The sequence below is a fragment of the Colletes latitarsis genome, unplaced genomic scaffold (genome assembly GCF_051014445.1).
Source record: "Colletes latitarsis isolate SP2378_abdomen unplaced genomic scaffold, iyColLati1 scaffold0007, whole genome shotgun sequence".
Classification (NCBI taxonomy): domain Eukaryota; kingdom Metazoa; phylum Arthropoda; class Insecta; order Hymenoptera; family Colletidae; genus Colletes; species Colletes latitarsis.
Window position 1 is genome coordinate 2,762,896 of NW_027488367.1, and position 144,179 is coordinate 2,907,074.

Here is a 144,179-nt window from a genome sequence, read left to right on the forward strand (position 1 = left end):
AACCCAAACCTAACATGAATTATTCTCTAAAATATTGATCGAAACCAGGTTTAGTTGACTGTTTCAGTGTTGTACTTCATTACTACGTGATGCAATCCAGAAAAAGCCCAGGATCTAGCCATCAAGTATGAGAAATATGCGAAAGAATGAGCCTGATGAGAGCAAATCCCAGACCTAACCTAGACCTAACATGAATTATTCTCTAAAATATTGATCGAAACCAGGTTTAATTGACTGTTTCAGTGTGGTCCCACATTACTACGTGATCCAAACCAGAAAAAACCCAGAATCCGTTCAACAAGTATGTGAAGAACGCGAAAGTATGAGTCTGATGAGGTCAAATCCCAGGCCTAACCTAGACCTAACATGCGTTATCCTCAAAAATATTGATCGAAACCTGGTTTAATCGACTGTTTCAGTGAGGTACCACATTACTATGTGATCCAAACCAGAAAATAACCCAGGATCTGTTCAACGAGTATGTGAAGTGTGCGACAGTATGAGTCTGATGAGGTCAAATCCCAGACCATTCCCAGACTTAAGTTGCGTTATCCTCTAAAATATTGATCGAAACCAGGTTTAATCGACTGCTTCAGTGTGGTACCACATTACTACGCGATCCAACCCAGAAAAAACCCAGGATCTAGCCATCAAGTATGAGAAATATGCGAAATAATGAGCATGATGAGAGCAAATCCCAGACCTAACCTAGACCTAACATGAATTATTCTCTAAAATATTGATCGAAACCAGGTTTAATTGACTGTTTCAGTGTGGTACCACATTACTACGTGATCCAAACCAGAAAAAACCCAGGATCCGTTCAACAGGTATGTGAAGACTGCGAAAGTATGAGTCTGATGAGTGAAAATCCCAGACCTAACCTAGACCTAACATCCGTTATCCTCTAATATATTGATCCAAACCAGGTATAATGGACTGTTTCAGTGTGGTACCACACTACTACGTGATCCAAACCAGAAAAAACCCAGGATCTGTTCAACAAGTATGTGAAAAACGCGAAAGTATGAGCCTGATGAGGGCAAATCCAAGACCTATCCCAGACCTAACTTGCGTTGTCCTCTAAGATATTGATGGAAACCAGGTTTAATTGCCTGTTTCCGTGTTGTACTTCATTACTATGTGATGCAATCCAGAAAAAGCCCAGGATCTAGCCATCAAGTTTGAGAAATATGCGAAAGAATGAGCCTGATGAGGGCAAATCCCAGACCTAACCTAGACCTAACATGAATTATTCTCTAAAATATTGATCGAAACCAGGTTTAATTGACTGTTTCAGTGTGGTCCCACATTACTACGTAATCCAAACCAGAAAAAACCCAGGATCCGTTCAACAAGTATGTGAAGAATGCGAAAGTATGAGTCTGATGAGTGAAAATCCCAGGCCTAACCTAGACCTAACATGCGTTATCCTCAAAAATATAGATCGAAACCTGGTTTAATCGACTGTTTCAGTGTGGTACCACATTACTATGTGATCCAAACCAGAAAAAACCCAGGATCTGTTCAACAAGTATGTGAAGAACGCTAAACTGTGAGCCTGATGAGGGCAAATCTTAGACCTAACCCAGACCTAAGATGCGTTAACCACTAATATATTTACCCAGACCAGGTTTCATTGAATGTTTCAGTGTGGTACCACATTACTACGTGATCCAAACCAGAAAAAACCCAGGATCCGTTCAACAAGTATGTGAAGAATGCGAAAGTATGAGTCTGATGAGGGCAAATCCTAGACCTAACCCAGACCTAACATGCGTTATCCTCTTAAATATTTATCAAGACCAGGTTTAATTGAATGTTTCAGTGTGGTACCACATTACTACGTGATGCAATCCAGAAAAAGCCCAGGATCTAGCCACCAAGTTTGAGAAATATGCGAAAGAATGAGCCTGATGAGGGCAAATCCTAGACCTAACCCAGACCTAACATGCGCTATCCTCTAGAATATTGATCGCAACCAAGTTTAATGGACTGTTTCAGTGTGGTACCACACTACTACGTGATCCAAAGCAGAAAAAACCCAGGATCTGTTCAACAAGTATGTGCAAATCGCGAAAGTATGAGTCTGATGAGGTCAAATCCCAGACCTATCTCAGACTTAACTTGCGTTATCCTCCAAAATATTGATCGAAACCAGGTTTAATCGACTGTTTCAGCGTGGTATCACATTACTACGTGATACAATCCAGAAACAGCCCAGGATCTAGCCATGAAGTATGAGAAATATGCGAAAGGATGAGCCTGATGAGGGAATATCCTAGACCTAACCCAGACCTAACATGCGTTATCCTCTAAAATATTTATCAAGACCAGGTTTAATTGAATGTTTCAGTGTGGTACCACATTACTACGTGATGCAATCCAGAAAAAGCCCAGGATCTAGCCACCAAGTTTGAGAAATATGCGAAAGAATGAGCCTGATGAGGGCAAATCCTAGACCTAACCCAGGCCTAACATGCGCTATCCTCTAGAATATTGATCGCAACCAAGTTTAATGGACTGTTTCAGTGTGGTATCACACTACTACGTGATCCAAACCAGAAAAAACCCAGGATCTGTTCAACAAGTATGTGAAAAACGCGAAAGTATGAGTCTGATGAGGTCAAATCCCAAACCTATCCCAGACTTAACTTGCGTTATCCTCTAAAATATTGATCGAAACCAGGTTTAATCGACTGTTTCAGCGTGGTATCACATTACTACGTGATACCATCCAGAAATAGCCCAGGATCTAGCCATGAAGTATGAGAAATATGCGAAAGCATGAGTCTGATGAGTGAAAATCCCAGGCCTAACCTAGACCTAACATGCGTTATCCTCAATAATATTGATCGAAACCAGGTTTAATCGACTGTTTCAGTGTGGTACCACATTACTACGTGATCCAAACCAGAAAAAAACCCAGGATCTGTTCAACGAGTATGTCAAGTGTGCGACAGTATGACCCTGATGAGGGCTGATCCCAGACCTATCCCAGACCTACCATGCGCTATCCTCTAAAATATTTATCAAGACCAGGTTTAATTGATTGTTGCAGTGTGGTCCCACATTAGTACGTGATCCAATCCAGAAAAAGCCCAGGATCTAGCCATCAAGTATGAGTAATATGCGAAAGAATGAGCCTGATGAGGGCAAATCCTAGACCTAACCCAAACCTAGCATGCGTTATCCTCTAAAATATTTATCAAGACCAGGTTTAATTGAATGTTTCAGTGTCGTACCACATTACTACGTGACCCAAACCAGAAAAAACCCAGGATCTGTTCAACAAGTATGTGAAAAACGCGAAAGTATGAGCCTGATGAGGGCAAATCCTAGACCTAACCCAGACCTAACACGCGTTATCCTCTAAAATATTTATCAAGACCAGGTTTAATTGATTGTTTCAGTGTGGTCCCACATTACTACGTGATACAATCCGGAAACAGCCCAGGATCTAGCCACGAAGTATGAGAAATATGCGAAAGTATGAGCCTGATGGGGGCAAATCCTAGACCTATCCCAGACCCAACTTGCGTTATCCTCTAAAATATTGATCGAAACCAGGTTTAATTGACTGTTTCAGCGTGGTACCACATTACTACGTGATACAATCCAGAAACAGCCCAGGATCTAGCCACGAAGTATGAGAAATATGCGAAAGTATGAGCCTGATGAGGGCAAATCCTAGACCTATCCCAGACCCAACTTGCGTTATCCTCTAAAATATTGATCGAAACCAGGTTTAATTGACTGTTTCAGCGTGGTACCACATTACTACGTGAAACAATCCAGAAACAGCCCAGGATCTAGCCATGAAGTATGAGCAATATGCGAAAGTATGAGCCTGATGAGTGCAAATCCTAGACTTAACCCAGACCTAACTTGCGTTATCCTCTAAAATATTGATCGAAACCAGGTTTAATTGACTGTTTCAGCGTGGTACCACATTACTACGTGATACAATCCAGAAACAGCCCAGGATCTAGCCACGAAGTATGAGAAATATGCGAAAGTATGAGCCTGATGAGGGCAAATCCTAGACTTAACCCAGACCTAACATGCGTTATCCTCTAACATATTTATCAAGACCAGGTTTAATTGATTGTTTCAGTGTGGTCCCACATTACTACGTGATCCAAAACAGAAAAAAACCCAGGATCTGTTCTACATGTATGAGAAATATGCGAAAGAATGAGCCTGATGGGATCAAATCCCAGACCTAACCTAGACCAAACATGAATTATTCTCTAAAATATTGATCGAAACCAGGTTTAATTGACTGTTTCAGTGTGGTCCCACATTACTACGTGATCCAAACCGGAAAAAACCCAGGTTCCGTTCAACAAGTATGTGAAGAATGCGAAAGTATGAGTCTGATGAGGGAAAATCGCAGGCCTAACCTGGACATAACATGCGTTATCCTCTACAATATTGATCGAAACCAGGTTTAGTCGACTGTTTCAGTGTGGTCCCACATTACTACGTGATCCACACCAGAAAAAACCCAGGATCCGTTCAACAAGTATGTGAAGAATGCGAAGGTATGAGTCTGATGAGGTCAAATCCCAGACCTATCCCAGACATAACTTGCGTTATCCTCTAAAATATTGATCGAAACCAGGTTTAATCGACTGTTTCAGCGTGGTACCACAATACTACGTGATACAATCCAGAAACAGCCCAGGATCTAGCCATGAAGTATGAGAAATATGCGAAAGTATGAGCCTGATGAGGGCAAATCCTAGACCTAACCCAAACCTAACATGAATTATTCTCTAAAATATTGATCGAAACCAGGTTTAGTTGACTGTTTCAGTGTTGTACTTCATTACTACGTGATGTAATCCAGAAAAAGCCCAGGATCTAGCCATCAAGTATGAGAAATATGCGAAAGAATGAGCCTGATGAGAGCAAATCCCAGACCTAACCTAGACCTAACATGAATTATTCTCTAAAATATTGATCGAAACCAGGTTTAATTGACTGTTTCAGTGTGGTCCCACATTACTACGTGATCCAAACCAGAAAAAACCCAGAATCCGTTCAACAAGTATGTGAAGAACGCGAAAGTATGAGTCTGATGAGGTCAAATCCCAGGCCTAACCTAGACCTAACATGCGTTATCCTCAAAAATATTGATCGAAACCTGGTTTAATCGACTGTTTCAGTGAGGTACCACATTACTATGTGATCCAAACCAGAAAATAACCCAGGATCTGTTCAACGAGTATGTGAAGTGTGCGACAGTATGAGTCTGATGAGGTCAAATCCCAGACCATTCCCAGACTTAAGTTGCGTTATCCTCTAAAATATTGATCGAAACCAGGTTTAATCGACTGTTTCAGTGTGGTACCACATTACTACGCGATCCAACCCAGAAAAAACCCAGGATCTAGCCATCAAGTATGAGAAATATGCGAAATAATGAGCCTGATGAGAGCAAATCCCAGACCTAACCTAGACCTAACATGAATTACTCTCTAAAATATTGATCGAAACCAGGTTTAATTGACTGTTTCAGTGTGGTACCACATTACTACGTGATCCAAACCAGAAAAAACCCAGGATCCGTTCAACAGGTATGTGAAGACTGCGAAAGTATGAGTCTGATGAGTGAAAATCCCAGACCTAACCTAGACCTAACATCCGTTATCCTCTAATATATTGATCCAAACCAGGTATAATGGACTGTTTCAGTGTGGTACCACACTACTACGTGATCCAAACCAGAAAAAACCCAGGATCTGTTCAACGAGTATGTGAAGTGTGCGACAGTATGAGTCTGATGAGGTCAAATCCCAGACCATTCCCAGACTTAAGTTGCGTTATCCTCTAAAATATTGATCGAAACCAGGTTTAATCGACTGTTTCAGTGTGGTACCACATTACTACGCGATCCAACCCAGAAAAAACCCAGGATCTAGCCATCAAGTATGAGAAATATGCGAAATACTGAGCCTGATGATTGCAAATCCTAGACCTAACCCAGACCTAACATGCGTTATCCTCTAAAATATTTATCAAGACCAGGTTTAATTGAATGTTTCAGTGTGGTACCACATTACTACGTGATCCAAACCAGAAAAAAACCCTGGATCTGTTCAACAAGTATGTGAAAATCACGAAAGTATGAGCCTGATGAGGGCAAATCCAAGACCTATCCCACACCTAACTTGTGTTGTCCTCTAAAATATTGATGGAAACCAGGTTTAAATGACTGTTTCAGTGTGGTACCACATTACTACGTGATCCAATCCAGAAAAAGTGCAGGATCTAGCCACCAAGTATGAGAAATATGCCAAAGAATGAGCCTGATGAGTGCAAATCCTAGACCTAACCCAGACCTAACATGCGTTATCCTCTAAAATATTTATCAAGACCAGGATTAATTGACTGTTCAGTGTGGCATCACATTACTACGTGATACAAACCAGTGGAAGCCTTGGATCTGGCCAACAAGAATGAGAAATATGCGAAAGTATGAGCCTGGTGAGGGCAAATCCTCGACCTAACCCTGACCTAACATGCGTTATCCTCTAAAATATTTATCAAGACCAGGTTTAATGGTATGCTTCAGTGAGGTACCACATTACTACGTGATCGAAACCAGAAAAAACCCAGGATCTGTTCAAGAAGTATGTGAAGAATACGAAAGTATGAGACTGATGCGGGCAAATCCTAGACCTAACCTAGACATAACATGCGTTATCCTCTAAAATATTGATCGAAACCAGGTTTAATGGACAGTTTCAGTGTGGTACCACATTACTACGTGGTCCAAACCAGAAAAACCCAGGATCTGTTCAACAAGTATGAGAAATATGCGAAAGTACGTGCCTGATGATAGCAAATCCCCGACCTTACCAAGACCTAACATGAATTATTCTCTAAGATATTGATCGAAACCAGGTTTAATGGACTGTTTCAGTGTGGTACCACATTACTACGTGATCCAAACCAGAAAATACTCAGGATCTGTTAAACAAGTACGTGAATAACGCGAAAAAAGACCCAGATGAGGGCAAATCCCAGACCTATCCCAGACCTAACTTGCGTTATCCTATAAAATATTGATCGAAACCAGGTTTAATTGACTGTTTCAGTGTGGTACCACATTACTACGTGATCCAATCCAGAAAAGCCCAGGATATAGCCATGAAGTATGAGAAGTATGCGAAAGTATGAGCCTGACGAGGGCAAATCCTAGACCTAACCCAGACCTAACATGCGTTATCCTCTAAAATATTTATCAAGACCAGGTTTAATTGAATGTTTCAGTGTGGTACCACATTACTAAGTGATCCAATCCAGAAAAAGCCCATGATGTAGCCATGAAGTATGAGAAATATGCGAAAGTATGAGCCTGACGAGGGCATATCCTACACCTAACCCAGACCTAACATGCGTTATCCTCTAAAATATTTATCAAGACCAGGTTTAATTGAATGTTTCAGTGTGGTACCACATTACTACGTGATCCAAACCAGCAAAAACCCAGGATCTGTTCTACATGTATGAGAAATATGCGAAAGAATGAGCCTGATGGGAGCAAATCCCAGACCTAACCTAGACCAAACATGAATTATTCTCTAAAATATTGATCGAAACCAGGTTTAATTGACTGTTTCAGTGTGGTCCCACATTACTACGTGATCCAAACCGGAAAAAACCCAGGTTCCGTTCTACAAGTATGTGAAGAATGCGAAAGTATGAGTCTGATGAGGGAAAATCGCAGGCCTAACCTGGACATAACATGCGTTATCCTCTAAAATATTGATCGAAACCAGGTTTAGTCGACTGTTTCAGTGTGGTCCCACATTACTACGTGATCCACACCAGAAAAAACCCAGGATCCGTTCAACAAGTATGTGAAGAATGCGAAGGTATGAGTCTGATGAGGTCAAATCCCAGACCTATCCCAGACATAACTTGCGTTATCCTCTAAAATATTGATCGAAACCAGGTTTAATCGACTGTTTCAGCGTGGTACCACAATACTACGTGATACAATCCAGAAACAGCCCAGGATCTAGCCATGAAGTATGAGAAATATGCGAAAGTATGAGCCTGATGAGGGCAAATCCTAGACCTAACCCAAACCTAACATGAATTATTCTCTAAAATATTGATCGAAACCAGGTTTAGTTGACTGTTTCAGTGTTGTACTTCATTACTACGTGATGCAATCCAGAAAAAGCCCAGGATCTAGCCATCAAGTATGAGAAATATGCGAAAGAATGAGCCTGATGAGAGCAAATCCCAGACCTAACCTAGACCTAACATGAATTATTCTCTAAAATATTGATCGAAACCAGGTTTAATTGACTGTTTCAGTGTGGTCCCACATTAGTACGTGATCCAAACCAGAAAAAACCCAGAATCCGTTCAACAAGTATGTGAAGAACGCGAAAGTATGAGTCTGATGAGGTCAAATCCCAGGCCTAACCTAGACCTAACATGCGTTATCCTCAAAAATATTGATCGAAACCTGGTTTAATCGACTGTTTCAGTGAGGTACCACATTACTATGTGATCCAAACCAGAAAATAACCCAGGATCTGTTCAACGAGTATGTGAAGTGTGCGACAGTATGAGTCTGATGAGGTCAAATCCCAGACCATTCCCAGACTTAAGTTGCGTTATCCTCTAAAATATTGATCGAAACCAGGTTTAATCGACTGTTTCAGTGTGGTACCACATTACTACGCGATCCAACCCAGAAAAAACCCAGGATCTAGCCATCAAGTATGAGAAATATGCGAAATAATGAGCATGATGAGAGCAAATCCCAGACCTAACCTAGACCTAACATGAATTATTCTCTAAAATATTGATCGAAACCAGGTTTAATTGACTGTTTCAGTGTGGTACCACATTACTACGTGATCCAAACCAGAAAAAACCCAGGATCCGTTCAACAGGTATGTGAAGACTGCGAAAGTATGAGTCTGATGAGTGAAAATCCCAGACCTAACCTAGACCTAACATCCGTTATCCTCTAATATATTGATCCAAACCAGGTATAATGGACTGTTTCAGTGTGGTACCACACTACTACGTGATCCAAACCAGAAAAAACCCAGGATCTGCTCAACAAGTATGTGAAAAACGCGAAAGTATGAGCCTGATGAGGGCAAATCCAAGACCTATCCCAGACCTAACTTGCGTTGTCCTCTAAGATATTGATGGAAACCAGGTTTAATTGACTGTTTCCGTGTTGTACTTCATTACTATGTGATGCAATCCAGAAAAAGCCCAGGATCTAGCCATCAAGTTTGAGAAATATGCGAAAGAATGAGCCTGATGAGGGCAAATCCCAGACCTAACCTAGACCTAACATGAATTATTCTCTATAATATTGATCGAAACCAGGTTTAATTGACTGTTTCAGTGTGGTCCCACATTACTACGTAATCCAAACCAGAAAAAACCCAGGATCCGTTCAACAAGTATGTGAAGAATGCGAAAGTATGAGTCTGATGAGTGAAAATCCCAGGCCTAACCTAGACCTAACATGCGTTATCCTCAAAAATATAGATCGAAACCTGGTTTAATCGACTGTTTCAGTGTGGTACCACATTACTATGTGATCCAAACCAGAAAAAACCCAGGATCTGTTCAACAAGTATGTGAAGAACGCTAAACTGTGAGCCTGATGAGGGCAAATCTTAGACCTAACCCAGACCTAAGATGCGTTAACCACTAATATATTTACCCAGACCAGGTTTCATTGAATGTTTCAGTGTGGTACCACATTACTACGTGATCCAAACCAGAAAAAACCCAGGATCCGTTCAACAAGTATGTGAAGAATGCGAAAGTATGAGTCTGATGAGGGCAAATCCTAGACCTAACCCAGACCTAACATGCGTTATCCTCTTAAATATTTATCAAGACCAGGTTTAATTGAATGTTTCAGTGTGGTACCACATTACTACGTGATGCAATCCAGAAAAAGCCCAGGATCTAGCCACCAAGTTTGAGAAATATGCGAAAGAATGAGCCTGATGAGGGCAAATCCTAGACCTAACCCAGACCTAACATGCGCTATCCTCTAGAATATTGATCGCAACCAAGTTTAATGGACTGTTTCAGTGTGGTACCACACTACTACGTGATCCAAAGCAGAAAAAACCCAGGATCTGTTCAACAAGTATGTGCAAATCGCGAAAGTATGAGTCTGATGAGGTCAAATCCCAGACCTATCTCAGACTTAACTTGCGTTATCCTCCAAAATATTGATCGAAACCAGGTTTAATCGACTGTTTCAGCGTGGTATCACATTACTACGTGATACAATCCAGAAACAGCCCAGGATCTAGCCATGAAGTATGAGAAATATGCGAAAGGATGAGCCTGATGAGGGAATATCCTAGACCTAACACAGACCTAACATGCGTTATCCTCTAAAATATTTATCAAGACCAGGTTTAATTGAATGTTTCAGTGTGGTACCACATTACTACGTGATGCAATCCAGAAAAAGCCCAGGATCTAGCCACCAAGTTTGAGAAATATGCGAAAGAATGAGCCTGATGAGGGCAAATCCTAGACCTAACCCAGGCCTAACATGCGCTATCCTCTAGAATATTGATCGCAACCAAGTTTAATGGACTGTTTCAGTGTGGTATCACACTACTACGTGATCCAAACCAGAAAAAACCCAGGATCTGTTCAACAAGTATGTGAAAAACGCGAAAGTATGAGTCTGATGAGGTCAAATCCCAAACCTATCCCAGACTTAACTTGCGTTATCCTCTAAAATATTGATCGAAACCAGGTTTAATCGACTGTTTCAGCGTGGTATCACATTACTACGTGATACCATCCAGAAATAGCCCAGGATCTAGCCATGAAGTATGAGAAATATGCGAAAGCATGAGTCTGATGAGTGAAAATCCCAGGCCTAACCTAGACCTAACATGCGTTATCCTCAATAATATTGATCGAAACCAGGTTTAATCGACTGTTTCAGTGTGGTACCACATTACTACGTGATCCAAACCAGAAAAAAACCCAGGATCTGTTCAACGAGTATGTCAAGTGTGCGACAGTATGACCCTGATGAGGGCTGATCCCAGACCTATCCCAGACCTACCATGCGCTATCCTCTAAAATATTTATCAAGACCAGGTTTAATTGATTGTTGCAGTGTGGTCCCACATTACTACGTGATCCAATCCAGAAAAAGCCCAGGATCTAGCCATCAAGTATGAGTAATATGCGAAAGAATGAGCCTGATGAGGGCAAATCCTAGACCTAACCCAAACCTAGCATGCGTTATCCTCTAAAATATTTATCAAGACCAGGTTTAATTGAATGTTTCAGTGTCGTACCACATTACTACGTGACCCAAACCAGAAAAAACCCAGGATCTGTTCAACAAGTATGTGAAAAACGCGAAAGTATGAGCCTGATGAGGGCAAATCCTAGACCTAACCCAGACCTAACACGCGTTATCCTCTAAAATATTTATCAAGACCAGGTTTAATTGATTGTTTCAGTGTGGTCCCACATTACTACGTGATACAATCCGGAAACAGCCCAGGATCTAGCCACGAAGTATGAGAAATATGCGAAAGTATGAGCCTGATGGGGGCAAATCCTAGACCTATCCCAGACCCAACTTGCGTTATCCTCTAAAATATTGATCGAAACCAGGTTTAATTGACTGTTTCAGCGTGGTACCACATTACTACGTGATACAATCCAGAAACAGCCCAGGATCTAGCCACGAAGTATGAGAAATATGCGAAAGTATGAGCCTGATGAGGGCAAATCCTAGACCTATCCCAGACCCAACTTGCGTTATCCTCTAAAATATTGATCGAAACCAGGTTTAATTGACTGTTTCAGCGTGGTACCACATTACTACGTGAAACAATCCAGAAACAGCCCAGGATCTAGCCATGAAGAATGAGCAATATGCGAAAGTATGAGCCTGATGAGTGCAAATCCTAGACTTAACCCAGACCTAACTTGCGTTATCCTCTAAAATATTGATCGAAACCAGGTTTAATTGACTGTTTCAGCGTGGTACCACATTACTACGTGATACAATCCAGAAACAGCCCAGGATCTAGCCACGAAGTATGAGAAATATGCGAAAGTATGAGCCTGATGAGGGCAAATCCTAGACTTAACCCAGACCTAACATGCGTTATCCTCTAACATATTTATCAAGACCAGGTTTAATTGATTGTTTCAGTGTGGTCCCACATTACTACGTGATCCAAAACAGAAAAAAACCCAGGATCTGTTCTACATGTATGAGAAATATGCGAAAGAATGAGCCTGATGGGAGCAAATCCCAGACCTAACCTAGACCAAACATGAATTATTCTCTAAAATATTGATCGAAACCAGGTTTAATTGACTGTTTCAGTGTGGTCCCACATTACTACGTGATCCAAACCGGAAAAAACCCAGGTTCCGTTCAACAAGTATGTGAAGAATGCGAAAGTATGAGTCTGATGAGGGAAAATCGCAGGCCTAACCTGGACATAACATGCGTTATCCTCTAAAATATTGATCGAAACCAGGTTTAGTCGACTGTTTCAGTGTGGTCCCACATTACTACGTGATCCACACCAGAAAAAACCCAGGATCCGTTCAACAAGTATGTGAAGAATGCGAAGGTATGAGTCTGATGAGGTCAAATCCCAGACCTATCCCAGACATAACTTGCGTTATCCTCTAAAATATTGATCGAAACCAGGTTTAATCGACTGTTTCAGCGTGGTACCACAATACTACGTGATACAATCCAGAAACAGCCCAGGATCTAGCCATGAAGTATGAGAAATATGCGAAAGTATGAGCCTGATGAGGGCAAATCCTAGACCTAACCCAAACCTAACATGAATTATTCTCTAAAATATTGATCGAAACCAGGTTTAGTTGACTGTTTCAGTGTTGTACTTCATTACTACGTGATGCAATCCAGAAAAAGCCCAGGATCTAGCCATCAAGTATGAGAAATATGCGAAAGAATGAGCCTGATGAGAGCAAATCCCAGACCTAACCTAGACCTAACATGAATTATTCTCTAAAATATTGATCGAAACCAGGTTTAATTGACTGTTTCAGTGTGGTCCCACATTACTACGTGATCCAAACCAGAAAAAACCCAGAATCCGTTCAACAAGTATGTGAAGAACGCGAAAGTATGAGTCTGATGAGGTCAAATCCCAGGCCTAACCTGGACCTAACATGCGTTATCCTCAAAAATATTGATCGAAACCTGGTTTAATCGACTGTTTCAGTGAGGTACCACATTACTATGTGATCCAAACCAGAAAATAACCCAGGATCTGTTCAACGAGTATGTGAAGTGTGCGACAGTATGAGTCTGATGAGGTCAAATCCCAGACCATTCCCAGACTTAAGTTGCGTTATCCTCTAAAATATTGATCGAAACCAGGTTTAATCGACTGTTTCAGTGTGGTACCACATTACTACGCGATCCAACCCAGAAAAAACCCAGGATCTAGCCATCAAGTATGAGAAATATGCGAAATAATGAGCCTGATGAGAGCAAATCCCAGACCTAACCTAGACCTAACATGAATTATTCTCTAAAATATTGATCGAAACCAGGTTTAATTGACTGTTTCAGTGTGGTACCACATTACTACGTGATCCAAACCAGAAAAAACCCAGGATCCGTTCAACAGGTATGTGAAGACTGCGAAAGTATGAGTCTGATGAGTGAAAATCCCAGACCTAACCTAGACCTAACATCCGTTATCCTCTAATATATTGATCCAAACCAGGTATAATGGACTGTTTCAGTGTGGTACCACACTACTACGTGATCCAAACCAGAAAAAACCCAGGATCTGTTCAACGAGTATGTGAAGTGTGCGACAGTATGAGTCTGATGAGGTCAAATCCCAGACCATTCCCAGACTTAAGTTGCGTTATCCTCTAAAATATTGATCGAAACCAGGTTTAATCGACTGTTTCAGTGTGGTACCACATTACTACGCGATCCAACCCAGAAAAAACCCAGGATCTAGCCATCAAGTATGAGAAATATGCGAAAGTATGAGCCTGACGAGGGCAAATCCTAGACCTAACCCAGACCTAACATGCGTTATCCTCTAAAATATTTATCAAGACCAGGTTTAATTGAATGTTTCAGTGTGGTACCACATTACTAAGTGATCCAATCCAGAAAAAGCCCATGATGTAGCCATGAAGTATGAGAAATATGCGAAAGTATGAGCCTGACGAGGGCATATCCTAGACCTAACCCAGACCTAACATGCGTTATCCTCTAAAATATTTATCAAGACCAGGTTTAATTGAATGTTTCAGTGTGGTACCACATTACTACGTGATCCAAACCAGCAAAAACCCAGGATCTGTTCTACATGTATGAGAAATATGCGAAAGAATGAGCCTGATGGGAGCAAATCCCAGACCTAACCTAGACCAAACATGAATTATTCTCTAAAATATTGATCGAAACCAGGTTTAATTGACTGTTTCAGTGTGGTCCCACATTACTACGTGATCCAAACCGGAAAAAACCCAGGTTCCGTTCTACAAGTATGTGAAGAATGCGAAAGTATGAGTCTGATGAGGGAAAATCGCAGGCCTAACCTGGACATAACATGCGTTATCCTCTAAAATATTGATCGAAACCAGGTTTAGTCGACTGTTTCAGTGTGGTCCCACATTACTACGTGATCCACACCAGAAAAAACCCAGGATCCGTTCAACAAGTATGTGAAGAATGCGAAGGTATGAGTCTGATGAGGTCAAATCCCAGACCTATCCCAGACATAACTTGCGTTATCCTCTAAAATATTGATCGAAACCAGGTTTAATCGACTGTTTCAGCGTGGTACCACAATACTACGTGATACAATCCAGAAACAGCCCAGGATCTAGCCATGAAGTATGAGAAATATGCGAAAGTATGAGCCTGATGAGGGCAAATCCTAGACCTAACCCAAACCTAACATGAATTATTCTCTAAAATATTGATCGAAACCAGGTTTAGTTGACTGTTTCAGTGTTGTACTTCATTACTACGTGATGCAATCCAGAAAAAGCCCAGGATCTAGCCATCAAGTATGAGAAATATGCGAAAGAATGAGCCTGATGAGAGCAAATCCCAGACCTAACCTAGACCTAACATGAATTATTCTCTAAAATATTGATCGAAACCAGGTTTAATTGACTGTTTCAGTGTGGTCCCACATTAGTACGTGATCCAAACCAGAAAAAACCCAGAATCCGTTCAACAAGTATGTGAAGAACGCGAAAGTATGAGTCTGATGAGGTCAAATCCCAGGCCTAACCTAGACCTAACATGCGTTATCCTCAAAAATATTGATCGAAACCTGGTTTAATCGACTGTTTCAGTGAGGTACCACATTACTATGTGATCCAAACCAGAAAATAACCCAGGATCTGTTCAACGAGTATGTGAAGTGTGCGACAGTATGAGTCTGATGAGGTCAAATCCCAGACCATTCCCAGACTTAAGTTGCGTTATCCTCTAAAATATTGATCGAAACCAGGTTTAATCGACTGTTTCAGTGTGGTACCACATTACTACGCGATCCAACCCAGAAAAAACCCAGGATCTAGCCATCAAGTATGAGAAATATGCGAAATAATGAGCATGATGAGAGCAAATCCCAGACCTAACCTAGACCTAACATGAATTATTCTCTAAAATATTGATCGAAACCAGGTTTAATTGACTGTTTCAGTGTGGTACCACATTACTACGTGATCCAAACCAGAAAAAACCCAGGATCCGTTCAACAGGTATGTGAAGACTGCGAAAGTATGAGTCTGATGAGTGAAAATCCCAGACCTAACCTAGACCTAACATCCGTTATCCTCTAATATATTGATCCAAACCAGGTATAATGGACTGTTTCAGTGTGGTACCACACTACTACGTGATCCAAACCAGAAAAAACCCAGGATCTGCTCAACAAGTATGTGAAAAACGCGAAAGTATGAGCCTGATGAGGGCAAATCCAAGACCTATCCCAGACCTAACTTGCGTTGTCCTCTAAGATATTGATGGAAACCAGGTTTAATTGACTGTTTCCGTGTTGTACTTCATTACTATGTGATGCAATCCAGAAAAAGCCCAGGATCTAGCCATCAAGTTTGAGAAATATGCGAAAGAATGAGCCTGATGAGGGCAAATCCCAGACCTAACCTAGACCTAACATGAATTATTCTCTATAATATTGATCGAAACCAGGTTTAATTGACTGTTTCAGTGTGGTCCCACATTACTACGTAATCCAAACCAGAAAAAACCCAGGATCCGTTCAACAAGTATGTGAAGAATGCGAAAGTATGAGTCTGATGAGTGAAAATCCCAGGCCTAACCTAGACCTAACATGCGTTATCCTCAAAAATATAGATCGAAACCTGGTTTAATCGACTGTTTCAGTGTGGTACCACATTACTATGTGATCCAAACCAGAAAAAACCCAGGATCTGTTCAACAAGTATGTGAAGAACGCTAAACTGTGAGCCTGATGAGGGCAAATCTTAGACCTAACCCAGACCTAAGATGCGTTAACCACTAATATATTTACCCAGACCAGGTTTCATTGAATGTTTCAGTGTGGTACCACATTACTACGTGATCCAAACCAGAAAAAACCCAGGATCCGTTCAACAAGTATGTGAAGAATGCGAAAGTATGAGTCTGATGAGGGCAAATCCTAGACCTAACCCAGACCTAACATGCGTTATCCTCTTAAATATTTATCAAGACCAGGTTTAATTGAATGTTTCAGTGTGGTACCACATTACTACGTGATGCAATCCAGAAAAAGCCCAGGATCTAGCCACCAAGTTTGAGAAATATGCGAAAGAATGAGCCTGATGAGGGCAAATCCTAGACCTAACCCAGACCTAACATGCGCTATCCTCTAGAATATTGATCGCAACCAAGTTTAATGGACTGTTTCAGTGTGGTACCACACTACTACGTGATCCAAAGCAGAAAAAACCCAGGATCTGTTCAACAAGTATGTGCAAATCGCGAAAGTATGAGTCTGATGAGGTCAAATCCCAGACCTATCTCAGACTTAACTTGCGTTATCCTCCAAAATATTGATCGAAACCAGGTTTAATCGACTGTTTCAGCGTGGTATCACATTACTACGTGATACAATCCAGAAACAGCCCAGGATCTAGCCATGAAGTATGAGAAATATGCGAAAGGATGAGCCTGATGAGGGAATATCCTAGACCTAACACAGACCTAACATGCGTTATCCTCTAAAATATTTATCAAGACCAGGTTTAATTGAATGTTTCAGTGTGGTACCACATTACTACGTGATGCAATCCAGAAAAAGCCCAGGATCTAGCCACCAAGTTTGAGAAATATGCGAAAGAATGAGCCTGATGAGGGCAAATCCTAGACCTAACCCAGGCCTAACATGCGCTATCCTCTAGAATATTGATCGCAACCAAGTTTAATGGACTGTTTCAGTGTGGTATCACACTACTACGTGATCCAAACCAGAAAAAACCCAGGATCTGTTCAACAAGTATGTGAAAAACGCGAAAGTATGAGTCTGATGAGGTCAAATCCCAAACCTATCCCAGACTTAACTTGCGTTATCCTCTAAAATATTGATCGAAACCAGGTTTAATCGACTGTTTCAGCGTGGTATCACATTACTACGTGATACCATCCAGAAATAGCCCAGGATCTAGCCATGAAGTATGAGAAATATGCGAAAGCATGAGTCTGATGAGTGAAAATCCCAGGCCTAACCTAGACCTAACATGCGTTATCCTCAATAATATTGATCGAAACCAGGTTTAATCGACTGTTTCAGTGTGGTACCACATTACTACGTGATCCAAACCAGAAAAAAACCCAGGATCTGTTCAACGAGTATGTCAAGTGTGCGACAGTATGACCCTGATGAGGGCTGATCCCAGACCTATCCCAGACCTACCATGCGCTATCCTCTAAAATATTTATCAAGACCAGGTTTAATTGATTGTTGCAGTGTGGTCCCACATTACTACGTGATCCAATCCAGAAAAAGCCCAGGATCTAGCCATCAAGTATGAGTAATATGCGAAAGAATGAGCCTGATGAGGGCAAATCCTAGACCTAACCCAAACCTAGCATGCGTTATCCTCTAAAATATTTATCAAGACCAGGTTTAATTGAATGTTTCAGTGTCGTACCACATTACTACGTGACCCAAACCAGAAAAAACCCAGGATCTGTTCAACAAGTATGTGAAAAACGCGAAAGTATGAGCCTGATGAGGGCAAATCCTAGACCTAACCCAGACCTAACACGCGTTATCCTCTAAAATATTTATCAAGACCAGGTTTAATTGATTGTTTCAGTGTGGTCCCACATTACTACGTGATACAATCCGGAAACAGCCCAGGATCTAGCCACGAAGTATGAGAAATATGCGAAAGTATGAGCCTGATGGGGGCAAATCCTAGACCTATCCCAGACCCAACTTGCGTTATCCTCTAAAATATTGATCGAAACCAGGTTTAATTGACTGTTTCAGCGTGGTACCACATTACTACGTGATACAATCCAGAAACAGCCCAGGATCTAGCCACGAAGTATGAGAAATATGCGAAAGTATGAGCCTGATGAGGGCAAATCCTAGACCTATCCCAGACCCAACTTGCGTTATCCTCTAAAATATTGATCGAAACCAGGTTTAATTGACTGTTTCAGCGTGGTACCACATTACTACGTGAAACAATCCAGAAACAGCCCAGGATCTAGCCATGAAGAATGAGCAATATGCGAAAGTATGAGCCTGATGAGTGCAAATCCTAGACTTAACCCAGACCTAACTTGCGTTATCCTCTAAAATATTGATCGAAACCAGGTTTAATTGACTGTTTCAGCGTGGTACCACATTACTACGTGATACAATCCAGAAACAGCCCAGGATCTAGCCACGAAGTATGAGAAATATGCGAAAGTATGAGCCTGATGAGGGCAAATCCTAGACTTAACCCAGACCTAACATGCGTTATCCTCTAACATATTTATCAAGACCAGGTTTAATTGATTGTTTCAGTGTGGTCCCACATTACTACGTGATCCAAAACAGAAAAAAACCCAGGATCTGTTCTACATGTATGAGAAATATGCGAAAGAATGAGCCTGATGGGAGCAAATCCCAGACCTAACCTAGACCAAACATGAATTATTCTCTAAAATATTGATCGAAACCAGGTTTAATTGACTGTTTCAGTGTGGTCCCACATTACTACGTGATCCAAACCGGAAAAAACCCAGGTTCCGTTCAACAAGTATGTGAAGAATGCGAAAGTATGAGTCTGATGAGGGAAAATCGCAGGCCTAACCTGGACATAACATGCGTTATCCTCTAAAATATTGATCGAAACCAGGTTTAGTCGACTGTTTCAGTGTGGTCCCACATTACTACGTGATCCACACCAGAAAAAACCCAGGATCCGTTCAACAAGTATGTGAAGAATGCGAAGGTATGAGTCTGATGAGGTCAAATCCCAGACCTATCCCAGACATAACTTGCGTTATCCTCTAAAATATTGATCGAAACCAGGTTTAATCGACTGTTTCAGCGTGGTACCACAATACTACGTGATACAATCCAGAAACAGCCCAGGATCTAGCCATGAAGTATGAGAAATATGCGAAAGTATGAGCCTGATGAGGGCAAATCCTAGACCTAACCCAAACCTAACATGAATTATTCTCTAAAATATTGATCGAAACCAGGTTTAGTTGACTGTTTCAGTGTTGTACTTCATTACTACGTGATGCAATCCAGAAAAAGCCCAGGATCTAGCCATCAAGTATGAGAAATATGCGAAAGAATGAGCCTGATGAGAGCAAATCCCAGACCTAACCTAGACCTAACATGAATTATTCTCTAAAATATTGATCGAAACCAGGTTTAATTGACTGTTTCAGTGTGGTCCCACATTACTACGTGATCCAAACCAGAAAAAACCCAGAATCCGTTCAACAAGTATGTGAAGAACGCGAAAGTATGAGTCTGATGAGGTCAAATCCCAGGCCTAACCTGGACCTAACATGCGTTATCCTCAAAAATATTGATCGAAACCTGGTTTAATCGACTGTTTCAGTGAGGTACCACATTACTATGTGATCCAAACCAGAAAATAACCCAGGATCTGTTCAACGAGTATGTGAAGTGTGCGACAGTATGAGTCTGATGAGGTCAAATCCCAGACCATTCCCAGACTTAAGTTGCGTTATCCTCTAAAATATTGATCGAAACCAGGTTTAATCGACTGTTTCAGTGTGGTACCACATTACTACGCGATCCAACCCAGAAAAAACCCAGGATCTAGCCATCAAGTATGAGAAATATGCGAAATAATGAGCCTGATGAGAGCAAATCCCAGACCTAACCTAGACCTAACATGAATTATTCTCTAAAATATTGATCGAAACCAGGTTTAATTGACTGTTTCAGTGTGGTACCACATTACTACGTGATCCAAACCAGAAAAAACCCAGGATCCGTTCAACAGGTATGTGAAGACTGCGAAAGTATGAGTCTGATGAGTGAAAATCCCAGACCTAACCTAGACCTAACATCCGTTATCCTCTAATATATTGATCCAAACCAGGTATAATGGACTGTTTCAGTGTGGTACCACACTACTACGTGATCCAAACCAGAAAAAACCCAGGATCTGTTCAACGAGTATGTGAAGTGTGCGACAGTATGAGTCTGATGAGGTCAAATCCCAGACCATTCCCAGACTTAAGTTGCGTTATCCTCTAAAATATTGATCGAAACCAGGTTTAATCGACTGTTTCAGTGTGGTACCACATTACTACGCGATCCAACCCAGAAAAAACCCAGGATCTAGCCATCAAGTATGAGAAATATGCGAAATAATGAGCCTGATGATTGCAAATCCTAGACCTAACCCAGACCTAACATGCGTTATCCTCTAAAATATTTATCAAGACCAGGTTTAATTGAATGTTTCAGTGTGGTACCACATTACTACGTGATCCAAACCAGAAAAAAACCCTGGATCTGTTCAACAAGTATGTGAAAATCACGAAAGTATGAGCCTGATGAGGGCAAATCCAAGACCTATCCCACACCTAACTTGCGTTGTCCTCTAAAATATTGATGGAAACCAGGTTTAAATGACTGTTTCAGTGTGGTACCACATTACTACGTGATCCAATCCAGAAAAAGTGCAGGATCTAGCCACCAAGTATGAGAAATATGCCAAAGAATGAGCCTGATGAGTGCAAATCCTAGACCTAACCCAGACCTAACATGCGTTATCCTCTAAAATATTTATCAAGACCAGGATTAATTGACTGTTCAGTGTGGCATCACATTACTACGTGATACAAACCAGTGGAAGCCTTGGATCTGGCCAACAAGAATGAGAAATATGCGAAAGTATGAGCCTGGTGAGGGCAAATCCTCGACCTAACCCTGACCTAACATGCGTTATCCTCTAAAATATTTATCAAGACCAGGTTTAATGGTATGCTTCAGTGAGGTACCACATTACTACGTGATCGAAACCAGAAAAAACCCAGGATCTGTTCAAGAAGTATGTGAAGAATACGAAAGTATGAGACTGATGCGGGCAAATCCTAGACCTAACCTAGACATAACATGCGTTATCCTCTAAAATATTGATCGAAACCAGGTTTAATGGACAGTTTCAGTGTGGTACCACATTACTACGTGGTCCAAACCAGAAAAACCCAGGATCTGTTCAACAAGTATGAGAAATATCCCTCAGGGGCTGCCAGCCTTTCAGCTGCAGTACGGGCTTAACGAACCCGGGGTACCCGAGTCATACACACACCGTAAGCCTCCTGTTGGTCGTCACAACGACCCATTCACAATTCCCTATTGGTTTTGTGAATGGTACGTGACGGCAGGAGGAACGGGGGTCTTGGCTTAACCGCCTGGGCCACGAGTATGGCGACTCTATAAAATCGCCCTCCAATCCTAAGCTATGGTGCGCGGCGATGGGATGCATGGTTGGGGGAGAAGGCCCAATCCCAAGCGACCACCTCCGGGGAACCTGCCGAACCCCCGGAGTATTAGGCTTACCCGGGTAAGGCGGCTCTGCCCGGGTGGACCTTTATTTCCGACCATCTCGTGGGACTATTATGGACACAGAAAATAAAATGGGGATGGGGCGGGTTTTGTCGGTTGGGGAGGACGGAGACGGGGTTGGGGTTAGGGTGGCGGCGCTCGCGCCCCACTCAGCGCCAGGTCCGGCTTCGTGGAGGGTGGAGGAGGACGACGAGACGGCGTCGGTCTCGTCCTTCTCCTCCAGCACGAGCCACATAGGCTCTAAGAGGAAGAGGACGGGGCAGGCCGTCGTCGAGGTGGGCGGGGCGATGAGCCCGTCGGTGAGGCTGAGTTGCCTCAGGGACGAGGTGACCGAGGAGATATCGGAGAGGATCTCCTCGTCCCTGAGGCGGGTGGAGAAAGTCGCCGCTGCCTGCGCCTTTAAGGGGCAGAAAAGCGGTGGCGCGGAGGCCCTGAAGGCCGCGGCGGAGGAAATGAGGGAGGCGGCGCGGGAGCTCAGAGGGCGGAACGCCCGTCTGCAGCTCCTGTTGGAGGAGGAGCGACAGGGGAGGAGGAGGGCAGAGGCGCTGTGGAACAGCGCGGCCCTCCCTCCCATCCTCCCTCCTCCTCCACCGCCGCGTCCCTCGGCGGAGGTAAATAAGCGGAATGCGGCGGCAGTGGTGCGGGGCACCGCGGGCCCCTCCACCCGCACTCCGCCCGTGAAGAAGTCCCCGTCCTCCTCAGAAGACGATCTTCTGAGGAGAATTGGGGACATGATTGATGGCAAGCTGGCCGCCTTCCGGGAGGAGCTCCTCGCCGGAAGAGCGGTCAGCAGGCAGGCGGTGCCACCCCGATCTGTTCCGGTACAGTCGGGGAAGGCAAAGAAGGGCGGAGTGAAGGCTCCGCCCAGCGTTGCGGCACCAGGGCCCCGGGTCGCGACCCCCAAGGGGGGTGGTGTACCTGTGGTCGCGGTGGTCGCTTCCTCCACAGCACCCTCCCAAGGGGGGGTGGCGTGGAGTGAGGTGGTGGGGCGGAAGGCGAAGCGGGCGGCGAGGAAGGCCTCGCAACCGCAGCCTCCGCCTCCGCCGGCGGCGGCCAAGGTAAAGGCCGCGAAGGTCGGGAAGGCACGACCAGGTCGTCCCCCAAAAACGGCAGCGGTGACGCTGACCGTTGCGCAGGGGGGCGACCTGACCCTCGCGGAGGCGATGCGGCTCGCCAGGGAGAATATCTCCCTGGAAGAGCTGGGCATCGCCTCCGTAAGGGCGAAGAGGGCCGTGACCGGGGGTCTCTTGCTGGAGATCCCCGGTGCAGAAAGCGGCGCGAAGGCGGATCGTCTCGCCCAGAGGCTCCGGGAGCAGCTGGGCGAGCGAGGTGTCCGGGTCGCCCGGCCCACGAAGCGCACGGAGATGCGCGTTTGTGGGCTGGACGACTCGGTCAGCGCACAGGATGTGTCCCGTGCCCTTGCGAGGGCGGGGGACTGTCCTGTGGAGGACCTGCGGATCGGAGAGATCCGCAGGTCGCCCTCCGCCCTCGGGTCGGTGTGGGTCCGGTGCCCCCTCTCCGCCGCCCGTAAGGTGGCGGAATCCGGGAGGGTGTTGGTGGGGTGGGTTTCGGCGCGAGTGGAAATCCTCGCGCCGCGCCCGCTCCAGTGTCACCGCTGCCTCGCATTGGGGCACGTGAGGCAGTGGTGCACCTCGCCGGTGGACCGCAGCGGTCAGTGTTACCGCTGCGGTGCCAAAGAGCACCGTGCGAGCCAGTGCTCGGCGGCCCCCCACTGCCCGCTGTGTGCGGACATGGGGAGGGCAGCCGATCACAGGGTGGGGAGCAAGAAGTGCTCCCCCCCCTCCCGGAAGGAGAGGAAGAGGCGGGCTGCACCGGCTCCGGTGCCGAGGGCGGTGGCATCGTCCTCCATGGAGGTGGACGGTGCTACGGGGACGGACGGCCGGGAGGAGGCTGGCGCGGCCATTAATTAATGCCGCCCCGCCTCCTCCTCCAGGCCAACCTCAACCACTGCCGCGCGGCACAGGACTTGATGTCCCAAGTCCTCGCGGAGTGGGGGGTTGGCCTGGCGGTCGCCGCCGAGCCGTACCGCGTCCCTGATCACCCTCATTGGGTGGGCGACGCGGACGGCTTGGTGGCGACGGTATGGGGAGGGGGCGACGGGTCCCCACCGTTCTCCTTGTTGGAGCGCGGTCGGGGATTCGTCGCCGTGGACTGGGGGGGAGTCGCTGTGGTGGGGTGCTACATTTCGCCCCGTAGCGGTCACGCTGCGTTCGAGCTGTACTTGGCCGAGGTCGCGGCATGCGTGCAGCGCTACGCGGCCCGGCCGGTGCTGGTCCTGGGGGATTTTAATGCCAAGTCGGTGGCTTGGGGATCCCCCAGGACCTCCGTTCGCGGCGGGATCCTGGGCGATTGGGCGGCGGGGCTCGACCTCCGGGTATTGAACCGGGGGTCGGAGCACACATGCGTGCGGCGATATGGGGGGTCCATCGTGGATGTTGGATTCGCGACCCCCAACGCCGTGCGCATGGTGTCGGGTTGGCACGTGGTCGCGGGGGCGGAGACACTCTCCGATCACCGGTACATCCGGATGGAGGTCTCTGCCGCCGCGAGTGCATCCCGACACGGCCGCCTGCGTGGCACCCCACCACGCCGCTGGGCGCTTCGGCGCCTGGACAAGGACGCCCTGATGGCAGCTGCCCTCGCTGCAACTTGGCCGCAGGGAGCGGCCGAGTTGCCGAGCATAGAGGAGGAGGTCGCCCGGCTCGGAGCATTGGTCGCAGGTATTTGCGACGCGGCGATGCCTCGGGTCGGGCGGGCTTCTCCTCGTCGGGCGGTGTACTGGTGGTCGGACGCGATCGCGGAGTTGCGAGTCGCGACTGTCCGCGCCCGACGCCAGTACACCCGCGCGCGCCGTCGTCAACGTACAGGCGACGGCGTGGCGCGAGCGAGGGCAACTGATGACCTGTATGGAGCATACCGCGTGGCGCGGGTTGCTCTGCAGGTCGCCATCAAACGGGCCAAGACCCAGGCATGGAAGGAGCTCCTCCAGACCCTTGATGACGATCCATGGGGGCGCCCATATAAGGTGGTGCTGAATAAGCTCCGCCCGTGGGCGCCCCCCGTCACCGAGGGTCTTGACCCCCGGCTGCTGGAGGACGTGGTCAATACACTCTTCCCAATTGGGGAGAGGGGACCGCGTCCTCCGGCGGCGGCGGCTGTCCCAGTGGAGTGGACGGCCGAGCTGGGGGTCACGCAGGAGGAGCTGGCAGCGGCCATCAGACGGCTCGGGGTTCGTAACACGGCCCCGGGTCCGGATGGTGTGCCCGGCCGGGTTTGGGTCTTGACCCAGGGCGTCCTTGGGGCCGACCTCAGGCGGTTGTTCGACCGCTGCCTGAGGGACGGGCGATTCCCCCCCAGTTGGAAGGTGGCGAGGATGGTCCTCCTCCGGAAGGAGGGTCGGCCCGCGGAGTCTCCCTCCGCATACCGGCCCATTTGTCTCCTCGACGAGGTGGGCAAGCTCTTCGAGCGTGTGATTGCTGCCCGCCTCGTCGAGCACCTGTCGCGGGGTGATCCCGGTCTGGCCGACTGCCAGTTCGGTTTCCGGGGGGGCCGATCGACTATCGACGCGATAGGTCGTGTGAGGGCCCTCTCGGAGGCGGCCGTCTCCCGGGGAGGGGTGGCATTGGCAATATCCTTGGATATTGCCAATGCCTTTAACACCCTCCCCTGGGAAGAGATAAGGAGGGGACTCGAATATCATCGAGTCCCCCCTTGTCTCAGGGCGGTCGTCGGGGATTATCTCCGCGGCAGGTGGATCGAGTATCCGGGCCGGGATGGTGATATGCGGAGGGAGGTGTACTGCGGTGTTCCGCAGGGGTCGGTCCTCGGGCCACTCCTGTGGAACATCGCGTACGACTCGGTGTTGCGGGCCGGCCTCCCCGACGGCGTCAGCACGGTGTGTTATGCGGATGACACACTGGTGCTGGCCGTCGGGGCGCACTGGGGGAGCGCCATGCGTCGCGCGGAGGAGGGGTCGCAACGCGTCGTCGACCGGATCAGGGGGATGGGGATGACGGTGGCGGTCCATAAGACCGAGGTGATTGCGTTTCATTCACCTCGGCAGGATCCGCCACCCCCTCTGATTCGGGTGGGTGGGGCTGACATCGAGGTGAAGCCCCAGATCAGGTATCTAGGGCTGATCCTCGATAGCCACTGGCGTTTCGAGAAGCATTTCCGCTGCCTGGTCCCCCGGTTGGAAAGGATGGTTGCGGCTCTGGGCCGGATCCTGCCCAACCTGGGGGGCCCGGCGGGCCGAGTTCGTCGCCTCTATGTGGCAATGGTCCAGTCGGTGGCCCTATACGGGGCCCCCGTCTGGGCGGACGACCTGGCTGCCTCCCGGCGCAGCATGACTATGCTGCGTCGGGTGCAGAGGCGCATGGCGCTCAGGGTCGTCCGCGGGTATCGGACCATGTCACATGAGGCGGCGACGGTTCTAGCGGGGATGCCGCCCATGGACCTGCTCGCGCGGTCGCACGCGGTGATGTACCGGCACCGCGTCGACCGTCGCGCGGGGGTGGGGGCGGTCCCGGGCGGGCAGGAACCTGCTTGGGGCGATTTGAAGCGCCAGGCCCGGCAGTCCGTGTTGCTCGCGTGGCAGGAGCGGCTGGCTCTGCCAACCGCGGGGCACCGGACTGTCGGGGCGGTTCGGCCACTCCTGAAGGAGTGGCTGGACAGAGGCCATGGCAGCCTCACCTACCGGATGGCACAGGTATTTTCCGGGCATGGCAGCTTCGGAAGATACCTGTGCCGGATAGGGAAGGAGCCGACGGCGCGTTGCTGCCACTGCGACGCTGAGCAGGACACGGCGGATCATACCCTGGAGGTATGCCCCGCGTGGGAGGGGGAGCGCCGTGTCCTGGTCGGCGTCGTCGGGCGGGATGTCTCGCTGCCGGGCGTGGTGCGCGCCATGCTCGGCAGCGAGGAGAAGTGGAGGGCCGTGGCCTCCTTCTGCGAGAACGTAATGTTGCAGAAGGAGGCCGCGGGGAGGGAGCGCGAGCTTCAGCGGCGCGCTGAAGCTCGCGCTCGTGCGGTGGCCCGAGGTCGTCGCCCGGTCGCGAGGCGTCGCGGGCGGCCGCCTCGGCGTGGCGGATGACCTAGGCTGGGAGGGGGGTCCTGAGGGGACCCTCCTCCCGCCAGGCGGCGCCGGGTCGGACCGGTTGGGGGTAGGAGTGCCTCCCCCTACCGGTCCGACGCAAGGGGAGGCACCCTCGGCGGTCTGGTGCGGCCATGAACGCCCGGCCGCCGAGGGGTGGAAACGGGGTCGCGGGCGGTTGCGAGTTGGGGCTCGCAGCCGCCACTAAACGCGGCCCCGGGACGGATAGCGGCGGGATGGAGTGGCCCCGTCCCGCCGCTATGAGGCAGTGTGTCTACTGGGGGGACCGATTGTCCCCCCGGGGGATGGGCGCGAAAGCGCGGGCACGGGGAGGATACCGGAAGAATGCTTCGAGCGATTCCCGGTATCCTCCCAAAGCGTGCCGAAGGGTCACCGTGGGGTTTTTAGTGGGTAGGTCCCGCGCCTGTCGTTGTACGGGCGCGGGGAATCCCACACACCCCTCCCACCTCTCCCCAAGGAGGTGGGAGGGAGTCTTTCGAAGATTTTCCCCACGACAAAAAAAAAAAAAAAAAAAAAAAAAAGTATGAGAAATATGCGAAAGTACGTGCCTGATGATAGCAAATCCCCGACCTTACCAAGACCTAACATGAATTATTCTCTAAGATATTGATCGAAACCAGGTTTAATGGACTGTTTCAGTGTGGTACCACATTACTACGTGATCCAAACCAGAAAATACTCAGGATCTGTTAAACAAGTACGTGAATAACGCGAAAAAAAGACCCAGATGAGGGCAAATCCCAGACCTATCCCAGACCTAACTTGCGTTATCCTATAAAATATTGATCGAAACCAGGTTTAAATGACTGTTTCAGTGTGGTACCACAATACTACGTGATCCAGAAAAAGTCCAGGATCTAGCCATCAAGTATGAGAAATATGCGAAAGTATGAGCCTGACGAGGGCAAATCCTAGACCTAACCCAGACCTAACATGCGTTATCCTCTAAAATATTTATCAAGACCAGGTTTAATGGACTGTTTCAGTCTGGTACCACGTTACTACGTGATCCTATCCAGAAAAACCCCAGGATCTAGCCATGAAGTATGAGAAATATGCGAAAGTATGAGCCTGACGAGGGCATATCCTAGACCTAACCCAGACCTAACATGCGTTATCCTCTAAAATATTTATCAAGACCAGGTTTAATTGAACGTTTCAGTGTGGTACCACATTACTACGTGATCCAAACCAGCAAAAACCCAGGATCTGTTCAAAAAGTATGTGAAGAACGCGAAAGTATGAGCCTGATGAGGGCAAATGCCAGACCTATCCCACACCTAACTTGCGTTGTCCTCTAAAATATTGATCGAAACCAGGTTTAAATGACTGTTTCAGTGTGGTACCACAATACTACGTGATCCAGAAAAAGTCCAGGATCTAGCCATCAAGTATGAGAAATATGCGAAAGTATGAGCCTGACGAGGGCAAATCCTAGACCTAACCCAGACCTAACATGCGTTATCCTCTAAAATATTTATCAAGACCAGGTTTAATGGACTGTTTCAGTGTGGTACCACGTTACTACGTGATCCTATCCAGAAAAACCCCAGGATCTAGCCATGAAGTATGAGAAATATGCGAAAGTATGAGCCTGACGAGGGCATATCCTAGACCTAACCCAGACCTAACATGCGTTATCCTCTAAAATATTTATCAAGACCAGGTTTAATGGACTGTTTCAGTGTGGTACCACGTTACTACGTGATCCTATCCAGAAAAACCCCAGGATCTAGCCATGAAGTATGAGAAATATGCGAAAGTATGAGCCTGACGAGGGCAAATCCTAGACCTAACCCTGTCCTAGCATGCGTTATCCTGTAAAATATTGATCGAAACCAGGTTTAATTGAATGTTTCAGCGTAGCATCACATTACTATGTGATCCAAACCAGTGGAAGCCCAGGATCTGGCCAACAAGAAAGAGAAATATGCGAAAGTACGAGCCTGATGACAGCAAATCCCAGACCTAACCAAGACCTAACATGAAGTATCCTCTAAAATATTGATCGAAACCAGGTTTAATTGACTGTTTCAGTGTGGTACCACATTACTACATGATCCAAGCCAGAAAAAGCCCATGATGTAGCCATGAAGTATGAGAAATATGCGAAAGTATGAGCCTGACGAGGGCATATCCTAGACCTAACCCAGACCTAACATGCGTTATCCTCTAAAATATTTATCAAGACCAGGTTTAATTGAACGTTTCAGTGTGGTACCACATTACTACGTGATCCAAACCAGCAAAAACCCAGGATCTGTTCAAAAAGTATGTGAAGAACGCGAAAGTATGAGCCTGATGAGGGCAAATGCCAGACCTATCCCACACCTAACTTGCGTTGTCCTCTAAAATATTGATCGAAACCAGGTTTAAATGACTGTTTCAGTGTGGTACCACAATACTACGTGATCCAGAAAAAGTCCAGGATCTAGCCATCAAGTATGAGAAATATGCGAAAGTATGAGCCTGACGAGGGCAAATCCTAGACCTAACCCAGACCTAACATGCGTTATCCTCTAAAATATTTATCAAGACCAGGTTTAATGGACTGTTTCAGTGTGGTACCACGTTACTACGTGATCCTATCCAGAAAAACCCCAGGATCTAGCCATGAAGTATGAGAAATATGCGAAAGTATGAGCCTGACGAGGGCAAATCCTAGACCTAACCCTGTCCTAGCATGCGTTATCCTGTAAAATATTGATCGAAACCAGGTTTAATTGAATGTTTCAGCGTAGCATCACATTACTATGTGATCCAAACCAGTGGAAGCCCAGGATCTGGCCAACAAGAAAGAGAAATATGCGAAAGTACGAGCCTGATGACAGCAAATCCCAGACCTAACCAAGACCTAACATGAAGTATCCTCTAAAATATTGATCGAAACCAGGTTTAATTGACTGTTTCAGTGTGGTACCACATTACTACATGATCCAAGCCAGAAAAAGCCCAGGATCTAGCCATGAAGTATGAGAAATATGCGAAAGTATGAGCCTGACGAGGGCAAATCCTAGACCTAACCCTGTCCTAGCATGCGTTATCCTGTAAAATATTGATCGAAACCAGGTTTAATTGAATGTTTCAGTGTGGTACCACATTACTACGTGATCCAAACCGGCAAAAACCCAGGATCTGTTCAACAAGTATGTGAAAAACGCGAAAGTATGAGCCTGATGAAGGCAAATCCCAGACCATTCCCAGACATAACTTGCGTTATCCTCCAAAATATTGATCGAAACCAGGTTTAAATGACTGTTTCACTGCGGTACCACATTACTACGTGATACAGAGCAGAAAAAACCCAAGATCTAGCCATCAAGTATGAGAAATATTCGAAAGTATGTCCCTGATGAGGGCAAATCCCAGACCTAACCCAGACCTAACATGCGTTGTCCTCTAAAATATTTATCAAGACCAGGATTAATTGACTGTTTCAGTGTGGCATCACATTACTACGTGATCCAAACCAGTGTAAGCCCAGGATCTGGCCAACAAGTATGAGAAATATGCGAAAGTACGAGCCTGATGAGAGCAAATCCCAGACCTAACCAAGACCTAACATGAATTATCCTCTAAAATATTGATCGATTCGAGGTTTAATGGACTGTTTCAGTGTGGTACCACATTAGTACGTGATCCAAACCAGAAAAAGCCAGGGATCTGTTCAACAAGTATGTGAATAACGCGAAAATATGACCCTGATGAGGGCAAATCCCGGACCTATCCCAGACCTAACTTGCGTTATCCTAAAAAATATTGATCGGAACCAGGTTTAATTGACTGTTTCAGTGTGGTACCACATTAGTACGTGATCCAAACCAGAAAAAGCCCAAAATCTGGCCATCAAGTATGAGAAATATGCGAAAGTATGACCCTGATGAGAGCAAATCCCAGACCTATCCCAGACCTAACTTGCGTTATCCTATGAAATATTGATCGAAACCAGGTTTAATTGACTGTTTCAGTGTGGTACCACATTAGTACGTGATCCAAACCAGAAAAAGCCCAGAATCTGGCCATCAAGTATGAGAAATATGCGAAAGTATGACCCTGATGAACGGCAAATCCCAGACCTATCCCAGACCTAACTTGCGTTATCCTATAAAATATTGATCGAAACAAGGTATAATTGACTGTTTCATTGTGGTACCACTTTCCTACGTGATCCAAAGCAGAAAAAACCATCGATCAGGTCAACAAGTATGTCAAGTATGCGAAAGTATGACCCTGATGTGGGCAATTCCCAGATCTAACCTATACCTAACATGCTTTATCCTCTAAAATATTAATTGAAACCAGGTTTAAATGACTGTTTCAGTGTGGTACCACATTACTACGTGATCCAATCCAGAAAAAGTCCAGGATCTAGCCATCAAGTATGAGAAATATGCGACAGGACGAGCCTGATGGGAGCAAATCCCAAACCTATCCTAGATCTAATATGCGTTATCCTCTAAAATATTGATCGAAACCGGATTGAATGGACTGTTTCTCTGTGGTACCACATTACTACGTGATCCAAACCAGAAAGAACCCACGATCTATTCGACAAGTATGTGAAAAACGCGAAAGTATGAGCCTGATGAGGGCAAATCCCAGACCTATCCCAGACATAACTTGCGTTATCCTCTAAAACATTGATCGAAACCAGGTTTAATTGACTGCTTCAGTGTGGTACCACATTACTACGTGATCCAATCCAGAAAAAGCCCAGGAACTGTTCAAGAAGTATGTGAAAAATGCGAAAGTATGATCCTGATGAAGGCAAATCCCAGACCTATCCCAGACATAACTTGCGTTACCCTCTAAAATATTGATCAAAACCAAGTTTAATTGACTGTTTCAGTGTGGTACCACGTTACTACGTGATCCAATCCAGAAGAAGCCCAGGATCTAGACATCAAGTATGAGGAATATGCGAAAGTACGAGCCTGAAGAGAGCAAATCCCAGACATATCCTAGGCCTAACATGCGTTATCCTCTAAAATATTGATCGAAACCAGATTCAATGGACTGTTTCTGTGTGGTACCACATTACTACGTGATCCAAACCAGAAAGAACCCAGGACCTGTTCAACAAGTATGTGAAAAACGCGAAAGTATGAGCCTGATGAAGGCAAATCCCAGACCTATCCCGGACCTAACTTGCGTTATCCTAAAAAATATTGATCGAAACCAGGTTTAATTGACTGTTTCAGTGTGGTACCACATTAGTACGTGATACAAACCAGAAAAACCCCAGAATCTGGTCATCAAGTATGAGAAATATGCGAAAGTATGACCCTGATGAGGGCAAATCCCAGACCTATCCCAGACCTAACTTGCGTTATCCTATAAAATATTGATCGAAACCAGGTTCAATGGACTGTTTCAGCGTGGCATCACATTACTACGTGATCCAAACCAGTGGAAGCCCAGGATCTGGCCAATAAGAAAGAGAAATACGCGAAAGTACGAGCCTGATGAGAGCAAATCCCAGACCTAACCAAGACCTGACATTAATTATTCTCTAAGATATTGATCGAAACCGGGTTCAGTGGACTGTTTCAGTGTGGTACCACGTTACTACGTGATCCAATCCAGAAAAAACCCAGGATCTAGCCATCAAGTATGAGAAATATGCGAAAGAATGAGCCTGATGAGGGCAAATCCTAGACCTAACCCAGACCTAACACGCGTTATCCTCTAGAATATTTATCAAGACCAGGATTAATTGACTGTTTCAGCGTGGCATCACATTACTACGTGATCCAAACCAGTGGAAGCCCAGGATCTGGCCAACATGAAAGAGAAATACGCGAAAGTACGAGCCTGATGAGAGCAAATCCCAGACCTAACCAAGACCTAACATGAATTATTCTTTAAGATATTGATCGAAACCAGGTTCAATGGACTGTTTCAGTGTGGCACCACGTTACTACGTGATCCGATCCAGAAAAAGCCCAGGATCTAGCCATCAAGTATGAGAAATATGCGAAAGTATGACCCTGATGGGGGCAATTCCCAGACCTAACCTAGACCTAACATGCGTTATCCTCAAAAATATTAATTGAAACCAGGTTTAATGGACTGTTTCAGTGTGGCACCACACTACTACGTGATCCAAACCAGAAAAAACCGAGGACCTGTTCAACAATTATGAGAAATATGCGAAAGTACGAGCCTGATGAGAGCAAATCCCAGAGCTCTCCCAGACCTAACTTGCGTTATCCTCTAAAATATTGATCGAAACCAGGTTTAGTTGACTGTTTCAGTGTCATACCACATTACTACGTGATCCAATCCAGAAAAAGCCCAGGATCTAGCCATGAAGTATGAGAAATATGCGAAAGTATGAGCCTGATGAGGGCAAATTTCAGAACTATGCCAGACATAACTTGCGTTATCCTCTAAAATAATGATCAAACCAGGTTTAATTGACTGTTTCAGTGTGATGCCACATTACTACGTGATCCAATCCAGAAAAAGCCCAGGATATAGCCATGAAGTATGAGAAATATGCGAAAGTATGAGCCTGACGAGGGCATATCCTAGACCTAACCCAGACCTAACATGTGTTATCCCCTAAATTGTTATCAAGACCAGATTTAATTGAATGTTTCAGTGTGGTACCACATTACTACGTGATCCAAACCAGCAAAGAACCAGGACCTGTTCAACAAGTATGTGAAAAACGCGAAAGTATCAGCCTGATGAAGGCAAATCCCAGACCAATCCCAGACATAACTTGCGTTATCCTCTAAAATATTGATTGAAACCAGGTTTAATTGACTGTTTCAGTGTGATACCACATTACTAAGTGATCCAATCCAGAAAAAGCCCATGATATAGCCATGAAGTATGAGAAATATGCGAAAGTATGAGCCTGACGAGGGCATATCCTAGACCTAACCCAGACCTAACATGCGTTATCCTCTAAAATATTTATCAAGACCAGGTTTAATTGAATGTTTCAGTGTGGTACCACATTACTACGTGATCCAAACCAGCAAAAACCCAGGATCTGTTCAACAAGTATGTGAAAAACGCGAAAGTATGAGCCTCATGAGGGCAAATGCCAGACCTATCCCACACCTAACTTGCGTTGTCCTCTAAAATATTGATGGAAACCAGGTTTAAATGACTGTTTCAGTGTGGTACCACATTACTACGTGATCCAATCCAGAAAAAGTCCAGGATCTAGCCATCAAGTATGAGAAATATGCGAAAGTACGAGCCTGATGAGAGCAAATCCCAGAGATCTCCCAGACCTAACTTGCGTTATCCTCTAAAATATTGATCGAAACCAGGTTTAATTGACTGTTTCAGTGTGGTACCACATTACTACGTGAACCAAACCAGAAAAAAACCCTGGATCTGTTCAACAAGTATGTGAAAATCGCGAAAGTATGAGCCTGATGAGGGCAAATCCCAGACCTATCCCAAACCTAACTTGCGTTGTCCTCTAAAATATTTATCAAGACCAGGATTAATTGACTGTTTCAGTGTGGCATCACATTACTACGTGATACAAACCAGTGGAAGCCCAGGATCTGGCCAACAAGAATGAGAAATACGCGAAAGTATGAGCTCGACGAGGGCAAATCCTAGACCTAACCCAGACCTAACATGCGTTATCCTCTAAAATATTTATCAAGACCAGGTTTAATGGTCTGCTTCAGTGTGGTACCACATTACTACGTGATCGAAACCAGAAAAAACCCAGGATCAGTTCAAGAAGTATGTGAAGAATGCGAAAGTATGAGCCTGATGAAGGCAAATCCCAGACCTATCCCAGACATAACTTGCGTTATCCACTAAAATATTGATCGAAACCAGGTTTAATTGACAGTTTCAGTGTGATACCACATAACTACGTGATCCAATCCAGAGAAAGCCCAGGATATAGCCATGAAGTATGAGAAATATGCGAAAGTACGAGGGGCGGTCGAGGGCAAATCTTAGACCTAACCTAGACATAACATGCGTTATCCTCTAAGACATTGATCGAAACCAGGTTTAATTGACTGTTTTAGTGTGGTACTACTTTACTACGTGATCCAAAGCAGAAAAAACCCTGGATCAGATCAACATGTATGTTAAAACTGCGAATGTATGACCCTGATGAGGGCAAATCCCAGGCCTAACCCAAACCTAACATGCGTTATCCTCTAAAATATTGATCGAAACCAGGTTTAGTGGACTGTTTCAGTGTGGTACCACATTACTACGTGATCCAAACCAGCAAAAACCCAGGATCTGTTCAACAAGTATGTGAAAAACGAGAAAGTATGAGCCTGATGAGGGCAAATCTCAGACCTATCCCAGACATAACTTCCGTTATCCTCTAAAATAATGATCGAAACCAGGTTTAATTGACTGTTTCAGTGTGATACCACATTACTACGTGATCCAATCCAGAGAAAGCCCAGGATATAGCCATGAAGTATGAGAAATATGCGAAAGTACGAGGGGCGGTCGAGGGCAAATCTTAGACCTAACCTACACATAACATGCGTTATCCTCTAAAACATTGATCGAAACCAGGTTTAGTGGACTGTTTCAGTGTGGTACCACATTACTACGTGATCCAAACCAGCAAAAACCGAGGATCTGTTCAACAAGTATGTGAAAAACGCGAAAGTATGAGCCTGATGAGGGCAAATCCCAGACCTAACCTAGACCTAACATGCGATATCCTCAAAAATATTGATCGAAACCATGTTTAATCGACCGTTTCAGTGTGGTACCACATTACTACGTTATCCAAACCAGAAAAAGCGCAGAATCTGGCCATCAAGTATGAGAAATATGCGAAAGTACGAGCCTGATGAGAGCAAATCCCAGACCTATCCCAGACCTAACTTGCGCTATCCTCTAAAATATTGATCGAAACCAGGTTTAATTGACTGTTTCAGTTTGGTACCACTTTACTACGTGATCCAAAGTAGAAAAAACCCTCGATCAGGTCAACATGTATGTTAAAACTGCGAAAGTATGACCCTGATTAGGGCAAATCCCATACCTATCCCAGACCTAACTTGCGCTATCCTCTAAAATATTGATCGAAACCAGGTTTAATGGACTGTTTCAGTGTGGTACCACATTACTACGTGATCCAAACCAGAAAAAACCCAGGACCTGTTCAACAAGTATGTGAAAAACGCGAAAGTATGAGCCTCATGAAGGCAAATCCCAGACCTATCCCAGACATAACTTGCGATATCCTCTAAAATATTGATCGAAACCAGGTTTAATTGACAGTTTCAGTGTGATACCACATAACTACGTGATCCAATCCAGAAAAAGCCCAGGATCTAGCCATGAAGTATGAGAAATATGCGAAAGCAAGAGCCTGACGAGGGCAAATCCTAGACCTAACCCAGACCTAACATGCGTTATCCTCTAAAATATTTATCAAGACCAGGTTTAATGGTCTGCTTAAGTGTGGTACCACATTACAACGTGATCGAAACCAGAAAAAACCCAGGATCAGTTCAAGAAGTATGTGAAGAATGCGAAAGTATGAGCCTGATGAAGGCAAATCCCAGACCTATCCCAGACATAACTTGCGTTATCCACTAAAATATTGATCGAAACCAGGTTTAATTGACAGTTTCAGTGTGATACCACATTACTACGTGATCCAATCCAGAAAAAGCCCAGGATCTAGCCATGAAGTATGAGAAATATGCGAAAGTATGAGACTGACGAGGGCAAATCCTAGACCTAACCCAGACCTAACATGCGTTATCCTCTATAATATTTATCAAGACCAGGTTTAATGGTCTGCTTCAGTGTGGTACAACATTACTACGTGATCGAAACCAGAAAAACCCAGGATCAGTTCAAGAAGTATGTGAAGAATGCGAAAATATGAGAGTGATGCGGGCAAATCCTAGACCTAACCTAGACATAACATGCGTTATCCCCTAAAATATTGATCGAAACCAGGTCTAATGGACTGTTTCAGTGTGGTACCACATTATTACGTTATCCAAACCAGAAAAAACCCAGGATCTGTTCAACAAGTATGTGAAAAACGCGAAAGTATGAGCCTGATGAGGGCAAATCTTAGACCTAACCTAGACCTAACATGCGTTATCCTCAAAAATATTGATCGAAACCAGGTTTAATCGACTGTTTCAGTGTGGTACCACATTACTACGTTATCCAAACCAGAAAAAGCGCAGAATCTGGCCATCAAGTATGTGAAAAACGCGAAAGTACGAGCCTGTCGAGGGCAAATCTTAGACCTAACCTAGACCTAACATGCGATATCCTCAAAAATATTGATCGAAACCAGGTTTAATGGACTGTTTCAGTTTGGTACCACTTTACTACGTGATCCAAAGTAGAAAAAACCCTCGATCAGGTCAACATGTATGTTAAAACTGCGAAAGTATGACCCTGATTAGGGCAAATCCCAGGCCTAACCTAGATCTAACATGCGTTATCCTCTAAAATCCTTATCGAAACCAGGTTTAATGGACTGTTTCAGAGTGGTACCACGTTACTACGTGATCCAAACCAGAAAAAACGCAGGATCCGTTCAAACAAGTATGTGAAAAACGCGAAAGTATGAGCCTGATGAGGGCAAATCTCAGACCTATCCCAGACATAACTTGCGTTATCCTCTAAAATAATGATCGAAACCAGGTTTAATTGACTGTTTCAGTGTGGTACCACATTACTACGTGATCCAATCCAGCAAAGCCCAGGATCTAGCCATCAAGTATGAGAAATATGCGAAAGAATGAGCCTGATGAGGGCAAATCCTAGACCTAACCCAGACCTAACATGCGTTATCCTCTAAAATATTTATCAAGACCAGGATTAATTGACTGTTTCAGTGTGGCATCACATTACTACGTGATACAAACTAGTGGAAGCCCAGGATCTGGCCAACAAGAATGAGAAATATGCGAAAGTATGAGCTCGACGAGAGCAAATCCCAGACCTAACCTAGACCTAACATGCGTTATCCTCAAAAATATTGATCGAACCCAGGTTTAATGGACTGTTTCAGTGTGGTACCACATTACTACGTGATCCAATCCAGAAAAAGTCCAGGATCTAGCCATCAAGTATGAGAAATATGCGAAAGAATGAGCCTGATGAGGGCAAATCCTAAACCTAACCCAGACCTAACATAAGTTATCCTCTAAAATATTTCTCAAGACGAGGATTAATTGACTGTTTCAGTGTGGCATCACGTTACTACGTGATCCAAACCAGTGGAAGCCCAGGATCTGGTCAACAAGAATGAGAAATATGCGAAAGTATGAGCCTGACGAGAGCAAATCCCAGACCTGACCTAGACCTAACATGCGTTGTCCTCTAAAATATTTATCGAAACCAGGTTTAATTTACTGCTTCAGTGTGGTACCACTTTGCTACGTGATCCAATCCAGAAAAAGCCCAGGATATAGGCATGAAGTATGAGAAATATGCGAAAGTATGAGGCTGACGAGTGCAAATCCTAGACCTAACCCAGACCTAACATGCGTTATCCTCTAAAATATTGGTCGAAAGCAGGTTCAATGGACTGTTTCAGTGTGGTACCACGTTACTACGTGATCCTACCCAACAAAAGCCCAGGATCTAGCCATCAAGTATGAGAAATATGCGAAAGTACGAGCCTGATGATAGCAAATCCCCGACCTAACCAAGACCTAACATGAATTATTCTCTAAGATATTGATCGAAACCAGGTTTAATGGACTGTTTCAGTGTGGTACCACATTACTACGTGATCCAAACCAGAAAATACTCAGGATCTGTTAAACAAGTATGTGAAAAACGCGAAAGTATGACCCTGATGTGGCCAAATCCCAGGCCTAACCTAGACCTAACATGCGTTATCCTCTAAAATATTGATCGAAAGCAGGTTCAATGGACTGTTTCAGTGTGGTACCACGTTACTACGTGATCCTATCCAGAAAAACCCCAGGATCTAGCCATCAAGTATGAGAAATATGCGAAAGAATGAGCCTGATGAGGGCAAATCCTAGACCAAATCCAGACCTAACACGCGTTATCCTCCAAAATATTTATCAAGACCAGGATTAATTGACTGTTTCAGCGTGGCATCACATTACTACGTGATCCAAACCAGTGGAAGCCCAGGATCTGGCCAACAAGAAAGAGAAATATGCGAAAGTACGAGCCTGATGAGAGCAAATCCCAGACCTAACCAAGACCTAACATGAAGTGTTCTCTAAGATATTGATCGAAACCAGGTTTAATGGACTGTTTCAGGGTGGCATCACATTACGACGTGATCCAAACCAGTGGAAGCCCAGGATCTGGCCAACAAGAATGAGAAATATGCGAAAGTATGACCCTGATGGGGGCAATTCCCAAACCTAACCTAGACCTAACATGTGTTATCCTCTAAAATAATAATCGAAACCAGGTTTAATGGTCTCCTTCGGTGTGGTACCACATTACTACGTGATCCAAACCAGAAAAAACCCAGGACCTGTTCAACAATTATGTGAAAAACGCGAAAGTATGACCCTGATGAAGGCAAATCCCAGACCTATCCCAGACAAAACTTGCGTTATCCTCTAAAATATTGATCGAAACCAGGTTTAGTTGACTGTTTCAGTGTGATACCACATTACTACGTGATCCAATCCAGAAAAAGCCCAGGATCTAGCCATGAAGTATGAGAAATATGCGAAAGTATGAGCCTGATGAGGGCAAATTTCAGACCCATCCCAGACATAACTTGCGTTATCCTCTAAAATAATGATCAAACCAGGTTTAATTGACTGTTTCAGTGTGATACCACATTACTACGTGATCCAATCCAGAAAAAGCCCAGGATATAGCCATGAAGTATGAGAAGTATGCGAAAGTATGAGCCTGACGAGGGCAAATCCTAGACCTAACCCAGACCTAACATGCGTTATACTCTAAAATATTTATCAAGACCAGGTTTAATTGAATGTTTCAGTGTGGTACCACATTACTACGTGATCCAAACCAGCAAAAACCCAGGATCTGTTCAACAAGTATGTGAAGGACGCGAAAGTATGAGCCTGATGAGGGCAAATGCCAGACCTATCCCACACCTAACTTGCGTTGTCCTCTAAAATATTGATGGAAACCAGGTTTAAATGACTGTTTCAGTGTGGTACCACAATACTACGTGATCCAATCCAGAAAAAGTCCAGGATCTAGCCATCAAGTATGAGAAATGTGCGAAAGTATGTGCCTGACGAGGGCAAATCCTAGACCTAACACAGACCAAACATGCGTTATCCCCTAAAATATAGATCGAAACCAGGTTCAATGGACTGTTTCAGCGTGGCATCACATTACTGCGCGATCCAAACCAGAAAAAGCCCAGGATCTAGCCATCAAGTATGAGAAATATGCGAAAGAATGAGCCTGATGAGTGCAAATCCTAGACCTAACCCAGACCTAACATGCGTTATCCTCTAAAATATTTATCAAGACCAGGTTTAATTAAATGTTTCAGTGAGGTACCACATTACTACGTGAACCAAACCAGAAAAAAACCCTGGATCTGCTCAACAAGTATGTGAAAATCGCGAAAGTATGAGCCTGATGAGGGCAAATCCCAGACCTATCCCACACCTAACTTGCGTTGTCCTCTAAAATATTTATCAAGACCAGGATTAATTGACTGTTTCAGTGTGGCATCACATTACTACGTGATACAAACCAGTGGAAGCCCAGGATCTGGCCAACAAGGATGAGAAATATGCGAAAGTATGAGCCTGGTGAGGGCATATCCTCGACCTAACCCTGACCTAACATGCGTTATCCTCTAAAATATTTATCAAGACCAGGTTTAATGGTCTGCTTCAGTGAGGTACCACATTACTACGTGATCGAAACCAGAAAAAACCCAGGATCTGTTCAAGAAGTATGTGAAGAATGCGAAAGTATGAGACTGATGCGGGCAAATCCTAGACCTAACCTAGACATAACATGCGTTATCCTCTAAAATATTGATCGAAACCAGGTTTAATGGACTGTTCCAGTGTGGTACCACACTACTACGTGGTCCAAACCAGAAAAAACCCAGCATCTGTTCAACAAGTATGTGAAAAACGCGAAAGTATGAGCCTGATGAGGGCAAATCTCAGACCTATCCCAGACATAACTTGCGTTATCCTCTAAAAGAATGATCGAAACCAGGTTTATTTGGCTGTTCAGTGTGATACCACATTTCTACGTGATCCAATCCAGAAAAAGCCCAGGATATAGCCATGAAGTATGAGAAATATGCGAAAGTATGAGGCTGACGAGTGCAAATCCTAGACCTAACCTAGACCTAACATGCGTTATCCTCTAAAATATTGATCGAAAGCAGGTTCAATGGACTGTTTCAGTGTGGTACCACGTTACTACGTGATCCTATCCAGAAAATGCCCAGGATCTAGCCATCAAGTATGAGAAATATGCGAAAGAATGAGCCTGATGAGGGCAAATCCTAGACCTAATCCAGACCTAACACGCGTTATCCTCCAAAATATTTATCAAGACCAGGATTAATTGACTGTTTCAGCGTGGCATCACATTACTATGTGATCCAAACCTGTGGAAGCCCAGGATCTGGCCAACAAGAAAGAGAAATAAGCGAAAGTACGAGCCTGATGACAGCAAATCCCAGACCTAACCAACACCTAACATGAAGTATTCTTTAAGATATTGATCGAAACCAGGTTTAATGGACTGTTTCAGTGTGGCATCACATTACGACGTGATCCAAACCAGTGGAAGCCCAGGATCTGACCAACAAGAATGAGAAATATGCGAAAGTATGACCCTGATGGGGGCAATTCCCAAACCTAACCTTGACCTAACATGTGTTATCCTCTAAAATAATAATCGAGACCAGGTTTAATGGTCTGCTTCAGTGTGGTACCACATTACTACGTGATCGAAGCCAGAAAAAACCCAGGACCTGTTCAAAAAGTATGTGAAGAATTCGAAAGTATGAGACTGATGAGGGCAAATGCCAGGCCTATCCTAGACATAACATGCGTTATCCTCTAAAATATTGATCGAAACCAGGTTTAATGGACTGTTTCAGTGTGGTACCACATTACTACGTGATCCAAACCAGAACAAACCCAGGATCTATTCAACAAGTATGTGAAGTATGCGAAAGTATGACTCTGATGAGGGCAAATCCCAGGCTTAACCTAGACCTAACATGCGTTATCCTCCAAAATCTTGATCGAAACCAGGTTTAATGGACTGCTTCAGTGTGGTACCACATTACTACGTGATCCAAACCAGAAAAAACCCAGGACCTGTTCAACAAGTTTGTGAAAAACGCGAAAGTATGAGCCTCATGAAGGCAAATCCCAGACCTATCCCAGACATAACTTGCGTTATCCTCTAAAATATTGATCGAAACCAGGTTTAATTGACAGTTTCAGTGTGATACCACATTACTACGTGACCCAATCCAGAAAAAGCCCAGGATCTAGCCATGAAGTATGAGAAATATGCGAAAGTATGAGCCTGACGAGGGCAAATCCTAGACCTAACCCAGACCTAACATGCGTTATCCTCTAAAATATTTATCAAGACCAGGTTTAATGGTCTGCTTCAGTGTGGTACCACATTACTACGTGATCGAAACCAGAAAAAACCCAGGATCAGTTCAAGAAGTATGTGAAGAATGCGAAAGTATGAGCCTGATGAAGGCAAATCCCAGATCTATCCCAGACATAACATGCGTTATCCTCTAAAATATTGATCGAAACCAGGTTTAATGGTCTGCTTCAGTGTGGTACGACATTACTACGTGATCGAAACCAGAAAAAACCCAGGATCTAGCCATCAAGTATGAGAAATATGCGAAAGTACGAGCCTGATGATAGCAAATCCCCGACCTAACCAAGACCTAACATGAATTATTCTCTAAGATATTGATCGAAACCAGGTTTAATGGACTGTTTCAGTGTGGTACCACATTACTACGTGATCCAAACCAGAAAATACTCAGGACCTGTTCAACAAGTATGTGAAAAACGCGAAAGTATGAGCCTCATGAAGGCAAATCCCAGACCTATCCCAGACATAACATGCGTTATCCTCTAAAATATTGATCGAAAGCAGGTTCAATGTACTGTTTCAGTGTGGTACCACGTTACTACGTGATCCTACCCAACAAAAGCCCAGGACCTGTTCAACAAGTATGTGAAAAACGCGAAAGTATGAGCCTCATGAAGGCAAATCCCAGGCCTAACCTAGACCTAACATGCGTTATCCTCTAAAATATTGATCGAAAGCAGGTTCAATGGACTGTTTCAGTGTGGTACCACGTTACTACGTGATCCTATCCAGAAAAACCCCAGGATCTAGCCATCAAGTATGAGAAATATGCGAAAGAATGAGCCTGATGAGGGCAAATCCTAGACCAAATCCAGACCTAACACGCGTTATCCTCCAAAATATTTATCAAGACCAGGATTAATTGACTGTTTCAGCGTGGCATCACATTACTACGTGATCCAAACCAGTGGAAGCCCAGGATCTGGCCAACAAGAAAGAGAAATATGCGAAAGTACGAGCCTGATGAGAGCAAATCCCAGACCTAACCAAGACCTAACATGAAGTATTCTCTAAGATATTGATCGAAACCAGGTTTAATGGACTGTTTCAGGGTGGCATCACATTACGACGTGATCCAAACCAGTGGAAGCCCAGGATCTGGCCAACAAGAATGAGAAATATGCGAAAGTATGACCCTGATGGGGGCAATTCCCAAACCTAACCTAGACCTAACATGTGTTATCCTCTAAAATAATAATCGAAACCAGGTTTAATGGTCTCCTTCGGTGTGGTACCACATTACTACGTGATCCAAACCAGAAAAAACCCAGGACCTGTTCAACAATTATGTGAAAAACGCGAAAGTATGACCCTGATGAAGGCAAATCCCAGACCTATCCCAGACAAAACTTGCGTTATCCTCTAAAATATTGATCGAAACCAGGTTTAGTTGACTGTTTCAGTGTGATACCACATTACTACGTGATCCAATCCAGAAAAAGCCCAGGATCTAGCCATGAAGTATGAGAATTATGCGAAAGTATGAGCCTGATGAGGGCAAATTTCAGACCTATCCCAGACAAAACTTGCGTTATCCTCTAAAATAATGATCAAACCAGGTTTAATTGACTGTTTCAGTGTGATACCACATTACTACGTGATCCAATCCAGAAAAAGCCCAGGATATAGCCATGAAGTATGAGAAGTATGCGAAAGTATGAGCCTGACGAGGGCAAATCCTAGACCTCACCCAGACCTAACATGCGTTATACACTAAAATATTTATCAAGACCAGGTTTAATTGAATGTTTCAGCGTGGTACCACATTACTACGTGATCCAAACCAGAAAAAAACCCTGGATCTGTTCAACAAGTATGTGAAGTATGCGAAAGTATGAGTCTGATGAGTGCAAATCCGAGGCCTAACCTAGACATAACATGCGTTATCCTCTAAAATATTGATCGAAACCAGGTTTAGTGGACTGTTTCAGTGTGGTGCCACATTACTACGTGATCCAAACCAGCAAAAACCCAGGATCTGTTCAACAAGTATGTGAAGAACGCGAAAGTATGAGCCTGATGAGGGCAAATGCCAGACCTATCCCACACCTAACTTGCGTTGTCCTCTAAAATATTGATGGAAACCAGGTTTAAATGACTGTTTCAGTGTGGTACCACAATACTACGTGATCCAATCCAGAAAAAGTCCAGGATCTAGCCATCAAGTATGAGAAATATGCGAAAGTATGAGCCTGACGAGGGCAAATCCTAGACCTAACACAGACCTAACATGCGTTATCCCCTAAAATATAGATCGAAACCAGGTTCAATGGACTGTTTCAGCGTGGCATCACATTACTGCGTGATCCAAACCAGAAAAAGCCCAGGATCTAGCCATCAAGTATGAGAAATATGCGAAAGAATGAGCCTGATGAGTGCAAATCCTAGACCTAACCCAGACCTAACATGCGTTATCCTCTAAAATATTTATCAAGACCAGGTTTAATTAATTGTTTCAGTGAGGTACCACATTACTACGTGAACCAAACCAGAAAAAAACCCTGGATCTGTTCAACAAGTATGTGAAAATCGCGAAAGTATGAGCCTGATGAGGGCAAATCCCAGACCTATCCCACACCTAACTTGCGTTGTCCTCTAAAATATTTATCAAGACCAGGATTAATTGACTGTTTCAGTGTGGCATCACATTACTACGTGATACAAACCAGTGGAAGCCTAGGATCTGGCCAACAAGGATGAGAAATATGCGAAAGTATGAGCCTGGTGAGGGCATATCCTCGACCTAACCCTGACCTAACATGCGTTATCCTCTAAAATATTTATCAAGACCAGGTTTAATGGTCTGCTTCAGTGAGGTACCACATTACTACGTGATCGAAACCAGGAAAAACCCAGGATCTGTTCAAGAAGTATGTGAAGAATGCGAAAGTATGAGACTGATGCGGGCAAATCCTAGACCTAACCTAGACATAACATGCGTTATCCTCTAAAATATTGATCGAAACCAGGTTTAATGGACTGTTCCAGTGTGGTACCACACTACTACGTGGTCCAAACCAGAAAAAACCCAGCATCTGTTCAACAAGTATGTGAAAAACGCGAAAGTATGAGCCTGATGAGGGCAAATCTCAGACCTATCCCAGACATAACTTGCGTTATCCTCTAAAATAATGATCGAAACCAGGTTTATTTGGCTGTTCAGTGTGATACCACATTTCTACGTGATCCAATCCAGAAAAAGCCCAGGATATAGCCATGAAGTATGAGAAATATGCGAAAGTATGAGGCTGACGAGTGCAAATCCTAGACCTAACCTAGACCTAACATGCGTTATCCTCTAAAATATTGATCGAAAGCAGGTTCAATGGACTGTTTCAGTGTGGTACCACGTTACTACGTGATCCTAACCAGAAAAAGTCCAGGATCTAGCCATCAAGGATGAGAAATATGCGAAAGAATGAGCCTGATGAGTGCAAATCCTAGACCTAACCCAGACCTAACATGCGTCATCCTCTAAAATATTTATCAAGACCAGGATTAATTGACTGTTTCAGTGTGGCATCACATTACTACGTGATACAAACCAGTGGAAGCCCAGGATCTGGCCAACAAGAATGAGAAATATGCGAAAGTATGAGCCCGACGAGAGCAAATCCCAGACCTAACCTAGACCTAACATGCGTTATCCTCAAAAATATTGATCGAAACCAGGTTTAATCGACTGTTTCAGTGTGGTACCACATTACTACGTTTTCCAAACCAGAAAAAGCCCAGAATCTGGCCATCAAGTATGAGAAATATGCGAAAGTACGAGCCTGATGAGTGCAAATCCCAGACCTATCCCAGACCTAACTTGCGTTATCCTCTAAAATATCGATCGAAACCAGGTTTAATTGACTGTTTCAGTTTGGTACCACATTACTACGTGATCCAAACCAGAAAAAACCCAGGATCTGTTCTAGAAGTATGTGAAGAATGCGAAAGTATGAGACTGATGCGGGCAAATCCTAGACCTAACCTAGATCTAACATGCGTTATCCTCTAAAATCTTGATCGAAACCAGGTTTAATGGACTGTTTCAGAGTGGTACCACATTACTACGTGATCCAAACCAGAAAAAACCCAGGATCCGGTCAAACAAGTATGTGAAAAACGCGAAAGTATGAGCCTGATGAGCGCAAATCCCAGACCTATCCCAGACATAACTTTTTTTTTTTTTTTTTTTGTCGTGGGGAAAATCTTCGAGAGACTCCCTCCCACCTCTTTGGGGAGAGGCGGGAGGGTTGTGTGGGATTCCCCGCGCCCGTAGAATGAAGGACGCGGGACCTACCCACTAAAAACCCCACGGTGACCCTTCCGCACGATTTGGGAGGATACCGGGAATCGCTCGAAGCATTCTTCCGGTATCCTTCCCGTGCCCGCGCTTTGCGCCCATCCCCGGGGGGACAAACGGTCCCCCCGGTAGACACACTGTCTCATAGCGGCAGGACGGGGCCACTCCATCCCGCCGCCATCCGTCCCGGGGCCGCATTTAGTGGCGGGCTGCGAGCCCCAACCCGCAACCGCCTGCGACCCCGTTTCTACCCCTCAGCGGCCGGGAGCTGATGGCCGCTCCAGGCCACCGAGGGTGCCTCCCCGTGGGCCGGACCCACCCGGTCCGACCCATCGCCGCCTGGCGGGAGGAGGCTCCCCTCAGGGCCCGTCTCCCAGCCAGGGTCATCCGCCGCGCAAAGGCCGCCGCCCGCGACGCCTGGCGACCAGGCGACGCCCTCGCGCCACCATACGAGCGCGAGCCTCAGCGCGCCGCTGAAGCTCGCGCTCCCTTCCCGCGACCTCCTTTTGCAGCATTACGGTCTCGCAGATGGAGGCCACGGCCTTCCACTTCCTCTCGCTGCCGAGCATGGCGCGCACCTCACCCGGCAGCGAGACATCCCGCCCTATGACGCCGACCAGGACACGTCGCTCCCCCTCCCAAGCTGGGCATACCTGGAGGGTATGATCAGCCGTGTCCTGCTCGGCGTCACAATGGCAGCAACGTGCCGTCGGCTCCTTCCCTATCCGGCACAGGTATCTTCCGAAGCTACCATGCCCGGAAAATACCTGTGCCATCCGGTAAGTAAGGCTTCCATGGCCTCTGTCCAGCCACTCACACAGGAGTGGCCGAACAGCCCCGACTGTCCGGTGCCCCGCAGTTGGCAGGGCCAACCGCTCCTGTCACGCGAGCACCACGAACTGCCGGGCCTGGCGCTTCAAATCGCCCCAAGCAGGTTCCTGCTCTCCCGGGACCGCCCCCACTCCCGCGCGACGGTCGACACGATCCCAGACATAACTTGCGTTATCCTCTAAAATATTGATCGAAACCAGGTTTAATTGACTGTTTTAGTGTGGTACCACTTTATTACGTGATCCAAAGCAGAAAAAACCCTGGATCAGATCAACATGTATGTTGAAACTGCGAATGTATGATCCTGATGAGGGCAAATCCCAGACCTAACCCAAACCTAACATGCGTTATCCTCTAAAATATTGATCGAAACCAGGTTTAATGGACTGTTTCAGTGTGATACCACATTACTACGTGATCCAATCCAGAAAAAGTCCAGGATCTAGCCATCAAGTATGAGAAATACGCGAAAGAATGAGCCTGATGAGGGCAAATCCTAAACCTAACCCAGACCTAACATAAGTTATCCTCTAAAATATTTCTCAAGACCAGGATTAATTGACTGTTTCAGTGTGGCATCACGTTACTACATGATCCAAACCAGTGGAAGCCCAGGATATGGTCAACAAGAATGAGAAATATGCGAAAGTATGAGCCTGACGAGAGCAAATCCCAGACCTGACCTAGACCTAACATGCGTTGTCCTCTAAAATATTTATCGAAACCAGGTTTAATTTACTGTTTCAGTGTGGTACCACTTTGCTACGTGATCCAAAGCAGAAAAAACCATCGATCAGGTCAACATGTATGTTAAAACTGCGAAAGTATGACCCTGATGAGGGCAAATCCCAGACCTAACCTAGACCTAACATGTGTTATCCTCTGAAATAATAATCGAAACCAGGTTTAATGGTCTGCTTCAGTGCGGTACCACATTACTACGTGATCCAAACCAGAAAAAACCCAGGATCTGTTCAACAAGTATGTGAAAAACGCGAAAGTATGAGCCTGATGAGGGCAAATCCCAGAACTATCCCAGACATAACTTGTGTTATCCTCTAAAATATTGATCGAAACCAGGTTTAATTGACCGTTTCAGTGTGATACCACATTGCTACGTGATCCAATCCAGAAAGAGCCCGGGATATAGTCATGTAGTATGAGAAATATGCGAAAGTATGAGCCTGACGAGGGCAAATCCTAGAACTAACCCAGACCGAACATGCGTTATCCTCTAAAATATTTATCAAGACCAGGTTTAATTGAATGTTTCAGTGTGGTACCACATTACCACGTTATCCAAACTATTAAAAACCCAGGATCTGTTCAACAAGTATGTGTAAAACGCGAAAGTATGAGCCTGATGAGGGCAAATCCCAGACCTATCCCTCACCTAACTTGCGTTGTCCTCTAAGATGTTGATGGAAACCAGGTTTAAATGACTGTTTCAGGGTGGTACCACATTACTACGTGATCCAATCCAGAAAAAGTCCAGGATCTGTTCAACAAGTATGTGTGAAACGCGAAAGTATGAGACTGATGAGGGCAAATCCCAGACCTATCCCACACCTAACTTGCGTTGTCCTCTAAGATATTGATGGAAACCAGGTTTAAATGACTGTTTCAGGGTGGTACCACATTACTACGTGATCCAACCCAGAAAAAGTCCAGGATCTAGCCATCAAGTATGAGAACTATGCGAAAGTATGAGTCTGATGAGGGCAAATCCCAGGCCTAACCTAGACATAACATGCGTCATCCACAAAAATATTGACCGAAACCAGGTTTACTGGACTGTTTCAGTGTGGTACCACAATACTGCGTGATCCAAACCAGACAAAACCTAGGATCTGTTCAACAAGTATGTGAAAAACGCGAAAGTATGAGCCTTATGAGGGCAAATCCCAGACCTATCCCAGACATAACTTGCGTTATCCTCTAAAATATTGATCGAAACCAGGTTTAATGGACTGTTTGAGTGTGGTACCACATTACCACGTGATCCAAACCAGAAAAAACCCAGGATCTGTTCAAGAATTATGTGAAGAATGCGAAAGTATGAGAGTGATGCGGGCAAATCCTAGACCTAACGTAGACATAACATGCGTTATCCTCTAAAATATTGATCGAAACCAGGTCTAATGGACTGTTTCAGTGTGGTACCACATTATAACGTGATCCAAACCAGAAAAAACCCAGGATCTGTTCAACAAGTATGTGAAAAACGCGAAAGTATGAGCCTGATGAGGGCAAATCTCAGACCTATCCCAGACATAACTTGCGTTATCCTCTAAAATAATGATCGAAACCAGGTTTAATTGACTGTTTCAGTGTGATACCACATTACTACGTGATCCAATCCAGAAAAAGCCCAGGATATAGCCATGAAGTATGAGAAATATGCGAAAGAATGAGCCTGATGAGTGCAAATCCTAGACCTAACCCAGACCTAACATGCGTTATCCTCTAAAATATTTATCAAGACCAGGTTTAATTAATTGTTTCAGTGAGGTACCACATTACTACGTGAACCAAACCAGAAAAAAACCCTGGATCTGTTCAACAAGTATGTGAAAATCGCGAAAGTATGAGCCTGATGAGGGCAAATCCCAGACCTATCCCACACCTAACTTGCGTTGTCCTCTAAAATATTTATCAAGACCAGGATTAATTGACTGTTTCAGTGTGGCATCACATTACTACGTGATACAAACCAGTGGAAGCCTAGGATCTGGCCAACAAGGATGAGAAATATGCGAAAGTATGAGCCTGGTGAGGGCATATCCTCGACCTAACCCTGACCTAACATGCGTTATCCTCTAAAATATTTATCAAGACCAGGTTTAATGGTCTGCTTCAGTGAGGTACCACATTACTACGTGATCGAAACCAGGAAAAACCCAGGATCTGTTCAAGAAGTATGTGAAGAATGCGAAAGTATGAGACTGATGCGGGCAAATCCTAGACCTAACCTAGACATAACATGCGTTATCCTCTAAAATATTGATCGAAACCAGGTTTAATGGACTGTTCCAGTGTGGTACCACACTACTACGTGGTCCAAACCAGAAAAAACCCAGCATCTGTTCAACAAGTATGTGAAAAACGCGAAAGTATGAGCCTGATGAGGGCAAATCTCAGACCTATCCCAGACATAACTTGCGTTATCCTCTAAAATAATGATCGAAACCAGGTTTATTTGGCTGTTCAGTGTGATACCACATTTCTACGTGATCCAATCCAGAAAAAGCCCAGGATATAGCCATGAAGTATGAGAAATATGCGAAAGTATGAGGCTGACGAGTGCAAATCCTAGACCTAACCTAGACCTAACATGCGTTATCCTCTAAAATATTGATCGAAAGCAGGTTCAATGGACTGTTTCAGTGTGGTACCACGTTACTACGTGATCCTAACCAGAAAAAGTCCAGGATCTAGCCATCAAGGATGAGAAATATGCGAAAGAATGAGCCTGATGAGTGCAAATCCTAGACCTAACCCAGACCTAACATGCGTCATCCTCTAAAATATTTATCAAGACCAGGATTAATTGACTGTTTCAGTGTGGCATCACATTACTACGTGATACAAACCAGTGGAAGCCCAGGATCTGGCCAACAAGAATGAGAAATATGCGAAAGTATGAGCCCGACGAGAGCAAATCCCAGACCTAACCTAGACCTAACATGCGTTATCCTCAAAAATATTGATCGAAACCAGGTTTAATCGACTGTTTCAGTGTGGTACCACATTACTACGTTTTCCAAACCAGAAAAAGCCCAGAATCTGGCCATCAAGTATGAGAAATATGCGAAAGTACGAGCCTGATGAGTGCAAATCCCAGACCTATCCCAGACCTAACTTGCGTTATCCTCTAAAATATCGATCGAAACCAGGTTTAATTGACTGTTTCAGTTTGGTACCACATTACTACGTGATCCAAACCAGAAAAAACCCAGGATCTGTTCTAGAAGTATGTGAAGAATGCGAAAGTATGAGACTGATGCGGGCAAATCCTAGACCTAACCTAGATCTAACATGCGTTATCCTCTAAAATCTTGATCGAAACCAGGTTTAATGGACTGTTTCAGAGTGGTACCACATTACTACGTGATCCAAACCAGAAAAAACCCAGGATCCGGTCAAACAAGTATGTGAAAAACGCGAAAGTATGAGCCTGATGAGCGCAAATCCCAGACCTATCCCAGACATAACTTTTTTTTTTTTTTTTTTTGTCGTGGGGAAAATCTTCGAGAGACTCCCTCCCACCTCTTTGGGGAGAGGCGGGAGGGTTGTGTGGGATTCCCCGCGCCCGTAGAATGAAGGACGCGGGACCTACCCACTAAAAACCCCACGGTGACCCTTCCGCACGATTTGGGAGGATACCGGGAATCGCTCGAAGCATTCTTCCGGTATCCTTCCCGTGCCCGCGCTTTGCGCCCATCCCCGGGGGGACAAACGGTCCCCCCGGTAGACACACTGTCTCATAGCGGCAGGACGGGGCCACTCCATCCCGCCGCCATCCGTCCCGGGGCCGCATTTAGTGGCGGGCTGCGAGCCCCAACCCGCAACCGCCTGCGACCCCGTTTCTACCCCTCAGCGGCCGGGAGCTGATGGCCGCTCCAGGCCACCGAGGGTGCCTCCCCGTGGGCCGGACCCACCCGGTCCGACCCATCGCCGCCTGGCGGGAGGAGGCTCCCCTCAGGGCCCGTCTCCCAGCCAGGGTCATCCGCCGCGCAAAGGCCGCCGCCCGCGACGCCTGGCGACCAGGCGACGCCCTCGCGCCACCATACGAGCGCGAGCCTCAGCGCGCCGCTGAAGCTCGCGCTCCCTTCCCGCGACCTCCTTTTGCAGCATTACGGTCTCGCAGATGGAGGCCACGGCCTTCCACTTCCTCTCGCTGCCGAGCATGGCGCGCACCTCACCCGGCAGCGAGACATCCCGCCCTATGACGCCGACCAGGACACGTCGCTCCCCCTCCCAAGCTGGGCATACCTGGAGGGTATGATCAGCCGTGTCCTGCTCGGCGTCACAATGGCAGCAACGTGCCGTCGGCTCCTTCCCTATCCGGCACAGGTATCTTCCGAAGCTACCATGCCCGGAAAATACCTGTGCCATCCGGTAAGTAAGGCTTCCATGGCCTCTGTCCAGCCACTCACACAGGAGTGGCCGAACAGCCCCGACTGTCCGGTGCCCCGCAGTTGGCAGGGCCAACCGCTCCTGTCACGCGAGCACCACGAACTGCCGGGCCTGGCGCTTCAAATCGCCCCAAGCAGGTTCCTGCTCTCCCGGGACCGCCCCCACTCCCGCGCGACGGTCGACACGATCCCAGACATAACTTGCGTTATCCTCTAAAATATTGATCGAAACCAGGTTTAATTGACTGTTTTAGTGTGGTACCACTTTATTACGTGATCCAAAGCAGAAAAAACCCTGGATCAGATCAACATGTATGTTGAAACTGCGAATGTATGATCCTGATGAGGGCAAATCCCAGACCTAACCCAAACCTAACATGCGTTATCCTCTAAAATATTGATCGAAACCAGGTTTAATGGACTGTTTCAGTGTGATACCACATTACTACGTGATCCAATCCAGAAAAAGTCCAGGATCTAGCCATCAAGTATGAGAAATACGCGAAAGAATGAGCCTGATGAGGGCAAATCCTAAACCTAACCCAGACCTAACATAAGTTATCCTCTAAAATATTTCTCAAGACCAGGATTAATTGACTGTTTCAGTGTGGCATCACGTTACTACATGATCCAAACCAGTGGAAGCCCAGGATATGGTCAACAAGAATGAGAAATATGCGAAAGTATGAGCCTGACGAGAGCAAATCCCAGACCTGACCTAGACCTAACATGCGTTGTCCTCTAAAATATTTATCGAAACCAGGTTTAATTTACTGTTTCAGTGTGGTACCACTTTGCTACGTGATCCAAAGCAGAAAAAACCATCGATCAGGTCAACATGTATGTTAAAACTGCGAAAGTATGACCCTGATGAGGGCAAATCCCAGACCTAACCTAGACCTAACATGTGTTATCCTCTGAAATAATAATCGAAACCAGGTTTAATGGTCTGCTTCAGTGCGGTACCACATTACTACGTGATCCAAACCAGAAAAAACCCAGGATCTGTTCAACAAGTATGTGAAAAACGCGAAAGTATGAGCCTGATGAGGGCAAATCCCAGAACTATCCCAGACATAACTTGTGTTATCCTCTAAAATATTGATCGAAACCAGGTTTAATTGACCGTTTCAGTGTGATACCACATTGCTACGTGATCCAATCCAGAAAGAGCCCGGGATATAGTCATGTAGTATGAGAAATATGCGAAAGTATGAGCCTGACGAGGGCAAATCCTAGAACTAACCCAGACCGAACATGCGTTATCCTCTAAAATATTTATCAAGACCAGGTTTAATTGAATGTTTCAGTGTGGTACCACATTACCACGTTATCCAAACTATTAAAAACCCAGGATCTGTTCAACAAGTATGTGTAAAACGCGAAAGTATGAGCCTGATGAGGGCAAATCCCAGACCTATCCCTCACCTAACTTGCGTTGTCCTCTAAGATGTTGATGGAAACCAGGTTTAAATGACTGTTTCAGGGTGGTACCACATTACTACGTGATCCAATCCAGAAAAAGTCCAGGATCTGTTCAACAAGTATGTGTGAAACGCGAAAGTATGAGACTGATGAGGGCAAATCCCAGACCTATCCCACACCTAACTTGCGTTGTCCTCTAAGATATTGATGGAAACCAGGTTTAAATGACTGTTTCAGGGTGGTACCACATTACTACGTGATCCAACCCAGAAAAAGTCCAGGATCTAGCCATCAAGTATGAGAACTATGCGAAAGTATGAGTCTGATGAGGGCAAATCCCAGGCCTAACCTAGACATAACATGCGTCATCCACAAAAATATTGACCGAAACCAGGTTTACTGGACTGTTTCAGTGTGGTACCACAATACTGCGTGATCCAAACCAGACAAAACCTAGGATCTGTTCAACAAGTATGTGAAAAACGCGAAAGTATGAGCCTTATGAGGGCAAATCCCAGACCTATCCCAGACATAACTTGCGTTATCCTCTAAAATATTGATCGAAACCAGGTTTAATGGACTGTTTGAGTGTGGTACCACATTACCACGTGATCCAAACCAGAAAAAACCCAGGATCTGTTCAAGAATTATGTGAAGAATGCGAAAGTATGAGAGTGATGCGGGCAAATCCTAGACCTAACGTAGACATAACATGCGTTATCCTCTAAAATATTGATCGAAACCAGGTCTAATGGACTGTTTCAGTGTGGTACCACATTATAACGTGATCCAAACCAGAAAAAACCCAGGATCTGTTCAACAAGTATGTGAAAAACGCGAAAGTATGAGCCTGATGAGGGCAAATCTCAGACCTATCCCAGACATAACTTGCGTTATCCTCTAAAATAATGATCGAAACCAGGTTTAATTGACTGTTTCAGTGTGATACCACATTACTACGTGATCCAATCCAGAAAAAGCCCAGGATATAGCCATGAAGTATGAGAAATATGCGAAAGTATGAGCCTGACGAGGGCAAATCTTAGACCTAACCTAGACATAACATGCGTTATCCTCTAAAACATTGATCGAAACCAGGTTTAGTGGACTGTTTCAGTGTGGTACCACATTACTACGTGATCCAAAGCAGAAAAAACCCTGGATCAGAGCAACATGTATGTTAACACTGCGAATGTATGACCCTGATGATGGCAAATCCCAGGCCTAACCCAAACCTAACATGCGTTATCCTCTAAAATATTGATCGAAACCAGGTTTAATGGACTGTTTCAGTGTGATACCACATTACTACGTGATCCAATCCAGAAAAAGTCCAGGATCTAGCCATCAAGTATGAGAAATATGCGAAAGAATGAGCCTGATGAGGGCAAATCCTAAACCTAACCCAGACCTAACATAAGTTATCCTCTAAAATATTTCTCAAGACCAGGATTAATTTACCGTTTCAGTGTGGTACCACTTTGCTACGTGATCCAAAGCAGAAAAAACCATCGATCAGGTCAACATGTATGTTAAAACTGCGAAAGTATGACCCTGATGAGGGCAAATCCCAGACCTAACCTAGACCTAACATGTGTTATCCTCTGAAATAATAATCGAAACCAGGTTTAATGGTCTGCTTCAGTGCGGTACCACATTACTACGTGATCGAAACCAGAAAAAACCCAGGATCTGTTCAAGAAGTATGTGAAGAATGCGAATGTATGAGACTGATCATGGCAAATCCCAGACCTATCCCAGACCTAACATGCGTCATCCTCTACAATATTTATCAAGACCAGGTTTACTTGAATGTTTCAGTGTGGTACCACATTACTACGTGATCCCAACCACAAAAAACCCAGGATCCGTTGAACAGGTATGTGAAGAATGCGAAAGTATGAGTCTGGTGAGTGAAAATCCCTGGACTAACCTAGACCTAACATGCGTTATCCTTTAAAATCTTGATCGAAACCAGGTTTAATTGTCTGCTTCAGTGTGGTATCACATTACTACGCGATCGAAACCAGATAAAGCCCAGGATCTGTTCAAGAAGTATGTGAAGAATGCGAAAGTATGAGACTGATGAGTGCAAATCCTAAACCTAACCTAGACCTAACTTGCGTTGTCCTCTAAAATATTGATGGAATCCAGGTTTAATCGACTGTTTCAGTGAGGTAACACTTTACAACGTGATCCAAACCATAAAAAGCCAGGGATCTGTTCAACAAGTATGTGAAAAATGCGAAAGTATGACCCTGATGAGGGCAAATCCCAGAACTATCCCAGACCTAACATGCGTTGTCCTCTAAAATATTGTTGGAAACCAGGCTTAAATGACAGTTTCAGTGTGGTACCACATTATACGTGATCCAAACCAGAAAAAACCGAGGATCTGTTCAACAAGTATGTGAAAAACGCGAAAGTATGAGCCTGATGAGGGCAAATCTCAGACCTATCCCAGACATAACTTGCGTTATCCTCTAAAATAATGATCGAAACCAGGTTTAATTGACTGTTTCAGTGTGATACCACATTACTACGTGATCCAATCCAGAAAAAGCCCAGGATATAGCCATGAAGTATGAGAAATATGCGAAAGTATGAGCCTGACGAGGGCAAATCTTAGACCTAACTTAGACATAACATGCGTTATCCTCTAAAACATTGATCGAAACCAGGTTTAGTGGACTGTTTCAGTGTGGTACCACATTACTACGTGATCCAAAGCAGAAAAAACCCTGGATCAGATCAACATGTATGTTAACACTGCGAATGTATGACCCTGATGATGGCAAATCCCAGGCCTAACCCAAACCTAACATGCGTTATCCTCTAAAATATTGATCGAAACCAGGTTTAATGGACTGTTTCAGTGTGATACCATATTACTACGTGATCCAATCCAGAAAAAGTCCAGGATCTAGCCATCAAGTATGAGAAATATGCGAAAGAATGAGCCTGATGAGGGCAAATCCTAAACCTAACCCAGACCTAACATAAGTTATCCTCTAAAATATTTCTCAAGACCAGGATTAATTTACCGTTTCAGTGTGGTACCACTTTGCTACGTGATCCAAAGCAGAAAAAACCATCGATCAGGTCAACATGTATGTTAAAACTGCGAAAGTATGACCCTGATGAGGGCAAATCCCAGACCTAACCTAGACCTAACATGTGTTATCCTCTGAAATAATAATCGAAACCAGGTTTAATGGTCTGCTTCAGTGCGGTACCACATCACTACGTGATCGAAACCAGAAAAAACCCAGGATCTGTTCAAGAAGTATGTGAAGAATGCGAATGTATGAGACTGATCATGGCAAATCCCAGACCTATCCCAGACCTAACATGCGTCATCCTCTACAATATTTATCAAGACCAGGTTTACTTGAATGTTTCAGTGTGGTACCACATTACTACGTGATCCCAACCACAAAAAACCCAGGATCCGTTGAACAGGTATGTGAAGAATGCGAAAGTATGAGTCTGGTGAGTGAAAATCCCTGGACTAACCTAGACCTAACATGCGTTATCCTTTAAAATCTTGATCGAAACCAGGTTTAATGGACTGTTTCAGTGTGGTACCACATTACTACGTGATCCAAACCAGAAAAAACCCAGGATCCGATCAACAAGTATGTGGAAAACACGAAAGTATGAGACTGATGAGGGCAAATCCCAGACCTATCCCAGACATAACTTGCGTTGTCCTCTAATATATTGATCCAAACCAGGTTTAATTGACTGTTTTAGTGTGGTACCTCTTTACTACCTGATCCAAAGCAGAAAAAACCCTCGATCAGGTCAACATGTATGTTAAAACTGCGATTGTATGACCCTGATGAGGGCAAATCCCAGGCCTAACCTAGACCAAAAATGCGTTATCCTCTAAAATATTGATCGAAACCAGGTTTAATTGTCTGCTTCAGTGTGGTATCACATTACTACGCGATCGAAACCAGATAAAGCCCAGGATCTGTTCAAGAAGTATGTGAAGAATGCGAAAGTATGAGACTGATGAGTGCAAATCCTAAACCTAACCTAGACCTAACTTGCGTTGTCCTCTAAAATATTGATGGAATCCAGGTTTAATCGACTGTTTCAGTGAGGTAACACTTTACAACGTGATCCAAACCATAAAAAGCAAGGGATCTGTTCAACAAGTATGTGAAAAATGCGAAAGTATGAGTCTGATGAGGGCAAATCCCAGGCCTAACCTAGACATAACATGCGTCATCCACAAAAATATTGACCGAAACCAGGTTTACTGGACAGTTTCAGTGTGGTACCACATTATACGTGATCCAAACCAGAAAAAACCGAGGATCTGTTCAACAAATATGTGAAAAACGCGAAAGTATGAGCCGGATGAGGGCAAATCCCCGACTAATCCCAGACATAACTTGCGTTATCCTCCAAAATATTGATCGAAACCGGGTTTAATTGACTGTTTCAGTGTGTTACCACTTTACGACGTGATCCAAAGTAGAAAAAACCCTCGATCAGGTCAACATGTATGTTCAAACTGCGAAAGTATGACCCTGATTAGGGCAAATCCCAGGCCTAACCTAGACCTAACATGCGTTATCTTTTAAAATCTTGATCGTAACCAGGTTTAATGGACCGTTTCAGTGTGGTACCACATTACTACGTGATCCAAATTAGAAAAAACCCTCGATCATGTCAACATGTACGTTAAAACTGCGAATGTATGACCCTGATGAGGGCAAATCCCAGGCCTAACCTAGACCTAACATGCGTCATCCTCTACAATATTTATCAAGACCAGGTTTACTTGAATGTTTCAGTGTGGTACCACATTACTACGTGATCCCAACCAGAAAAAACCCAGGATCCGTTGAACAGGTATGTGTAGAATGCGAAAGTATGAGTCTGGTGAGTGAAAATCCCAGGACTAACCTAGACCTAACATGCGTTATCCTCAAAAATATTGATCGAAACCAGGTTTAATCGACAGTTTCAGTGTGGTAGCAAATTACTACGTGATCCGAACCAGAAAAAAACCCAGGACCTGTTCAACAAGTATGTAAAAAATGCGAATGTATGACCCTGATGAGGGCAAATCCCAGACCTATCCCAGACCTAACATGTGTTATCCTCTAAAAGAATAATCAAAACCAGGTTTAATGGTCTGCTTCAGTGTGGTACCACATTACTACGTGATCGAAACAAGAAAAAACCCTCGATCAGGTCAACATGTATGTTAAAACTGCGATTGTATGACCCTGATGAGGGCAAATCCCAGGCCTAACCTAGACCTAACATGCGTTACCCTCTAAAATATTGATCGAAACCAGGTTTAATGGTCTGCTTCTGTGTGGTACCACATTACTACGCGATCGAAACCAGAAAAAACCCAGGATCTGTTCAAGAAGTATGTGAAGAATGCGAAAGTATGAGACTGATGAGTGCAAATCCTAAAACTAACCTAGACCTAACTTGCGTTGTCCTCTAAAATATTGATGGAATCCAGGTTTAATCGACTGTTTCAGTGAGGTAACACTTTACAACGTGATCCAAACCAGAAGAAGCCAGGGATCTGTTCAACAAGTATGTGAAAAATGCGAAAGTATGACCCTGATGAGGGCAAGTCCCAGACCTATCCCAGACCTAACTTGCGTTGTCCTCTAAAATATTGTTGGAATCCAGGCTTAAATGACAGTTTCAGTGTGGTACCTGATTACTACGTGATCCAAACCAGAAAAAACCGAGGATCTGTTCAATAAGTATGTGAAAAACGCGAAAGTATGAGCCGGATGAGGGCAAATCCCCGACTAATCCCAGACATAACTTGCGTTATCCTCTAAAATATTGATCGAAACCGGGTTTAATTGACTGTTTCAGTGTCGTACCACATTACTACGTGATCCAAACCAGAAAAAACCCAGGATCTGTTCAACAAGTATGTGAAAAATGCGAATGTATGACCCTGATAAGGGCAAATCCCAGACCTATCCCAGACCTAACTTGCGTTATCCTCTAAAATATTGATCGAAACCAGGTTTAATTGACTGTTTCAGTTTGGTACCACTTTACTACGTGAGCCAAAGTAGAAAAAACCCTCGATCAGGTCAACATGTATGTTAAAACTGCGAAAGTATGACCCTGATTAGGGCAAATCCCAGGCCTAACCCAAACCTAACATGCGTTATCCTCTAAAATATTGATCGAAACTAGGTTTAATGGACTGTTTCAGTGTCGTACCACATTACTACGTGATCCAAACCAGAAAAAACCCAGGATCTGTTCAACAAGTATGTGAAAAACGCGAAAGTATGAGCCTGATGAGGGCAAATCCCAGACGTATCCCAGACCTAACACGCGTTATCCTCTAAAATATTTATCAAGACCAGGTTTAATGGACTGTTTCAGTATGGTACCACATTACTACGTGATCCAAACCAGAAAAAACCCAGGATCCGATCAACAAGTATGTGAAAAACGCGAATGTATGACCCTGATGAGGGCAAATCCCAGACCTATCCCAGACCTAACTTGCGTTATCCTCTAAAATATTGATCGAAACCGGGTTTAATTGACTGTTTCAGTGTGTTACCACTTTACGACGTGATCCAAAGTAGAAAAAACCCTCGATCAGGTCAACATGTATGTTCAAACTGCGAAAGTATGACCCTGATTAGGGCAAATCCCAGGCCTAACCTAGACCTAACATGCGTTATCCTTTAAAATCTTGATCGTAACCAGGTTTAATGGACCGTTTCAGTGTGGTACCACATTACTACGTGATCCAAATTAGAAAAAACCCTCGATCAGGTCAACATGTACGTTAACACTGCGAATGTATGACCCTGATGAGGGCAAATCCCAGGCCTAACCTAGACCTAACATGCGTCATCCTCTACAATATTTATCAAGGCCAGGTTTACTTGAATGTTTCAGTGTGGTACCACATTACTACGTGATCCCAACCAGAAAAAACCCAGGATCCGTTGAACAGGTATGTGAAGAATGCGAAAGTATGAGTCTGGTGAGTGAAAATCCCAGGACTAACCTAGACCTAACATGCGTTATCCTCAAAAATATTGATCGAAACCAGGTTTAATCGACAGTTTCAGTTTGGTACCACTTTACTACGTGATCCAAAGTAGAAAAAACCCTCGATCAGGTCAACATGTATGTTAAAACTGCGAAAGTATGACCCTGATTAGGGCACATCCCAGGCCTAACCTAGATCTAACATGCGTTATCCTCTAAAATCTGGATCGAATCCAGGTTTAATGGACTGTTTCAGTGTGGTACGACATTACTACGTGATCTAAACCAGAAAAAACCCAGTATCAGTTCAACAAGTATGTGAAAAACGCGAAAGTATGAGCCTGACGATGGCAAATCCCAGACCTATCCCAGACCTAACGTGCGTTATCCTCTAAAATATTGATCGAAACCAGGTTTAATTGACTGTTTCAGTTTGGTACCACTTTACTACGTGATCCAAAGTAGAAAAAACCCTCGATCAGGTCAACATGTATGTTAAAACTGCGAAAGTATGACCCTGATTAGGGCACATCCCAGGCCTAACCTAGATCTAACATGCGTTATCCTCTTAAATCTGGATCGAATCCAGGTTTAATGGACTGTTTCAGTGTGGTACGACATTACTACGTGATCTAAACCAGAAAAAACCCAGTATCAGTTGAACAAGTATGTGAAAAACGCGAAAGTATGAGCCTGATGAGCGCAAATCCCAGACCTATCCCAGACATAACTTTTTTTTTTTTTTTTTTGTCGTGGGGAAAATCTACGAGAGACTCCCTCCCACCTCTTTGGGGAGAGGCGGGAGGGTTGTGTGGGATTCCCCGCGCCCGTAGAATGAAGGACGCGGGACCTACCCACTAAAAACCCCACGGTGACCCTTCCGCACGATTTGGGAGGATACGGGGAATCGCTCGAAGCATTCTTCCGGTATCCTTCCCGTGCCCGTGCTTTGCGCCCATCCCCGGGGGGACAAACGGTCCCCCCGGTAGACACACTGTCTCATAGCGGCAGGACGGGGCCACTCCATCCCGCCGCCATCCGTCCCGGGGCCGCATTTAGTGGCGGGCTGCGAGCCCCAACCCGCAACCGCCTGCGACCCCGTTTCTACCCCTCAGCGGCCGGGAGCTGATGGCCGCTCCAGGCCACCGAGGGTGCCTCCCCGTGGGCCGGACCCACCCGGTCCGACCCATCGCCGCCTGGCGGGAGGAGGCTCCCCTCAGGGCCCGCCTCCCAGCCAGGGTCATCCGCCGCGCAAAGGCCGCCGCCCGCGACGCCTGGCGACCAGGCGACGCCCTCGCGCCACCATACGAGCGCGAGCCTCAGCGCGCCGCTGAAGCTCGCGCTCCCTTCCCGCGACCTCCTTTTGCAGCATTACGGTCTTGCAGATGGAGGCCACGGCCTTCCACTTCCTCTCGCTGCCGAGCATGGCGCGCACCTCACCCGGCAGCGAGACATCCCGCCCTATGACGCCGACCAGGACACGTCGCTCCCCCTCCCAAGCTGGGCATACCTGGAGGGTATGATCAGCCGTGTCCTGCTCGGCGTCACAATGGCAGCAACGTGCCGTCGGCTCCTTCCCTATCCGGCACAGGTATCTTCCGAAGCTACCATGCCCGGAAAATACCTGTGCCATCCGGTAAGTAAGGCTTCCATGGCCTCTGTCCAGCCACTCACACAGGAGTGGCCGAACAGCCCCGACTGTCCGGTGCCCCGCAGTTGGCAGGGCCAACCGCTCCTGTCACGCGAGCACCACGAACTGCCGGGCCTGGCGCTTCAAATCGCCCCAAGCAGGTTCCTGCTCTCCCGGGACCGCCCCCACTCCCGCGCGACGGTCGACACGATCCCAGACATAACTTGCGTTATCCTCTAAAATATTGATCGAAACCAGGTTTAATTAACTGTTTTAGTGTGGTACCACTTTATTACGTGATCCAAAGCAGAAAAAACCCTGGATCAGATCAACATGTATGTTGAAACTGCGAATGTATGATCCTGATGAGGGCAAATCCCAGACCTAACCCAAACCTAACATGCGTTATCCTCTAAAATATTGATCGAAACCAGGTTTAATGGACTGTTTCAGTGTGATACCACATTACTACGTGATCCAATCCAGAAAAAGTCCAGGATCTAGCCATCAAGTATGAGAAATACGCGAAAGAATGAGCCTGATGAGGGCAAATCCTAAACCTAACCCAGACCTAACATAAGTTATCCTCTAAAATATTTCTCAAGACCAGGATTAATTGACTGTTTCAGTGTGGCATCACGTTACTACATGATCCAAACCAGTGGAAGCCCAGGATATGGTCAACAAGAATGAGAAATATGCGAAAGTATGAGCCTGACGAGAGCAAATCCCAGACCTGACCTAGACCTAACATGCGTTGTCCTCTAAAATATTTATCGAAACCAGGTTTAATTTACTGTTTCAGTGTGGTACCACTTTGCTACGTGATCCAAAGCAGAAAAAACCATCGATCAGGTCAACATGTATGTTAAAACTGCGAAAGTATGACCCTGATGAGGGCAAATCCCAGACCTAACCTAGACCTAACATGTGTTATCCTCTGAAATAATAATCGAAACCAGGTTTAATGGTCTGCTTCAGTGCGGTACCACATTACTACGTGATCCAAACCAGAAAAAGCCCAGGATCTGTTCAACAAGTATGTGAAAAACGCGAAAGTATGAGCCTGATGAGGGCAAATCCCAGAACTATCCCAGACATAACTTGTGTTATCCTCTAAAATATTGATCGAAACCAGGTTTAATTGACCGTTTCAGTGTGATACCACATTGCTACGTGATCCAATCCAGAAAGAGCCCAGGATATAGTCATGTAGTATGAGAAATATGCGAAAGTATGAGCCTGACGAGGGCAAATCCTAGAACTAACCCAGACCGAACATGCGTTATCCTCTAAAATATTTATCAAGACCAGGTTTAATTGAATGTTTCAGTGTGGTACCACATTACCACGTTATCCAAACTATTAAAAACCCAGGATCTGTTCAACAAGTATGTGTAAAACGCGAAAGTATGAGCCTGATGAGGGCAAATCCCAGACCTATCCCTCACCTAACTTGCGTTGTCCTCTAAGATGTTGATGGAAACCAGGTTTAAATGACTGTTTCAGGGTGGTACCACATTACTACGTGATCCAATCCAGAAAAAGTCCAGGATCTGTTCAACAAGTATGTGTGAAACGCGAAAGTATGAGCCTGATGAGGGCAAATCCCAGACCTATCCCACACCTAACTTGCGTTGTCCTCTAAGATATTGATGGAAACCAGGTTTAAATGACTGTTTCAGGGTGGTACCACATTACTACGTGATCCAACCCAGAAAAAGTCCAGGATCTAGCCATCAAGTATGAGAACTATGCGAAAGTATGAGTCTGATGAGGGCAAATCCCAGGCCTAACCTAGACATAACATGCGTCATCCACAAAAATATTGACCGAAACCAGGTTTACTGGACTGTTTCAGTGTGGTACCACAATACTGCGTGATCCAAACCAGACAAAACCTAGGATCTGTTCAACAAGTATGTGAAAAACGCGAAAGTATGAGCCTTATGAGGGCAAATCCCAGACCTATCCCAGACATAACTTGCGTTATCCTCTAAAATATTGATCGAAACCAGGTTTAATGGACTGTTTCAGTGTGGTACCACAATACTGCGTGATCCAAACCAGACAAAACCTAGGATCTGTTCAACAAGTATGTGAAAAACGCGAAAGTATGAGCCTGATGAGGGCAAATCTCAGACCTATCCCAGACATAACTTGCGTTATCCTCTAAAATAATGATCGAAACCAGGTTTAATTGACTGTTTCAGTGTGATACCACATTACTACGTGATCCAATCCAGAAAAAGTCCAGGATCTAGCCATCAAGTATGAGAAATACGCGAAAGAATGAGCCTGATGAGGGCAAATCCTAAACCTAACCCAGACCTAACATAAGTTATCCTCTAAAATATTTCTCAAGACCAGGATTAATTGACTGTTTCAGTGTGGCATCACGTTACTACATGATCCAAACCAGTGGAAGCCCAGGATATGGTCAACAAGAATGAGAAATATGCGAAAGTATGAGCCTGACGAGAGCAAATCCCAGACCTGACCTAGACCTAACATGCGTTGTCCTCTAAAATATTTATCGAAACCAGGTTTAATTTACTGTTTCAGTGTGGTACCACTTTGCTACGTGATCCAAAGCAGAAAAAACCATCGATCAGGTCAACATGTATGTTAAAACTGCGAAAGTATGACCCTGATGAGGGCAAATCCCAGACCTAACCTAGACCTAACATGTGTTATCCTCTGAAATAATAATCGAAACCAGGTTTAATGGTCTGCTTCAGTGCGGTACCACATTACTACGTGATCCAAACCAGAAAAAGCCCAGGATCTGTTCAACAAGTATGTGAAAAACGCGAAAGTATGAGCCTGATGAGGGCAAATCCCAGAACTATCCCAGACATAACTTGTGTTATCCTCTAAAATATTGATCGAAACCAGGTTTAATTGACCGTTTCAGTGTGATACCACATTGCTACGTGATCCAATCCAGAAAGAGCCCAGGATATAGTCATGTAGTATGAGAAATATGCGAAAGTATGAGCCTGACGAGGGCAAATCCTAGAACTAACCCAGACCGAACATGCGTTATCCTCTAAAATATTTATCAAGACCAGGTTTAATTGAATGTTTCAGTGTGGTACCACATTACCACGTTATCCAAACTATTAAAAACCCAGGATCTGTTCAACAAGTATGTGTAAAACGCGAAAGTATGAGCCTGATGAGGGCAAATCCCAGACCTATCCCTCACCTAACTTGCGTTGTCCTCTAAGATGTTGATGGAAACCAGGTTTAAATGACTGTTTCAGGGTGGTACCACATTACTACGTGATCCAATCCAGAAAAAGTCCAGGATCTGTTCAACAAGTATGTGTGAAACGCGAAAGTATGAGCCTGATGAGGGCAAATCCCAGACCTATCCCACACCTAACTTGCGTTGTCCTCTAAGATATTGATGGAAACCAGGTTTAAATGACTGTTTCAGGGTGGTACCACATTACTACGTGATCCAACCCAGAAAAAGTCCAGGATCTAGCCATCAAGTATGAGAACTATGCGAAAGTATGAGTCTGATGAGGGCAAATCCCAGGCCTAACCTAGACATAACATGCGTCATCCACAAAAATATTGACCGAAACCAGGTTTACTGGACTGTTTCAGTGTGGTACCACAATACTGCGTGATCCAAACCAGACAAAACCTAGGATCTGTTCAACAAGTATGTGAAAAACGCGAAAGTATGAGCCTTATGAGGGCAAATCCCAGACCTATCCCAGACATAACTTGCGTTATCCTCTAAAATATTGATCGAAACCAGGTTTAATGGACTGTTTCAGTGTGGTACCACAATACTGCGTGATCCAAACCAGACAAAACCTAGGATCTGTTCAACAAGTATGTGAAAAACGCGAAAGTATGAGCCTGATGAGGGCAAATCTCAGACCTATCCCAGACATAACTTGCGTTATCCTCTAAAATAATGATCGAAACCAGGTTTAATTGACTGTTTCAGTGTGATACCACATTACTACGTGATCCAATCCAGAAAAAGCCCAGGATATAGCCATGAAGTATGAGAAATATGGGAAAGTATGAGCCTGACGAGGGCAAATCTTAGACCTAACCTAGACATAACATGCGTTATCCTCTAAAACATTGATCGAAACCAGGTTTAGTGGACTGTTTCAGTGTGGTACCACATTACTACGTGATCCAAAGCAGAAAAAACTCTGGATCAGATCAACATGTATGTTAACACTGCGAATGTATGACCCTGATGATGGCAAATCCCAGGCCTAACCCAAACCTAACATGCGTTATCCTCTAAAATATTGATCGAAACCAGGTTTAATGGACTGTTTCAGTGTGATACCACATTACTACGTGATCCAATCCAGAAAAAGTCCAGGATCTAGCCATCAAGTATGAGAAATATGCGAAAGAATGAGCCTGATGAGGGCAAATCCTAAACCTAACCCAGACCTAACATAAGTTATCCTCTAAAATATTTCTCAAGACCAGGATTAATTTACCGTTTCAGTGTGGTACCACTTTGCTACGTGATCCAAAGCAGAAAAAACCATCGATCAGGTCAACATGTATGTTAAAACTGCGAAAGTATGACCCTGATGAGGGCAAATCCCAGACCTAACCTAGACCTAACATGTGTTATCCTCTGAAATAATAATCGAAACCAGGTTTAATGGTCTGCTTCAGTGCGGTACCACATTACTACGTGATCGAAACCAGAAAAAACCCAGGATCTGTTCAAGAAGTATGTGAAGAATGCGAATGTATGAGACTGATCATGGCAAATCCCAGACCTATCCCAGACCTAACATGCGTCATCCTCTACAATATTTATCAAGACCAGGTTTACTTGAATGTTTCAGTGTGGTACCACATTACTACGTGATCCCAACCACAAAAAACCCAGGATCCGTTGAACAGGTATGTGAAGAATGCGAAAGTATGAGTCTGGTGAGTGAAAATCCCAGGACTAACCTAGACCTAACATGCGTTATCCTTTAAAATCTTGATCGAAACCAGGTTTAATGGACTGTTTCAGTGTGGTACCACATTACTACGTGATCCAAACCAGAAAAAACCCAGGATCCGATCAACAAGTATGTGGAAAACACGAAAGTATGAGACTGATGAGGGCAAATCCCAGACCTATCCCAGACATAACTTGCGTTGTCCTCTAATATATTGATCCAAACCAGGTTTAATTGACTGTTTTAGTGTGGTACCTCTTTACTACCTGATCCAAAGCAGAAAAAACCCTCGATCAGGTCAACATGTATGTTAAAACTGCGATTGTATGACCCTGATGAGGGCAAATCCCAGGCCTAACCTAGACCAAAAATGCGTTATCCTCTAAAATATTGATCGAAACCAGGTTTAATTGTCTGCTTCAGTGTGGTATCACATTACTACGCGATCGAAACCAGATAAAGCCCAGGATCTGTTCAAGAAGTATGTGAAGAATGCGAAAGTATGAGACTGATGAGTGCAAATCCTAAACCTAACCTAGACCTAACTTGCGTTGTCCTCTAAAATATTGTTGGAAACCAGGCTTAAATGACAGTTTCAGTGTGGTACCACATTATACGTGATCCAAACCAGAAAAAACCGAGGATCTGTTCAACAAGTATGTGAAAAACGCGAATGTATGACCCTGATGAGGGCAAATCCCAGACCTATCCCAGACCTAACTTGCGTTATCCTCTAAAATATTGATCGAAACCGGGTTTAATTGACTGTTTCAGTGTGTTACCACTTTACGACGTGATCCAAAGTAGAAAAAACCCTCGATCAGGTCAACATGTATGTTCAAACTGCGAAAGTATGACCCTGATTAGGGCAAATCCCAGGCCTAACCTAGACCTAACATGCGTTATCCTTTAAAATCTTGATCGTAACCAGGTTTAATGGACCGTTTCAGTGTGGTACCACATTACTACGTGATCCAAATTAGAAAAAACCCTCGATCAGGTCAACATGTACGTTAACACTGCGAATGTATGACCCTGATGAGGGCAAATCCCAGGCCTAACCTAGACCTAACATGCGTCATCCTCTACAATATTTATCAAGGCCAGGTTTACTTGAATGTTTCAGTGTGGTACCACATTACTACGTGATCCCAACCAGAAAAAACCCAGGATCCGTTGAACAGGTATGTGAAGAATGCGAAAGTATGAGTCTGGTGAGTGAAAATCCCAGGACTAACCTAGACCTAACATGCGTTATCCTCAAAAATATTGATCGAAACCAGGTTTAATCGACAGTTTCAGTGTGGTAGCACATTACTACGTGATCCGAACCAGAAAAAAACCCAGGACCTGTTCAACAGGTATGTGAAGAATGCGAAAGTATGAGTCTGGTGAGTGAAAATCCCAGGACTAACCTAGACCTAACATGCGTTATCCTCAAAAATATTGATCGAAACCAGGTTTAATCGACAGTTTCAGTGTGGTAGCACATTACTACGTGATCCGAACCAGAAAAAAACCCAGGACCTGTTCAACAAGTATGTGAAAAATGCGATTGTATGACCCTGATGAGGGCAAATCCCAGGCCTAACCTAGACCTAACATGCGTTATCCTCTAAAATATTGATCGAAACCAGGTTTAATGGTCTGCTTCTGTGTGGTACCACATTACTACGCGATCGAAACCAGAAAAAACCCAGGATCTGTTCAAGAAGTATGTGAAGAATGCGAAAGTATGAGACTGATGAGGGCAAATCCCAGACGTATCCCAGACCTAACACGCGTTATCCTCTAAAATATTTATCAAGACCAGGTTTAGTGGACTGTTTCAGTATGGTACCACATTACTACGTGATCCAAACCAGAGAAAACCCAGGATCCGATCAACAAGTATGTGAAAAACGCGAATGTATGACCCTGATGAGGGCAAATCCCAGACCTATCCCAGACCTAACTTGAGTTATCCTCTAAAATATTGATCGAAACCAGGTTTAATTGACTGTTTCAGTTTGGAACCACTTTACTACGTGATCCAAAGTAGAAAAAACCCTCGATCAGGTCAACATGTATGTTAAAACTGCGAAAGTATGACCCTGATTAGGGCACATCCCAGGCCTAACCTAGATCTAACATGCGTTATCCTCTAAAATCTGGATCGAATCCAGGTTTAATGGACTGTTTCAGTGTGGTACGACATTACTACGTGATCTAAACCAGAAAAAACCCAGTATCAGTTCAACAAGTATGTGAAAAACGCGAAAGTATGAGCCTGATGATGGCAAATCCCAGACCTATCCCAGACCTAACGTGCGTTATCCTCTAAAATATTGATCGAAACCAGGTTTAATTGACTGTTTCAGTTTGGTACCACTTTACTACGTGATCCAAAGTAGAAAAAACCCTCGATCAGGTCAACATGTATGTTAAAACTGCGAAAGTATGACCCTGATTAGGGCAAATCCCAGGCCTAACCTAGATCTAACATGCGTTATCCTCTAAAATCTGGATCGAATCCAGGTTTAATGGACTGTTTCAGAGTGGTACCACATTACTACGTGATCCAAACCAGAAAAGACCCAGGATCCGTTCAACATGTATGTGAAAAACGCGAATGTATGACCCTGATGAGGGCAAATCCCAGGCCTAACCCAAACCGAACATGCGTTATCCTCTAAAATATTGATCGAAACTAGGTTTAATGGACTGTTTCAGTGTCGTACCACATTACTACGTGATCCAAACCAGAAAAAACCCACGATCTGTTCAACAAGTATGTGAAAAACGCGAAAGTATGAGCCTGATGAGGGCAAATCCCAGACGTATCCCAGACCTAACATGCGTTATCCTCTAAAATATTTATCAAGACCAGGTTTAATGGACTGTTTCAGTATGGTACCACATTACTACGTGATCCAAACCAGAAAAAACCCAGGATCCGATCAACAAGTATGTGAAAAACGCGAATGTATGACCCTGATGAGGGCAAATCCCAGACCTATCCCAGACATAACTTGCGTTATCCTCTAAAATATTGATCGAAACCATGTTTAATCGACTGTTTCAGTGAGGTAACACATTACAACGTGATCCAAACCAGAAAAAGCCAGGGATCTGTTCAACAAGTATGTGAAAAATGAGAAAGTATGACCCTGATGAGGGCAAATCCCAGACCTATCCCAGACATAACTTGCGTTATCCTCTAAAATATTGATCGAAACCGGGTTTAATTGACTGTTTCAGTGTGTTACCACTTTACGACGTGATCCAAAGTAGAAAAAACCCTCGATCAGGTCAACATGTATGTTCAAACTGCGAAAGTATGACCCTGAATATGGCAAATCCCAGGCCTAACCTAGACCTAACATGCGTTATCTTTTAAAATCTTGATCGAAACCAGGTTTAATGGACTGTTTCAGTGTGGTACCATATTACTACGTGATCTAAACCAGAAAAAGCCAGGGATCTGTTCAACAAGTATGTGAAAAATGCGAAAGTATGACCCCGATCAGGGCAAATCCCAGACCTATCCCAGACATAACTTGCGTTATACTCTAAAATATTGATCGAAACCGGGTTTAATTGACTGTTTCAGTGTGTTACCACTTTACGACGTGATCCAAAGTAGAAAAAACCCTCGATCAGGTCAACATGTATGTTCAAACTGCGAATGTATGACCCTGATGACGGCAAATCCCAGGCCTAACCTAGACCAAACATGCGTCATCCTCTAAAATATTTATCAAGACCAGGTTTACTTGAATGTTTCAGTGTGGTACCACGTTACTACGTGATCCAAACCAGAAATAACCCAGGATCCGTTCAACAAGTATGTGAAGAATGCGAAAGTATGAGTCTGGTGAGTGAAAATCCCAGGCCTATCCCAGACCTAACTTTCGTTATCCTATAAAATATTGATCGAAAACAGGTTTAAATGACTGTTTCAGTGTGGTACCACTTTGCTACGTGACCCAAAGCAGAAAAAACTATCGATCAGGTCAACAAGTATGTGAAAAACGCGAAAGTATGAGCCTGATGAGGGCAAATCCCAGACCTATCCCAGACAAAACGTGCGTTATCCTCTAAAATATTGATCGAAACCAGGTTTAATTGACTGTTTTAGTGTGGTACCACCTTACTACGTGACCCAAAGCAGAAAAAACCCAGGATTTGTTCAACAAGTATGTGAAAAATACGAATGTATGACCCTGATGAGGGCAAATCCCAGACCTATCCCAGACCTAACTTGCGTTATCCTCTAAAATATTGATCGAAACCAGGTTTAATTGACTGTTTCAGTTTGGTACCACATTACTACGTGATCCAAACCAGAAAAAACCCAGGATCTGTTCAACAAGTATGTGAAAAACGCGAAAGTATGAGCCTGATGATGGCAAATCCCAGACCTATCCCAGACATAACTTGCGTTATCCTCTAAAATATTGATCGAAACCAGGTTTAATTGACTGTTTCAGTTTGGTACCACATTACTACGTGATCCAAACCAGAAAAAACCCAGGATCTGTTCAACAAGTATGTGCAAAACGCGAAAGTATGAGCCTGATGATGGCAAATCCCAGACCTATCCCAGACATAACTTGCGTTATCCTCTAAAATATTGATCGAAACCAGGTTTAATTGACTGTTTTAGTGTGGTACCACCTTACTACGTGACCCAAAGCAGAAAAAACCCAGGATTTGTTCAACAAGTATGTGAAAAATACGAATGTATGACCCTGATGAGGGCAAATCCCAGACCTATCCCAGACCTAACATGCGTTATCCTCTAAAATATTTATCAAGACCAGGTTTAATTGAATGTATCAGTCTGGTACCACATTACTACGTGATCCAAACCAGAAATAACCCAGGATCCGTTCAACAAGTATGTGAAGAATGCGAAAGTATGAGTCTGGTGAGTGAAAATCCCAGGCCTAACCTAGACCTAACATGCGTTATCCTCTAAAATATTGATCGAAACCAGGTTTAATCGACCGTTTCAGTGTGGTAGCACATTACTACGTTATCCGAACCAGAAAAAGCCAGAGATCTGTTCAACAAGATTGTGAAAAACGCGAAAATATGACCCTGATCATGGCAAATCCCAGACCTATCCCAGACCTAACTTGCGTTATCCTATATAATATTGATCGAAACCAGGTATAGTTGACTGTTTCAGTGTGGTACCACTTTGCTACGTGATCCAAAGCAGAAAAAACTATCGATCAGGTCAACAAGTATGTGAAAAACGCGAAAGTATGAGCCTGATGAGGGCAAATCCCAGACCTATCCCAGACAAAACGTGCGTTATCCTCTTCAATATTGATCGAGACCAGGTTCAATGGACTGTTTCAGTGTGGTACCACATTACTGCGTGATCCAAACCAGGAAAAAACCAGGATCTGTTCAACAAGTATGTGAAAAATGCGAAAGTATGACCCTGTTGAGGGCAAATCCCAGACCTATCCCAGACCTAACTTTCGTTATCCTATAAAATATTGATCGAAAACAGGTTTAAATGACTGTTTCAGTGTGGTACCACTTTGCTACGTGACCCAAAGCAGAAAAAACCCAGGATCTGTTCAACAAGTCCCTGAAAAACGCGGACGTATGAGTCTGGTGAGGGCAAATCCCAGGACTAACCTAGACCAAACATGCGTCATCCTCTAAAATATTTATCAAGACCAGGTTTACTTGAATGTTTCAGTGTGGTACCACATTACTACGTGATCCCAACCAGAAAAAACCCAGCATCTGTACAACAAGTATGAGAAATATGCGAAAGTATGAGTCTGGTGAGTGAAAATCCCAGGCCTAACCTAGACCTAACATGCGTTATCCTCTAATATATTGATCGCCACCAGGTTTAATCGACAGTTTCAGTGTGGTACCACATTACTACGTGATACAAACCAGTGGAAGCCCAGGATCTGGCCAACAAGAGTAAGAAATAGGCGAAAGTATGAGCCTGACGAGAGCAAATCCCAGACCTAACCTAGACCTAACATGCGTTATCCTCTAAAATATTGATCGAAACCAGGTTTAATGGACGGTTTCAGTGTGGTACCACATTGGTACGTGATCCAAACCAGAAAAAGCCAGGGATCTGTTCAACAAGTATGTGAAAAACGCGAAAGTATGAGCCTGATGAGGGCGAATCCCAGGACTAACCCAGACCTAACATGCGTTATCCTCTAAAATATTTATCAAGACCAGGTTTAATGGTTTGCTTCAGTGTGGTACTACATTACAACGTGATCGAAACCAGAAAAAACCCAGGGTCTGTTCAACAAGTATGTGAAAAACGCGGAAGTATGAGCCTGATGAGGGCAAATCCCAGACGTATCCCAGACCTAACGTGCGTTATCCTCTAAAATATTTATCAAGACCAGGATTAATTGACTGTTTCAGTGTGATACCACATTACTACGTGATCCAATCCAGAAAAAGTCCAGGATCTAGCCATCAAGTATGAGAAATATGCGAAAGAATGAGCCTGATGAGGGCAAATCCTAGACCTAACCCAGACCTAACATAAGTTATCCTCTAAAATATTTATCAAGTCCAGGATTAATTGACTGTTTCAGTGTGGCATCTCGTTACTACGTGATCCAAACCAGTGGAAGCCCAGGATCTGGTCAACATGAATGAGAAATATGCGAAAGTATGAGCCTGACGAGAGCAAATCCCAGACCTGACCTAGACCTAACATGCGTTGTCCTCTAAAATATTTAACGAAACCAGGATTAATTTACTGTTTGAGTGTGGTACCACTTTGCTACGTGATCCAAAACAGAAAAAACCATCGATCAGGTCAACATGTATGTTAAAACTGCGAAAGTATGACCCTGATGAGGGCAGATCCCAGGCCAAACCTAGTCCTAACATGCGTTATCCTCTAAAATATTGATCGAAACCAGGTTTAATGGACGGTTTCAGTGTGGTACCACATTAGTACGTGATCCAAACCAGAAAAAGCCAGGGATCTGTTCAACAAGTATGTGAAAAACGCGAAAGTATGAGCCTGATGAGGGCAAATCCCAGGACTAACCCAGACCTAACATGCGTTATCCTCTAAAATATTTATCAAGACCAGGATTAATTGACTGTTTCAGTGTGGCATCACATTACTACGTGGTCCAAACCAGTGGAAACCCAGGATCTGGCCAACAAGAATGAGAAATATGCGAAAGTACGGGCCTGACGAGAGCAAATCCCAGACCTAACCTAGACCTAACATGTGTTATCCTCAAAAATATTGACCGAAACCAGGTTTAGTGGACTGTTTCAGTGTGGTACCACATTACTGCGTGATCCAAACCAGAAAAAACCCAGGATATGTTCAACAAGTATGTGGAATATGCGAAAGTATGACCCTGATGAGGGCAAATCCCAGACCTATCCCAGACCTAACTTGCGTTGTCCTCTAAAATATTGATGGAAACCAGGTTTAATTGACTGTTTCAGTGTGGTACCACTTTGCTACGTGATCCAAAGCAGAAAAAACCCAGGATCTGTTCAACAGGTATGTGAAGTATGCGAAAGTATGAGCCTGATGAGGGCAAATCACAGGCCTAACCTAGACATAACATGCGTTATCCTCTAAAATATTGATCGAAACCAGGTTTAGTGGACTGTTTCAGTGTGGTACCACATTACTACGTGATCGAAACCAGAAAAAACCCAGGATCTGTTCAAGAAGTATGTGAAGAATGCGAAAGTATGGGACTGATGAGGGCAAATCCTTGACCTAACCCAGACCTAACGTGCGTTATCCTCAAAAATATTGACCGAAACCAGGTTTAGTGGACTGTTTCAGTGTGGTACCACATTACTGCGTGATCCAAACCAGATAAAACCCAGGATCTGTTCAACAGGTATGTGAAGTATGCGAAAGTATGAGCCTGATGAGGGCAAATCCCAGACCTATCCCAGACCTAACTTGCGTTAACCTCTAAAATATAGATCGAAACCAAGTTTAATTGACTGTTAAAGTGTGGTACCACTTTACTACGTGATCCAAAGCAGAAAAAAACCCAGGATCTTTTCAACAAGTATGTGAAGTATGCGAAAGTATGAGTCTGATGAGGGCAAATCACAGGCCTAACCTAGACATACATGCGCTATCCTCAAAAATAATTGATCGAAACCAGGTTTAGTGGACTGTTTCAGTGTGGTACCACTTTACTACGTGATCCAAAGCAGAAAAAAACCCAGGATCTTTTCAACAAGTATGTGAAGTATGCGAAAGTATGAGTCTGATGAGGGCAAATCACAGGCCTAACCTAGACATACATGCGCTATCCTCAAAAATAATTGATCGAAACCAGGTTTAGTGGACTGTTTCAGTGTGGTACCACTTTACTACGTGATCCAAAGCAGAAAAAAACCCAGGATCTTTTCAACAAGTATGTGAGGTATGCGAAATTATGAGTCTGATGAGGGCAAATCACAGGCCTAACCTAGACATAACATGCGTTATCCTCTAAAATATTGATCGAAACCAGGTTTAGTGGACTGTTTCAGTGTGGTACCACATTACTACGTGATCCAAACCAGCAAAAACCCAGGATCTGTTCAACAAGTATGTGAAAAACGCGAAAGTATGAGCCTGATGAGGGCTAATCCCAGACCTATCCCACACCTAACTTGCGTTAACCTCTAAAATATTGATCGAAACCAAGTTTAATTGACTGTTTCAGTGTGGTACCACATTACTGCGTGATCCAAACCAGATAAAACCCAGGATCTGTTCAACAAGTATGTGAAGTATGCGAAAGTATGAGTCTGATGAGGGCAAATCCCAGACCTATCCCAGACATAACTTGCGTTAACCTCTAAGATATTGATCGAAACCAGGTTTAATGGACTGTTTCAGTGTGGTACCACTTTGCTACGTGATCCAAAGCAGAAAAAACCATCGATGAGGTCAACATGTATGTTAAAACTGCGAAAGTATGATCCTGATGAGGGCAAATCCCAGACCTAACCGAGACCTAACATGTGTTATCCTCTAAAATAATAATCAAAACCAGGTATAATGGTCTGCTTCAGTGTGGTACCACATTACTACGTGATCGAAACCAGAAAAAACCCAGGATCTGTTCAAGAAGTATGTGAAGAATGCGAAAGTATGGGACTGATGAGGGCAAACCCTTGACCTAACCCAGACCTAACATGCGTTATCCTCAAAAATATTGACCGAAACCAGGTTTAGTGGACTGTTTCAGTGTGGTACCACATTACTGCGTGACCCAGACCAGAAAAAAACCAGGATCTGTTCAACAAGTATGTGAAAAACGCGAAAGTATGATCCTGATGAGGGCAAATCCCAGACCTAACCGAGACCTAACATGTGTTATCCTCTAAAATAATAATCAAAACCAGGTTTAATGGTCTGCTTCAGTGTGGTACCACATTACTACGTGATCGAAACCAGAAAAAACCCAGGATCCGTTCGACAAGTATGTGAAAAACGCGAAAGTATGAGACTGATGAGGGCAAATCCCACACCTATCCCAGACATAACTTGCGTTATCCTCTAAAATATTGATCGAAACCAGGTTTAATGGACTGTTTCAGTGTGGTACCACTTTGCTACGCGATCCAAAGCAGAAAAAACCATCGATCAGGTCAACATGTATGTTAAAACTGCGAAAGTATGATCCTGATGAGGGCAAATCCCAGACCTAACCTAGACCTAACATGTGTTATCCTCTAAAATAATAATCGAAACCAGGTTTAATGGTCTGCTTCATTGTGGTACCACATTACTACGTGATCGAAGCCAGAAAAAACCCAGGATCTGTTCAAGAAGTATGTGAAGAATGCGAAAGTATGAGACTGATGCGGGCAAATCCTAGACCGAACCTAGACATAACATGCGTTATCCTCTAAAATATTGATCCAAACCGGGTTTAGTGGACTGTTTCAGTGTGGTACCACATTCTTACGTTATCCAAACCAGAAAGAACCCGGGATCTGTTCAACAAGTATGTGAAAAACGCGAAAGTATGAGCCTGATGAGGGCAAATCCCAGGCCTAACCTTGACCTAACATGCGTTATCCTCTAAAATATTGATCGAAACCGGGTTTAATTGACTGTCTCAGTGTGTTACCACTTTACTACGTGATCCAAAACAGACAAAACCATCGATCATGTCAACATGTATGTTAAAACTGCGAAAGTATGATCCTGATGAGGGCAAATCCCAGACCAAACCTAGACCTAACATGTGTTATCCTCTAAAATAATAATCAAAACCAGGTTTAATGGTCTGCTTCAGTGTGGTACCACATTACTACGTGACCGAAACCAGAAAAAACCCAGGATCAGGCCAACAAGAATGTGAAAAGCGCGAAAGTATGAGACTGATGAGTGCAAATCCCAGACCTATCCCAGTCATAACTTGCGTTATCCTCTAAAATATTGATCGAAAGCAGGTTTAATTGACTGTTTTAGTGTGGTATCACTTTACTACGTGATCCAAAGCAGAAAAAACCCTCGATCAGGTCAACATGTATGTTAAAACTGCGAATGTATGACCCTGATGAGGGCAAATCCCAGGCCTTACCTAGACCTAACATGCGTTATCCACTAAAATATTGATCGAAACCAGGTTTAATGGACTGCTTCAGTGTGGTACCACTTTGCTACGTGATCCAAAGCTGACAAAACCATCGATCAGGTCAACATGTATGTTAAAACTGCGAAAGTATGATCCTGATGATGGCAAATCCCAGACCTAACCTAGACCTAACATGTGTTATCCTCTAAAATAATAATCAAAACCAGGTTTAATGGTCTGCTTCAGTGTGGTACCACATTACTACGTGATCGAAACCAGAAAAAACCCAGGATCTGTTCAAGGAGTATGTGAAGAATGCGAAAGTATGGGACTGATGAGTGCAAATCCTAGACCTAACCTAGACCTAACTTGCGTTGTCCTCTAAAATATTGATGGAAACCAGGTTTAAATGACTGTTTCAGTGTGGTACCCCATTACTACGTGATCCAAACCAGAAAAAACCCAGGATCTGTTCAACAAGTATGTGAAAAACGCGAATGTAAGACCCTGATGAGGGCAAATCCCAGACCTACCCCAGACCTAACTTGCGTTGTCCACTAAAATATTGATGGAAACCAGGTTTAAATGACTGTTTCAGTGTGGTACCACATTACTACGTGATCCAATCCAGAAAAAGTCCTGGATCTAGCCATCAAGTATGAGAAATATGCGAAGGAATGAGCCTGATGAGGGCAAATCCTAGACCTAACACAGACCTAACATGCGTTATCCTCTAAAATATTATTCAAGACCTGGATTAATTGACTGTTTCAGTGTGGCATCACTATACTACGTGGTCCAAACCTGTGGTAGCCCAGGATCTGGCCAACAAGAATGAGCAATATGCGAAAGTATGAGCCTGACGAAAGCAAATCCCAGGCCTAACCTAGACCTAACATGCGTTATCCTTTAAAATTTTGATCGAAACCAGGTTTAATGGACTGTTTCAGTGTGGTACCATATTACTACGTGATCCAAACCAGAAGGAACCCAGGATCCGTTCAACAAGTATGTGAAAAACGCGAAAGTATGAGACTGATGAGGGCAAATCCCACACCTATCCCAGACATAACTTGCGTTATCCTCTAAAATATTGATCGAAACCAGGTTTAATGGACTGTTTCAGTGTGGTACCACTTTGCTACGTGATCCAAAGCAGAGAAAACTATCGATCAGGTCATCATGTATGTTAAAACTGCGAAAGAATGACCCTGATGAGGGCAAATCCCAGACCTAACCTAGACCTAACATGTGTTATCCTCTAAAATATTGATCGAAACCAGGTTTAACCGACTGTTTCAGTGTGGTACCACATTACTACGTGATCCAAACCAGATAAAACCCAGGATCTGTTCAACAAGTATGTGAAGTATGCGAAAGTATGAGCCTGATGAGGGCAAATCCCAGAACTAACCCAGACATAACATGCGTTATCCTTTAAAATATTGATCGAAACCAGGTTTAGTGGACTGTTTCAGTGTGGTACCACATTACTACGTGATCCAAACCAGAAAAAACCCAGGATCTGTTCAACAAGTATGTGAAAAACGCGAAAGTATGAGCCTGATGAGGGCAAATCCCAGGCCTGTCCCAGACATAACTTGCGTTATCCTCTAAAATATTGATCGAAACCAGGTTTAATCGACTGTTTCAGTGTGGTAACACTTTTTTCTTTTTTATGTTAACTTTTAACGTCGCATCGACCTTACGGTCATTGGCGACGGTTATATCTAGCGTTCTCTTGTAGGGGTGGTTAGATTTCCTTGTACATGTTAATTTCTTTTAGGTAATTCAGGGTAGCATCGGTGCACCCTGGCGCCGTCAAGGCTGTTGGTTTTTCTATATTGTACTTTTGTCTTGAGGTCTGGAATCTCCTACATTCATACAGCATGTGGTTGGTCGATAACGGTTGGTCGCATACATTGCAGAATGGTGGGTCCGTCTTCTTGATCAAATACTCGTGCGTCAGTCTGCAGTATCCTGTGCGCAGTCGTGCCATGATTATTCTTTCTCTTCTGGTCATGGCGGAAGGCATTGGCTGGTAGAAATCTTGCACTGTATCGTGTGTTTTTGTTTTTTTGGAGGTGGTCCATATAATGTTCCATTCTTGTTTTTCAGCGTGTTTCAGCGAAGTGACGAGGTCTTGATATGGTATTCTTCCCTCCACTTCATTGGGTGGGTGGGATGCTGCTTCTTTGGCTGCTGTGTCAGCTTTTTCGTTACCTATTATCCCTTGATGGGAAGGCGCCCATATTAGAATTACTTGTTTGCCATTGTGGATAAGGTCTGTGTATATTTCTTGGATGTTCAATATGGTATCATGTTTGTTCTTATTGCCGGTGTTTTCTATTGCATTTATTACGCTTATAGAGTCAGTATAGATGACAGCGTGTTGGAGATTTTGGCTTTGAATATAGTGTAGTGCTTTAAGAACTGCGTATGCTTCAGCTGAGAAGATGGATGAGGCATTAGGAAGACGAAGTTTTCTGGTCATGTTGTCACATATAATGGCAATTCCTACACCCTGGTCGGTCTTGGATGCATCGGTGTATAGCTTTACACAGTTCGGGTATTTTTTATCTAGTTGTAGGAAATCAACTCTGTGTTCTAGGCTACTTTTTTGGTCTTTGACAACATTCGCAAGAGTCACGTCTATTTTGGGGGTTTGTATGGTCCAGGGTGCTATTTTTCCAACGCTGCGTGTAATAGCTAGTGTCGACATTATTTTAACTAGGTTCCGGTATTTGTTGATTCTACCGTAGAATGGTATTGGTAGCTTTGGTTTTTTATTTAGTAATGGAGTGTATCTGTTTCCGATTACGTAGTTGTAGGTGGGGTTATTCGGAGTAGATGACATTTTGGCTGTATATTTAAGGCTCAAAAATTTTCTTCTTTGGTCGAGTGGTGGTTCTTTAGCTTCGAATAATATACTGTTTATTGGGCTGGTGCGGTAGTTTCCAGTGGCTATTCTCAGAGCTGTATGGTGGATTGTATCGATCATTTTTAATGTGTTGGGTTTTGCGGAATTATACACTATTGAGCCGTAATCGATTTGGGATCTAATCATCGCTTGGTAGGTTTTAAGGATAGTTTCTTGGTCTACTCCCCAGTTATTGTTTGCTAGTGTCTTGATGACATTCATCTTTTTGGTGCATGTATTTTTCAAGTGTTTCATGTATGGAACCCATGTCAGTTTGGAATCAAATGTAAGTCCAAGGAGTTTAATATTGTCTACTTTTTTAACTTCGATGTTTTCGATATATAGTTTTGGCAAGTTTTGGTTTTGCTTACGTTGTTTGGAGAATATTATGTACTGCGTTTTTTTGGTGGAAAGTCTAAGCCCCGATTGTTCGGACCATGTTTGGAGTTTGTTTATGGTTGTTTGCAGCAGTTTTATTACTGTTTTAATGTTTCTTCCACTGCAGGTTAATGTTAAGTCGTCAGCAAACAAGTGTCCTTGAATCGGTGGTGGTATATTTTCCATTATGTTATTGATTCCTACCAGGAATAGTGTGACACTGATTACTGATCCTTGTGGTACTCCATTTTGGATGACTGTTGGGTTGGACAGAGTTCCATTTGCTCTGACTTGGATGGATCTGTGGTGGAGGAAGTTTTTGATGAAGGCAACCATGTTGCCATTTATTTTTAAGTTGGTGAGGATATCGATGATTCTTTGTCTGTGTATCTTATCGTACGCTTTTTCAATATCTAGACATACTGTAGCAAGTAGTTCGTTTTTTAGGAACGCTTCTGATATACTTGTTTCTATGTTGATGAGGACGTCTGTCGTTGATCTGAACTGTCTGAATCCATATTGGTTGGGTGCTAAGATGTTGTTTGTCTCGAGAAACCACCTAAGTCTTCTGTTAATGATTTTTTCTATGAGTTTGCATAGGCAGTTGGTTAGAGCAATCGGTCTGTAACTTTCTGGATTGTGTTTGTTTTTATTCGGTTTAAGTATGGGTACTACTATGGCTTTCCTCCAGTTTTCAGGGAATACTTGGTGGGTCCATATGCAGTTGAAAATACGTAATAGGTATTCGATGCCAGTTGGCGGTAGTTCTTTTAACAGTTTGTTTGGTATGTTGTCTGGTCCCGGGGAGGAGTTTTTTGTTGTCTGGAGGGTGTCTTTTAGTTCTTCTATTGTCATATTTGTATTAAGGATAGGGTCTATACAGGTGTCGTCTGTTGCGATGGGATTGTTGTCGGAGTGGGTTACTGGAGGATAGTGGTCATGGTTTAAGTTGTTTGAATGGCTTTGAAAAGTCATCGCAAGGATATCGGCTATGTCCTTTGGATTGGTTATGATGTTATCGTTGCCGAAGTTGAGGAACTGTATTTCTGTGTAGTTGGGTCTTCCATTGATATTTTTGATTTTTTTCCATATTGTACTCGTTGGGGTTCGATTAGTGATAGTGGATATGTACGTTTGCCAGAAGTGTCGTTTGCTTGCTTTGATTATTTTGCGGAAATTTGCTCGTAGCTTTTTGAAATTTATTAGGTTTTCGGTTGTAGGGTGTTTCTTTGCCCTGTTGAAGGCTTTGTGGCTTTCTTTCATGGCAGATTGACAGTTTTCGTTCCACCATGGCACATTTCTTCTCTTGTCGGTTCGAATTTTTATTGGTTCAGAAGATTCCTTTGCTGCTGTTTGAATAGTTGTTTCTAATGAATCGATTGTTTGATTTATAGAGGAAGGGTCAATGTCTTGGTTTAGAGATTCCTGGAGGTTATTTGCTATTATTGATTTGTACTTGTGCCAGTCTATTTTTTTAAGGTTCCATTTTGGTGCAGGTTGGTTTTTTGGAGATTGGGCAAGGTCTTCGTAGCTGATTATTATTGGGAGGTGGTCACTGTCGTGGAGGTCATCAAGAGTATTCCATTCCATATATTGTGCCAGTCTGCTACTACAGATTGCCAAGTCTATTGCGCTAAACTTTCCGGTGCTGATGGTGAAGTGTGTTGGATTTCCTGCATTGAGCAAGATTATCTCTGGACTTTTGAGCAGGTTCTCTATGATTATTCCGCGGCTATCTGTTTTATGCGAACCCCAAAGATGATGATGGCTATTAAAGTCGCCCATTAATATAAATGGGGGTGGAAGTTGGTTTAATTGTCCGTTCCAGTGTGATACCACATTACTACGTGATCCAATCCAGAAAGAGCAGGGATATAGACATGAAGTATGAGAAATATGCGAAAGTATGAGCCTGACGAGGGCAAATCCTAGACCTAACCCAGACCTAACATGCGTTATCCTCTAAAATATTTATCAAGACAAGGTTTAATTGAATGTTTCAGTGTGGTAACACATTAATACGTGATCCAAACCAGCAAAAACCCAGGATCTGTTCAACAAGTATGTGAAAAACGCGAAAGTATGAGCCTGATGAGGGCAAATCCCAGACCTATCCCAGACATAACTTTTTTTTTTTTTTTTTTTTTTTTTTTTGTCGTGGGGAAAATCTTCGAAAGACTCCCTCCCACCTCCTTGGGGAGAGGTGGGAGGGGTGTGTGGGATTCCCCGCGCCCGTACAACGACAGGCGCGGGACCTACCCACTAAAAACCCCACGGTGACCCTTCGGCACGCTTTGGGAGGATACCGGGAATCGCTCGAAGCATTCTTCCGGTATCCTCCCCGTGCCCGCGCTTTCGCGCCCATCCCCCGGGGGGACAATCGGTCCCCCCAGTAGACACACTGCCTCATAGCGGCGGGACGGGGCCACTCCATCCCGCCGCTATCCGTCCCGGGGCCGCGTTTAGTGGCGGCTGCGAGCCCCAACTCGCAACCGCCCGCGACCCCGTTTCCACCCCTCGGCGGCCGGGCGTTCATGGCCGCACCAGACCGCCGAGGGTGCCTCCCCTTGCGTCGGACCGGTAGGGGGAGGCACTCCTACCCCCAACCGGTCCGACCCGGCGCCGCCTGGCGGGAGGAGGGTCCCCTCAGGACCCCCCTCCCAGCCTAGGTCATCCGCCACGCCGAGGCGGCCGCCCGCGACGCCTCGCGACCGGGCGACGACCTCGGGCCACCGCACGAGCGCGAGCTTCAGCGCGCCGCTGAAGCTCGCGCTCCCTCCCCGCGGCCTCCTTCTGCAACATTACGTTCTCGCAGAAGGAGGCCACGGCCCTCCACTTCTCCTCGCTGCCGAGCATGGCGCGCACCACGCCCGGCAGCGAGACATCCCGCCCGACGACGCCGACCAGGACACGGCGCTCCCCCTCCCACGCGGGGCATACCTCCAGGGTATGATCCGCCGTGTCCTGCTCAGCGTCGCAGTGGCAGCAACGCGCCGTCGGCTCCTTCCCTATCCGGCACAGGTATCTTCCGAAGCTGCCATGCCCGGAAAATACCTGTGCCATCCGGTAGGTGAGGCTGCCATGGCCTCTGTCCAGCCACTCCTTCAGGAGTGGCCGAACCGCCCCGACAGTCCGGTGCCCCGCGGTTGGCAGAGCCAGCCGCTCCTGCCACGCGAGCAACACGGACTGCCGGGCCTGGCGCTTCAAATCGCCCCAAGCAGGTTCCTGCCCGCCCGGGACCGCCCCCACCCCCGCGCGACGGTCGACGCGGTGCCGGTACATCACCGCGTGCGACCGCGCGAGCAGGTCCATGGGCGGCATCCCCGCTAGAACCGTCGCCGCCTCATGTGACATGGTCCGATACCCGCGGACGACCCTGAGCGCCATGCGCCTCTGCACCCGACGCAGCATAGTCATGCTGCGCCGGGAGGCAGCCAGGTCGTCCGCCCAGACGGGGGCCCCGTATAGGGCCACCGACTGGACCATTGCCACATAGAGGCGACGAACTCGGCCCGCCGGGCCCCCCAGGTTGGGCAAGATCCGGCCCAGAGCCGCAACCATCCTTTCCAACCGGGGGACCAGGCAGCGGAAATGCTCCTCGAAACGCCAGTGGCTATCGAGGATCAGCCCTAGATACCTGATCTGGGGCTTCACCTCGATGTCAGCCCCACCCACCCGGATCAGAGGGGGTGGCGGATCCTGCCGAGGTGAATGAAACGCAATCACCTCGGTCTTATGGACCGCCACCGTCACCCCCATCCCCCTGATCCGGTCGACGACGCGTTGCGACCCCTCCTCCGCGCGACGCATGGCCCTCCCCCAGTGCGCCCCGACGGCCAGCACCAGTGTGTCATCCGCATAACACACCGTGCTGACGCCGTCGGGGAGGCCGGCCCGCAACACCGAGTCGTACGCGATGTTCCACAGGAGTGGCCCGAGGACCGACCCCTGCGGAACACCGCAGTACACCTCCCTCCGCATATCACCATCCCGGCCCGGATACTCGATCCACCTGCCGCGGAGATAGTCCCCGACGACCGCCCTGAGACAAGGGGGGACTCGATGATATTCGAGTCCCCTCCTTATCTCTTCCCAGGGGAGGGTGTTAAAGGCATTGGCAATATCCTTGGATATTGCCAATGCCACCCCTCCCCGGGAGACGGCCGCCTCCGAGAGGGCCCTCACACGACCTATCGCGTCGATAGTCGATCGGCCCCCCCGGAAACCGAACTGGCAGTCGGCCAGACCGGGATCACCCCGCGACAGGTGCTCGACGAGGCGGGCAGCAATCACACGCTCGAAGAGCTTGCCCACCTCGTCGAGGAGACAAATGGGCCGGTATGCGGAGGGAGACTCCGCGGGCCGACCCTCCTTCCGGAGGAGGACCATCCTCGCCACCTTCCAACTGGGGGGGAATCGCCCGTCCCTCAGGCAGCGGTCGAACAACCGCCTGAGGTCGACCCCAAGGACGCCCTGGGTCAAGACCCAAACCCGGCCGGGCACACCATCCGGACCCGGGGCCGTGTTACGAACCCCGAGCCGTCTGATGGCCGCTGCCAGCTCCTCCTGCGTGACCCCCAGCTCGGCCGTCCATTCCACTGGGACAGCCTCCGCCGCCGGAGGACGCGGTCCCCTGTCCCCAATTGGGAAGAGTGTATTGACCACGTCCTCCAGCAGCCGGGGGTCAAGACCCTCGGTGACGGGGGGCGCCCACGGGCGGAGCTTATTCAGCACCACCTTATATGGGCGCCCCCATGGATCGTCATCAAGGGTCTGGAGGAGCTCCTTCCATGCCCGGGTTTTGGCCCGTTTGATGGCGACCTGCAGAGCAACCCGCGCCTCGCGGTATGCTCCATACAGGTCATCAGCTGCCCTCGCTCGCGCCACGCCGTCGCCTGTACGTTGACGACGGCGCGCGCGGGTGTACTGGCGTCGGGCGCGGACAGTCGCGACTCGCAACTCCGCGATCGCGTCCGACCACCAGTACACCGCCCGGCGAGGAGAAGCCCGCCCGACCCGAGGCATCGCCGCGTCGCAAATACCCGTGACCAATGCTCCGAGCCGGGCGACCTCCCCCTCTATGCTCGGCAACTCGGCCGCTCCCTGCGGCCAAGTTGCAGCGAGGGCAGCTGCCATCAGGGCGTCCTTGTCCAGGCGCCGAAGCGCCCAGCGGCGTGGTGGGGTGCCACGCAGGCGGCCGTGTCGGGATGCACTCGCGGCGGCAGAGACCTCCATCCGGATGTACCGGTGATCGGAGAGTGTCTCTGCCCCCGCGACCACGTGCCAACCCGACACCATGCGCACGGCGTTGGGGGTCGCGAATCCAACATCCACGATGGACCCCCCATATCGCCGCACGCATGTGTGCTCCGACCCCCGGTTCAATACCCGGAGGTCGAGCCCCGCCACCCAATCGCCCAGGATCCCGCCGCGAACGGAGGTCCTGGGGGATCCCCAAGCCACCGACTTGGCATTAAAATCCCCCAGGACCAGCACCGGCCGGGCCGCGCAGCGCTGCACGCATGCCGCGACCTCGGCCAAGTACAGCTCGAACGCAGCGTGACCGCTACGGGGCGAAATGTAGCACCCCACCACAGCGACTCCCCCCCAGTCCACGGCGACGAATCCCCGACCGCGCTCCAACAAGGAGAACGGTGGGGACCCGTCGCCCCCTCCCCATACCGTCGCCACCAAGCCGTCCGCGTCGCCCACCCAATGAGGGTGATCAGGGACGCGGTACGGCTCGGCGGCGACCGCCAGGCCAACCCCCCACTCCGCGAGGACTTGGGACATCAAGTCCTGTGCCGCGCGGCAGTGGTTGAGGTTGGCCTGGAGGAGGAGGCGGGGCGGCATTAATTAATGGCCGCGCCAGCCTCCTCCCGGCCGTCCGTCCCCGTAGCACCGTCCACCTCCATGGAGGACGATGCCACCGCCCTCGGCACCGGAGCCGGTGCAGCCCGCCTCTTCCTCTCCTTCCGGGAGGGGGGGGAGCACTTCTTGCTCCCCACCCTGTGATCGGCTGGCCTCCCCATGTCCGCACACAGCGGGCAGTGGGGGGCCGCCGAGCACTGGCTCGCACGGTGCTCTTTGGCACCGCAGCGGTAACACTGACCGCTGCGGTCCACCGGCATCCCAGACATAACTTGCGTTATCCTCTAAAATATTGATCGAAACCAGGTTTAATTGACTGTTTTAGTGTGGTACCACTATACTACGTGATCCATAGCAGAAAAAACCCTCGATTAGGTCAACATGTATGTTAAAACTACGAAAGTGTGACCCTGATGAGGGCAAATCCCAGGCCTAACCTAGACCTAACATGCGTTATCCTCTAAAATATTTATCAAGACCAGGTTTAATTGAATGTTTCAGTGTGGTACCACACTACTGCGTGATCCAAACCAGAAAAAACCCAGGATCTGTTCAACAAGTATGTGAAAAATGCGAAAGTATGATCCTGACGAGGGCAAATCCCAGACCTATCCCAGACCTAACTTGAGTTGTCGTCTAAAATAGTGATGGAAACCAGGTTTAATTGACTGTTTCAGTGTGGTACTACATTACTGCGTGATGCAATCCAGAAATAGCCCAGGATCTAGCCATGAATTATGAGAAATATGCGAAAGTATGAGCCTGATGAGGGCAAATCCTAGACCTAACCCAGACCTAACATGCGTTATCCTCAAAAATATTGATCGAAACCAGGTTTAATGGACTGTTTCAGTGTGGTACCACATTACTACGTTATCCAAACCAGAAAAGGCCCAGAATCTGGCCATCAAGTGTGAGAAATATGCGAAAGCATGACCCTGATGAGACTATCCCAGACCTAACTTGAGTTGTCCTCTAAAATAGTGATGGAAACCAGGTTTAATTGACTGTTTCAGAGTGGTACTACATTACTACGTGATGCAATCCAGAAATAGCCCAGGATCTAGCCATGAATTATGAGAAATATGCGAAAGTATGAGCCTGATGAGGGCAAATCCTAGACCTCACCCAGACCTAACATGCGTTATCCTCAAAAATATTGATCGAAACCAGGTTTAATGGACTGTTTCAGTGTGGTACCACATTACTACGTGATCCAAACCAGAAAAGGCCCAGAATCTGGCCATCAAGTATGAGAAATATGCGAAAGTATGACCCTGATGAGGGCAAATCCCAGGCCTAACCTAGACCTAACATGCGTTGTCCTCTACAATATTGATGGAAACCAGGTTTAATTGACTGTTTCAGTGTTGTACTACATTACTGCGTGACGCAATCCAGAAAAAGCCTAGGATCTAGCCATCAAGTATGAGAAATATGCGAAAGAATGAGCCTGACGAGAGCAAATCCCAGACCTAACCTAGACCTAACATGAATTATTCTCTAAAATATTGATCGAAACCAGGTTTCATGGACTGTTTTAGTGTGGTACCACATTACTACGTGATCCAAACCACAAAAAACCCAGGATCTGTTCAACAAGTATGTGAAAAATCCGAAAGTATGAGTCTGATCAGGGCAAATCCCAGGCCTAACCTAGACATAACATGCGTTATCCTCTAAAATATTGATAGAAACCACGTTGAGTGGACTGTTTCAGTGTGGTACCACATTACTACGTGATCCAATGCAGAAATAGCTCAGGATCTAGCTATGAAGTATGAGAAATATGCGAAAGTATGAGCCTGATGAGGGCAAATCCCAGGCTTAACCTAGACCTAACATGCGTTATCCTCAAAAGTATAGATCGAAACCAGGTTTAATCGACTGTTTCAGTGTGGTACCACATTACTACATGACCCAAACCAGAAAAAAGCCCAGGATCTGTTCAACAAGTATGTGAAGTATGCGAAAGTATGAATCTGATGAGAGCTAATCCCAGGCCTAACCTAGACATAACATGCGTTATCCTATAAAATATTCATCGAAACCAGGTTGAGTGGACTGTTTCAGTGTGGTACCACATTACTGCCTGATCCAAACCAGGAAAAACCCAGTATCTAGCCATCAAGTATGTGAAATATGCGAAAGAATGAGCCTGATGAGAGCAAATCCCAGACCTAACCTAGACCTAACATGTGTTATCCTCAAAAATATTGATCGAAACCAGGTTTAATGGACTGTTTCAGTGTGGTACCACATTACTACGTGATCCAATCCAGGAAGAGCCCAGGATCTAGCCATGAAGTATTAGAAATATGCGAAAGTATGATCCTGACGAGGGCAAATCCTAGAACTAACCCAGACCTAACATGCGTTATCCTCAAAAATATTGATCGAAACCAGGTTTAATGGACTGTTTCAGTGTGGTACCACATTACTACGTGATCCAAACTAGAAAAAACCCAGGATCTGTTCAACAAGTATGTGAAAAGCGCGAAAGTATGACCCTGATGAGGCCAAATCGCAGGCCTAACCTAGACCTAACATGCGTTATCCTCTAAAATATTCATCGAAACCAGGTTTAATGGACTGTTTCAGTGTGGTACCACATTACTATGTGATCCAAACCAGAAAAAACCCAGGATCTGTTCCAGAAGTATGTGAAGAACGCGATAGTATGAGCCTGATGGGGGCGAATCCCAGACCTATCCCAGACCTAACTTGCGTTATCCTCTAAAATATTGATCGAAACCAGGTTTAATGGACTGTTTCAGTGTGGTACCACATTACTACGTGATCCAATCCAGGAAGAGCCCAGGATCTAGCCATGAAGTATTAGAAGTATGCGAAAGTATGATCCTGACGAGGGCAAATCCTAGAACTAACCCAGACCTAACATGCGTTATCCTCAAAAATATTGATCGAAACCAGGTTTAATGGACTGTTTCAGTGTGGTACCACATCACTATGTGATCCAAACCAGAAAAAACCCAGGATCTGTTCCAGAAGTATGTGAAGAACGCGATAGTATGAGCCTGATGGGGGCGAATCCCAGACCTATCCCAGACCTAACTTGCGTTATCCTCTAAAATATTGATCGAAACCAGGTTTAATCGACTGTGTCAGTGTGGCACCGCATTATTACGTGATCCAAACCAGAAAAAAAACCAGGATCTGTTCAGCGAGTATGTGAAGTGTGCGAAACTATGAGTCTGATGAGGGCAAATCCCAGAACTATCCCATACCTAACTTGCGTTATCCTCTAAAATATTGATCGAAACCAGGTTTAATCGACTGTGTCAGTGTGGCACCGCATTATTACGTGATCCAAACCAAAAAAAAAACCAGGATCTGTTCAACAAGTATGTGAAAAATGCGAAAGTATGATCCTGACGAGGGCAAATCCCAGACCTATCCCAGACCTAACTTGCGTTGTCCTCTAAAATATTGATGGAAACCAGGTTTAATTGACTGTTTCAGTGTGGTACTACATTACTACGTGATGCAATCCAGAAATAGCCCAGGATTTAGCCATGAATTATGAGAAATATGCGAAAGTATGAGCCTGATGAGGGCAAATCCCAGGCCTAACCTAGACCTAACATGCATTATCCTCTAAAATATTGATCGAAACCAGGTTTAATGGACTGTTTCAGTGTGGTACCACATTACTATGTGATCCAAACCAGAAAAAACCCAGGATCTGTTCATGAAGTATGTGAAGAACGCGATAGTATGAGCCTGATGGGGGCGAATCCCAGACATATCCCAGACCTAACTTGCGTTATCCTCTAAAATATTGATCGAAACCAGGTTTAATGGACTGTTTCAGTGTGGTACCACTTTACTACGTGATCCAAAGCAGAAAAAACCCTCGATCAGGTCAACATGTATGTTGAAACTGCGAAAGTATGACCCTGATGAGGGCAAATCGCAGGCCTAACCTAGACCTAACATGCGTTATCCTCTAAAATATTCATCGAAACCAGGTCTAATGGATTGTTTCAGTGTGGTAACACATTACTACGTGATCCAAACCAGAAAAAACCGAGATCTGTTCAACAAGTATGTGAAAAACGAGAAAGTATGAGCCTGATGAGGGCGTATCCCAGACTTATCCCAGACCTAACTTGCGTTATCCTCTAAAATATTGATCGAAACCAGGTTTACTTTACTGTTTCATTGTGGTAACACATTACGACATGATCCAATCCAGAAATAGCCCAGGATCTAGCCATGAAGTATGAGAAATATGCGAAAGTATGAGCCTGATGAGGGCAAATCCTAGTCATAACCCAGACCTAACATGCGTTATCCTCTAAAATATTTATCAAGACCAGGTTTAATTGATTGCTTCAGTGTGGTACCACATTACTACATGATCCACACCAGAAAAAACCCAGGATCCGTTCAAGAAGTATGTGAAAAATGCGAAAGTATGAGTCTGATGAGTGAAAATCTCAGGCCTAACATAGACCTAACATGCGTTATCCTCTAAAATATTGATCGAATCCAGGTTTAATTGACTGTTTTAGTGTGGTACCACATTACTACGTGATCCAAACCAGAAAAAAACCCAGGAGTTGTTCAACAAGTACGTAAAGAATGCGAAAATATGTGTCTGATGAGGGCAAATCCCAGGCCTAACCTAGACCTAACATGCGTTATCCTCTAAAATATTCATTGAAACCAGGTTTAATGGACTGTTTCAGTGTGGTACCACGTTACTACGTGATCCAAACCAGAAAAAAACCCAGGATCTTGTCAACGAGTATGTGAAGTGTGCGAAAGTATGAGTCTGATGGGTGAAAATCCCAGACCTATCCCAGACCTAACATGCGTTGTCCTCTAAAATATTGATCGAAACCAGAGTTAATTGACTGTTTCAGTGTGGTTCTACATTACTACGTGATCGAATCCAGAAAAAGCTCAGGATCTAGCCATCAAGTATGAGAAATATGCGAAAGAATGAGCCTGATGAGAGCAAATCCCAGACCTAACCTAGACCTAACGTGTGTTATCCTCAAAAATATTGATCGAAACCAGGTTTGATGGACGGTTTCAGTGTGGTACAACAATAATACGTGATCCAATCCAGAAGAGCCCAGGATCTAGCCATGAAGTATTAGAAATATGCGAAAGTATGAGCCTGATGAGGGCAAATCCCAGGCCTAACCTAGACCTAACATGCGTTATCCTCTAAAATATTCATTGAAACCAGGTTTAATGGACTGTTTCAGTGTGGTACCACGTTACTACGTGATCCAAACCAGAAAAAAACCCAGGATCTTGTCAACGAGTATGTGAAGTGTGCGAAAGTATGAGTCTGATGGGTGAAAATCCCAGACCTATCCCAGACCTAACATGCGTTGTCCTCTAAAATATTGATCGAAACCAGAGTTAATTGACTGTTTCAGTGTGGTTCTACATTACTACGTGATCGAATCCAGAAAAAGCTCAGGATCTAGCCATCAAGTATGAGAAATATGCGAAAGAATGAGCCTGATGAGAGCAAATCCCAGACCTAACCTAGACCTAACGTGTGTTATCCTCAAAAATATTGATCGAAACCAGGTTTGATGGACGGTTTCAGTGTGGTACAACAATAATACGTGATCCAATCCAGAAGAGCCCAGGATCTAGCCATGAAGTATTAGAAATATGCGAAAGTATGAGCCTGATGAGGGCAAATCCCAGGCCTAACCTAGACATAACATGCGTTATCCTCTAAAATATTGATGGAAACCAGGTTTAATTGACTGTTTCAGTGTGGTACTACATTACTACGTGATGCAATCCAGAAATAGCCCAGGATCTAGCCATGAAGTATGAGAGATATGCGAAAGTATGAGCCTGATGAGGGCAATTCCTAGACCTAACCCAGGCCTAACATGCGTTATCCTCAAAGATATTGATCGAAACCAGGTTTAATGGACTGTTTCAGTGTGGTACCACATTACTACGTGATCCAAACCAGAAAAAACCCAGGATCTGTTCAACAAGTATGTGAAAAATGCGAAAGTATGAGTCTGATGAGGGCAAATCCCAGACCTAACCTAGACCTAACATGAGTAATTCTCTAATATATTAATCGAAAGCAGGTTTAATCGACAGTTTCAGTGTGGTACCACATTACTACGTGATCCAAACTAGAAAAAGCCCAGAATCTGGTCATCAACTATGAGAAATATGCGAAAGTACGAGCCTGATGAGAGCAAATCCCAGGCCTAACCAAGACCTAACATGCGTTGTTCTCTAAAATATTGATCGAAACCAGGTTTAATGGACTGTTTCAGTGTGATACCACATTACTACGTGATCCAATCCAGAAAAAATCCAGGATCCGTTCAACAAGTATGTGAAGAATGCGAAAGTATGAGTCTGATGAAGGAAAATCCCAGACCTAACCTAGACCTAACATGAGTTATTCTCTAAAATATTGATCGAAACCAGGTTTAATGGACTGTTTCAGTGTGCTACCACATTACTACGTGATTTAAACCAGAAAAAACCCAGGATCCGTTCAACAAGTATGTGAAGAATGCGAAAGTATGTGTCGGATGAGGGAAAATCCCAGTCCTAACCTAGACCTAACATGCGTTATCCTCTAAAATATTGATCGAAACCAGGTTTAATGGACTGTTTCAGTGTGATACCACATTACTACGTGATCCAAACCAGAAAAAACCCAGGATCCGTTCAACAAGTATGTGAAGAATGCGAAAGTATGAGTCTGATGAAGGAAAATCCCAGACCTAACCTAGACCTAACATGAGTTATTCTCTAAAATATTGATCGAAACCAGGGTTAACCGACTGTTTCAGTGTGGTACCACATTATTGCGTGATCCAAACCAGAAAAATACCCAGGATCTGTTCAACAAGTATGTGAAGAACGCGGAAATATGACCCTGATGAGGGCAAATCCCGGGCCTAACCTAGACCTAACATGCGTTATCCTCAAAAATATTGATCGAAACCAGGTTTAATCGACTGCTTCAGTGTGGTACCACAATACTACCTGATCCATTCCAGAAAAAGCCCTGGGTCTAGCCATCAAGTATGAGAAATATGCGAAGGTATGAGCCTGATAAGGGCAAATCATAGGCCTAACCTAGACATAACATGCGTTATCCTCTAAAATATTGATCGAAATCAGGTTTAATGGACTGTTTCAGTGTGGCACCACATCACTACGTGATCCAAACGAGAAAAATACCCAGGATCCGTTCAACAAGTATGTGAGGAATGCGAAACTATGTGTCTGATGAGGGCAAATCACAGGCCTAACCTAGACATAACATGCGTTATCCTCAAAAATATTAATCGAAACCAGGTTTAATGGACTGTTTCAGTGTGGTACCACATTACTACGGGATCCAAACCAGAAAAAGCACAGAATCAGGCCATCAAGTATGAGAAATTTGCGAAAGTACGAGCCTGATGAGAGCAAATCCCAGACCTAACCTAGACCTAACATGAGTAATTCTCTAATATATTAATCGAAAGCAGGTTTAATCGACAGTTTCAGTGTGGTACCACATTACTACGTGATCCAAACCAGAAAAAACCCAGGATCCGTTCAACAAGTATGTGAAGAATGCGAAAGTATGTGTCTGATGAGGGCAAATCACAGGCCTAACCTAGACATAACATGCGTTATCCTCTAAAATATTGATCGAAACCAGGTTTAATGGACTGTTTCAGTGTGGTACCACATTACTACGGGATCAAATCCAGAAAAAGCCCTGGGTCTAGCCATCAAGTATGAGAAATATGCGAAAGTATGAGCCTGATGAGGGCAAATCCTAGACCTGACCCAGACCTAACATGCGTTATCCTCTAAAATATTTATCAAGACCAGGTTTAATTGGCCGTTTCAGTGTGGTACCACATCACTACGTGATCCAAACCAGAAAAATACCCAGGATCCGTTCAACAAGTATGTGAAGAATGCGAAAGTATGTGTCTGATGAGGGCAAATCACAGGCCTAACCTAGACATAACATGCGTTATCCTCAAAAATATTGATCGAAACCAGGTTTAATGGACTGTTTCATTGTGGTACCACATTACTACGGGATCCAAACCAGAAAAAGCACAGAATCAGGCCATCAAGTATGAAAAATTTGCGAAAGTACGAGCCTGATGAGAGCAAATCCCAGACCAATCCTAGACCTAACATGAGTTATTCTCAAATATATTGATCGAAAGCAGGTTTAATCGACAGTTTCAGTGTGGTACCACATTACTACGTGATCCAAACCAGAAAAAACCCAGGATACGTTCAACAAGTATGCGAAGAATGCGAAAGTATGTGTCTGATGAGGGAAAATCCCAGGCCTATCTTAGACCTAACATGCGTTATCCTCTAAAATATTGATCGAAACCAGGTTTAATGGACTGTTTCAGTGTGGTACCATATTACTACACGATCGAAACCAGAAAAAACCCAGGATCTGTGCAACAAGTATGTGAAAAACGCGAAACTATGAGCGTGATGAGGGCAAATCCCAGACCTATCCTAGACCTAACATGCGTTACCCTCAAAAATATTGATAGAAACCAGGTTTAATCGACTATTTCAGTGTGGTACCACATTACTACGTGATCCAAACCAGAAAAAACCCAGAATCTGACCATCAACTACGAGAAATATGCGAAAGTACGAGCCTGATGAGAGCAAATCCCAGACCTAACCAAGAGCTAACATGAGTTATCCTCTAAAATATTGATCGAAACCAGGTTTAATCGACTATTTCTGTGTGGTGCCACATTACTACGTGATCCAAACCAGAAAAATACCCAGGATCGGTTCAACAAGTATGTGAAGAACCCGGAAATATGACCCTGATGAGGGCAAATCCCAGACCTATACCAGACCTAACTAGCGTTATCATCTTAGATATTGATCGAAACCAGGTTTAATCGACTGTTTCAGTGTGGTACCACATTACTACGTGATCCAAACCAGAAAAAGCACAGAATCTGGCCATCAAGTATGAGAAACTTGCGAAAGTACGAGCCTGATAAGAGCAAATCCCAGACCTAACCTAGACCTAACACGAGTTATTCTCAAAAGTATTGATCGAAACCAGGTTTTATGGACTGTTTCAGTGTGGTACCACATCACTACGTGATGCAAACCAGAAAAATACCCAGGATCCGTTCAACAAGTATGTGAAGTATGCGAAAGTATGAATCCGATGAGGGCAAATCCCAGGCCTAACCTAGACCTAACATGCGTTTCCCTCGAAAATATTTATCAGTACCAGGTTTAATTGAATGTTTCAGTGTGGTACCACATTTCTATGCGATCCAACCCGGAAAAAAACCCAGGATCTGTTCAACAAGTATGTGAAGTATGCGAAAGTATGAATCCGATGAGGGTAAATCCCAGGCCTAACCCAGACCTAACTTGCGTTGTCCTCTAAAATATTGATGGAAACCAGGTTTAATTGACTGTTTTAGTGTGGTACCACTTTACTACGTGATCCATAGCAGAAAAAACACTCGATTAGGTCAACATGTATGTTAAAACTGCGAAAGTATGACCCTGATGAGGGCAAATCCCAGGCCTAACCTAGACCTAACATGCGTTATCCTCTAAAATATTTATCAAGACCATGTTTAATTGAATGTTTCAGTGTGGTACCACACTACTGCGTGATCCAAACCAGAAAAAACCCAGGATCTGTTCAACAAGTATGTGAAAAATGCGAAAGTATGATCCTGACGAGGGCAAATCCCAGACCTATCCCAGACCTAACTTGAGTTGTCGTCTAAAATAGTGATGGAAACCAGGTTTAATTGACTGTTTCAGTGTGGTACTACATTACTACGTGATGCAATCCAGAAACAGCCCAGGATCTAGCCATGAATTATGAGAAATATGCGAAAGTATGAGCCTGATGAGGGCAAATCCTAGACCTAACCCAGACCTAACATGCGTTATCCTCAAAAATATTGATCGAAACCAGGTTTAATGGACTGTTTCAGTGTGGTACCACATTACTACGTGATCCAAAACAGAAAAGGCCCAGAATCTGGCCATCAAGTATAAGAAATATGCGAAAGCATGACCCTGATGAGACTAACCCAGACCTAACTTGAGTTGTCCTCTAAAATAGTGATGGAAACCAGTTTTAATTGACTGTTTCAGTGTGGTACTACATTACTACGTGATGCAATCCAGAAATAGCCCGGGATCTAGCCACAAAATTATGAGAAATATGCGAAAGTATGAGCCTGATGAGGGCAAATCCTAGACCTCATCCAGACCTAACATGCGTTATCCTCAAAAATATTGATCGAAACCAGGTTTAATGGACTGTTTCAGTGTGGTACCACATTACTACGTGATCCAAACCAGAAATGGCCCAGAATCTGGCCATCAAGTATGAGAAATATGCGAAAGTATGACCCTGATGAGGGCAAATCCCAGGCCTAACCTAGACCTAACATGCGTTGTCCTCTAAAATATTGATGGAAACCAGGTTTAATTGACTGTTTCGGTGTTGTACTACATTACTGCGTGACGCAATCCAGAAAAAGCCCAGGATCTAGCCATCAAGTATGAGAAATATGCGAAAGAATGAGTCTGATGAGAGCAAATCCCACACCTAACCTAGACCTAACATGAATTATTCTCTAAAATATTGATCGAAACCAGGTTTAATGGACTGTTTTAGTGTGGTACCACATTACTACGTGATCCAAACCATAAAAAACCCAGGATACGTTCAACAAGTATGCGAAGAATGCGAAAGTATGTGTCTGATGAGGGAAAATCCCAGGCCTATCTTAGACCTAACATGCGTTATCCTCTAAAATATTTATCATGACCAGGTTTAATTGAATGTTTCAGTGTGGTACCACATTAATACGTGATCCAAACCAGAAATAGCCCAGGATCTAGCCATGAAGTATGAAAAATATGCGAAAGTATGAGCCTGATGAGGGCAAATCCTAGACATAACCCAGACATAACATACGTTATCCTCTAAAATATTGATCGAAACCAGGTTTAGTGGACAGTTTCAGTGTGGTACCACATTACTGCGTGATCCAAACCAGAAAAACCCAGGATCTGTTCAACACGTATGTGAAGAATGCGAAAGTATGACCCTGATGAGGGCAAATCCCATACCTATCTCAGACCTAACTCGCGTTGTCCTCTAAAATATTGATCGAAACCAGGTTTAATTGACTGTTTTAGTGTGGTACCACTTTACTACGTGATCCATAGCAGAAAAACCCTCGATTAGGTCAACATGTATGTTAAAACTACGAAAGTGTGACCCTGATGAGGGCAAATCCCATGCCTAACCTAGACCTAACATGCGTTATCCTCTAAAATATTTATCAAGACCAGGTTTAATTGAATGTTTCAGTGTGGTAACACACTACTGCGTGATCCAAACCAGAAAAAACCCAGGATCTGTTCAACAAGTATGTGAAAAATGCGAAAGTATGATCCTGACGAGGGCAAATCCCAGACCTATCCCAGACCTAACTTGAGTTGTCGTCTAAAATAGTGATGGAAAGCAGGTTTAATTGACTGTTTCAGTGTGGTACTACATTACTGCGTGATGCAATCCAGAAATAGCCCAGGATCTAGCCATGAATTATGAGAAATATGCGAAAGTATGAGCCTGATGAGGGCAAATCCTAGACCTAACCCAGACCTAACATGCGTTATCCTCAAAAATATTGATCGAAACCAGGTTTAATGGACTGTTTCAGTGTGGTACCACATTACTACGTTATCCAAACCAGAAAAGGCCCAGAATCTGGCCATCAAGTGTGAGAAATATGCGAAAGCATGACCCTGATGAGACTATCCCAGACCTAACTTGAGTTGTCCTCTAAAATAGTGATGGAAACCAGGTTTAATTGACTGTTTCAGAGTGGTACTACATTACTACGTGATGCAATCCAGAAATAGCCCAGGATCTAGCCATGAATTATGAGAAATATGCGAAAGTATGAGCCTGATGAGGGCAAATCCTAGACCTCACCCAGACCTAACATGCGTTATCCTCAAAAATATTGATCGAAACCAGGTTTAATGGACTGTTTCAGTGTGGTACCACATTACTACGTGATCCAAACCAGAAAAGGCCCAGAATCTGGCCATCAAGTATGAGAAATATGCGAAAGAATGAGCCTGACGTGAGCAAATCCCAGACCTAACCTAGACCTAACATGAATTATTCTCTAAAATATTGATCGAAACCAGGTTTCATGGACTGCTTTAGTGTGGTACCACATTACTACGTGATCCAAACCATAAAAAACCCAGGATCTGTTCAACAAGTATGTGAAAAATCCGAAAGTATGAGTCTGATGAGGGCAAATCCCAGGCCTAACCTAGACATAACATGCGTTATCCTCTAAAATATTGATAGAAACCACGTTGAGTGGACTGTTTCAGTGTGGTACCACATTACTACGTGATCCAATGCAGAAATAGCTCAGGATCTAGCTATGAAGTGTGAGAAATATGCGAAAGTATGAGCCTGATGAGGGCAAATCCCAGGCTTAACCTAGACCTAACATGCGTTATCCTCAAAACTATAGATCGAAACCAGGTTTAATCGATTGTTTCAGTGTGGTACCACATTACTACATGATCCAAACCAGAAAAAAACCCAGGATCTGTTCAACAAGTATGTGAAGTATGCGAAAGTATGAATCTGATGAGAGCTAATCCCAGGCCTAACCTAGACATAACATGCGTTATCCTATAAAATATTCATCGAAACCAGGTTGAGTGGACTGTTTCAGTGTGGTACCACATTACTGCGTGATCCAAACCAGGAAAAACCCAGTATCTAGCCATCAAGTATGTGAAATATGCGAAAGAATGAGCCTGATGAGAGCAAATCCCAGACCTAACCTAGACCTAACATGTGTTATCCTCAAAAATATTGATCGAAACCAGGTTTAATGGACTGTTTCAGTGTGGTACCACATTACTACGTGATCCAATCCAGGAAGAGCCCAGGATCTAGCCATGAAGTATTAGAAATATGCGAAAGTATGATCCTGACGAGGGCAAATCCTAGAACTAACCCAGACCTAACATGCGTTATCCTCAAAAATATTGATCGAAACCAGGTTTAATGGACTGTTTCAGTGTGGTACCACATTACTACGTGATCCAAACCAGAAAAAACCCAGGATCTGTTCAACAAGTATGTGAAAAACGCGAAAGTATGACCCTGATTAGGCCAAATCGCAGGCCTAACCTAGACCTAACATGCGTTATCCTCTAAAATATTCATCGAAACCAGGTTTAATGGACTGTTTCAGTGTGGTACCACATTACTACGTGATCCAATCCAGGAAGAGCCCAGGATCTAGCCATGAAGTATTAGAAGTATGCGAAAGTATGATCCTGACGAGGGCAAATCCTAGAACTAACCCAGAACTAACATGCGTTATCCTCAAAAATATTGATCGAAACCAGGTTTAATGGACTGTTTCAGTGTGGTACCACATTACTATGTGATCCAAACCAGAAAAAACCCAGGATCTGTTCCAGAAGTATGTGAAGAACGCGATAGTATGAGCCTGATGGGGGCGAATCCCAGACCTATCCCAGACCTAACTTGCGTTATCCTCTAAAATATTGATCGAAACCAGGTTTAATGGACTGTTTCAGTGTGGTACTACATTACTACGTGATGCAATCCAGAAATAGCCCCGGATTTAGCCATGAATTATGAGAAATATGCGAAAGTATGAGCCTGATGAGGGCAAATCCCAGGCCTAACCTAGACCTAACATGCATTATCCTCTAAAATATTTATCAAGACCAGGTTTAATTGACTGTTTTAGTGTGGTACCACTATACTACGTGATCCATAGCAGAAAAAACCCACGATTAGGTCAACATGTATGTTAAAACTACGAAAGTGTGACCCTGATGAGGGCAAATCCCAGGCCTAACCTAGACCTAACATGCGTTATCCTCTAAAAGATTTATCAAGACCAGGTTTAATTGAATGTTTCAGTGTGGTACCACACTACTGCGTGATGCAATCCAGAAATAGCCCAGGATCTAGCCATGAATTATGAGAAATATGCGAAAGTATGAGCCCGATGAGGGCAAATCCTAGACCTAACCCAGACCTAACATGCGTTATCCTCAAAAATATTGATCGAAACCAGGTTTAATGGACTGTTTCAGTGTGGTACCACATTACTACGTTATCCAAACCAGAAAAGGCCCAGAATCTGGCCATCAAGTGTGAGAAATATGCGAAAGCATGACCCTGATGAGACTATCCCAGACCTAACTTGAGTTGTCCTCTAAAATAGTGATGGAAACCAGGTTTAATTGACTGTTTCAGAGTGGTACTACATTACTACGTGATGCAATCCAGAAATAGCCCAGGATCTAGCCATGAATTATGAGAAATATGCGAAAGTATGAGCCTGATGAGGGCAAATCCTAGAGCTCACCCAGACCTAACATGCGTTATCCTCAAAAATATTGATCGAAACCTGGTTTAATGGACTGTTTCAGTGTGGTACCACATTACTACGTGATCCAAACCAGAAAAGGCCCAGAATCTGGCCATCAAGTATGAGAAATATGCGAAAGTATGACCCTGATGAGGGCAAATCCCAGGCCTAACCTAGACCTAACATGCGTTATCCTCTAAAATATTTATCAAGACCAGGTTTAATTGAATGTTTCAGTGTGGTACCACATTACTGCGTGATCCAAACCAGAAAAAACCCAGGATCTGTTCAACAAGTATGTGAAGAATGCGAAAGTATGATCCTGACGAGGGCAAATCCCAGACCTATCCCAGACCTAACTTGAGTTGTCGTCTAAAATAGTGATGGAAACCAGGTTTAATTGACTGTTCAGTGTGGTACTACATTACTGCGTGATGCAATCCAGAAATAGCCCAGGATCTAGCCATGAATTATGAGAAATATGCGAAAGTTTGAGCCTGATGAGGGCAAATCCTAGACCTAACCCAGACCTAACATGCGTTATCCTCAAAAATATTGATCGAAACCAGGTTTAATGGACTGTTTCAGTGTGGTACCACATTACTACGTTATCCAAACCAGAAAAGGCCCAGAATCTGGCCATCAAGTGTGAGAAATATGCGAAAGCATGACCCTGATGAGACTATCCCAGACCTAACTTGAGTTGTCCTCTAAAATAGTGATGGAAACCAGGTTTAATTGACTGTTTCAGAGTGGTACTACATTACTACGTGATGCAATCCAGAAATAGCCCAGGATCTAGCCATGAATTATGAGAAATATGCGAAAGTATGAGCCTGATGAGGGCAAATCCTAGACCTCACCCAGACCTAACATGCGTTATCCTCAAAAATATTGATCGAAACCAGGTTTAATGGACTGTTTCAGTGTGGTACCACATTACTACGTGATCCAAACCAGAAAAGGCCCAGAATCTGGCCATCAAGTATGAGAAATATGCGAAAGTATGACCCTGATGAGGGCAAATCCCAGGCCTAACCTAGACCTAACATGCGTTGTCCTCTACAATATTGATGGAAACCAGGTTTAATTGACTGTTTCAGTGTTGTACTACATTACTGCGTGACGCAATCCAGAAAAAGCCTAGGATCTAGCCATCAAGTATGAGAAATATGCGAAAGAATGAGCCTGACGTGAGCAAATCCCAGACCTAACCTAGACCTAACATGAATTATTCTCTAAAATATTGATCGAAACCAGGTTTCATGGACTGTTTTTGTGTGGTACCACATTACTACGTGATCCAAACCACAAAAAACCCAGGATCTGTTCAACAAGTATGTGAAAAATCCGAAAGTATGAGTCTGATCAGGGCAAATCCCAGGCCTAACCTAGACATAACATGCGTTATCCTCTAAAATATTGATAGAAACCACGTTGAGTGGACTGTTTCAGTGTGGTACCACATTACTACGTGATCCAATGCAGAAATAGCTCAGGATCTAGCTATGAAGTATGAGAAATATGCGAAAGTATGAGCCTGATGAGGGCAAATCCCAGGCTTAACCTAGACCTAACATGCGTTATCCTCAAAAGTATAGATCGAAACCAGGTTTAATCGACTGTTTCAGTGTGGTACCACAATACTACATGACCCAAACCAGAAAAAAACCCAGGATCTGTTCAACAAGTATGTGAAGTATGCGAAAGTATGAATCTGATGAGAGCTAATCCCAGGCCTAACCTAGACATAACATGCGTTATCCTATAAAATATTCATCGAAACCAGGTTGAGTGGACTGTTTCAGTGTGGTACCACATTACTGCCTGATCCAAACCAGGAAAAACCCAGTATCTAGCCATCAAGTATGTGAAATATGCGAAAGAATGAGCCTGATGAGAGCAAATCCCAGACCTAACCTAGACCTAACATGTGTTATCCTCAAAAATATTGATCGAAACCAGGTTTAATGGACTGTTTCTGTGTGGTACCACATTACTACGTGATCCAATCCAGGAAGAGCCCAGGATCTAGCCATGAATTATGAGAAATATGCGAAAGTATGATCCTGACGAGGGCAAATCCCAGACCTATCCCAGACCTAACTTGAGTTGTCGTCTAAAATAGTGATGGAAACCAGGTTTAATTGACTGTTCAGTGTGGTACTACATTACTGCGTGATGCAATCCAGAAATAGCCCAGGATCTAGCCATGAATTATGAGAAATATGCGAAAGTATGAGCCTGATGAGGGCAAATCCCAGGCCTAACCTAGACATAACATGCGTTATCCTCTAAAATATTGATGGAAACCAGGTTTAATTGACTGTTTCAGTGTGGTACTACATTACTACGTGATGCAATCCAGAAATAGCCCAGGATCTAGCCATGAAGTATGAGAGATATGCGAAAGTATGAGCCTGATGAGGGCAATTCCTAGACCTAACCCAGGCCTAACATGCGTTATCCTCAAAGATATTGATCGAAACCAGGTTTAATGGACTGTTTCAGTGTGGTACCACATTACTACGTGATCCAAACCAGAAAAAACCCAGGATCTGTTCAACAAGTATGTGAAAAATGCGAAAGTATGAGTCTGATGAGGGCAAATCCCAGACCTAACCTAGACCTAACATGAGTAATTCTCTAATATATTAATCGAAAGCAGGTTTAATCGACAGTTTCAGTGTGGTACCACATTACTACGTGATCCAAACTAGAAAAAGCCCAGAATCTGGTCATCAACTATGAGAAATATGCGAAAGTACGAGCCTGATGAGAGCAAATCCCAGGCCTAACCAAGACCTAACATGCGTTGTTCTCTAAAATATTGATCGAAACCAGGTTTAATGGACTGTTTCAGTGTGATACCACATTACTACGTGATCCAATCCAGAAAAAATCCAGGATCCGTTCAACAAGTATGTGAAGAATGCGAAAGTATGAGTCTGATGAAGGAAAATCCCAGACCTAACCTAGACCTAACATGAGTTATTCTCTAAAATATTGATCGAAACCAGGTTTAATGGACTGTTTCAGTGTGCTACCACATTACTACGTGATTTAAACCAGAAAAAACCCAGGATCCGTTCAACAAGTATGTGAAGAATGCGAAAGTATGTGTCGGATGAGGGAAAATCCCAGTCCTAACCTAGACCTAACATGCGTTATCTTCTAAAATATTGATCGAAACCAGGTTTAATGGACTGTTTCAGTGTGATACCACATTACTACGTGATCCAAACCAGAAAAAACCCAGGATCCGTTCAACAAGTATGTGAAGAATGCGAAAGTATGAGTCTGATGAAGGAAAATCCCAGACCTAACCTAGACCTAACATGAGTTATTCTCTAAAATATTGATCGAAACCAGGGTTAACCGACTGTTTCAGTGTGGTACCACATTATTGCGTGATCCAAACCAGAAAAATACCCAGGATCTGTTCAACAAGTATGTGAAGAACGCGGAAATATGACCCTGATGAGGGCAAATCCCGGGCCTAACCTAGACCTAACATGCGTTATCCTCAAAAATATTGATCGAAACCAGGTTTAATCGACTGCTTCAGTGTGGTACCACAATACTACCTGATCCATTCCAGAAAAAGCCCTGGGTCTAGCCATCAAGTATGAGAAATATGCGAAGGTATGAGCCTGATAAGGGCAAATCATAGGCCTAACCTAGACATAACATGCGTTATCCTCTAAAATATTGATCGAAACCAGGTTTAATGGACTGTTTCAGTGTGGCACCACATCACTACGTGATCCAAACGAGAAAAATACCCAGGATCCGTTCAACAAGTATGTGAGGAATGCGAAAGTATGTGTCTGATGAGGGCAAATCACAGGCCTAACCTAGACATAACATGCGTTATCCTCAAAAATATTAATCGAAACCAGGTTTAATGGACTGTTTCAGTGTGGTACCACATTACTACGGGATCCAAACCAGAAAAAGCACAGAATCAGGCCATCAAGTATGAGAAATCTGCGAAAGTACGAGCCTGATGAGAGCAAATCCCAGACCTAACCTAGACCTAACATGAGTAATTCTCTAATATATTAATCGAAAGCAGGTTTAATCGACAGTTTCAGTGTGGTACCACATTACTACGTGATCCAAACCAGAAAAAACCCAGGATCCGTTCAACAAGTATGTGAAGAATGCGAAAGTATGTGTCTGATGAGGGCAAATCACAGGCCTAACCTAGACATAACATGCGTTATCCTCTAAAATATTGATCGAAACCAGGTTTAATGGACTGTTGCAGTGTGGTACCACATTACTACGGGATCAAATCCAGAAAAAGCCCTGGGTCTAGCCATCAAGTATGAGAAATATGCGAAAGTATGAGCCTGATGAGGGCAAATCCTAGACCTGACCCAGACCTAACATGCGTTATCCTCTAAAATATTTATCAAGACCAGGTTTAATTGGCCGTTTCAGTGTGGTACCACATCACTACGTGATCCAAACCAGAAAAATACCCAGGATCCGTTCAACAAGTATGTGAAGAATGCGAAAGTATGTGTCTGATGAGGGCAAATCACAGGCCTAACCTAGACATAACATGCGTTATCCTCAAAAATATTGATCGAAACCAGGTTTAATGGACTGTTTCATTGTGGTACCACATTACTACGGGATCCAAACCAGAAAAAGCACAGAATCAGGCCATCAAGTATGAAAAATTTGCGAAAGTACGAGCCTGATGAGAGTAAATCCCAGACCAATCCTAGACCTAACATGAGTTATTCTCAAATATATTGATCGAAAGCAGGTTTAATCGACAGTTTCAGTGTGGTACCACATTACTACGTGATCCAAACCAGAAAAAACCCAGGATACGTTCAACAAGTATGCGAAGAATGCGAAAGTATGTGTCTGATGAGGGAAAATCCCAGGCCTATCTTAGACCTAACATGCGTTATCCTCTAAAATATTGATCGAAACCAGGTTTAATGGACTGTTTCAGTGTGGTACCATATTACTACACGATCGAAACCAGAAAAAACCCAGGATCTGTGCAACAAGTATGTGAAAAACGCGAAACTATGAGCGTGATGAGGGCAAATCCCAGACCCATCCTAGACCTAACATGAGTTATGCTCTAAAATATTGATCGAAAGCAGGTTTAATGGACTGTTTCAGTGTGGTACCACATCACTACGTGATCCAAACCAGAAAAATACCCAGGATCCGTTCAACAAGTATGTGAAGAATGCGAAAGTATGTTTCTGATGAGGGAAAATCCCAGGCCTAACCTAGACCTAACATGTGTTACCCGCAAAAATATTTATCAGTACCAGGTTTAGTTGAATGTTTCAGTGTGGTACCACATTTCTACGTGATCCAAACCAGAAAAAACCCAGGATCTGTGGAAGAAGTATGTGAAAAACTCGAAACGATGAGCGTGATGAGGGCAAATCCCAGACCTATCCTAGACCTAACATGCGTTACCCTCAAAAATATTGATAGAAACCAGGTTTAATCGACTATTTCAGTGTGGTACCACATTACTACGTGATCCAAACCAGAAAAAACCCAGAATCTGACCATCAACTACGAGAAATATGCGAAAGTACGAGCCTGATGAGAGCAAATCCCAGACCTAACCAAGAGCTAACATGAGTTATCCTCTAAAATATTGATCGAAACCAGGTTTAATCGACTATTTCTGTGTGGTGCCACATTACTACGTGATCCAAACCAGAAAAATACCCAGGATCGGTTCAACAAGTATGTGAAGAACCCGGAAATATGACCCTGATGAGGGCAAATCCCAGACCTATACCAGACCTAACTAGCGTTATCATCTAAGATATTGATCGAAACCAGGTTTAATCGACTGTTTCAGTGTGGTACCACATTACTACGTGATCCAAACCAGAAAAAGCACAGAATCTGGCCATCAAGTATGAGAAACTTGCGAAAGTACGAGCCTGATAAGAGCAAATCCCAGACCTAACCTAGACCTAACACGAGTTATTCTCAAAAGTATTGATCGAAACCAGGTTTTATGGACTGTTTCAGTGTGGTACCACATCACTACGTGATGCAAACCAGAAAAATACCCAGGATCCGTTCAACAAGTATGTGAAGTATGCGAAAGTATGAATCCGATGAGGGCAAATCCCAGGCCTAACCTAGACCTAACATGCGTTTCCCTCGAAAATATTTATCAGTACCAGGTTTAATTGAATGTTTCAGTGTGGTACCACATTTCTATGCGATCCAAACCGGAAAAAAACCCAGGATCTGTTCAACAAGTATGTGAAGTATGCGAAAGTATGAATCCGATGAGGGCAAATCCCAGGCCTAACCCAGACCTAACTTGCGTTGTCCTCTAAAATATTGATGGAAACCAGGTTTAATTGACTGTTTTAGTGTGGTACCACTTTACTACGTGATCCATAGCAGAAAAAACACTCGATTAGGTCACCATGTATGTTAAAACTGCGAAAGTATGACCCTGATGAGGGCAAATCCCAGGCCTAACCTAGACCTAACATGCGTTATCCTCTAAAATATTTATCAAGACCAGGTTTAATTGAATGTTTCAGTGTGGTACCACACTACTGCGTGATCCAAACCAGAAAAAACCCAGGATCTGTTCAACAAGTATGTGAAAAATTCGAAAGTATGATCCTGACGAGGGCAAATCCCAGACCTATCCCAGACCTAACTTGAGTTGTCGTCTAAAATAGTGATGGAAACCAGGTTTAATTGACTGTTTCAGTGTGGTACTACATTACTACGTGATGCAATCCAGAAACAGCCCAGGATCTAGCCATGAATTATGAGAAATATGCGAAAGTATGAGCCTGATGAGGGCAAATCCTAGACCTAACCCAGACCTAACATGCGTTATCCTCAAAAATATTGATCGAAACCAGGTTTAATGGACTGTTTCAGTGTGGTACCACATTACTACGTGATCCAAAACAGAAAAGGCCCAGAATCTGGCCATCAAGTATAAGAAATATGCGAAAGCATGACCCTGATGAGACTAACCCAGACCTAACTTGAGTTGTCCTCTAAAATAGTGATGGAAACCAGTTTTAATTGACTGTTTCAGTGTGGTACTACATTACTACGTGATGCAATCCAGAAATAGCCCGGGATCTAGCCACAAAATTATGAGAAATATGCGAAAGTATGAGCCTGATGAGGGCAAATCCTAGACCTCATCCAGACCTAACATGCGTTATCCTCAAAAATATTGATCGAAACCAGGTTTAATGGACTGTTTCAGTGTGGTACCACATTACTACGTGATCCAAACCAGAAATGGCCCAGAATCTGGCCATCAAGTATGAGAAATATGCGAAAGTATGACCCTGATGAGGGCAAATCCCAGGCCTAACCTAGACCTAACATGCGTTGTCCTCTAAAATATTGATGGAAACCAGGTTTAATTGACTGTTTCGGTGTTGTACTACATTACTGCGTGACGCAATCCAGAAAAAGCCCAGGATCTAGCCATCAAGTATGAGAAATATGCGAAAGAATGAGTCTGATGAGAGCAAATCCCACACCTAACCTAGACCTAACATGAATTATTCTCTAAAATATTGATCGAAACCAGGTTTAATGGACTGTTTTAGTGTGGTACCACATTACTACGTGATCCAAACCATAAAAAACCCAGGATACGTTCAACAAGTATGCGAAGAATGCGAAAGTATGTGTCTGATGAGGGAAAATCCCAGGCCTATCTTAGACCTAACATGCGTTATCCTCTAAAATATTTATCATGACCAGGTTTAATTGAATGTTTCAGTGTGGTACCACATTACTACGTGATCCAAACCAGAAATAGCCCAGGATCTAGCCATGAAGTATGAAAAATATGCGAAAGTATGAGCCTGATGAGGGCAAATCCTAGACATAACCCAGACATAACATACGTTATCCTCTAAAATATTGATCGAAACCAGGTTTAGTGGACAGTTTCAGTGTGGTACCACATTACTGCGTGATCCAAACCAGAAAAACCCAGGATCTGTTCAACACGTATGTGAAGAATGCGAAAGTATGACCCTGATGAGGGCAAATCCCATACCTATCTCAGACCTAACTCGCGTTGTCCTCTAAAATATTGATCGAAACCAGGTTTAATTGACTGTTTTAGTGTGGTACCACTTTACTACGTGATCCATAGCAGAAAAAACCCTCGATTAGGTCAACATGTATGTTAAAACTACGAAAGTGTGACCCTGATGAGGGCAAATCCCAGGCCTAACCTAGACCTAACATGCGTTATCCTCTAAAATATTTATCAAGACCAGGTTTAATTGAATGTTTCAGTGTGGTAACACACTACTGCGTGATCCAAACCAGAAAAAACCCAGGATCTGTTCAACAAGTATGTGAAAAATGCGAAAGTATGATCCTGACGAGGGCAAATCCCAGACCTATCCCAGACCTAACTTGAGTTGTCGTCTAAAATAGTGATGGAAACCAGGTTTAATTGACTGTTTCAGTGTGGTACTACATTACTGCGTGATGCAATCCAGAAATAGCCCAGGATCTAGCCATGAATTATGAGAAATATGCGAAAGTATGAGCCTGATGAGGGCAAATCCTAGACCTAACCCAGACCTAACATGCGTTATCCTCAAAAATATTGATCGAAACCAGGTTTAATGGACTGTTTCAGTGTGGTACCGCATTACTACGTTATCCAAACCAGAAAAGGCCCAGAATCTGGCCATCAAGTGTGAGAAATATGCGAAAGCATGACCCTGATGAGACTATCCCAGACCTAACTTGAGTTGTCCTCTAAAATAGTGATGGAAACCAGGTTTAATTGACTGTTTCAGAGTGGTACTACATTACTACGTGATGCAATCCAGAAATAGCCCAGGATCTAGCCATGAATTATGAGAAATATGCGAAAGTATGAGCCTGATGAGGGCAAATCCTAGACCTCACCCAGACCTAACATGCGTTATCCTCAAAAATATTGATCGAAACCAGGTTTAATGGACTGTTTCAGTGTGGTACCACATTACTACGTGATCCAAACCAGAAAAGGCCCAGAATCTGGCCATCAAGTATGAGAAATATGCGAAAGAATGAGCCTGACGTGAGCAAATCCCAGACCTAACCTAGACCTAACATGAATTATTCTCTAAAATATTGATCGAAACCAGGTTTCATGGACTGTTTTAGTGTGGTACCACATTACTACGTGATCCAAACCATAAAAAACCCAGGATCTGTTCAACAAGTATGTGAAAAATCCGAAAGTATGAGTCTGATGAGGGCAAATCCCAGGCCTAACCTAGACATAACATGCGTTATCCTCTAAAATATTGATAGAAACCACGTTGAGTGGACTGTTTCAGTGTGGTACCACATTACTACGTGATCCAATGCAGAAATAGCTCAGGATCTAGCTATGAAGTATGAGAAATATGCGAAAGTATGAGCCTGATGAGGGCAAATCCCAGGCTTAACCTAGACCTAACATGCGTTATCCTCAAAACTATAGATCGAAACCAGGTTTAATCGATTGTTTCAGTGTGGTACCACATTACTACATGATCCAAACCAGAAAAAAACCCAGGATCTGTTCAACAAGTATGTGAAGTATGCGAAAGTATGAATCTGATGAGAGCTAATCCCAGGCCTAACCTAGACATAACATGCGTTATCCTATAAAATATTCATCGAAACCAGGTTGAGTGGACTGTTTCAGTGTGGTACCACATTACTGCGTGATCCAAACCAGGAAAGACCCAGTATCTAGCCATCAAGTATGTGAAATATGCGAAAGAATGAGCCTGATGAGAGCAAATCCCAGACCTAACCTAGACCTAACATGTGTTATCCTCAAAAATATTGATCGAAACCAGGTTTAATGGACTGTTTCAGTGTGGTACCACATTACTACGTGATCCAATCCAGGAAGAGCCCAGGATCTAGCCATGAAGTATTAGAAATATGCGAAAGTATGATCCTGACGAGGTCAAATCCTAGAACTAACCCAGACCTAACATGCGTTATCCTCAAAAATATTGATCGAAACCAGGTTTAATGGACTGTTTCAGTGTGGTACCACATTACTACGTGATCCAAACCAGAAAAAACCCAGGATCTGTTCAACAAGTATGTGAAAAACGCGAAAGTATGACCCTGATTAGGCCAAATCGCAGGCCTAACCTAGACCTAACATGCGTTATCCTCTAAAATATTCATCGAAACCAGGTTTAATGGACTGTTTCAGTGTGGTACCACATTACTACGTGATCCAATCCAGGAAGAGCCCAGGATCTAGCCATGAAGTATTAGAAGTATGCGAAAGTATGATCCTGACGAGGGCAAATCCTAGAACTAACCCAGAACTAACATGCGTTATCCTCAAAAATATTGATCGAAACCAGGTTTAATGGACTGTTTCAGTGTGGTACCACATTACTATGTCATCCAAACCAGAAAAAACCCAGGATCTGTTCCAGAAGTATGTGAAGAACGCGATAGTATGAGCCTGATGGGGGCGAATCCCAGACCTATCCCAGACCTAACTTGCGTTATCCTCTAAAATATTGATCGAAACCAGGTTTAATCGACTGTGTCAGTGTGGCACCGCATTACTACGTGATCCAAACCAGAAAAAAAACCAGGATCTGTTCAGCGAGTATGTGAAGTGTGCGAAACTATGAGTCTGACGAGGGCAAATCCCAGAACTATCCCATACCTAACATGCGTTATCCTCTAAAATAGTGATCGAAACCAGGGTTAATTGACTGTTTCAGTGTGGTTCTACATTACTACGTGATCCAATCCAGAAAAAGCACAGGATCTAGCCATCAAGTATGAGTAATATGCGAAAGAATGTGCCTGATGGGAGCAAATCCCAGACCTAACCTAGACCTAACATGTGTTATCCTCAAAAATGTTGATCGAAACCAGGTTTAATGGACTGTTTCAGTGTGGTACTACATTACTACGTGATGCAATCCAGAAATAGCCCCGGATTTAGCCATGAATTATGAGAAATATGCGAAAGTATGAGCCTGATGAGGGCAAATCCCAGGCCTAACCTAGACCTAACATGCATTATCCTCTAAAATATTCATCGAAACCAGGTCTAATGGATTGTTTCAGTGTGGTACCACATTACTATGTGATCCAAACCAGAAAAAACCCAGGATCTGTTCATGAAGTATGTGAAGAACGCGATAGTATGAGCCTGATGTGGGCGAATCCCACACATATCCCAGACCTAACTTGCGTTATCCTCTAAAATATTGATCGAAACCAGGTTTAATGGACTGTTTCATTGTGGTACCACTTTACTACGTGATCCAAAGCAGAAAAACCCCTCGATCAGGTCAACATGTATGTTGAAACTGCGAAAGTATGACCCTGATGAGGGCAAATCGCAGGCCTAACCTAGACCTAACATGCGTTATCCTCTAAAATATTCATCGAAACCAGGTCTAATGGATTGTTTCAGTGTGGTAACACATTACTACGTGATCCAAACCAGAAAAAACCGAGATCTATTCAACAAGTATGTGAAAAACGAGAAAGTATGAGCCTGATGAGGGCGTATCCCAGACTTATCCCAGACCTAACTTGCGTTATCCTCTAAAATATTGATCGAAACCAGGTTTACTTTACTGTTTCATTGTGGTAACACATTACCACATGATCCAATCCAGAAATAGCCCAGGATCTAGCCATGAAGTATGAGAAATATGCGAAAGTATGAGCCTGATGAGGGCAAATCCTAGTCATAACCCAGACCTAACATGCGTTATCCTCTAAAATATTTATCAAGACCAGGTTTAATTGATTGCTTCAGTGTGGTACCACATTACTACATGATCCACACCAAAAAAAACCCAGGATCCGTTCAAGAAGTATGTGAAAAATGCAAAAGTATGAGTCTGATGAGTGATAATCTCAGGCCTAACATAGACCTAACATGCGTTATCCTCTAAAATATTGATCGAATCCAGGTTTAATTGACTGTTTTAGTGTGGTACCACATTACTACGTGATCCAAACCAGAAAAAAACCCAGGAGTTGTTCAACAAGTACGTAAAGAATGCGAAAATATGTGTCTGATGAGGGCAAATCCCAGGCCTAACCTAGACCTAACATGCGTTATCCTCTAAAATATTGATCGAAACCAGGGTTAATCGACAGTTTCAGAGTGGTACAACAATTACTACGTGATCCAATCTAGAAAAAGCCCAGGATCTAGCCATCAAGTATGAAAATTTGCGAAAGTATGAGCCTGATGAGGGCAAATTCTAGACCTATCCCAGACCTAACATGCGTTATCCTCTAAAATATTCATTGAAACCAGGTTTAATGGACTGTTTCAGTGTGGTACCACATTACTACGTGATCCAAACCAGAAAAAAGCCCAGGATCTTGTCAACGAGTATGTGAAGTGTGCGAAAGTATGAATCTGATGGGTGAAAATCCCAGACCTATCCCAGACCTAACATGCGTTGTCCTCTAAAATATTGATCGAAACCAGAGTTAATTGACTGTTTCAGTGTGGTTCTACATTACTACGTGATCGAATCCAGAAAAAGCTCAGGATCTAGCCTTCAAGTATGAGAAATATGCGAAAGAATGAGCCTGATGAGAGCAAATCCCAGACCTAACCTAGACCTAACGTGTGTTATTCTCAAAAATATTGATCGAAACCAGGTTTGATGGACGGTTTCAGTGTGGTACAACAATAATACGTGATCCAATCCAGAAGAGCCCAGGATCTAGCCATGAAGTATTAGAAATATGCGAAAGTATGAGCCTGATGAGGGCAAATCCCAGGCCTAACCTAGACATAACATGCGTTATCCTCTAAAATATTGATGGAAACCAGGTTTAATTGACTGTTTCAGTGTGGTACTACATTACTACGTGATGCAATCCAGAAATAGCCCAGGATCTAGCCATGAAGTATGAGAAATATGCGAAAGTATGAGCCTGATGAGGGCAATTCCTAGACCTAACCCAGGCCTAACATGCGTTATCCTCAAAGATATTGATCGAAACCAGGTTTAGTGGACTGTTTCAGTGTGGTACCACATTACTTCGTGATCCAAACCAGAAAAAACCCAGGATCTGTTCAACAAGTATGTGAAATATGCGAAAGAATGAGCCTGATGAGAGCAAATCCCAGACCTAACCTAGACCTAACATGTGTTATCCTCAAAAATATTGATCGAAACCAGGTTTAATGGACTGTTTCAGTGTGGTACCACATTACTACGTGATCCAATCCAGGAAGAGCCCAGGATCTAGCCATGAAGTATTAGAAATATGCGAAAGTATGATCCTGACGAGGGCAAATCCTAGAACTAACCCAGACCTAACATGCGTTATCCTCAAAAATATTGATCGAAACCAGGTTTAATGGACTGTTTCAGTGTGGTACCACATTACTACGTGATCCAACCCAGAAAAAACCCAGGATCTGTTCAACAAGTATGTGAAAAACGCGAAAGTATGACCCTGATGAGGCCAAATCGCAGGCCTAACCTAGACCTAACATGCGTTATCCTCTAAAATATTCGTCGAAACCAGGTTTAATGGACTGTTTCAGTGTGGTGCCACATAACTACGTGATACAAACCAGAAAAAAACCCAGGATCTGCCCATCAAGTATGAGAAATATGCGAAAGTACGAGCCTGATGAGAGCAAATCCCTTACCTAACCTAGACCCAACATGAATTATTCTCTAAAATATTGATCGATACCAGGTTTAATGGACTGTCTCAGTGTGGTACCACATTACTAGGTGATCCAAACCAGAAAAAACCCAGGATCTGTTCAACAAGTATGTGAAAAACGCGAAAGTATAAGCCTGATGAGGGCTAATCCCAGACCTATCCCAGACCTAACATGCGTTATCCTCAAAAATATTGATCGAAACCAGGTTTAATGGACTGTTTCAGTGTGGTACCACATTACTATGTGATCCAAACCAGAAAAAACCCAGGATCTGTTCCAGAAGTATGTGAAGAACGCGATAGTATGAGCCTGATGGGGGCGAATCCCAGACCTATCCCAGACCTAACTTGCGTTATCCTCTAAAATATTGATCGAAACCAGGTTTAATCGACTGTGTCAGTGTGGCACCGCATTATTACGTGATCCAAACCAGAAAAAAAACCAGGATCTGTTCAGCGAGTATGTGAAGTGTGCGAAACTATGAGTCTGACGAGGGCAAATCCCAGAACTATCCCATACCTAACATGCGTTATCCTCTAAAATAGTGATCGAAACCAGGGTTAATTGACTGTTTCAGTGTGGTTCTACATTACTACGTGATCCAATCCAGAAAAAGCCCAGGATCTAGCCATCAAGTATGAGTAATATGCGAAAGAATGTGCCTGATGGGAGCAAATCCCAGACCTAACCTAGACCTAACATGTGTTATCCTCAAAAATGTTGATCGAAACCAGGTTTAATGGACTGTTTCAGTGTGGTACTACATTACTACGTGATGCAATCCAGAAATAGCCCGGGATCTAGCCATGAATTATGAGAAATATGCGAAAGTATGAGACTGATGAGGGCAAATCCTAGACCTAACCCAGACCTAACTTGCGTTATCCTGTAAAATATTGATCGAAACCAGGTTGAGTGGACTGTTTCAGTGTGGTACCACACTACTGCGTGATCCAAACCAGAAAAGACCCAGGATCTGTTCAACAAGTATGTGAAAAATGCGAAAGTATGATCCTGACGAGGGCAAATCCCAGACCTATCCCAGACCTAACTTGCGTTGTCCACCAAAATATTGATGGAAACCAGGTTTAATTGACTGTTTCAGTGTGGTACTACATTACTACGTGATGCAATCCAGAAATAGCCCAGGATTTAGCCATGAATTATGAGAAATATGCGAAAGTATGAGCCTGATGAGGGCAAATCCCAGGCCTAACCTAGACCTAACATGCATTATCCTCTAAAATATTGATCGAAACCAGGTTTAATGGACTGTTTCAGTGTGGTACCACATTACTATGTGATCCAAACCAGAAAAAACCCAGGATCTGTTCATGAAGTATGTGAAGAACGCGATAGTATGAGCCTGATGGGGGCGAATCCCAGACATATCCCAGACCTAACTTGCGTTATCCTCTAAAATATTGATCGAAACAAGGTTTAATGGACTGTTTCAGTGTGGTACCACTTTACTACGTGATCCAAAGCAGAAAAAACCCTCGATCAGGTCAACATGTATGTTGAAACTGCGAAAGTATGACCCTGATGAGGGCAAATCGCAGGCCTAACCTAGACCTAACATGCGTTATCCTCTAAAATATTCATCGAAACCAGGTCTAATGGATTGTTTCAGTGTGGTAACACATTACTACGTGATCCAAACCAGAAAAAACCGAGATCTGTTCAACAAGTATGTGAAAAACGAGAAAGTATGAGCCTGATGAGGGCGTATCCCAGACTTATCCCAGACCTAACTTGCGTTATCCTCTAAAATATTGATCGAAACCAGGTTTACTTTACTGTTTCATTGTGGTAACACATTACCACATGATCCAATCCAGAAATAGCCCAGGATCTAGCCATGAAGTATGAGAAATATGCGAAAGTATGAGCCTGATGAGGGCAAATCCTAGTCATAACCCAGACCTAACATGCGTTATCCTCTAAAATATTTATCAAGACCAGGTTTAATTGATTGCTTCAGTGTGGTACCACATTACTACATGATCCACACCAAAAAAAACCCAGGATCCGTTCAAGAAGTATGTGAAAAATGCGAAAGTATGAGTCTGATGAGTGATAATCTCAGGCCTAACATAGACCTAACATGCGTTATCCTCTAAAATATTGATCGAATCAAGGTTTAATTGACTGTTTTAGTGTGGTACCACATTACTACGTGATCCAAACCAGAAAAAAACCCAGGAGTTGTTCAACAAGTACGTAAAGAATGCGAAAATATGTGTCTGATGAGGGCAAATCCCAGGCCTAACCTAGACCTAACATGCGTTATCCTCTAAAATATTGATCGAAACCAGGGTTAATCGACAGTTTCAGAGTGGTACAACAATTACTACGTGATCCAATCTAGAAAATGCCCAGGATCTAGCCATCAAGTATGAAAATTTGCGAAAGTATGAGCCTGATGAGGGCAAATTCTAGACCTATCCCAGACCTAACATGCGTTATCCTCTAAAATATTCATTGAAACCAGGTTTAATGGACTGTTTCAGTGTGGTACCACATTACTACGTGATCCAAACCAGAAAAAAGCCCAGGATCTTGTCAACGAGTATGTGAAGAGTGCGAAAGTATGAATCTGATGGGTGAAAATCCCAGGCCTAACCTAGACCTAACATGCGTTATCCTCTAAAATATTGATCGAAACCAGGGTTAATCGACAGTTTCAGAGTGGTACAACAATTACTACGTGATCCAATCTAGAAAATGCCCAGGATCTAGCCATCAAGTATGAAAATTTGCGAAAGTATGAGCCTGATGAGGGCAAATTCTAGACCTATCCCAGACCTAACATGCGTTATCCTCTAAAATATTCATTGAAACCAGGTTTAATGGACTGTTTCAGTGTGGTACCACATTACTACGTGATCCAAACCAGAAAAAAGCCCAGGATCTTGTCAACGAGTATGTGAAGAGTGCGAAAGTATGAATCTGATGGGTGAAAATCCCAGACCTATCCCAGACCTAACATGCGTTGTCCTCTAAAATATTGATCGAAACCAGAGTTAATTGACTGTTTCAGTGTGGTTCTACATTACTACGTGATCGAATCCAGAAAAAGCTCAGGATCTAGCCTTCAAGTATGAGAAATATGCGAAAGAATGAGCCTGATGAGAGCAAATCCCAGACCTAACCTAGACCTAACGTGTGTTATTCTCAAAAATATTGATCGAAACCAGGTTTGATGGACGGTTTCAGTGTGGTACAACAATAATACGTGATCCAATCCAGAAGAGCCCAGGATCTAGCCATGAAGTATTAGAAATATGCGAAAGTATGAGCCTGATGAGGGCAAATCCCAGGCCTAACCTAGACATAACATGCGTTATCCTCTAAAATATTGATGGAAACCAGGTTTAATTGACTGTTTCAGTGTGGTACTACATTACTACGTGATGCAATCCAGAAATAGCCCAGGATCTAGCCATGAAGTATGAGAAATATGCGAAAGTATGAGCCTGATGAGGGCAATTCCTAGACCTAACCCAGGCCTAACATGCGTTATCCTCAAAGATATTGATCGAAACCAGGTTTAGTGGACTGTTTCAGTGTGGTACCACATTACTTCGTGATCCAAACCAGAAAAAACCCAGGATCTGTTCAACAAGTATGTGAAATATGCGAAAGAATGAGCCTGATGAGAGCAAATCCCAGACCTAACCTAGACCTAACATGTGTTATCCTCAAAAATATTGATCGAAACCAGGTTTAATGGACTGTTTCAGTGTGGTACCACATTACTACGTGATCCAATCCAGGAAGAGCCCAGGATCTAGCCATGAAGTATTAGAAATATGCGAAAGTATGATCCTGACGAGGGCAAATCCTAGAACTAACCCAGACCTAACATGCGTTATCCTCAAAAATATTGATCGAAACCAGGTTTAATGGACTGTTTCAGTGTGGTACCACATTACTACGTGATCCAACCCAGAAAAAACCCAGGATCTGTTCAACAAGTATGTGAAAAACGCGAAAGTATGACCCTGATGAGGCCAAATCGCAGGCCTAACCTAGACCTAACATGCGTTATCCTCTAAAATATTCGTCGAAACCAGGTTTAATGGACTGTTTCAGTGTGGTGCCACATAACTACGTGATACAAACCAGAAAAAAACCCAGGATCTGCCCATCAAGTATGAGAAATATGCGAAAGTACGAGCCTGATGAGAGCAAATCCCTTACCTAACCTAGACCCAACATGAATTATTCTCTAAAATATTGATCGATACCAGGTTTAATGGACTGTCTCAGTGTGGTACCACATTACTAGGTGATCCAAACCAGAAAAAACCCAGGATCTGTTCAACAAGTATGTGAAAAACGCGAAAGTATAAGCCTGATGAGGGCTAATCCCAGACCTATCCCAGACCTAACATGCGTTATCCTCAAAAATATTGATCGAAACCAGGTTTAATGGACTGTTTCAGTGTGGTACCACATTACTATGTGATCCAAACCAGAAAAAACCCAGGATCTGTTCCAGAAGTATGTGAAGAACGCGATAGTATGAGCCTGATGGGGGCGAATCCCAGACCTATCCCAGACCTAACTTGCGTTATCCTCTAAAATATTGATCGAAACCAGGTTTAATCGACTGTGTCAGTGTGGCACCGCATTATTACGTGATCCAAACCAGAAAAAAAACCAGGATCTGTTCAGCGAGTATGTGAAGTGTGCGAAACTATGAGTCTGACGAGGGCAAATCCCAGAACTATCCCATACCTAACATGCGTTATCCTCTAAAATAGTGATCGAAACCAGGGTTAATTGACTGTTTCAGTGTGGTTCTACATTACTACGTGATCCAATCCAGAAAAAGCCCAGGATCTAGCCATCAAGTATGAGTAATATGCGAAAGAATGTGCCTGATGGGAGCAAATCCCAGACCTAACCTAGACCTAACATGTGTTATCCTCAAAAATGTTGATCGAAACCAGGTTTAATGGACTGTTTCAGTGTGGTACTACATTACTACGTGATGCAATCCAGAAATAGCCCGGGATCTAGCCATGAATTATGAGAAATATGCGAAAGTATGAGACTGATGAGGGCAAATCCTAGACCTAACCCAGACCTAACTTGCGTTATCCTGTAAAATATTGATCGAAACCAGGTTGAGTGGACTGTTTCAGTGTGGTACCACACTACTGCGTGATCCAAACCAGAAAAGACCCAGGATCTGTTCAACAAGTATGTGAAAAATGCGAAAGTATGATCCTGACGAGGGCAAATCCCAGACCTATCCCAGACCTAACTTGCGTTGTCCACCAAAATATTGATGGAAACCAGGTTTAATTGACTGTTTCAGTGTGGTACTACATTACTACGTGATGCAATCCAGAAATAGCCCAGGATTTAGCCATGAATTATGAGAAATATGCGAAAGTATGAGCCTGATGAGGGCAAATCCCAGGCCTAACCTAGACCTAACATGCATTATCCTCTAAAATATTGATCGAAACCAGGTTTAATGGACTGTTTCAGTGTGGTACCACATTACTATGTGATCCAAACCAGAAAAAACCCAGGATCTGTTCATGAAGTATGTGAAGAACGCGATAGTATGAGCCTGATGGGGGCGAATCCCAGACATATCCCAGACCTAACTTGCGTTATCCTCTAAAATATTGATCGAAACAAGGTTTAATGGACTGTTTCAGTGTGGTACCACTTTACTACGTGATCCAAAGCAGAAAAAACCCTCGATCAGGTCAACATGTATGTTGAAACTGCGAAAGTATGACCCTGATGAGGGCAAATCGCAGGCCTAACCTAGACCTAACATGCGTTATCCTCTAAAATATTCATCGAAACCAGGTCTAATGGATTGTTTCAGTGTGGTAACACATTACTACGTGATCCAAACCAGAAAAAACCGAGATCTGTTCAACAAGTATGTGAAAAACGAGAAAGTATGAGCCTGATGAGGGCGTATCCCAGACTTATCCCAGACCTAACTTGCGTTATCCTCTAAAATATTGATCGAAACCAGGTTTACTTTACTGTTTCATTGTGGTAACACATTACCACATGATCCAATCCAGAAATAGCCCAGGATCTAGCCATGAAGTATGAGAAATATGCGAAAGTATGAGCCTGATGAGGGCAAATCCTAGTCATAACCCAGACCTAACATGCGTTATCCTCTAAAATATTTATCAAGACCAGGTTTAATTGATTGCTTCAGTGTGGTACCACATTACTACATGATCCACACCAGAAAAAACCCAGGTTCCGTTCAAGAAGTATGTGAAAAATGCGAAAGTATGAGTCTGATGAGTGAAAATCTCAGGCCTAACATAGACCTAACATGCGTTATCCTCTAAAATATTGATCGAATCCAGGTTTAATTGACTGTTTTAGTGTGGTACCACATTACTACGTGATCCAAACCAGAAAAAAACCCAGGAGTTGTTCAACAAGTACGTAAAGAATGCGAAAATATGTGTCTGATGAGGGCAAATCCCAGGCCTAACCTAGACCTAACATGCGTTATCCTCTAAAATATTGATCGAAACCAGGGTTAATCGACAGTTTCAGTGTGGTACAACAATTACTACGTGATCCAATCTAGAAAATGCCCAGGATCTAGCCATGAAGTATTAGAAATATGCGAAAGTATGAGCCTGATGAGGGCAAATCCCAGGCCTAACCTAGACATAACATGCGTTATCCTCTAAAATATTGATGGAAACCAGGTTTAATTGACAGTTTCAGTGTGGTACTACATTACTACGTGATGCAATCCAGAAATAGCCCAGGATCTAGCCATGAAGTATGAGAAATATGCGAAAGTATGAGCCTGATGAGGGCAATTCCTAGACCTAACCCAGGCCTAACATGCGTTATCCTCTAAAATATTGATCGAAACCCAGGTTTAATTGACTGCTTCAGTGTGGTACCACATTACTACGTGATCCAATCCAGAAATAGCCCAGGATCTAGCCATGAAGTATGAGAAATATGCGAAAGTATGAGCCTGATGAGGGCAAATCCTAGAACTAACCCAGACCTAACATGCGTTATCCTCAAAAATATTGATCGAAACTAGGTTTAATGGACTGTTTCAGTGTGGTACCACATTACTACGTGATCCAAACCAGAAAAAACCCAGGATCTGTTCAACAAGTATGTGAAAAACGCGAAAGTATGACCCTGATGAGGCCAAATCGCAGGCCTAACCTAGACCTAACATGCGTTATCCTCTAAAATATTCGTCGAAACCAGGTTTAATGGACTGTTTCAGTGTGGTGCCACATAACTACGTGATACAAACCAGAAAAAAACCCAGGATCTGCCCATCAAGTTTGAGAAATATGCGAAAGTACGAGCCTGATGAGAGCAAATCCCTTACCTAACCTAGACCCAACATGAATTATTCTCTAAAATATTGATCGATACCAGGTTTAATGGACTGTCTCAGTGTGGTACCACATTACTAGGTGATCCAAACCAGAAAAAACCCAGGATCTGTTCAACAAGTATGTGAAAAACGCGAAAGTATAAGCCTGATGAGGGCTAATCCCAGACCTATCCCAGACCTAACATGCGTTATCCTCAAAAATATTGATCGAAACCAGGTTTAATGGACTGTTTCAGTGTGGTACCACATTACTATGTGATCCAAACCAGAAAAAACCCAGGATCTGTTCCAGAAGTATGTGAAGAACGCGATAGTATGAGCCTGATGGGGGCGAATCCCAGACCTATCCCAGACCTAACTTGCGTTATCCTCTAAATTATTGATCGAAACCAGGTTTAATCGACTGTGTCAGTGTGGCACCGCATTATTACGTGATCCAAACCAGAAAAAAAACCAGGATCTGTTCAGCGAGTATGTGAAGTGTGCGAAAGTATGAGTCTGACGAGGGCAAATCCCAGAACTATCCCATACCTAACATGCGTTATCCTCTAAAATAGTGATCGAAACCAGGGTTAATGGACTGTTTCAGTGTGGTACTACATTACTACGTGATGCAATCCAGAAATAGCCCAGGATTTAGCCATGAATTATGAGAAATATGCGAAAGTATGAGCCTGATGAGGGCAAATCCCAGGCCTAACCTAGACATAACATGCGTTATCCTCTAAAATATTCATTGAAACCAGGTTTAATGGACTGTTTCAGTGTGGTACCACATTACTTCGTGATCCAAACCAGAAAAAACCCAGGATCTGTTCAACAAGTATGTGAAATATGCGAAAGAATGAGCCTGATGAGAGCAAATCCCAGACCTAACCTAGACCTAACATGTGTTATCCTCAAAAATATTGATCGAAACCAGGTTTAATGGACTGTTTCAGTGTGGTACCACATTACTACGTGATCCGAATCAGAAAAAACCCAGGATCTGTTCAACAAGTATGTGAAAAAGCTAAAGTATGAGCCTGATGAGGGCATATCCCAGCCCTATCCTAGACCTAACGTGTGTTATCCTCAAAAATATTAATCGAAACCAGGTTTGATGGACGGTTTCAGTGTGGTACAACAATAATACGTGATCCAATCCAGAAGAGCCCAGGATCTAGCCATGAAGTATTAGAAATATGCGAAAGTATGAGCCTGATGAGGGCAAATCCCAGGCCTAACCTAGACATAACATGCGTTATCCTCTAAAATATTGATGGAAACCAGGTTCAATTGACTGTTTCAGTGTGGTACTACATTACTACGTGATGCAATCCAGAAATAGCCCAGGATCTAGCCATGAAGTATGAGAGATATGCGAAAGTATGAGCCTGATGAGGGCAATTCCTAGACCTAACCCAGGCCTAACATGCGTTATCCTCAAAGATATTGATCGAAACCAGGTTTAATGGACTCTTTCAGTGTGGTACCACATTACTACGTGATCCGAATCAGAAAAAACCCAGGATCTGTTCAACAAGTATGTGAAAAACGCGAAAGTATGAGCCTGATGAGGGCATATCCCAGCCCTATCCTAGACATAACTTGCGCTATCCGCTAAAATATTGATCGAAACCAGGTTTAATTGACTGTTTCAGTGTGGTGCCACATTACTACCTGATCCAATCCATTAATAGCCCAGGATCTAGCCATGAAGTATGAGAAATATGCGAAAGTATGGGTCTGATGGGGGCAAATCTCAGGCCTAACCTAGACCTAGCATGAGTTATCCTCTAAAATATTGGTCGAAACCAGGTTTAGTGGACTGTTTCAGTGTGGTACCACATTACTTCGTGATCCAAACCAGAAAAAACCCAGGATCTGTTCAACAAGTATGTGAAAAATGCGAAAGTATGACCCTGATGAGGGCAAATCCCAGACCTATCCCAGACCTAACATGCGTTATCCTCTAAAATATTCGTCGAAACCAGGTTTAATGGACTGTTTCAGTGTGGTGCCACATAACTACGTGATACAAACCAGAAAAAAACCCAGGATCTGCCCATCAAGTATGAGAAATATGCGAAAGTACGAGCCTGATGAGAGCAAATCCCTTACCAAACCTAGACCCAACATGAATTATTCTCTAAAATATTGATCGAAACCAGGTTTAATGGACTGTCTCAGTGTGGTACCACATTACTAGGTGATACAAACCAGAAAAAACCCAGGATCTGTTCAACAAGTATGTGAAAAACGCGAAAGTATAAGCCTGATGAGGGCTAATCCCAGACCTATCCCAGACCTAACTTGCGTTGTCCTCTAAAATATTGATGGAAACCAGGTTTAATCGAATGTTTCTGTGTGGTCCCACATTACTACGTGACCCAAACCAGAAAAAACCCAGGATCAGTTCAACAAGTATGTGAAAAACGCGAAAGTATGAGCCTGATGAGGGCGAATCCCAGACCTATCCCAGACGTAACTTGCGTTATCCTCTAAAATATTGATCGAAACCAGGTTTAATTGACTGCTTCAGTGTGGTACCACATTACTACGTGATCCAATCCAGAAATAGCCCAGGATCTAGCCATGAAGTATGAGAAATATGCGAAAGTATGAGCCTGATGAGGGCAAATCCTAGACCTAACCCAGACCTATCATGCGTTATCCTCAATAATATTGATCGAAACCAGGTTTAATGGACTGGTTCAGTGTGGTACCACATTACTACGTGATCCAATCCAGAAATAGCCGAGGATCTAGCCATGAAGTATTAGAAATATGCGAAAGTATGAGCCTGATGAGGGCAAATCCTAGACCTTACCCAGACCTAACATGCGTTATCCTCTAAAATATTTATCAAGACCAGGTTTAATTGAATGTTTCACTGTGGTACCACATTACTACGTGAACCAAACCAGTAAAAACCCAGGACCCGTTCAACGAGTATGTGAAGAATGCGAAAGTATGAGTCTGATGTGGGCAAATCCCAGACCTATCCCAGACCTAACTTGCGTTATCCTCTAAAGTATTGATCGAAACCAGGTTTAATTGACTGTTTCAGTGCGGTACCACACTACTACGTGATCCAAACCAGAAAAAAACCCAGGAGCTGTTCAACAAGTTCGTGAAAAATGCGAAAGTATGTGTCTGATGAGGGCATATCCCAGGCCTAACCTAGACCTAACATGCGTTATCCACTAAAATATTGTTGGAAACCAGGTTTAATTGAAAGTTTCAGTGTGGTACCACATTACTACGTGATCCAAACCAGTAAAAACCCAGGATCCGTTCAACGAGTATGTGAAGAATGCGAAAGTATGAGTCTGATTCCCCGACGGCGTCAGCACGGTGTGTTATGCGGATGACACACTGGTGCTGGCCGTCGGGGCGCACTGGGGGAGGGCCATGCGTCGCGCGGAGGAGGGGTCGCAACGCGTCGTCGACCGGATCAGGGGGATGGGGATGACGGTGGCGGTCCATAAGACCGAGGTGATTGCGTTTCATTCACCTCGGCAGGATCCGCCACCCCCTCTGATTCGGGTGGGTGGGGCTGACATCGAGGTGAAGCCCCAGATCAGGTATCTGGGACTGATCCTCGATAGCCACTGGCGTTTCGAGAAGCATTTCCGCTGCCTGGTCCCCCGGTTGGAAAGGATGGTTGCGGCTCTGGGCCGGATCCTGCCCAACCTGGGGGGCCCGGCGGGCCGAGTTCGTCGCCTCTATGTGGCAATGGTCCAGTCGGTGGCCCTATACGGGGCCCCCGTCTGGGCGGACGACCTGGCTGCCTCCCGGCGCAGCATGACTATGCTGCGTCGGGTGCAGAGGCGCATGGCGCTCAGGGTCGTCCGCGGGTATCGGACCATGTCACATGAGGCGGCGACGGTTCTAGCGGGGATGCCGCCCATGGACCTGCTCGCGCGGTCGCACGCGGTGATGTACCGGCACCGCGTCGACCGTCGCGCGGGGGTGGGGGCGGTCCCGGGCGGGCAGGAACCTGCTTGGGGCGATTTGAAGCGCCAGGCCCGGCAGTCCGTGTTGCTCGCGTGGCAGGAGCGGCTGGCTCTGCCAACCGCGGGGCACCGGACTGTCGGGGCTGTTCGGCCACTCCTGAAGGAGTGGCTGGACAGAGGCCATGGCAGCCTCACCTACCGGCTGGCACAGGTATTTTCCGGGCATGGCAGCTTCGGAAGATACCTGTGCCGGATAGGGAAGGAGCCGACGGCGCGTTGCTGCCACTGCGACGCTGAGCAGGACACGGCGGATCATACCCTGGAGGTATGCCCCGCGTGGGAGGGGGAGCGCCGTGTCCTGGTCGGCGTCGTCGGGCGGGATGTCTCGCTGCCGGGCGTGGTGCGCGCCATGCTCGGCAGCGAGGAGAAGTGGAGGGCCGTGGCCTCCTTCTGCGAGAACGTAATGTTGCGTAACATGCGCTGTCCTTTAAAATATTGATGGAAACCAGGTTTAATTGACTGTTTCGGTGTTGTACTTCATTACTACGTGATGCAATCCAGAAAAAGCCCAGGATCTAGCCATGAAGTATGAGAAATATGCGAAAGTATGGGTCTGATGAGGGCAAATCCCAGACCTGTCCCAGACCTAGCATGCGTTATCCTCTAAAATATTGATGGGAACCACGTTTAATTGACTGTTTCAGTGTGGTACTACATTACTACGTGATGCAATCCAGAAAAAGCCCAGGATCTAGCCATCAAGTATGAGAAATATGCGAAAGTATGATCCTGACGAGGGCAAATCCTAGACCTAACCTAGACATAACATGTGTTACCCTCTAAAATAAAAATCGAAACCAGGTTTATTGGTATGCTTCAGTGTGGTACCACATTACTACGTGATCGAAACCAGAAAAAACCCGGGATCTGTTCAAGAAGTATGTGAGGAATGCGAAAGTATGAGACTGATGAGGGCAAATCCCCAGACCTATCCCAGACATAACTTGCGTTATCCTCAAAAATATTGATCGAAACCATGTTTAATCGACTGGTTCAGAGTGGTACCACATTACTACGTGATCCAAACCAGAAAAAAACCCAGGATCTGTTTAACAAGTATGTGAAGTATGCGTAAGTATGAGTCTGATGAGCGCAAATCCCAGGCCTAACCTAGACATAACATACGTTATCCTCTAAAATATTGATCGAAACCAGGTTTAGTGGACAGTTTCAGTGTGGTACCACATTACTGCGTGATCCAATCCAGAAAAAACCCAGGATCTGTTCAACAAGTATGTGTAAAATGCGAAAGTATGATCCTGACGAGGGCAAATCCCAGACCTATCCCAGACCTAACTTGAGTTGTCCTCTAAAATAGTGATGGAAACCAGGTTTAATTGACTGTTTCAGTGTGGTACTTCATTACTACGTGATGCAATCCAGAAATAGCCCAGGATCTAGCCATGAATTATGAGAAATATGCGAAAGTATGAGCCTGATGAGGGCAAATCCTAGACCTAACCCAGACCTAACATGCGTTATCATCAAAAATATTGATCGAAACCAGGTTTAATGGACTGTTTCAGTGTCGTACCACATTACTACGTGATCCAAACCAGAAAAGGCCCAGAATCTGGCCATCAAGTATGCGAAATATGCGAAAGCATGACCCTGATGAGACTATCCCAGACATAACTTGAGTTGTCCTCTAAAATTGTGATGGAAACCAGGTTTAATTGACTGTTTCAGTGTGGTACTACATCACTACGTGATGCAATCCAGAAATAGCCCAGGATCTAGCCATGAATTATGAGAAATATGCGAAAGTATGAGCCTGATGAGGGCAAATCCTAGACCTCACCCAGATCTAACATGCGTTATCCTCAAAAATATTGATCGAAACCAGGTTTAATGGACTGTTTCAGTGTGGTACCACATTACTACGTGATCCAAACCAGAAAAGGCCCAGAATCTGGCCATCAAGTATGAGAAATATGCAAAAGTATGACCCTGATGAGGGCAAATCCCAGGCCTAACCTAGACCTAACATGCGTTGTCCTCTAAAATATTTATCAAGACCAGGTTTAATTGAATGTTTCAGTGTGGTACCACACCACTGCGTGATCCAAACCGGAAAAAACCCAGGATCTGTACAACAAGTATGTGAAAAATGCGAAAGTATGATCCTGACGAGGGCAAATCCCAGACCTATCCCAGACCTAACTTGAGTTGTCCTCTAAAATAGTGATGGAAACCAGGTTTAATTGACTGTTTCAGTGTGGTACTACATTACTACGTGATGCAATCCAGAAATAGCCCAGGATCTAGCCATGAAGTATGAGAAATATGCGAAAGTATGAGCCTGATTGGGGCAAATCCTAGACCTAACCCAGACATAACTTGCGTTATCCTCTAAAATATTGATCGAAACCAGGTTTAATTGACTGTTTCAGTGTGGTGCCACATTACTACGTGATCCAATCTATAAATAGCCCAGGATCTAGCCATGAAGTATGAGAAATATGCGAAGGTATGGGTCTGATGGGGGCAAAACCCAGGCCTAACCTAGACCTAGCATGCGTTATCCTCTAAAATATTTATCAAGACCAGGTTTAATTGAATGCTTCAGTGTGGTAACACATTACTACGTGAACCAACCCAGAAAAAACCCAGGATCCGTTCAACAAGTATGTGAAGAATGCGAAAGTATGAGTCTGATGAGTGAAAATCCCAGGGCTAACCTAGACCGAACATGCGTTATCCTCTAAAATATTGATCCAAACCAGGTTTAATGGACTGTTTCAGTGTGGTACCACTTTACTACGTGATCCAAAGCCGAAAAAACCCTCGATCAGGTCTTCATGTATGTTAAAACTGCGAAAGTATGACCCTGATGAGGGCAAATCCCAGGCCTAACCTAGACCTAACATGTGCTGTCCTCTAAAATATTGATCGAAACCAGGTTTAATTGACTGTTTCAGTGCGGTACCACACTACTACGTGATCCAAACCAGAAAAAAACCCAGGAGCTGTTCAACAAGTACGTGAAGAATGCGAAAGTATGTGTCTGATGAGGGCATATCCCAGGCCTAACCTAGACCTAACATGCGTTATCTTCTCAAATATTGATCGAAAGCAGGTTTAATGGTCTGTTTCCGTGTGGTACCACATTACTACGTGATCCAATCTAGAAAAAGCCCAGGATCTAGCCATCAAGTATGAGAAATATGCGAAAGTACGAGCCTGATGAGAGCAAATCCCAGACCTAACCTGGACCTAACACGCGTTATGCTCAAACATATTGATCGAAACCATGTTTAATCGACTGTTTCAGAGTGGTACCACACTACTACGTGATCCAAACCGGAACAAAACCCAGGATCTGTTCAACAAGTATGTGAAGTATGCGAAAACATAAGTCTGATGAGGGCAAATCCCAGGCCTAACCCAGACCTAACAAGCGTTGTCCTCTAAAATATTGTTGGAAACCAGGTTTAATTGAATGTTTCAGTGTGGTACCACATTACTACGTGATCCAAACCAGTAAAAACCCAGGATCCGTTCAACGAGAATGTGAAGAATGCGAAAGTATGAGTCTGATGAGTGAAAATCCCTGGCGAACCTAGGTCTAACTTGCGTTGACCTCTAAAATATTGATGGGAACCACGTTTAATTGACTGTTTCAGTGTGGTACTACATTACTACGTGATGCAATCCAGAAAAAGCCCAGGATCTAGCCATCAAGTATGAGAAATATGCGAAAGTATGATCCTGACGAGGGCAAATCCTAGACCTAACCTAGACATAACATGCCTTATCCTCTAAAATATTAATCGAAACCAGGTTTAATGGAATGTTTCAGTCTGGTACCACATTACTACGTGATCCAAAACCAGAAAAATCCCAGGATCTGTTAAACATGTATGTGAAAAACGCGAAAGTATGAGCCTGATGAGGGCAAATCCCAGACCTATCCCAGACCTAACATGCGTTATCCTCTAAAATATTGATCGAAACCAGGTTTAATTGACTGTTTCAGTGTGGTCCCACATTACTACGTGATCCAATCCAGAAATAGCCGAGGATCTAGCCATGAAGTATGAGAAATATGCGAAAGAATGAGCCTGATGAGAGCAAATCCCAGACATAACCTAGACCTAACATGTGTTATCCTCTAAAATAAAAATCGAAACCAGGTTTATTAGTATGCTTCAGTGTGGTACCACATTACTACGAGATCGAAACCAGAGAAAACCCGGGATCTGTTCAAGAAGTATGTGAAGAATGCGAAAGTATGAGACTGATGAGGGCAAATCCCCAGACCTATCCCAGACATAACTTGCGTTATCCTCTAAAATATTGATCGATACCAGGTTTAATTGAGAGTTTTAGTGTGGCACCACTTTACTACGTGATCCAAAGCAGAAAAAACCCTCGATGAGGTCAACATGTATGTTAAAACTGCGAAAGTATGACACTGATGAGGGCATATCCCAAGCCTAACCTAGACCTAACATGCGTTATCCTCTAAAATATTGATCGAAACCAGGGTTAATCGACTGTTTCAGTGTGGTACTACATTACTACGTGATCCAATCCAGAAAAAGCCCAGGATCTAGCCATCAAGTATGAGAAATATGCGAAAGAATGAGCCTGATGAGAGCAAATCCCAGTCCTAACCTAGACCTAACATGTGTTATCCTCAAAAATATTGATCGAAACCAGGTTTAATGGACTGTTTCAGTGTGGTACCACATTACTACGTGATCCAATCCAGAAAGAGCCCAGGATCTAGCCATGAAGTATTAGAAATATGCGAAAGTATGAGCCTGATGGGGGCAAATCCTAGACCTTACCCTGACCTAACATGCGTTATCCACAAAAATATTTATCAAGACCAGGTTTAATTGAATGTTTCAGTGTGGTACCACATTACTACGTGATCCAAACCAGTAAAAGCACTGGATCCGTTCAACAAGTATGTGAAGAATGCGAAAGTATGAGTCTGATGAGTGAAAATCCCAGGCCTAACCTAGACCTAACATGCGTTATCCTCAAAAATATAGATCGAAACCAGGTTTAATCGACTGTTTCAGTGTGGTACCACATTACTACGTGATCCAAACCAGAAAAAAAACCAGGATCTGTTCAACAAGTATGTGAAGTATGCGAAAGTATGAATCTGATGAGGGCTAGTCCCAGGCCTAACCTAGACATAACATGCGTTATCCTCTAAAATATTGATCGAAACCAGGTTGAGTGGACTGTTTCAGTGTGGTACCACATCACTGCGTGATCCAAACCAGGAAAAACCCAGTATCTAGCCATCAAGTATGTGAAATATGCGAAAGAATGAGCCTGATGAGAGCAAATGCCAGACCTAACCCAGACCTAACATGCGTTATCCTCAAAAATATTGATCGAAACCAGGTTTAATGGACTGTTTCTGTGTGGTACCACATTACTACGTGATCCAAACTAGAAAAAACCCAGGATCTGTTCAACAAGTATGTGAAAAACGCGAAAGTATGACCCAGATGAGGGCAAATCCCAGGCCTAACATAGACCTAACATGCATTATCCTCTAAAATATTGATCGAAACCAGATTTAATGGACTGTTTCAGTGTGGTACCACATTACTATGTGATCCAAACCAGAAAAAACCCAGGATCTGTTCAAGAAGAATGTGAAAAACGCGAAAGTATGAGCCTGACGAGGGCGACTCCCAGACCTATCCCAGACCTAACTTGCGTTATCCTCTAAATTATTAATCGAAACCAGGTTTAATGGACTGTTTCAGTGTGGTACCACTTTACTACGTGATCCAAAGCAGAAAAAACCCTCGATCGGGTCAACATGTATGTTAAAACTGCGAAAGTATGACCCTGATGAGGGCAAATCGCAGGCCTAACCTAGACCTAACATGCGTTATCCTCTAAAATATTGATCGAAACCAGGGTTAATCGACTGTTTCAGTGTGGTACTACATTACTACGTGATCCAATCCAGAAAAAGCCCAGGATCTAGCCATCAAGTATGAGAAATATGCGAAAGAATGAGCCTGATGAGAGCAAATCCCAGTCCTAACCTAGACCTAACATGTGTTATCCTCAAAAATATTGATGGGAACTACGTTTAATTGACTGTTTCGGTGTGGTACCACATTACTACGTGATCCAATCCAGAAATAGCCGAGGATCTAGCCATGAAGTATGAGAAATATGCGAAAGTATGTGTCTGATGAGGGCAAATCCCAGATCTGTCCCAGACCTAGCATGCGCTATCCTCTAAAATAAAAATCGAAACCAGGTTTATTGGTATGCTTCAGTGTGGTACCACATTACTACGAGATCGAAACCAGAGAAAACCCGGGATCTGTTCAAGAAGTATGTGAAGAATGCGAAAGTATGAGACTCATGAGGGCAAATCCCCAGACCTATCCCAGACATAACTTGCGTTATCCTCTAAAATATTGATCGATACCAGGTTTAATTGAGAGTTTTAGTGTGGCACCACTTTACTACGTGATCCAAAGCAGAAAAAACCCTCGATGAGGTCAACATGTATGTTAAAACTGCGAAAGTATGACACTGATGAGGGCATATCCCAAGCCAAACCTAGACCTAACATGCGTTATCCTCTAAAATATTGATCGAAGCCAGGGTTAATCGACGGTTTCAGTGTGGTACTACATTACTACGTGATCCAATCCAGAAAAAGCCCAGGATCTAGCCATCAAGTATGAGATATATGCGAAAGAATGAGCCTGATGAGAGCAAATCCCAGTCCTAACCTAGACCTAACATTTGTTATCCTCAAAAATATTGATCGAAACCAGGTTTAATGGACTGTTTCAGTGTGGTACCACATTACTACGTGATCCAATCCAGAAAGAGCCCAGGATCTAGCCATGAAGTATTAGAAATATGCGAAAGTATGAGCCTGATGGGGGCAAATCCTAGACCTTACCCTGACCTAACATGCGTTATCCTCAAAAATATTTATCAAGACCAGGTTTAATTGAATGTTTCAGTGTGGTACCACATTACTACGTGATCCAAACCAGTAAAAGCACTGGATCCGTTCAACAAGTATGTGAATAATGCGAAAGTATGAGTCTGATGAGTGAAAATCCCAGGCCTAACCTAGACCTAACATGCGTTATCCTCAAAAATATAGATCGAAACCAGGTTTAATCGACTGTTTCAGTGTGGTACCACATTACTACGTGATCCAAACCAGAAAAAAACCCAGGATCTGTTCAACAAGTATGTGAAGTATGCGAAAGTATGAATCTGATGAGGGCTAGTCCCAGGCCTAACCTAGACATAACATGCGTTATCCTCTAATATATTGATCGAAACCAGGATGAGTGGACTGTTTCAGTGTGGTACCACATCACTGCGTGATCCAAACCAGGAAAAACCCAGTATCTAGCCATCAAGTATGTGAAATATGCGAAAGAATGAGCCTGATGAGAGCAAATCCCAGACCTAACCCAGACCTAACATGCGGTATCCTCAAAAATATTGATCGAAACCAGGTTTAATGGACTGTTTCAGTGTGGTACCACATTACTACGTGATCCAAACTAGAAAAAACCCAGGATCTGTTCAACAAGTATGTGAAAAACGCGAAAGTATGACCCAGATGAGGGCAAATCCCAGGCCTAACATAGACCTAACATGCATTATCCTCTAAAATATTGATCGAAACCAGATTTAATGGACTGTTTCAGTGTGGTACCACATTACTATGTGATCCAAACCAGAAAAAACCCAGGATCTGTTCAAGAAGAATGTGAAAAACGCGAAAGTATGAGCCTGACGAGGGCGACTCCCAGACCTATCCCAGACCTAACTTGCGTTATCCTCTAAAATATTGATCGATACCAGGTTTAATTGAGAGTTTTAGTGTGGCACCACTTTACTACGTGATCCAAAGCAGAAAAAACCCTCGATGAGGTCAACATGTATGTTAAAACTGCGAAAGTATGACACTGATGAGGGCATATCCCAAGCCTAACCTAGACCTAACATGCGTTATCCTCTAAAATATTGATCGAAACCAGGGTTAATCGACTGTTTCAGTGTGGTACTACATTACTACGTGATCCAATCCAGAAAAAGCCCAGGATCTAGCCATCAAGTATGAGAAATATGCGAAAGAATGAGCCTGATGAGAGCAAATCCCAGTCCTAACCTAGACCTAACATGTGTTATCCTCAAAAATATTGATCGAAACCAGGTTTAATGGACTGTTTCAGTGTGGTACCACATTACTACGTGATCCAATCCAGAAAGAGCCCAGGATCTAGCCATGAAGTATTAGAAATATGCGAAAGTATGAGCCTGATGGGGGCAAATCCTAGACCTTACCCTGACCTAACATGCGTTATCCTCAAAAATATTTATCAAGACCAGGTTTAATTGAATGTTTCAGTGTGGTACCACATTACTACGTGATCCAAACCAGTAAAAGCACTGGATCCGTTCAACAAGTATGTGAAGAATGCGAAAGTATGAGTCTGATGAGTGAAAATCCCAGGCCTAACCTAGACCTAACATGCGTTATCCTCAAAAATATAGATCGAAACCAGGTTTAATCGACTGTTTCAGTGTGGTACCACATTACTACGTGATCCAAACCAGAAAAAAACCCAGGATCTGTTCAACAAGTATGTGAAGTATGCGAAAGTATGAATCTGATGAGGGCTAGTCCCAGGCCTAACCTAGACATAACATGCGTTACCCTCTAAAATATTGATCGAAACCAGGTTGAGTGGACTGTTTCAGTGTGGTACCACATCACTGCGTGATCCAAACCAGGAAAAACCCAGGATCTGTTCAACAAGTATGTGAAAAACGCGAAAGTATGACCCAGATGAGGGCAAATCCCAGGCCTAACATAGACCTAACATGCATTATCCTCTAAAATATTGATCGAAACCAGATTTAATGGACTGTTTCAGTGTGGTACCACATCACTGCGTGATCCAAACCAGGAAAAACCCAGGATCTGTTCAACAAGTATGTGAAAAACGCGAAAGTATGACCCAGATGAGGGCAAATCCCAGGCCTAACATAGACCTAACATGCGTTATCCTCTAAATTATTGATCGAAACCAGGTTTAATGGACTGTTTCAGTGTGGTACCACTTTACTACGTGATCCAAAGCAGAAAAAACCCTCGATCGGGTCAACATGTATGTTAAAACTGCGAAAGTATGACCCTGATGAGGGCAAATCGCAGACCTAACCTAGACCTAACATGCGTTATCCTCTAAAATATTCATCGGAACCAGGTTTAATGGATTGTTTCAGTGTGGTAACACATTATTACGTGATCCAAACCAGAAAAACCCGAGATCTGTTCCACAAGTATGTGAAAAACGCGAAAGTATGAGCCTGATGAGGGCGTATCACAGACTTATCCCAGACCTAACTTGCGTTATCCTCTAAAATATTGATCGAAACCAGGTTTAATCGACTGCTTCAGTGTGGTACCACATTACTACCTGATCCATTCCAGAAATAGCCCAGGATCTAGCCATGAAGTATGAGAAATATGCGAAAGTATGAGCCTGATGAGGGCAAATCCTAGACCTAACCCAGACCTAACATGCGTTATCCACTAAAATATTTATCATGACCAGGTTTAATTGAATGTTTCAGTGTGGTACCACATTACTACGTGATGCAATCCAGAAAAAGCCCAGGATCTAGCCATCAAGTATGAGAAATATGCGAAAGAACGAGCCTGATGGGGGCAAATCCCAGACCTAACCTAGACCTAACATGAATTATTCTCTAAAATATTGATCGAAACCAGGTTTAATCGACTGTTTCAGTGTGGTACCACATTACTATGTGATCCAAACCAGAAAAAACCCAGTATCCGTTCAACAAGTATGTGAAGAATGCGAAAGTATAAGTCTGATGAGTGAAAATCCCAGGCCTGACCTAGACCTAACATGCGTTATCCTCAAAAATATTGATCGAAACCTGGTTTAATGGACTGTTTGAGTGTGGTACCACGCTACTACGTGATACAAACCAGAAAAAACCCAGGATCTGTTCAACAAGTATGTGAAAAACGCGAAAGTATGAGCCTGATGAGGGCGAATCCCAGACCTATGCCAGACCTAACTTGCGTTATCCTCTAAAATATTGATCGAAACCAGGTTTAATTGACTGTTTTAGCGTGGTACCACATTACTACGTGATACAATCCAGAAACAGCCCAGGATCTAGCCATGAAGTATGAGAGATATGCGAAAGTATGAGCCTGCTGAGGGCAAATCCTAGACCTAACCCAAGCCTAACATGCGTTACCCTCTAAAATATTTATCAAGACCAGGTTTAATTGATTGTTTCAGTGTGGTCCCACATTACAACGTGATCCAAACCAGAAAAAACCCAGGATCCGTTCAACAAGTATATGAAGAATGCGAAAGTATGAGTCTGATGAGTGAAAATCCCAGGCCTGACCTAGACCTAACATGCGTTATCCTCAAAAATATTGATCGAAACCTGGTTTAATGGACTGTTTCAGTGTGGTACCACGCTACTACGTGATACAAACCAGAAAAAACCCAGGATCTGTTCAACAAGTATGTGAAAAACGCGAAAGTATGAGCCTGATGAGGGCGAATCCCAGACCTATGCCAGACCTAACTTGCGTTATCCTCTAAAATATTGATCGAAACCAGGTTTAATGGACTGTTTCAGTGTGGTACCACTTTACTACGTGATCCAAAGCAGAAAAAACCCTCGATCGGGTCAACATGTTTGTTAAAACTGCGAAAGTATGACCCTGATGAGGGCAAATCGCAGGCCTAACCTAGACCTAACATGCGTTATCCTCTAAAATATTCATCGGAACCAGGTTTAATGGATTGTTTCAGTGTGGTAACACATTATTACGTGATCCAAACCAGAAAAACCCGAGATCTGTTCAACAAGTATGTGAAAAACGCGAAAGTATGAGCCTGATGAGGGCGTATCACAGACTTATCCCAGACCTAACTTGCGTTATCCTCTAAAATATTGATCGAAACCAGGGTTAATCGACTGTTTCAGTGTGGTACTACATTACTACGTGATCCAATCCAGAAAAAGCCCAGGATCTAGCCATCAAGTATGAGAAATATGCGAAAGAATGAGCCTGATGAGAGCAAATCCCAGTCCTAACCTAGACCTAACATGTGTTATCCTCAAAAATATAGATCGAAACCTGGTTTAATCGACTGTTTCAGTGTGGTACCACATTACTACGTGATCCAAACCAGAAAAAAACCCAGGATCTGTTCAACAAGTATGTGAAGTATGCGAAAGTATGAATCTGATGAGGGCTAGTCCCAGGCCTAACCTAGACATAATATGCGTTATCCTCTAAAATATTGATCGCAACCAGGTTGAGTGGACTGTTTCAGTGTGGTACCACATCACTGCGTGATCCAAACCAGGAAAAACCCAGTATCTAGCCATCAAGTATGTGAAATATGCGAAAGAATGAGCCTGATGAGAGCAAATCCCAGACCTAACCCAGACCTAACATGCGTTATCCTCAATAATATTGATCGAAACCAGGTTTAATGGACTGTTTCAGTGTGGTACCACATTACTACGTGATCCAAACTAGAAAAAACCCAGGATCTGTTCAACAAGTATGTGAAAAACGCGAAAGTATGACCCAGATGAGGGCAAATCCCAGGCCTAACATAGACCTAGCATGCATTATCCTCTAAAATATTGATCGAAACCAGATTTAATGGACTGTTTCAGTGTGGTACCACATTACTATGTGATCCAAACCAGAAAAAACCCAGGATCTGTTCAAGAAGAATGTGAAAAACGCGAAAGTATGAGCCTGACGAGGGCGACTCCCAGACCTATCCCAGACCTAACTTGCGTTATCCTCTAAATTATTGATCGAAACCAGGTTTAATGGACTGTTTCAGTGTGGTACCACTTTACTACGTGATCCAAAGCAGAAAAAACCCTCGATCGGGTCAACATGTATGTTAAAACTGCGAAAGTATGACCCTGATGAGGGCAAATCGCAGGCCTAACCTAGACCTAACATGCGTTATCCTCTAAAATATTCATCGGAACCAGGTTTAATGGATTGTTTCAGTGTGGTAACACATTATTACGTGATCCAAACCAGAAAAACCCGAGATCTGTTCAACAAGTATGTGAAAAACGCGAAAGTATGAGCCTGATGAGGGCGTATCACAGACTTATCCCAGACCTAACTTGCGTTATCCTCTAAAATATTGATCGAAACCAGGTTTAATCGACTGCTTCAGTGTGGTACCACATTACTACCTGATCCATTCCAGAAATAGCCCAGGATCTAGCCATGAAGTATGAGAAATATGCGAAAGTATGAGCCTGATGAGGGCAAATCCTAGACCTAACCCAGACCTAACATGCGTTATCCACTAAAATATTTATCATGACCAGGTTTAATTGAATGTTTCAGTGTGGTACCACATTACTACGTGATGCAATCCAGAAAAAGCCCAGGATCTAGCCATCAAGTATGAGAAATATGCGAAAGAACGAGCCTGATGGGGGCAAATCCCAGACCTAACCTAGACCTAACATGAATTATTCTCTAAAATATTGATCGAAACCAGGTTTAATCGACTGTTTCAGTGTGGTACCACATTACTATGTGATCCAAACCAGAAAAAACCCAGTATCCGTTCAACAAGTATGTGAAGAATGCGAAAGTATGAGTCTGATGAGTGAAAAACCCAGGCCTGACCTAGACCTAACATGCGTTATCCTCAAAAATATTGATCGAAACCTGGTTTAATGGACTGTTTCAGTGTGGTACCACGCTACTACGTGATACAAACCAGAAAAAACCCAGGATCTGTTCAACAAGTATGTGAAAAACGCGAAAGTATGAGCCTGATGAGGGCGAATCCCAGACCTATGCCAGACCTAACTTGCGTTATCCTCTAAAATATTGATCGAAACCAGGTTTAATTGACTGTTTTAGCGTGGTACCACATTACTACGTGATACAATCCAGAAACAGCCCAGGATCTAGCCATGAAGTATGAGAGATATGCGAAAGTATGAGCCTGCTGAGGGCAAATCCTAGACCTAACCCAAGCCTAACATGCGTTACCCTCTAAAATATTTATCAAGACCAGGTTTAATTGATTGTTTCAGTGTGGTCCCACATTACAACGTGATCCAAACCAGAAAAAACCCAGGATCCGTTCAACAAGTATATGAAGAATGCGAAAGTATGAGTCTGATGAGTGAAAAACCCAGGCCTGACCTAGACCTAACATGCGTTATCCTCTAAAATATTGAGCGAAACCAGGTTTAATGGACTATTTCAGTGTGGTACCACATTACTACGTGATCCAAGCCAGAAAAAACCGAGGATCTGTTCAACAAGAATGTGAAAAACGCGAAAGTATGAGCCAGATGAGGGCGAATCCCAGACCTATCCCAGACATAACTCGCGTAATCCTCTAAAATATTGATGGAAACCAGGTTTAATTGTCTGTTTCAGAGTTGTACTACATTACTACGTGATCCAATGCAGAAATAGCCCAGGATCTAGCCATCAAGTATGAGAAATATGCGAAAGAATGAGCCTGATGAGAGCAAATGCCAGACCTACCCTAGACCTAACTTGCGTTATCCTCTAAAATATTGATCGAAACCCAGGTTTAATTGACTGCTTCAGTGTGGTACCACATTACTACGTGATCCAATCCAGAAATAGCCCAGGATCTAGCCATGAAGTATGAGAAATATGCGAAAGTATGAGCCTGATGAGGGCAAATCCTAGACCTAACCCAGACCTATCATGCGTTATCCTCAATAATATTGATCGAAACCAGGTTTAATTGACTGTTTCAGTGTTGTACTTAATTACTACGTGATGCAATCCAGAAAAAGCCCAGGATCTAGCCATCAAGTATGAGAAATATGCGAAAGAACGAGCCCGATGAGAGCAAATCCCAGACCTAACCTAGACCTAACATGAATTATTCTCTAAAATATTGATCGAAACCAGGTTTAATTGACTGTTTCAGTGCGGTACCACACTACTACGTGATCCAAACCAGAAAAAAACCCAGGAGGTGTTCAACAAGTACGTGAAGAATGCGAAAGTACGTGTCTGATGAGGGCATATCCCAGGCCTGACCTAGACCTAACATGCGTTATCCTCAAAAATATTGATCGAAACCTGGTTTAATGGACTGTTTCAGTGTGGTACCACGCTACTACGTGATACAAACCAGAAAAAACCCAGGATCTGTTCAACAAGTATGTGAAAAACGCGAAAGTATGAGCCTGATGAGGGCGAATCCCAGACCTATGCCAGACCTAACTTGCGTTATCCTCTAAAATATTGATCGAAACCAGGTTTAATGGACTGTTTCAGTGTGGTACCACTTTACTACGTGATCCAAAGCAGAAAAAACCCTCGATCGGGTCAACATGTTTGTTAAAACTGCGAAAGTATGACCCTGATGAGGGCAAATCGCAGGCCTAACCTAGACCTAACATGCGTTATCCTCTAAAATATTCATCGGAACCAGGTTTAATGGATTGTTTCAGTGTGGTAACACATTATTACGTGATCCAAACCAGAAAAACCCGAGATCTGTTCAACAAGTATGTGAAAAACGCGAAAGTATGAGCCTGATGAGGGCGTATCACAGACTTATCCCAGACCTAACTTGCGTTATCCTCTAAAATATTGATCGAAACCAGGGTTAATCGACTGTTTCAGTGTGGTACTACATTACTACGTGATCCAATCCAGAAAAAGCCCAGGATCTAGCCATCAAGTATGAGAAATATGCGAAAGAATGAGCCTGATGAGAGCAAATCCCAGTCCTAACCTAGACCTAACATGTGTTATCCTCAAAAATATAGATCGAAACCAGGTTTAATCGACTGTTTCAGTGTGGTACCACATTACTACGTGATCCAAACCAGAAAAAAACCCAGGATCTGTTCAACAAGTATGTGAAGTATGCGAAAGTATGAATCTGATGAGGGCTAGTCCCAGGCCTAACCTAGACATAATATGCGTTATCCTCTAAAATATTGATCGCAACCAGGTTGAGTGGACTGTTTCAGTGTGGTACCACATCACTGCGTGATCCAAACCAGGAAAAACCCAGTATCTAGCCATCAAGTATGTGAAATATGCGAAAGAATGAGCCTGATGAGAGCAAATCCCAGACCTAACCCAGACCTAACATGCGTTATCCTCAATAATATTGATCGAAACCAGGTTTAATGGACTGTTTCAGTGTGGTACCACATTACTACGTGATCCAAACTAGAAAAAACCCAGGATCTGTTCAACAAGTATGTGAAAAACGCGAAAGTATGACCCAGATGAGGGCAAATCCCAGGCCTAACATAGACCTAGCATGCATTATCCTCTAAAATATTGATCGAAACCAGATTTAATGGACTGTTTCAGTGTGGTACCACATTACTATGTGATCCAAACCAGAAAAAACCCAGGATCTGTTCAAGAAGAATGTGAAAAACGCGAAAGTATGAGCCTGACGAGGGCGACTCCCAGACCTATCCCAGACCTAACTTGCGTTATCCTCTAAATTATTGATCGAAACCAGGTTTAATGGACTGTTTCAGTGTGGTACCACTTTACTACGTGATCCAAAGCAGAAAAAACCCTCGATCGGGTCAACATGTATGTTAAAACTGCGAAAGTATGACCCTGATGAGGGCAAATCGCAGGCCTAACCTAGACCTAACATGCGTTATCCTCTAAAATATTCATCGGAACCAGGTTTAATGGATTGTTTCAGTGTGGTAACACATTATTACGTGATCCAAACCAGAAAAACCCGAGATCTGTTCAACAAGTATGTGAAAAACGCGAAAGTATGAGCCTGATGAGGGCGTATCACAGACTTATCCCAGACCTAACTTGCGTTATCCTCTAAAATATTGATCGAAACCAGGTTTAATCGACTGCTTCAGTGTGGTACCACATTACTACCTGATCCATTCCAGAAATAGCCCAGGATCTAGCCATGAAGTATGAGAAATATGCGAAAGTATGAGCCTGATGAGGGCAAATCCTAGACCTAACCCAGACCTAACATGCGTTATCCACTAAAATATTTATCATGACCAGGTTTAATTGAATGTTTCAGTGTGGTACCACATTACTACGTGATGCAATCCAGAAAAAGCCCAGGATCTAGCCATCAAGTATGAGAAATATGCGAAAGAACGAGCCTGATGGGGGCAAATCCCAGACCTAACCTAGACCTAACATGAATTATTCTCTAAAATATTGATCGAAACCAGGTTTAATCGACTGTTTCAGTGTGGTACCACATTACTATGTGATCCAAACCAGAAAAAACCCAGTATCCGTTCAACAAGTATGTGAAGAATGCGAAAGTATGAGTCTGATGAGTGAAAAACCCAGGCCTGACCTAGACCTAACATGCGTTATCCTCAAAAATATTGATCGAAACCTGGTTTAATGGACTGTTTCAGTGTGGTACCACGCTACTACGTGATACAAACCAGAAAAAACCCAGGATCTGTTCAACAAGTATGTGAAAAACGCGAAAGTATGAGCCTGATGAGGGCGAATCCCAGACCTATGCCAGACCTAACTTGCGTTATCCTCTAAAATATTGATCGAAACCAGGTTTAATTGACTGTTTTAGCGTGGTACCACATTACTACGTGATACAATCCAGAAACAGCCCAGGATCTAGCCATGAAGTATGAGAGAT